Source organism: Phyllobates terribilis, unplaced genomic scaffold (assembly GCF_046119375.1).
Source record: "Phyllobates terribilis strain yellow unplaced genomic scaffold, ASM4611937v1 Scaffold_2__4_contigs__length_985480577, whole genome shotgun sequence".
Classification (NCBI taxonomy): domain Eukaryota; kingdom Metazoa; phylum Chordata; class Amphibia; order Anura; family Dendrobatidae; genus Phyllobates; species Phyllobates terribilis.
The window spans coordinates 435132314-435276492 of record NW_027362762.1 but is presented as its reverse complement, the minus strand read 5'-3'; the positions used below and the strand labels follow the sequence as shown (position 1 = coordinate 435276492).

General features: G+C 45.9%; 1 protein-coding gene across 6 annotated transcripts; it reads right to left on the bottom strand.

Moving 5' to 3' along the window:
* Positions 1-57932: 57932 nt before the first annotated feature.
* On the bottom strand, positions 57933-142744 carry RAD51C (RAD51 paralog C). 6 transcript variants are annotated; one of them, XR_012283123.1, is made up of 10 exons: positions 142384-142744; positions 137987-138224; positions 130103-130269; positions 127652-127785; positions 116572-116703; positions 97680-97746; positions 83738-83798; positions 80847-81085; positions 73518-73578; positions 59997-60073 (listed from the first exon to the last, which is right to left on the bottom strand). XR_012283123.1 is itself a non-coding variant. In XM_073665364.1 (9 exons), the coding sequence occupies exons 1-9, from the start codon at positions 142499-142501 to the stop codon at positions 59963-59965; spliced, it is 1089 nt and encodes a 362-aa protein (XP_073521465.1). In that variant the 5' UTR covers positions 142502-142744; the 3' UTR covers positions 57935-59962. The 6 variants fall into 6 exon arrangements, 5 of the variants coding, with proteins under 5 accessions (XP_073521469.1, XP_073521468.1, XP_073521465.1 ...); XM_073665364.1 differs by lacking the exon at positions 80847-81085 and having other exon boundaries at positions 57935-60073; XM_073665368.1 differs by lacking the exons at positions 80847-81085; positions 97680-97746 and having other exon boundaries at positions 57933-60073.
* Between the last annotated feature and the right edge of the window lie 1435 nt (positions 142745-144179).

Genomic DNA, 144179 nt, shown 5'->3' with positions numbered 1-144179 from the left:
TTACAGGTTGTCAATTTGTCCTCCCATGTTCTCTCTGCAGAGCAGTTGGAGGTTCTAAGCAGGGGGTTGTCCTTCTCTCCCACTAATGGTTTTAATTATTTTACAGCTTTAAAGGACCTTCACCTTTTTACACGCAAACTCATCCTCCATAAATTACACTCGAAGAGCATGGCACCTTGTGAATCCTGGAGTTCTGCGGAGCAGGAGGCAATTTCAAATTTGGAGGATTTATTGCAGGAACAAGGATCTCTCCAACGAGGTGGGTTACCCCCATGTGCAAGGCCTAAATCTACACGCTTTCCCCCTTTGTCCTTGTGTCCGGCCGTGGAAATTTTCTCGAGGCTTGTATCTGAGGACTTTGGAAGGCTGTCTACCTCTAGGAGATTTGACAATCTTACAGCATCTCAACGGAAAGCAATCAGCACTCTGCAGTCCTATAGTGACATTGTAATCAAGGCAGCGGACAAAGGGGGAAATATTGTGATTTGGCCTTGCAAGAAATATGAGAAAGAAGCATTCCGTCAACTTAAGGATGCTAACACCTATTCTAAACTTTGTTATAACCCCACAACCTCCTTCTCCGCGGCACTCCAGTTGATCTTAGCCAATGCCTGTGAGGGTGGGATTGTAGATAAGAAAACGGTGGAGGCCCTGACTGTCCGGTTTCCAAAAACACCGACCCTTTACCTTTTACCCAAGATCCATAAGGACCCCGTCGACCCGCCGGGACGTCCGATCGTGTCAGGTCTGGGTGGTCTATGTGAACCCATATGCAGATTTATTGATTTTTTTTTTAAGCCAATTGTTGAGACGCTTCCTTCGTACATCAGAGACACGGCGGACGTCCTTACGCGGGTCGATGGTGTCCTTTTGGACAGTGGGGTTTTGCTTGTTACAGCAGATGTTGAAAGTCTGTACACCTGCATTGAGCATACCATTGGTCTGGAGTCGGTCCGTCTCTTCCTCGGGGCGTCCGACCTGGGCGGCCCTTTGTGTGGGTTAATCATCGAGCTCTTGCAATTTGTCCTGACCCATAATTATTTTTTGTTTAAAGATGCAGTATATCTGCAAAGGCGGGGCACAGCGATGGGGGCGGCCTGCGCGCCCTCGTATGCTAACCTTTTTTTAGGGGCATGGGAAAGACAAGTTTTTGGCGATGAGGGCGCGGGGGCCACGGACCAAATTTTATGCTGGCTCCGCTATATTGATGATATTTTGTTTTTTTGGCGAGGGACGGTGCAGGAGCTCGATGAATTTATGGTCCAATTGAACCAGAATACATGGGGCATTAAACTGACATATAGATTTCATACTACTAAAATTGATTTTCTGGATGTCGAGCTGGAGGTTGATGGTGGGAGGTGCCTCCAGACCGACATTTTTAGAAAATCTACGTCAGTTAATGCCCTAATACACGCTGATACAGCTCACCACCCTACCACTATAAGGGCCGTCCCCGTCGGGCAATTCCTGAGGGCGAGGCGGATCTGCTCCTCTGACCTTAGATTTGAGCGTCAGGCCGTGGATTTGAGGCTCAGATTCAAACAACGAGGTTACAGTAACAGATGTATCAAGCATGGATATGACAGGGCTAGACGAACCCCACGCAACAATTTATTATATTCCAACGTTATTAGAGGATCGGAGACCGGACAGGCAAAAATTCGGTATATTTCGAATTATAACCATGAGTGGGAGAATATGAGGAGGATTATGACCAAGCATTGGGACATTTTGGCAACCGACCCCTCCCTGGGACCAATTCTTGGGGATCGTCCCCTTATGACACCGAGACGGGCCAAGAATCTTAAAGATTTTTTAGTGTCGAGCCACTATGTTCCGACACAACCAAATCCCTTTGGCTCTCGTGGACCGACCCTTGGAACCTTTCCCTGCGGTCGTTGTCTTGCCTGCACCAATGTCGCGCGCTGCAACACGTTTACGTCCTCAGATGGCAACAGACTCTTTAAAATAAGACACTATATTTCATGTGGCACTAGTAATGTCATCTATTATGCCACATGTGATTGCCCTCTAATCTATATTGGCCTCACTTCCAGAGAACTGAGAATACGTGTGCGTGAGCACGTGCGCGACATTGGTGCGGCCAGGACAGCGACCGATGTTAGCGAACTTAAAAGTATTCCTAGGCATTTTAGGGCTGTCCATAATAGCGACCCTCGCTGTTTCCAAGTGCGGGGGATAGACGTGATACATTTGGGTTCACGGGGCGGCAATGTCAAAAAGATTTTGGCGCAGGTTGAAGCTAAGTGGATAGTAACACTTGGGACATTGTCGCCCCGTGGACTTAATGAGTCCCTCTCTTTTTCCTCCTTTTTGTGATGTTGGTCTTTTCTGGTTGATTTTAATTCATACAATTTACCCTCTCCCTGTTACCCTCACTGTGTTCGAGGGATATATATGTTTGTCTGGGGTTATATCTGTCTTCATGTTTTTCTTTTTTTGTTTGGTTTTAAATCGATTTTGTGTTTTTAACTGTATACATTTCTCAGTTTTCTCTTAGATAACCATATAACTCCTCTCTTAGCACCCTATCGGATCAATCTTCATTTATTTCAATATGATTATGTGATGCAGATGCTCCATAGAAATTAAGGATGGGATGACAGAAATATGGAAAAAGACAAAGAAAAGGGCCTGATGGATAAATTGTCATGGATATGGTGTCATGATAGGAAATTCCCTGTTTAATTCCTGCCTTGCCTTCCTTGGTTCTTGTGTACATTTACTTTGTTGTATGCACTGCTGCCCTGGGACGTGGTGCGCATGCGCCGGCCTCCCTGCTGGTGGGCGCGCCTCCGGCTGTCATTATGACGTCCGCGCACGGTCGGGCACCTCCGCTCTATGAGCGGCGTGCCCGCGCGTGCGCGATGATGTCTTGACGGCTTGGGGGCGTGGCCTGGCGCGGGTTACGGCGGGCGCATGCGCCGGTGTCGCGTCGCTAGGGCACCAGTGCATGCCCCCATTACACATGTGACCGGTCACGTGATCACTCACGTGACCGGCACTAATGATTTAAAAAGGGTGCTTGTTCCTCTCTATCTGCACTGCCCCTTGAGAAAGCGGCCGTAATCGCCGCGAAACGCGCGTCGGGGGACGTACTATTTGTCCCAGAGCCCATTTGACTGCCCACCACCACCACCATCCCTGGTAAGAGTAACATCTCCCCCATTGTTTATTTGAGTGTCATGCCCTTTATGGCACTTTATGTTGAAATGTCTAAGAGGTCACTCTCCCCTCCTTTTATTTTGTAGGAGTGGGCGTTTGGGGGATGGGAGGAAATATGTGGAGATGCTTTTCTATTTGTCCAACTCTACAGTTTACATTAATATGCACGCTGCACCTTAATTGATGGGTCTGTCTTTGATGCCTGTTTTTCATTATACTATAGGGCGCCACTAGGCGTTTAAATTTAATGACAGTCCCTCAATCTTGTTATTCCATTGAGATAAATTATTGGTCCATCATTTATGCTATTTTAATCGTATTGGTTGGAAATTCTAGGTGCAGCGGGTTTTCCATTTTCTCGTGGAGAAATCCCCTCTTATTTTTAGCTACAAGAGTTGTGCTTACTTCTGATTATAGCATCTAATATTGGGGCAGGTCCGTTTGGGCTTATGTGGATAATTCATTGTCCACCTTGCCTTTTCACTTGTTCTTTATCAATTTTCTTTTGTTTTTTTGATTATAAGATTTGTCTTAACTGATTGTTAATAAAATATGTGTCTCTTTCTAAAAAACCATGATGACTCTGTTTTTCTCTTAGTAAAAAAATGTTGCCTTGGAGTCGGTATTTGAGGGTGTTGGGGGGGATTATTTTCCCTTGCCTACGCTCAATTTATAGTATTTGGGCTATTTTTCTAATTATGGCAGCGCACAGAGCGCAGTGCAGCTGTGTCTGCTAGTAATGACGCGGCAGAGGCGACACAGAAGCAAATTTAAAGGTGCAGTGCCGACTCTGCCATGTCATTACTACCAGACACAGCGGCACAGCGCGTGTGTCACGGGTGTGTCGCCACAAAGATCGTCACGATTACACAGCCTGACTTCTCGCAGCTGACTTTTTGGTGCTTTGTGTTTTCGGCAGTGAGGGAGTTAATTCTCTCTCTCTCTGTGCTAGACGAGGTCCAGCCTCGCCCAGCTGCAATCAATGCTGCTGTAGTGAGACTCCTTCAAATGCCTGCTGGTCTGTTTGGGAAGTGTCGGTGAAAGCATTTCATACAGACTAACAGAGCGGATCGTGGTATTTGGAGTTTCTGAGATAAGTGTATTTGGAGTGTTTTTTCCCTTCCTCGCTTTATCATTTATCTCCTTTCCCGTTGGTGTTCCCTCTGTTGTAGTTGTGTAGTTTTTGTATGCAAGGTGGTTTTGGTTTTTCCCTTGTACTGTCTCGTTCGTCTAAGTACTGTGTGTGGGCATATTATTACTTGTCCTCTTTTGTTGTGATCGGGGTCCTTCTCAGGACTAGATTACTTAGGTGCAGGGATCCTCAGGAGGTAGGGGTTACGCTGGCGGCCTGGACCTCTGTACCTTTAACAGTACCTCCAGGTTGAGGGATTAGTCAGGGCCCCAGCTTAGGGTCAGCTTAGGCCCCCTACCTCCAGTATACAGAGACAGCGTGACAGCGTGGCAATGTGTGGTAAAGTGACAGCACTGATGGTCCAGAGCCCCTGCACTTGCCCTGGTGCGACTGGTGCTGACGCGGGCCCTGACCAGAAGGTAAAGGTAGAGCAACTGGACTCACTCAGTGTTCTGTGAGCCTGAAGGCGAGCTGAGAGGGTGGACCCCGCAGTTATACAGACTATATTGAAGAGTTAAATGAAAAGCATTCCTCTATCTCATTAAGCAGCCAAGTGAGCCAATCTACCACAGTTGGTGGAGAATGTGGGTAAGATCCCCAGACAGCACGTGTGATGGATGTGGACAAACTCATGTCCTGGGTAAAGTCGGCTATAAGGATAGAATAGCGGTCAGATAAAATGTAGGAACTGATAAAGCACCTGGTCCTAGTCCAGCAGCAGCAACAGCAAGCCCAGCAGCAACAACAGCTAGCACACTAGGAAACAAATAAACTGTTGGTGCTGCAGCTCCAGCAACAGCAGTTGCAAAAGGAGGTGCTTATGTGGCACATGGAACTCTTCGCAGACGCAGTCCATGGCAGGAAAACCACTCCACCTCCAAGTTCAGGTGATAACTCACATGTCAGGTAGGCAGTAAGATGTGCCATGCAAAAGACAACCCCGGGGGACCAGGTTGAGGCATTTTTGACCGTATTAAAGAGGGTCACAGAGCGGGAAAAGCTGCCACTGGAGCAGTGGGCAGAGGTGCTGGCGCCCTATGTAACTGGCGAGCCCCAAAGGGTTACTATGACCTGGCCTTACAGGGTGCAAAGGCGTATGCCAAACTAAAGACAGAAATATTGGCGCATAGGAGTACAGTAACTATGGCTGCAGGGCAACAAGTGGTTGCAGCCGGAGTCTTCTACCCCAGCCCAGATAGTCGAGTGCGTGGTTATGGATTTATTCACTGGGATTGCCCAGAGAGATGCTCGGAATTTGGACAACTTGGTTGGCCTAGTGGAAAGGTACTAGGTGGTCGAGAAGTCATTAGGGAACCGGGTGTCATTGCATCACTATACTGGGGGACCCAAAAGGAGGTTGATTCTCAAAAAAGGAGTACTAGAGCCACAAATCGGTGGTGTTCAAGGAGTGATTGCTGAAGGCCGCTGTTAAGGACTTAATTTGTTGGAGGTGTCAGGGTTCTGGGCACAAAGCCGCCCCTTGTCCCATATCCACCGAACAGATGGATTGCAGCCTAGGGCAGCGCAGTTCATATTATGCCTATCCGACCTGCAGTGTGAATTGTCAACCCGGGAGGGGGCTGCAGACATGTCCTGTAACAATAAATGGAGTACTGGTGTTTGGACTCTTGGAGTTGGGGAGTTTGATGACCCTGGTAAGGGCCACACTCCCCCACCAGCTGATCCCTGGAAGGGTGGTGGGCATCCGCTATATTCAAGGGGATGCTAGGGACTACCCTGTTGCCAGACTGACCATAAAGGCGAACTGTGGCACCGAGTCTATTGAGGTTGGAGTGGTCAAGGACCTTGTCACGTACACACTTCTCAGCACGTGGCGTGGAGTGTGCATGCAATGATTAATTTATCTCCTCTCACTCAATCCAGCACTCAACCTCTGTTTTAGGCTATAAAGTGAGCATAAATTATGCCCCGACACACTCAACACACCCTGATTCTTAACTCACTGCAACCACTAATCAAACACACGGGGTGATTAGTCCCCAATCTATGTTACTGTCTGACAATCAAAAAGGTCACACACTCTCTGAAAGGTTATTGGATTCTTTTAGAGCATACAAGGTCAAACTTATTAAAGATTTTAAGCCTTTTTTCTAATCAGAAAAGATTTTTATTGAATTTTTCCAAATTCAACATAAACAAACAATAACACAAATTCCCATACTAACCACCACCCCTCCTCCCATTCTTTATTCATTCTAGACCGTGCTGCTACAGTTTCATGATTATTGGTACAAAAATTACAGAGGCTGCAATATTTTCCAAAGTTAATTACACATACTGTATATTAGTTATCACATTCATCAATACAAAAACAATGAACATGTACATAGAAACGTGGGAGCAGATTGTTGTACTCTGTGCTCACTTCTATCTCCCATACACCCATATTAATCCTGTATAACTTAGGTTGTTATACAGTATACTTAATGTAACATTCCAACTTATACCCTATTTAAAAGTGAACAATTTACGCAGATATAGAATCTAGTATTGACAAAATTGACACACTATGATAGGCTTTCCATCCTCCCCTTATCTTATAATATTTGTGCGAAGCTTTCCTTTTTTTGTATACCCCTTACTCTAACCAAACTAATAAATGCATCTTCTCACTAAATTAATTAACCAGTGTGCTGCTATAATTTTTCTTATTTGGTAAAGTCCCCTTTTAATAGCCAATCTTTAATTTTTGTCTTCAATTACTCCATCTACATACCCCAGCACACAAACTATAGGTTGCATTAGGATATTTACACCAAAGACACCACTTAAAGGGGTCTTCCAGTACTTTATATTACCCCCCAATGTATCCCACCGGGGCCCCTAAAGATTTTTGTAATTACCTTACGTTGCAGTACTGCCTGTGAGCGGCGCTATCACTGGCCGCTCACAGGCATCACGTGACCCCCGGCTGCAGCCGGCTCTGACATCCGCTGAAGTCACGACAAGTGCTGGCAGCAGCCGGGGTCTTTGTCTTCTGCGTTCCACGGTGGATGCCAGGCTGTGGGCGGGGTTACTCCATGCGTCACACCCGGCATCCACCGCGTGCTCTGCCTCTCCCCATTCATTGGGAAAGTGCGCGGTGGATGCTGGGTGTGACGTGGAGGGTAACCCCGCCCACAACCCAGCAGCCACTGCGGGGACCCCAGCGCTGAGTCACACCTCACTTGTCGTGACATCAGCGCGGGGTCACAAGATGCCTGTGAGCGGCCAAGGATAGCGCCACTCACAGGCAGAAACAGCAGTGTAAGGTATTTACAAAAATCTTTAGGGGCCTCTGGGGGATACATTGGGGGCTAATATAAAGTCCTGGACAACTTCTTTAAGTAACCAACAGGGTGTTCCCAAAATTTTTCAAGAGAGTTACACAACCAAAACATGAGTAAAATATCAGCGGGACCCCGTGACCACATCTTGGATATAAATAATCTGCTCTCACTCCTATTTTATGGAGAAATTTAGGAGTTCTACAGCCGGTGTAATAGGTATACCTGTGACAATCTCTGGGCTTCACTAGTGGACAGCTGTGGGACTGAGGACATTATTATGTCCCAATGATCAGGATCAATTATACCAATATCTTTCTCCCATTTTTCTTAAAGGCTTAATGGATGTTTTGAAATAAAATGTTCTAGTAGTATTCTGTAGAGTCTAGAGATGGCTCCTTTTATATGGCTCTGGTTTGTAACCATAGAAAATAATAATAGGTTATCTATTTTAAGCTTTTTGATTTTGTCTTGTTTAAGCCAAGCATGTCGTATTTGGAGATATTGGAAGAAATACTTTTTGGGAGAAGAAATTCCTCTTTTAGCTGCTGGAAACTTTTAAACACACCACTTATCTGGAGTTAGGCAATAGTAGCCACACCAACTTTTCTCCAGGGGCTACAGCCCCCTAATCTAAACATCTCTGGAAGTCTAGGGTTTTACCATATAGGGGTAAATGGTGTACATCCATCTATATCTAACAACTGCTTAGCTTTTTCCCATGTCTTTATCATAAGGAGCACCATTGGAAGCTTCTTTTGCTGCCTCCCCTAGTAACCAACCTCCAAAAAGGGGAAAATCAGGATACCGTCCTGCTGCACAGTCACAATATTACATTGCAGTAGTTTGAACTGTTGAAGCTGCATCACTAAGAAATACAGCCGTGGATTTGGTTTTGGTGCAGCAAAATCCCCCTCCTCTTTATCCCTTTGTAACATGTCATATTTAACCAGAGCATTCCCCTTTTTACCAAATCAGTTCCCTAAACATAGCCTAAAATTTGTAAAAGTGTTTCAGGGGAAGCCATGTTGTGGATAATATAAAGCAGTTGGGGCATCACTATCATCTTTACCAGGTTCGTTCATCCAATTACCGATAAGGGTATTTTGCTTCAGGTATTGATTTTTTGTTGAAACTTGGCGTATAAGGGGACCAGATTCAAAGAGACAAAGGCTCTAATATTAACAAATATATGGATTCCTAGATGTTTAAATTCCCGTGCCACTGTCAAGCCTGTTTGGTGTACTTTAGAGTTTTGAGATAATTCATCTACCGGCATTAATATAGACTTATCCCAGTTGATTCGAAGCCCAGAAAGATCTCCAAATTTATTTACAATTGCAATAGTGTTTACCAGGGAATTATCAGTGTCCCCAAGGAACATCAGAAGGTCATCTACATACAATGTGACTTTTTCCTCTACGGTATTGTAGATAAAGTCTTTCACCTCTCTACTAGCTCATAGTTTAACAGCAAGTGGCTCTATAGTCAAGGCAAATAGCAAGGGAGAGAGAGGACATCCCTGTCTAGCCCCCCTACATAACTTAAGAGAGTTTGACAAGGAGCCATTAGCCCTGATTTTATTTCTAGGATTAGAGTATAACAATTTGATCCATCAGAGGAAAGATGTACCAACGCCCATAACCCTCATAAGGTACTCCCAATCGATGCTGTCGAAAGCCTTTGATTTTGTGGGTATGAATCTTGTCTGGTCTCCATGTTCCAAATGTGTGATGACTTTAAGAACTCTCAAATCCAGTGCCTTGACTTGAATTTTTATATCCACTGACAATAATGAACTGGGCCTATCTGACGCAGTACATTTTGGATCTTTCCCTGGTTTAGGGATTAGAACTATTGCTGTCTCACACATGGAATATGGTAATGTCCCCACTCTGAATGCTTCTTGAAACACCTCCAGTAGCTTAGACAGTATCACTGAACCCATTTCTTTATATAATTCAGATGGGATCCTGTCCGTACCCGGGGCCTTATTGTTTTGGAAAGTGCTCAATGCTACTTCTAGCTCCTCCACCAAGAGGGGCACATCCAAGGCCTCCCTCTGTTCATCCGATTGTAGTATCGGCGTCTCTGCCCCCTGACAGGCAGAGACGCCGTCCCACTTACCGCCGCGCTCCCTGCCCGGCGTCCTCCAGCGCTCCTGCCTCTGTTGCTGCCGGCATGCACAGCTTCCCGGGCACTGGGCTTAGGGCGCGCGCGCCCTCCTTCTTAAAGGGGCCGCGCGCCGTCCTAAGGAGTCCCCGGCCCATATAAAGGGCACTTCCTCCAAAATGGAAGTGCCCGTGCAAGGTTGTAGCTTTGTGTGTTATACTCTGCTTCAGCCCTCAGGTCCCGCTGCTAGCCTGACTACCAGTCCAGCCCGCCAGCCAGACTACAAGTCCAGCCCACCAGCCAGACTACAAGTCCAGTCCGCCAGCCTGACTACAAGTCCATTCCGCCAGCCTGACTACAAGTCCAGCCCGCCAGCCTGACTACAAGTCCTGCCCGCCAGCCTGACTACAAGTCCAGTCCGCCAGCCTGACTACAAATCAAGTCCGCCAGCTTGTCTACTCTCCAGTGCGCCAGTCTGTCTATGGGCTCTGTCCGCCTGCTTACCTGGAAGTGACGCGCCCCCTGGGCCGCGTGGGGAACCCGGAACCGTGCCTTTTTGTAGATGCTGGGGGTTGTAGTCACCGTGGCGGTGACCCGGTCCCGTGGCTCAGGGTGGTCAAACTAAATGGCGGGCTATATGCTAAATGTCCGACTACGCCACCCGTGGATTGCGGTCAGAGTGAACCGCCGCTGCAGGGTAGACCGCTGAGGCTGGTGTTGTGGGTGCAGCAGAGGATAGTACAACTCCCCACGGTAGGAGTATGGCCTCAGGGCAGTAAACAGGGATGTTGGTGGTGATGGTGCGCGGAAGCAGAAGTAACCACACGGAGTTTGTCATGCAAGTCAAGGTCTTTACTGTTGGTGGTATTAAGGGACCCGTCCGGAATACAGGTTAACAATGGAGGCCTGGTCAGTCTGAGAGCAACTGGGAAATCCCGCTGGTCAGGGGGAGTTTGTAGGCCTACCGCGCTGACTTCACTCTTTCTTGGCCATCCTGCTGTAGTGTAGTGGTAGCCCACGTCTCTGAGTGTACCGTGTTGTTCTCACCCGTATGACTGGCGACTCGGGCCTTCCGTACTTCTCACCCCTCCGGGGTAGTAGTGGTCCCTCTCGTGTGGCTGAGCCTCCGGGCTTCCTTGGGCCAGAGGACTTGAAGTCCCCTGCGCGGTGGTTTTCTGCTGCTGGGCTTATAACCCTCACAGCCTTGGACTCCAGTGTCTGGCTTTTCAAGTCTCTAGTCAGGATGAGCTCTTCTAGCTCCCCTCCTGGCCTCGTGTTCCTCCTCTGCCTACAGGGACTCCTCAGCCTGCTGCTGACCTGTCCCTATCTGCAACTTGTCTGGAACTTCTCTCTGGCTGGACTCCCTAACCCCGCCCCAGATCCAGTTTATAAAGGGCAGGTTTCTTCCCTCCCTGGACTGAGGCAGGAGGTGCTGCATGCTAATTGTCCCCAACCAGGGAACCTCCCACCTGCTCTCAGACATGACATTGCTGCCACTGTGGCGACCAGACCTGGGGTGCCACATTCCCCCCTAGTGAAATTTAGTACTCCGGGACTAACACATTTTGCAAAACCACAACAGGTAATAACAATACAGTAACATATATAGAAGAAGTTTAGTCTTTTTAGGTCACGGAGCTCCCGTAACCAGGTGTCCTTGTCACCCAAGATGCACTTTGAGGGACCCGTCCCAAACCCTCCACGTAGGCCCTGGGGTGGCTACAGGGCTTTGATGATCCGGAGTTGGACCACGTCTTCAGCCACCTCCACGGGTTTTGTGTTCTGTGGTCGTCTTCAAAAGAGGGCACCTTACCAGGTGCAACTATGTACAAGGTACAGTTCCGGTTATTCATTGTCCATAACCTGTTAGTCCATGAACCCTGTCGGGTAACTAGAAAAACATAATTAGTAACCAAGCAACAAACATTAAACATTTACAATATACAGGTAGATATATACTTTGCATTTAGATTCTCCAGCGAGCGGGCATTTGACTTCTAGTGCTCCTGGTGGACCTACGTAACCCACTGTCTGGTGGTACTCTATTTGGGTCCCCTGTTTCCACCCCCTGTGTACTGGGTGTGCTCGTGTCTGCACTAGAGGTGTTTGCAGATGTTACGGGTAGGTTGGGCAGCTTTCTGCGTACTCTTTGGCTCACCACGGGCATGGCAGGTTCACTAGTAGCAGAGGGTTGATTCTCCTGGGCTGCTGGTATGTACTCTTCTGCCTCTGGGGCCACTTGCTCTTCCAACACTACTTGCTCTTCTGCAGGCTCTTGAGGGGCTGGCTGGAGGAAGGTAAGGACGGGTACCACTATGGCGTTGTTGATTTGTGTCCAGGACCGTGGAAATTCCCCGAGCACTGTACTGACCATTTCTTCCCTTTCCTCTGTGGGTTGAGGGCTATCTTGGTCTTCATCAGCATTTTGCAGCTGCTCGGGACACCTCTTCAGGTGGTGTCTGGAGACAGTGGCTGTGGTCTCTCCTCCATCCTTACTGATAACACACACCTTTGGGTTTTCATGGCTTGATGGCAGTACGGTGTACGGGTCTTTCTCCCACTGGTCATCCAACTTGTGGAGCCGTCTTTTCCTCTTCAAGACCTGCTCTCCAGGTGCCAGGGGAGCAGCAGGAGCATGCTGGTTGTAGTTCCTCTCTTGCCTCTCTCTTGCTTGAGACAGGCTTCACTCCACGCTCTCCTGTACTTTCCGGTACTGCTGCTGTCGTTCTGTGTCCCAGTCTGCTTCTGGTGAGATGTCCTCGGGTGTCAGGACTCCCATCTCCAGGTCAATTGGCAGCTTACCAGGTTTTGCTCTCATTAGGTAAGCTGGGGTGCAGTTGGTAGAACCCACCGGGATATGATTATACAAGTCCACCAGATCCGGCAGTTTCTCAGGCCACAGGCGGCGTTCCTCCAGGGGCAACATCTTGAGCAGGTCTATTACTACTTGATTCATTTTCTCACACATCCCGTTGGTTTGGGGGTGGTAAGGCGTTGTCCTTATCTTCTTGCAGCCATACAGGTTGCAGAATTCCTGGAAGACTTCAGCCTCGAACGCTGGACCTTGATCAGTCAACACTTGCTCTGGATACCCGTGTGGAAAGCAGAAGTGCTGCTGAAAGGCTCTGGCGGCAGTCTGAGCTGTTAAGTCTTTGACAGGGACCACCACTAGGAACCGGGAGTAGTGATCTACGATTGTGAGGGCGTAGACGTATCCCGATCTGCTTGGAGCCAGCTTTACGTGGTCCAGGGCCACCAGCTCAAGGGGCTGCTTTGTGATGATGGGCTGCAGGGGAGTCTTCTGGCTGGCGTGGTCCTTCCACCTTAGGTTGCAAGGGCCACAGTCTCTGCACCATCTCTCTATAGCCCCTCTCATGCCTACCCAGAAGAACCGCTCCCGCAACAGGAACTCCAGCTTCTTCCATCCAAAGTGCCCTGCTCCGTCATGGTATGCCTCTAGGACCATAGCTGCATCCCGCCTTGGGACCACTACCTGCCAGATCAGCTCGTGCGTTCGAGAGTTGAAGGTCCTGCGGCACAGCCTCCCCTCATAGAGAATCAGCTTGCTCCTCTCTTTACACAGCTGTTTGGCCTCTTCTGGAGCATCCGGATCAAGGTGGGCATCAGCCTGGGTCAGCATCTCTTTTACTAGGTGGACTGCGGGGTCACTATCCTGTGTCTCTGCCCAGCCGTGGTGGGGTAAGGGATTGAACGTAGCGGTGGCAGAGCACCTCTCCTTTACGCAATGGGAACACTGGGTGATCCCATGACGGTGGAATGCAGGGAGTTCAATTTCTTCCAGTTCTTCTGGATCCTCTCCCCCATCTTGCAAGTGAGGCATTCGGGACAATGCATCTGCATTGGCATTTGTGCGTCCCGCCCGGTATTTGATGGTAAACTCATAGTTGGACAGCCGGGCCATCATCTCTGCTCTAGGGCACCAAGTCTTGCAGTGTCCAGGTGTGTTAACGGGTTGTTGTCCGTGTACACGGTGAACTTAGAAGAAACCAGGTAAGGCTTGAAGCGTTCGGTGACTGCCCACACCACTGCCAGGAACTCTAGCTTGAAGGAGCTATAATTATCAGGGTTTCTCTCTGTGGGTCTCAGCTTTCTGCTAGCATAAGCAATTACCCGTTCTCTGCCCTGCTGGATCTGGGACAATATGGCTCCTAGCCCCACGTTACTGGCGTCGGTGTGGAGGATGAAAGGCTGGCCGTAATCAGGGTAGGCCAGGATCTCATCCCCCGTGAGGGCCATCTTCAGCTGGCGGAAAAACTCCTCCTCCAGCTTGTCCCACTTAAAGGGCGGCTTCTGACTTTTAGTCTTTGACTGACCTAACAGGAGGTCCTGCATAGGGGCTGCCATTTTAGTGAACCCGGAGATGAATCTTCGGTAGTAGCCTACCAACCCGAGGAACTGCCGCACTTTCTTTATGCTGGAGGGTCTTGGCCAGTCCTTAATCACCGTGATCTTGTCAGGGTCTGGGGCTACTCCGTCAGCACTCACCACGTGTCCCAGGTACTCTACTTTTGGCTTCAGTAGATGACACTTGGAGGGTTTCACCTTTAGGCCGAAGCCTGCCAGGGCATCGAACACCTCTGCCAGGTGCTTTAGATGGTCCTCATAGGTCTTGGAATACACGATTACATCGTCCAGGTAGAGTAGGACCGTGTCGAAATTTCTGTGCCCCAGACAGCACTCCATCAGCCTCTGGAAGGTCCCTGGTGCGTTGCAGAGTCCGAACGGCATACAGTTGAATTCACTGAGACCCATCGGGGTGGTGAAGGCGGTCTTTTCCTTGTCTGACTCTGCTACAGGAACCTGCCAGTACCCGCTAGTGAGATCCAAAGTAGAGAAGAAGTTAGCAGATTTTAATGCAGCCAAAGACTCCTCTATCCTAGGTAATGGGTACGCATCTTTGTGTGTTATTCTGTTGACCTTTCTATAATCTACACACATCCTCATCGTGCCATCTTTTTTTTTTACAAGAACTAGAGGAGCTGCCCAGGGGCTACAGCTATCCCTGATCACCCCAGCCTCCTTCATTTCTCGTAACATACCCTTGGCATTCTGATAGTGTGCAGGGGGTACAGGCCGGTATCTCTCTTTTATGGGTGGATGGTCTCCTGTGGGGATTTGGTGTTCTACCCCTTTTACTTGCCCAAAGTCTAGCGGGTGTTTACTAAAGACTCTTTCATACTCCTGAACCACCCGGTAGACTCCCTGTTTTTGGTGTGAGGGAGTGGAGTCGGTGCCCACATGCAGTTTCTAACACCAGTCCTTCATTTGTTTCTTGGAGCCGTTACCCTCCTCTGGTTGAGATGGAGGCAAGAGTTCCACGGCCTTTACAGAGTTCTGGTTAATGGTGAACAATTTGGCTAGAGTGGCATACCGGGGCAAGTGTACTTCTCTTTCCCCAATATTTAGGATGCGGACTGGTACCCTCCCATGGCGGACATCAACCACCCCCCGTGCTGTCAAAATGGTGGGCCTACTGTCTGAGTAAACGGGTTCTACCACAGCATGGTAGTCTCTACCTCTTAACCCGATTGCTGACCGGCACCAGATCATCATTTCACTTTTTGGGGGCATGGCGATAGGGAATGGGTCACTCATCCTAACGCTTCCAATCTCACCACCAGACAGTTCTACCTGTTGCCGCTTCATCAGGGCTCTGATCTCCTTTTGTAAGACACGCTGCTGGCTGGAGCTGGCATTCATTGCAACCTGCTGTAATATAACAATTATCTCTGAAAGACAATTTTCAATAACGTTACTACCCAAGGTTATTTTAGGGTGACTTTCACGACGATCAATGTCCACAATAATCAGTCCCTGCGCAGGCAGTTCAACTTTACCAATCTTGATGGTCACCTCCTTGAACCCCACCTGTGGCACGGGATGACCATTGCTGGCGATGATGCTCAAGTCATTATCTGGGTAGCGGGTAATATCCGTGTCATCCCAGTACTGCTTGAAAAGTACATAGGGGATGGTGGTTACCTGTGACCCGGTGTCCAACAGTGCACTCATGGGAATGCCATCCAGTACCACAGGCAAGACCGGTCGTCCCCCCACATACTTGTCACGCCAGTTTGACGGGCCTGATGATCTTACGCCTGGGGGTTGGCCCTCTGCCACTGGTTGGGCCCGTTTAAATTACAGTACCTTGCAATATGTCCTGGCTGGCTGCAGCGGCGGCAGATGGGTTGTCCATCCTGGTCGTAGCGGTCCGTTGGCTTCCCTCTGTACGGTGGGATCCTCTTCAGTCGGCGCCACGGGACGTCCTCCGGACTGGTAGCCAGCTGGATCTTTCCTGGAGAGGATACCAGTAACGACTGCTCAGTCCTGGTTAGTGCGGCAACGCTTTTGGTCAGTTCCTGGACCTGATGGTGCAGGTCTGTAGACAGGGTACTATTCATAGTCTGTGCATTGGCTCCTGCAGGTTCTGTAGACTGGGGCGCCGCCTCCTGGTGATAAGTGATAGCAGGGCGCCTGGAGGCCGCAACGCCACCGGGTGCGGGTTCTCGGAGCACCCGGATGGCTCTGTCCTTAAACTGTACAAAGTCTAACTCAGGGTTCTGCAGGGCAATCAGGCGTAACTGGGTTCGGTGGACGTTGGACAGCAGACCCTCAATGAATTGTTCAGTCAGCAGTTCATCTGCATTCCGCACACTGTCAGGGTCTGCCAGCTTAATGGCTCTCAGGGCCTCTTGCAAATTCAAAGCATAGTCTCTTATACTGTCTTGGGCCCGCTGCTTGCACCCATAAAATCTCATTTTGATCTCTGCTGAGGTGCGGGTATCAAAAGTGTCCTTTAGACTGGCCAAAATCTCCTTCACGGTCCCCTTGTCCCTGACTGACCAGGACTTTACTTCTCGTTGGGCCGCGCCGGTTAACTGGCCTATCAGTATGGTCACTTTTTGTTCCTCCGTCAGGGGGTATACTTTAAATAGGCTATATAGTCTCTCTTTAAAGTCGCTCAGGGTATGCGACTCCCCTGAATACTGGGGCAACCAGGCCGCTCCGGGGATATAAGGCATCGTGAACAGCATTACTGCGGCAGCAGCCGCGCTGGATGTGACAGTTCCCTCTGCTTCCGTCATCCTCTTCCCCTGTAGTCAACCGTGGCCTACCTTCCGTTGCTTTTCTTCTGTAGGCCGCGGCTCCGCAGGCGATCGTCGGGGTTGAGGACCTTGCGTCGCGTCCTGGTGACGTCAGCGTCCGCTCAGCTCCTTGCAGGACCTTGCGCAGCGTCCGTGCGTAAGGCGGGGCTCCAGTTATCGCGCGCTTTCGTCGTCCACGCCCCTCTTCTTCCCATGCGGCGTCCCAAAGATGGCGCCCGATGGCGGGAAAATGGCTGCGGATGGCGGGAAACGGCTGCGGATGGCGGGAAACTCCACCAAGGTACGCTTTACAGTCTTGCTCCAGGCACGCAGTACCCATTGGTGGCGGGCATGAAATCCTGTCGACTACGCCAAAGTTGACGCGTCCCCTGGGCCGCGTGGGGAACCCGGAACCGAGCCTTTTTGTAGATGCTGGGGGTTGTAGTCACCATGGCGGTGACCCGGTCCCGTGGCTCAGGGTGGTCAAGCTAAATGGCGAGCTATATGCTAAATGTCCGACTACACCACCAGTGGATTGCGGTCAGAGTGAACTGCCGCTGCAGGGTAGACCGCTGAGGCTGGTGTTGTGGGTGCAGCAGAGGATAGTACAACTCCCCACGGGAGGAGTATGGCCTCAGGGCAGTAAACAGGGATGTTGGTGGTGATGGTGCGTGGAAGCAGCAGCAACCACACGGAGTCTGTCATGCAAGCCAGGGTCTTTACTGTTGGTGGTATTAAGGGACCCGTCCGGAATACAGGTTAACAATGGAGGCCTGGTCAGTCTGAGAGCAACTGGGAAATCCCGCTGGTCAGGGGCAGTTTGTAGGCCTACCATGCTGACTTCACTCTTTCTTGGCTATCCTGCTGTAGTGTAGTGGTAGCCCACGTCTCTGAGTGTACCGTGTTTTTCTCACCCGTATGACTGGCGAGTCGGGCCTTCCGTACTTCTCACCCCTCCGGGTTAGAAGTGGTCCCTCTCGTGTGGCTGAGCCTCAGGGCTTCCTTGGGCCAGAGGACTTGAAGTCCACTGCGTTGTGGTTTTCTGCTGCTGGGCTTATAACCCTCACAGCCTCGGACTCCAGTGTCCGGCTTTTCAAGTCTCTAGTCAGGATGAGCTCTTCTAGCTCCCCTCCTGGCCTCGTGTTCCTCCTCTGCCTACAGGGACTCCTCAGCCTGCTGCTGACCTGTCCCTATCTGCAACTTGTCTGGAACTTCTCTCTGGCTGGATTCCCTAACCCCGCCCCAGATCCAGTTTATAAAGGGCAGGTTTCTCCCCTCCCTGGACTGAGGCAGGAAATGCTGCATGCTAATTGTCCCCAACCAGGGAACCTCCCACCTGCTCTCAGACATGACATTGCTGCCACTGTGGCGACCAGACCTGGGGTGCCACAGAAGCACATGCCCATTACCTGCCGTGACTGATAGCCCGCTTACCTGGAAGCACCTGCCTGTTACCTGCCGTGCCTACCAGCCAGCCTACCTGGAGGCTCCTGCCTGTTACCTGCCGTGCCTGCCAGCCCGCTTACCTAGAAGCACCTGCCTGCTACCTGCCGTGCCTACCAGCCTGCCTACCTGGAGGCTCCTGCCTGTTATCTGCCATGCCTGCCAGCCTGCTTACCTAGAAGCACCTGCCTGTTACCTGCCGTGCCTACCAGCCCGCCTACCTGGAGGCTCCTGCTTGCTACCTGCCGTGCCTGCCAGTCCGTCTGCCCTGATCACCCGTCAGCCTGCCTGCCGTGCTCATCTGCTGTACCGGTCAGTCCCTGCCTTCTGACCCGTGGGAGTCACCTGCTCTCATACAAGGTCGGTCCCCAGAGTAGCACATGGTCCCTGTGCTCGGTCCTTCCCTGGTCACGGAGTCGATTGAGCCGCCATACGACCTTGGTCGGTTCGAGTTGATACCTAGTTACGCCCCTCTGGTCCCTCCTTGCACCGCAGCACAGAGGTTTCACCACCCGGATCCGTAACAGTTTGCACGGGCCATGGAACCCGGTGGCCCCCAGGCCCCTTCGCTTGCTGACCTGTACCAGGAGTTTCTCGTCAGAGATCCCAACAGGAAACCATCCTGACCTACCTGCGGTCCGTCAACTCTCGCCTGGACACGCTGTCAGTTCCACCTGTGTCCGCCCCAAGTTGAGCGACACCCGCTCCGGCAGCGCCGCTACCTACCAATACCACGGCATCCAACCTAGGACCCCGGCTTTCTGCACCTCCTCGTTTTGGAAGTGCCACCGTCCTATGTCAGGGCTTTCTGGACCAGTGCACGCTGCACTTTGAACTTCTGCCACATCAGTTTCCCTCCGACCGGGCCAAGGTGGCGTTCATCATGTCTCACCTCACCGCGGAAGCATTGGCATGGCTTAACCCTCTATGGGAGAGAGGGGATTCCCTAGTGTCCGATCTTCCGGCTTTCCTCACAGCCTTCCGGCAGGTCTTCGATGAACCCGGACGAAGGATCTCTACTGCCTCCTCATTGCTCCGTCTCCGCCAAGGGAGTCTCACCGTGGCCCAGTATGACATACGGTTCCGTACCCTCGCTTCTGAGCTTGCCTGGGACAACGAGGCCCTGGTGTCCACCTTCTGGGAGGGCCTTTCCGGTCGGATTAAGGACGAGTTAGCCGGCCGGGACGTTCCTACCACCCTGGATGACCTGGTGTCACTAGCAACACGGATTGACATCCGTTTCCTAGAACGTGCTAAGGAGACTACTCGAGAGAGAAGATCTCCTCGTCTTGCTCCTGTTTTCCAGAAACCGCTTCCCAATCAGCAACTCCCCGGACACGTTCGCCCGAACCTATGCAGATCGACCAGACCAAGATGGTCAAGTCTCGCCAAGAAACTCGCCGAGCCGAGGGGAGCTGCTTCTACTGTGGTAGTAAGGAGCACCTGATCCGTTCCTGCCCGGTGAAGCGGGGAAACTCCAGTGTCTAGGACCGCTCGGAGAGGTTGTCCTAGGCAAGAGTAAATCCTCTCCGTTCTTGACTTTGTCCGTCTCTATCTCCTGTGGAGGGCACCGCTTCTTTGAGACCACCCATCTGGACTCCGGAGCCGCTGGGAATCTCATTTCCTAGTCCCTTGTACAGAAATATCAGATTCCTACCAAATCTCTGGCTGAACCATTGGCAGTCGCTTCCGTGGATGGAAGACTCCTTCCGGTGACCATCTTGCTCGTCACAGAGCCCGTAACCCTGCAGGTGGGAATGCTGCACTCAGGATCTCCTTCCATGTGCTTTCCGGACTCTCTCACCCTCTTTTGCTAGGCCTATCCTGGCTACAGAAACACGAACCCGTTCTGAATTGGCAATCCGGTGAGGTGCTTCGTTGGGGGCAGGATTGCCATAAGACCTGCCTGGTTCCGGTTTGCCCGGCTCAACCTCCATCTACTCCGACTAATTTACCCGGTCTACCGGCATCTTACTGGTCCTATGCTGATGTCTTCGACAAGAGGGAGGCACAAAACACTGCCACCTCATAGGCCATATGACTGCCCTATCGACCTGATACCCGGTGCCACTCCACCCCGTGGGCGTATTTACCCGTTGTCGTTGACCGAAACCCGGGCAATGTCGGAGTACATCGAAGAGAATCTGGCTAGGGGATTCATCCGGAAATCTTCCTCCCCGGCTGGAGCCGGATTTTTCTTCGTAAAAAAGAAAGACGGTTCACTTCGCCCATGTATCAATTATAGAGGTCTCAACCAAATCACTATCAAAAACAAATACCCCCTGCCGCTCATCTCTGAGCTGTTCGACAGCCTTAAAGGTGCGAAGATCTTCACCAAGCTCGATCTTCGTGGGGCGTATAACTTGGTCCGGATCCGCCAAGGAGACGAGTGGACAACGGCATTCAATACCCGGGACGGTCACTATGAATACCGTGTGATGCCCTTCGGCCTCTGTAATACTCCCGCCGTCTTCCAAGAATTAGTTAACGACATCTTCCGTGACCTCTTATATTCTTGCGTGGTGGTGTACAGACCTCCCTTCCATTCCTGGGCTATATTATTGACGCGCCCCCTGGGCCGCGTGTGTAGGGGAAATACCCGGAGCCGGGTCTCTGTATAATGCTGGGGGTTGTAGTCTCCGTGGCGGCGACCCGGTCCCGTGGCTCAGGGTGGTCAAACTAAATGGCGGGCTATATGCTAAATGTCCGACTACGCCACCCGTGGATTGCGGTCAGAGTGAACCGCCGCTGCAGGGTAGACTGCTGAGGCTGGTGTTGTGGGTGCAGCAGAGGATAGTACAACTCCACACGGGAGGAGTATGGCCTCAGGACAGTAAACAGGGATGTTGGTGGTGATGGTGCGCGGAAGCAGCAGTAACCACACGGAGTCTGTCATGCAAGTCAGTGGCAGTCTATTTATGTGGTTTTTTATGATTAAATGTCCGACTACGCCACCCGTGGATTGCGTTCACTGAGAACCGCCGCTGCGTGGCAGACCGTGGTGTGCGCAGCAGAGGGTAGTATAACTCCCCGCGGGAGGAGTATAGGCTCAGGGCAGCGTCTGTAGATGGTGAGGGTTGTGGTGCGTGGGCGCAGCAGAAATGACTCAGAGTCCGTGCAGTGCGGTTCAGGGTCTTTACTGTTGCCACAGTGGTAGAAATACCATGTCTGGGAGCGAGCATGGGTTTTCCTGGTCAGGAGCAATATTGCATGCCACACCTCCTGCCCCAGTCCAGGGAGGGGAGGAACCTGCCCTTTATAAACTGGATCTGGGGCGGGGTTAGAGAAGTCTAGTCTAGTTCCAGGGAAAGGGACAGAGGAGCAGCAAGGAGCTCTGTAGGAGCCAGGAGCTGAAGACCAGGGACTGGAGCAGAGCTCGTCCTGGCAGAAGACGCAGAGAAACGGACACCGGAGTCCGAGGCTGTGGGGATATCTACATCCAGCAGCAGGAACCAACTGGCAGGGGATTTCAGGTCCTCTGGCCATAGAAAGCCCGGAGGCTCAGTCACACGCAAGGCACCGGCACCGCCATCGAGGAGCGGAAGGCACCAAAGGCACCAGCCATACGGGTGAGCACCACACGGTACACTCAGGGACGTGGGCTACTACACGACTACAGCAGGGTAGCCAGGAAGAGTGCAGTCAGACGGGAAGGCCTATACCTCCACCTGGCCAGGGGGACTCTTGTTCGCTCACAGACTGACCAGGCCTCTAATGTTAGCCAGTACTCCCGGTTGGGCCTTCTTCATTACCTGGGGTGCCACAGAAGCACATGCCCATTACCTGCCGTGTTTGCCAGCCTGCTTACCTGGAAGCACCTGCCTGTTAGCTGCCGTGCCTACCAGCCAGCCTACCTGGAGGCTCCGGCCTGTTACTTGCCGTGCCTGCCAGCCCGCTTATCTAGAAGCACCTGCCTGTTACCTGCCGTGCCTACCAGCCTGCCTACCTGGAGGCTCCTGCCTGTTACCTGCCGTGCCTGCCAGCCCGCTTACCTAGAAGCACCTGCCTGTTACCTGCCGTGCCTACCAGTCCGCCTACCTGGAGGCTCCTGCTTGCTACCTGCCGTGCCTGCCAGTCCGTCTGCCTGGATCACCCGTCAGCCTGCCTGCCATGCTCATCTGCTGTACCGGTCAGTCCCTGCCTTCTGACCCGTGGGAGTCACCTGCTCTCATACAAGGTCGGTCCCCAGAGTAGCACCTGGTCCCTCTGCTCGATCCTTCCCTGGTCACGGAGTCGATTGAGCCGCCATACGACCTTGGTCGCTCCGAGTTGATACCTAGTTACGCCCCTCTGGTCCCTCCTTGCACCGCAGCACAGAGGTTCCACCACCCGGATCCGTAACACCGATAACTTAGGCAGTTACAGAACACTAATGTAATTATCAATTTCTTCAGGTGTTTTACAAAGTTTTGAAGTATTTAACTGCTAGAAAAAAACTAAAGAATTCCATCAAAATAGCTTCTGAATCAGTAACCATGGATCCATCGGAAGTTTTAATTGCAGAGATAACTGAGGAACCCTGCTGTGCTCCTGCTATTATGGCTAGAAGACATACTGTGCTTTCCCCCTCATTGTAAATGCTTTGTTTAGTGAAAAATCTCCTGTATTCTGCTTGCTCAAGGAGACGAGTATTTAGGCATTTTTGCGCCTCCACTCATTTTTGGGACAAAGAGGGTGTACCCACATAACATTGTTCCATTTCATCTACACTGCGCTGCAGAGTTTGAGTAAGGGTCCGGCTTTTAGATTTATTATGGGAAATCTCTTTGATTAATATACCTCTTAGGTAGGCTTTCATTGCATCCCATATTATTAAAGAGGATGCTGAACCTATATTATCTTGAAAAAAGAGAAGCAACTTTATAGGTATCTCCTCACGTTTCTCAAATAAAGCCAGCCAATATGGATTGAACTTCCACACCTCACACCCCCGATTAACACAAGGGAGCATATTAAGAACCACTAATAATGGGGAATGATCAGATAATTGCCTCATGAGATATTCTTGTTTAGCAATCCAAGGTAGCAGAAACTTATTTCATAGGGCAAGATCTATTCTTGACAAGGACGAATATGAGGCCGAAAAACATGAGTACTGACGCGCTAGTGGAAATTTTTTTACGTCAAACATCAACCCATTGCAGTTCTCGTATCACACGGAATAGTGTTGTTTCGTCCCCTCCCCACCTCATCTGTACCCCACGATATTTGTCTAGAGTAGAATTAGGGTAAGTATTAAAATCTTCAATAACAATCAACGGGGTAGATGGATATTCAGATATGAAAGAGTATCATTTGTATAACTTTCATTGAAAAAGGGGTGGCGGAATGTACACTGCCTCTATACATATCCGTACCCCATACAGAAGACACACTAAACTGATAAATCTTCCTTCTGAGTCTATCAAAGATTTTTCACAGGTGAATGCTAAGTTTTGATGTATTACTATGCTAACTTCTCTGGCATATGAGCTGAATGTGAAGTGAAAGGCAGGACCCCTCCAGCATTTGGTTAGGGATTGAGCATTCTCTAGTGTCAAATGTGTTTCTTGTAAGCACACCACAGCGTGATTAAACCCTTTAAGGATGGCATGTCTTTTGTTAGGTTCCCCTAGTCCCCACACGTTCCATGAAATAATATTAACCTGACCTGCCATTTTCATGAGACTTTGTATAAATTGCCCCTCGCATCTTATCACTTAGATTATTCAGTACCCATATATTAAAAGGTCTAGACACAACTTGAATAGAACAAAACATACCCTGCCCCTACCCCCCCCCCCTTCCCCCACCCAGCAACTTGAGCCAAAATAAAACCTAAGGCTAAGACATGTAACCACTGGACTCTAAGCAGTGACCAAAGATTGTCAGGAAACAGCCCTCGGTTACACCCCATGTAGATAACTCACAGAGGAAAACCTTCTATATTTGGGTAAACAACGAGTTCCCCTATATTCTATATTATTTTAGTTTACCTGGAAAGACGCTGTAAATAAATATATTATCTACCCTGGAGGGATATCTCCCCTTTTTGTCTCCTTATTTTTCTTTTTAACACTTTCTATTGTAACAGGATATAAATACAAACGTAGCAGAACCATAACATTTCTATGAACGGTTATAACATGTATCTTACTATATGCATTGAGGGCTTATATATAACACAATGTACTCAAACATTTTGCTACCTGCATGAGGCCCAACCAGAAACCTCTATAACAGGATAAGACATTTTCATATATCTCAATGGTTTCTTAGATGGAGTTCATGAATATCCAACCACCACAGGGCTTCCTTGAAGTTCTCAAAGGAATGCCTTGCCCCAAGAGCTGACACGCTTAGCTTTGCTGGATATAGCATAGCATTTCACTTTCCGGGCAAACAGGATTTTAACAAGGATCTTGCAGGAGCTGTTACTGCATGCGTCCTTCTACATGTCCAGACAGGCCACGCCCCCTAAAGATTTCAAGCTTTAATATAAAAATATACAGTGCTTACAATAAAAGATATAAAAAAATAAAAATAAAATGACACGCAAATATGCAAAATAGTTATATAATAAAACGGCAGAAATACCTAAATGTTTCCATCTACAGTTATCCTCTGTTTTCCTGAGGGAAGGAGAAATGAATCATGGATCGCATTAGGCCGTCCCCACATGTGAACCCTTTCTCTTTGTATCACCCAGCTTTTTATAGTCCTGACCATATTCTCATATTTCCAGGATGATCTGGATTGGATTGTCTGTGAATGGACGATAAGCCAAGTTGTGGCATTTCAATTATCCTGCGTCTTCCTCACTTTACTCCTCTCTATATACAGACAATAGGAAATATTCCTTCTAGCTACAACCATCTGCTAGCTCTGTGAAGCTGACAGGTTTGACACCTCTACATGCTCTCAGGAGACTCCCCCCCCCCCTTTGGTCCTAAGTCCTGCATAAGAGCAGGTAGATGCTATATCCTTTGTGTAGAGGCAATATGTGGATGCCTATTAACCAGTTGTTCTATTGACATTATAGTTTACCTTACAATCATATGCTTCCTTCACAGACCTGATACACCCAGTTATAATAAGGCAGGACTTTACCTTATTATGGGACTTATGGCGGAAGGGGTGGGTGCCAAGTTACTCACATAAGAGCAGGTTCGCCCTTAACAAACCCCCATGTGTGTGCTTGCTGGCGATGAGGACGAGACAGCGACCCATGTGGCCGACGTCCCTGAGTTGGGGGCTTTCAGGGACAACTTTGGGACTGCTCAACCGAAAGACCTTTCACTAAAAGGGGCATTTGATAAAGTCACCGTTCTAAATGGGGTTGCTCAGGAGCCGGAGACTGACACTAGGTTCCCATGCTTTGCGGTAAATGGGGACTTGCTATATTTGGTGACTAAGCTGGGGGAAGGTATTGGAGCAATTGGTTGTACCGTGTTCCTATAGGAGTGGGGTGTTAGACATGGCCCATTCTCATGGCTTGGGTTGTCATTTGGGTGTAGACAAAAAACAAGAGTGGATTCTTCAAAGGTTCTACTGGCCCGGATGTCACAGAGAGATTTTGAATTATTGCAGGTCCTGTTCCACTTGCCAGCTAACTGCTCCAGTCTCTCACTTTCGTAGTCTCCTAGTGCCATTTCCCATTATGGAGGTTCTGTTTGACTGTATTTCCATGGATATAGTCAGACCCTTGGTAAAGTCCGCCCGAGGGCATCAATATATCCTGGTGGTCCTGGACTTTGCAACACAGTACCCAGAGGCGCTACCCCTAAGAAATTCCTCCACCAGAAGTATAGCCCAAGCATTGGTCCATATGTTGTCCCAGACCGGCCTGCCAAAGGAGATCCTGATGGACCAAGGAACCTAAATCATGTCCAAAGTGATGAGAGAGTTGTGTAGGACCCTCCAGATTATGCAACTTAGGATATCCGTGTACCATAAGCAGATGGACGGCCTGGTGGAGAGGTTTAATAAAACCCTGAAGGCCAAGCTCAAGAAAGTCATGGAGAAGGATGCGTCGACTGCCTACTCTCGTATCTGCTGTTTTCCATCAGGGAAGTTCCACAGGCCTCTAAAGAGTTTTCTCCATTTGAGCTGCTGTATGGCTGGCCCCCTCGGGGACTCCTGGATATTGCAAAGGAGACCTGGAAAGCAGAAGTTACACCCCACTGGAGCATCATCAAGCATGTGACCTGGATTCAGGAGAGGATTGCAGAGGTAATGCTGATTGTGAAAGAGCCTCCTCCAGGCACAAAAGGCCCATTCAAGGTTCTAAAATCGGTCAGCAAGACTGATACAGTTTAGCCCTAGAGATTGGGTTGCAATGTTGATTTCCATGGTGGAATGTAAATTTCTGGCCAAGTGGCAAGGGCCATACGAAATTGTTGAAAAACTTGGCAAAGGCAACTATAAGGTCTATCAGCCAGAAGGAATAAAACCCTACCAGGTCCACCACGTCAACCTGCTCAAGCCATGCCGAGATAGGGAGCCGGTGAAAGCTCCATGCTTGGGGGCCAATCCTGGAGCCAATGTTGAGGATGTCACGGTGGCTTAGACGCTATCACAGGCCCAGAATCAACAGTGCTGAGAACTGCTCCAGTTAAACTGAGACCTGTTTTCAGAGTTGCCGGTATGTACACAGACCGTGGAGCACGAAGTTCTGATGGAACCGCATGTGACGGTAAACCTTAAGCCATATCGAATCCACGAAGCCCACCAATACGTGATTTCAAAGAAGGTGAGGGGAATGTTGATCCTGGGCATCAACAAAGACTCAAAGAGGAGCTGGTCCAGTCCCATTGTCCTTGTGCAGAAGCCAGATAGAGAATGGTGGTTTTGCAATGATTATCGTAAGTTGAATGAAGTATCCAAGTTCGATGCATATCCAATGCCCCGGGTTGATGAGCTCATGACAGCTTCAAGACACCTCCTGTATAGAGAAACTAGTCACATGCATTGCTCAGGTGTGATTTTGGCCCATTTTTCTACACAAACACTCTTCAAATCCTGAAGTTTTTTTTGGCTCCTTCTATGAACTCTGAGCTTTAGTTCCTGCCATAAATTTTCAATTGAATTTAGGTCAGGTGATTGGCTGGGCCATTCTAGCAGCTTTATTTTCTTTCTCTGAAACCAATCGAGAATTTCCTTCTCTGTGTGTTTGGGATCATTGTCTTGCTGAAATGTCCACCCTCGTTTTATCTTCACGATCCTGTTAAATGACAGCAGATTTTTATCAAGAATGTCTTGGAACATTTGTCCATTAACCTTCCTTCAATTACATGAAGTTTTCCAGTGCTGAATGCTGAAAAACAGTCCCACACCATGATGTGCCCACCTCCAAACTTCACTGTTGGTAGAGTGTTTTGGGGATGATATGCAGTGCCTTTTGGCCTCCAAAGAGTTCAATTTTGGTCTATATTCTCCCATTATTTCACAGGCTTGTCTAAATGTTGTTGAGCAAACTTTAAACGCGCTTACTTTTTGTTCAACAATGGAGTCTTGCTTGGTGAGGGTGTATAGAGGCCATAGAAATTGAGTGTATTTCTTATTGTTTTTTTTTTGCTGTACCTACTGATTCCAGGTCTTTTTGTAGCTCTCCACAGGTGGTCCTTGGCTTTGGGACAACTCACCTGATAATTATTTTAAGTCGTCTGTCTGAAATCTTGCGTGTAGCACCTGGTTGTGGCCGGTTTACGGTGGAATGATGTTCTTTCCACTTCTAGATTATGGCCCCAATAGAGCCTTCAGTAGTTTAGAAATTCTTATGTAACCAATGCCATCAGTATGTTTTGCAACAATAAGGTTGCGAAGGTCTTGAGACAGCTCACTGGTTTTACCTATCATGAAATGTTTCTTGTGTGGCACCTTGGTAATGAGACACCTTTCTATAGGCCATCAGTTGAACCAGCTGATATTATTTTTCACTAAGTGGCAGGATTGTTTTCTAATTACTGATAGATTTCAGCTGGTGTCATGACTTTCCATGGATTTTTGCACATATATTTTTCCATTTCTCTTTTTTCATGTGTTCAATACCTTTCCTGTGTCATTTCTCATTATTACACACAATTTAATTTATGGACATCTATTGTTTGATTTCTTTGCTTGTGTAGATTGGATGGGTTGTTACCGACATTTGGTGAGAACTTCAGTGCTGACATCACGTCGATAGGGAAGTAGCTAATCAGTGAGGTAAGCAACCCTGCCAGTGGAGACCTAATGCCCCACTCAGTGCTGCTGAGCTCACTGATAGGTTAGATAAGAGTCATTGTGCAGCAACCAATCTATCCCATTATTTTCTGCCTGATACTCTTAGTTTTCTAGTTTAAAGGAAATCTGTCAGTGCATTCTAACCCCACCAGTGCATATAGCCGTTAATTCTCTCTTATTCAATGGGGCCGTGCACATCTCCAATTTCTTACTCAGACAGAGTCTGTCCGAGGAATAAATCGCTGCATGCCCAAGTTTGATCCGTAATTCGGATCACACTCAGCCATGCAAGTCAATGAGTCCGTGGAAACCACTGGACTGCACACGGGTGACATGTAAGAGCAATCCAACTTTCACGGACCGACGCAATGTAAAAGATGGAGAAATGTTTTTCTCCATCTTCTCATCCGAGAGAATCGAATCACACTATGATCACACTCACACACTATGATCAGAGTGTCAGCATAGTGTGATCCGCTGAGAATGGAGCTGAGAACCCAGGTAGAAGTGCTCAGTCATACCCAGAGCACTTACAGCCTCATTTTCATATCAATTCTAAACACTCCTCCACCCCTGTTAGAATTCTCTTTCCCAGCACAGCAGGTCCCCTTCCATTCAGGTGCAATTTACTGTATCTGCAGAATACACATTGTCCCTTAATGTAAATTCAGCACAGTGCTCTAGGAACCAAACTCCTTCTGCCCTGCACCAAGAATAACACATACAATATCCATTATCCAATCAACTGTAAAAAATAATACAAGTAGAGTACTTCCAGGTCTTGAACTTCCACTTTGTTCATCGTTCCCAGTGAGTAAAAACAGATACAGATCATTTTTCATCCGATATAAACTTTCAGTCCATTTTGAAGCCCTTTTTATGTGTTTAATTAATTCCTGTTCACCCCTCATAGGCTTTGAAGACAATCAGCATTTAGCTAATACAGCATTTAACCTTTTTTTAATATAATGGTTTCTTTATTTCTTTTAGTAAATATGCCTGTGTTTCATAATTTTCTATCAAGCTCTGACAGGCACATGCATGGTCTTCTGCTCATTCACAATGCATGGAAACATCACAACCTTGACATCTATTTCACTCATACAATATGATTAGATGTTTGAAGATGGATATTTTTACGAAAATGTATATTACAAATTTTGACATCAATTAAATGCAAATAAACACAATTCAACAAGTGTTGAACAGTAGTAATGATGAATGCAAATACTAGAGAAGATATGGATCATGCTCATAATGTCTAATTAGTCTCACTGATTTATTAATTATTGTAATAAACATTAATTGAATTTGTGTATATCTCTGTGACATTAACCCTAATGATTAGACAAATGTCTGAAATGTTATAAGTTTGATTGATGTGAGTCTTTAAATGTTTTGTCCCTTTTCAGAATACCTTTGTCTGCAGCTTCAGTTTGGTTTAAAAAAAGAAACAAACCGCATTTTACTCATTCACTCGGATCCAGTGCTGAGTGTCTGGTGTTATTCTCAGTGTTCAATAGAGGTCCCATTTGACCGGATTGCCATGGACCTTGTCGGGCCCCTAGTTAAGTCAGCCAGGGGGCACCAATACATTCTAGTGGTGATGGACTACGCGACACGATACCCGGAGGCGGTACCACTGAGAAACTCCTCTGCCAGGAGTGTAGCCTGAGAGCAAGTGCATATTTTCTCCTGGATGTGCCTGCCGAAGGAGATACTGATGGACCAAGGTCTAAATGTCTAAAGAGATGAGGGAGTTGTGTAAGGCTCTCCAGATTACACAACGTCAGGAAGTCAGTGTACCATCCACAAATGGACGCCCTGGTGGAAAGGTTCAATAAGACCCTAAAGTCCAAGAAGGTTGTGAAGGATCGCCGAGTCTGGGATTGCCTACTCCCCTACTTGCTATTCTCAATTAGGGACGTTCCCCAGGCCTTTACGGGATTCTCGCCATTTGAGCTGTTATATGGACAGCACCCCGGGGCACTTCTGGACATTGCAAAGGAGACTTGGAAAGCCGAGGTAACACCCCACCAGAGTGTCATGGAGCATTTGGCCCAGATGCAGGACCGGATCGCGAGGGTGATGTCGATTGTGAGGGAGAGCCTCCTTCAACCACAAGAGGCCCAGGCTTCAAGAACAATCGGTCGGCGAGACTGAGACAGTTTAGCCCTGGAGACCGGGTGTTGGTGTTGATCCCCAAGGTGGAAAGTACAGTAGTGTTCAAAATAATAGCAGTCCAATATGACTAACCAGATTAATCACTGTTTTTGGTATAAATTATATTACCACATGTCAAACAATTTACCAGTTGGTGCAGTAGATTCTAAGAAAACCAACAGACGCATTCATGACCTGCATGTTTTTGAGTCTGTGTATTTGAATAATTAATTGAAAGGGGGTGTGTTCAAAATAATAGCAGTGTGGAGTTCAATTAGTGAAGAAACAGGTGCGAATCAGGGGGCCCTTATTTAAGGTTGAAGCCAGCACATGTTGTACATGCATTTCTCCTTGAAAGCCTGAGAAACATGGGTCGTTCGAGACATTGTTCAGAAGAACAGCGTACGTTGATTAAAAAGTTGCTTGGAGAGGGCAAAACTTATAAAGAAGTGCAGACAATGATAAGCTGTTCAACTAAAATGATCTCCAATGCTTTAAAATGGAAAGGAAACCAGAGAGACGTGGAAGAAAACGGAAGACTATCATTCTAATGGATCGAAGAATAGCCAGAATGGCAAAGGCTCAACCAATGATCAGCTCCAGGATGATCAAAGACAGTCTCAAGTTACCTGTGAGTACTGTGACAGTTAGAAAACGCCTGTGTGAAGCTAATCTCTTAGCAAAAAGTCCCCACAAAGTCCCACTGTTAAAAAAAGACATGTACTGAAGTGGATACAATTCGCCAAAGAACACATCAACTGGCCTAAAGTGAAATGGAGAAATATTTTGTGGACTGATGAAAGTAAAATTGTTCTTTTTGGGTTCAAGGACCACAGACAATTTGTCAGATGACCCACAAACTCTGCATTCAAGCCACAGTACACTCTGGAAACAGTGAAGCATGGTGGTGCAAGCATCATGATATGGGCATGTTTCTCTTACTATGGTGCTGGACTTATTTACCGCATACCAGCAAGCATCATGATATGGGCATGTTTCTCTTACTATGGTGCCGGACCTATTTACCGCATACCAGAGATCATGGACCAGATTGAATATATTAAAATACTTGAAGACGTCATGTTGCCTTATGCTGAAGAGGATATGCCCTTGAAATGGGGAAGACAACGACCCTAAACACACCAGTAAACGAGCAAAAGCTTGGTTCCAGTCCAACAAAATTGAGGTTTTGGAGTGGCCAGTCCAATCCCCAGACCTTAATCTGATAGAACACTTGTGGGGTTACATAAAAAATGCAGTTTCTGAGGCAAAGCCAACAAATGCCAAAAAATTGTGGAATGTAGTCAAAGCATCCTGGGCTGGAATAACAGTTGACAAGTGCCAGAACTTGGTTGACTCTATGCAACATAGATGTGAAGCAGTTCTAAAAAACTGTGGGTATACAACTAAATATTAGGTTAGTGATTCACAGGAACGCTAAATCCTCAAAAAAAAAGAGTACATATTGTGAGTTTGTAAGGATCAATGCAGACAATGCTATTTTTTAGAATACCCCTATGTTCATTTTTTGTTGTTTTCTGTAAGGAAGTTAAAAATTATTTACGGTACATTTCTCTTCATGTTTTGAATTAGAAAACAGTGTGCAATGTCCCCAATGCATGGAAATAAAAACTAGTATAAAGATTTTGTGCTTAACTCATGTTTTTGAACACACTGCTATTATTTTGAACACTACCGTATATACGCCGACTGAGTATCGCACTGTTTGTTTCTGTGTTATGGCATTCAATGTAATAAGAAACCATGATAGTGCCAGATCCCTAATATGACGCCAGATCTCTTGACTCTCTTGAGTGTGCTACAAAACAAATAAATCGCATATACTTACTTATTAGTCGCTGCCTATAAGTGATGAATTGATCACTGCTGTGGCCATTGTTTGGGTAAAGTACTCAAACGCCAAAAGCGCTGGAAGATGAGCCTGGTGGGAGACCCTGTCTGTAGTACAGAGGAGATTGAAAGTTATGTGTTAATTATTATTTTTATTGACACTCAGAGACATATTATGAAGCATGCTGTGTGAAACGTGCGTTAGGTTGGTCAGGCACTAGGATTCCCCCTTCACTTTGGTTGGTACCATGCGTTTGACCATGCTGTAACATTGTTTAAATTAAATTATATTTTGGGTGCTTTTCTTGCTGTGTGTGATTCCTGTCACTGTATAGATTGGATGTCTTGCATTACTAGCTACATTTATGCTTATTGATCATAACTGGCACCACTATACATATATATATATATATATATACCTTAAACGTACTGTACCTTATTATTATTACTGGTATCATTCATATGACTATTGCACCTGCTTTTCATTTATATATAGTTCATTTACTTACTCATTGTTCCTTCAAACATGCCCAACTGCATTGTCCCATCACTTGGGGCCTCTAACTGTCCTACCCATTTGTCCTTTTGTCTGGTTCTTGACCTTGCATGGATTCCTTGTACTGTAGTTTTTATGTTTGGATCTATTTTTCAATAAAGTTGTTTACTTTTACATTTATATATGGTCTTAGTCGTGCTTCTCCTGTTAGAGTCTGTATGATATGCTGCATATGACCTGTTAAAAGGACAGTGCTGCTGGTCTTTCTCCTTCATCCGCATGTGACCTGTACTTATACTTGGGACTATATCGGTATTATCAGAGGCATATGTAAATTAAAAGAAAGGAACGGAAAACTCCTTAACCCCTTCACCCCGAGCCTGTTTTCACCTTCCTTACCAGGCCAAGTTTTACAATTTTGACCAGCATCACTTTATGTGGTAATGACTCTGGAACGCTTCAACGTATCCCAGTGATTGTACTTCATGCTAGTGATAAATTTAGTCCAATATTTTTTGCGTTTATTTGTGAATACTTAGAATTTTGTGGAAAATTTCTCAGTTTTCAAGTTATTAATTTTTATGCCCTTAAACCAGATAGTTATATCCCACAAAAACATCAGATTTTTTTTTGTTAGAAAATTAGAAGGGTTAAACGTTGATCAGCAATTTCTTAATTTTCCAACCAAAAAATTTCCAAAACCATATTAATAGGGACCACGTAACATTTGAAGAAAATCCCCAAAAGTGACACCATTTTAAAAACTACACCCCTCAAAGTGCTCAAAACTACATTCAATACATTTATTAACCGTTCAGGTGCTTCAAAGGAATTAAAGTAATGCAGAAAGAAAAAAATCCCACAAAAATGTTGATTTAGTCTCAAAATTTTGAATTTTCACAAGGCTAACAGGAGAAAATGGATCTTACAATTTGTTGTGCAATTTCTCCTGAATACGCCAATACCCCATATATGGTGGAAAACTATTGTTTAGGGGCACAGCAGGACTCTGAAGGGAAGGAGCACTATTTGACATTTAAAGCAAAATTGGCTGGACTAGATAGTCGACTCCATGTCGTGTTTGGAGAGCCACTGGTGTGCCTAAACAGTGGAAACCCCCCACAAGTGACCCCATTTCGAAACTACACCCTCAAGGAACTTATGTAGAGGTGTGGTGAGCACCTTCAACCCACAGGTGCTTCACAGAATTTTATAATATTGAGCTGTGAAAATGAAAAAACACATTTTTCCTGCAAAAATGTTGGTTTTGCCCCAAATTTTTCATTTTCACAAGGGTAAAAAGGAAAAATGGACCATACAGTTTGCTGTGCAATTTCCCCTGAGTACACCAATACCCCATATGTGTTGGAAAACTACTGTTTGGACACACAGCAGGGCTTGGAAAGGAAGGGGTGCCAACTGAATTCTGGAGCTCAATTTTGGCTGGAATAGATAATGGATGCCATGTCACATTTAAAGATCATCTGACATGCCAAAACAGCAGAAATCCCACAAGTAACCCCAATTTGGAAACTACACCTCTTTAGGAATTCATCTAGGGGTGTAGTGAGCATATTTAACCTTCAGGCGATTCACAGAATAGTATAACATTAGGCTGAGTAAATGGCAAATTACCATTGTTTCCACTAAAATGTTGTTTTTTACCCAAGTTTTTAATTTTCAAAAGGGATAATAGAAGAAAATGAAGAGTACAGTTTGTTATGCAATTTCTCCTGAGTACGCCAATACCACATATGTGGTCAAAAACTACTTTTCCGGCATATTGCAGAGCTCAAAAGGGAAGAAGTGCGATATTGCAGTTCAGATTTTAATGGAATGGTTTGAGGGTGCCATGTCACCCTGGCAGAGACCCTGAGGTGCCAAAGCAGCAGAACCCACCCATAAGTGACCCGATTTTACAAACTACACCCCTCAAATAATTCATCTAGGGGTACAGTGTGCATGTTGACATCACATGTGCCTCACAGAATTTTACAACATTGGGAGGTGAAGAAAGAATAATTATATTTTTACCACTAAAATGTTATTTTAGCCCCAAGCTTTTAATTTTTATAAGGGATAATAGAAGAAATTGTACAACAATCTCTGTGGTCCATTTTTTCCTGAGTGCGCCAATATCCTACATGTTACCGGGAACTACTTTTCAGGCACAGTGGAAAGCTCAGAAGGGAAGAAGCGCCATATTATAGTGCAGATTTTACTGTTATGGTTTGCGGGTACCATAACCCACTGGAGGTGCCAGAACAGCAAAACCACCCCATAAGTGACCTAATTTTACAAACTACACCTCTCAATGAATTGTTATTATTTATATAGCACCATTGATTCCATGGTGCTGTACATGAGAATGGCTTACATGCAAAATACAGATATCACATACAGTAAACAAACTGACAATAACAGATTGGTACAGAGGGGAAAGAACCCTGCCCTTACATTCTACAGGATTATTAAGAAGGAGACAGTAGGTTGGGGGGTTGCAACAGCTCTGGTGTTGGTTAGGTGGCAGCTCCGGTAGTGGTGAGGAGGCAGCGGGGTCATTCCAGGCTGAAAGCTTTCTTGAAGAGATGGGTTTTCAAGTTCTGTCTGAAGGATCCGAATGTGGTGGATAATCGGATGTGTTGGGCCACAGAATTCCAGAGGATGAGGGATATTCGGGAGAAGCCTTGGAGGCGACTCGGTGAGGAACGAATAAGTGTGCATGAGAGAAGGAAGTCTTTGGAGGATCGGAGATTGTGTGAGGGTAGATAAATGGAGATTAGTTTGGAGATATACAGCGGAGACAGGTTGTCGATGGCTTTGTAGTTTAGTGTTAGTAATTTGAACTGGATACGCTGGGGAATTAGGAGCCAGTGAAGTGATTTGCAGAGATGAAAAGCGGAGAAGTAGCGAGGCGAGAGATGGATTATTCGGGCAGCAGAGTTAAAGATGGACTGGAGAGGTGTGAGAGCGTTAGCAGTTAGGCCACAGAGGATGATGTTGCAGTAGTCGAGGCGGGAAATGATGAGGGCATGCACAAGCATTTTAGTACATAAAGGGTTGAGGAAAGGACGGATTCTGGAAACATTTTTGAGCTGGAGGCAACAGGGGGTGGAAAGAGCTTGGATGTGCGGTTTGAAGGACAAGGAGGAGTTAAGGGTTACTCTGAGGCAGCGGATTTTCTGTACAGGGGAATGGGTTATGTCATTTATTGTGATAGATAGATCAGTAGTGAAGATACATGATATGGAGGAAAGATGATGAGTTCAGGTTTGTCCACTTTGAGGTTGAGGAAGCGAGAGGAAAAGAAAGAGGATATGGCTGATAGACAATCTGGGATTCTGGACAGCAGAGAGGAGACGTCTGGGCCAGAGAGGTAGATCTGAGTGTCATAAGCGTATAGGTGGTACTGGAAGCCATGGAACTTTAGGATTTGTTCCAGACCAAGGGTATAGATGTCCGTAGGAGTCCCTAGGACAGAGCCCTGAGGGACTCCAAAAGAGAGAGGGCGGGATGAGGATGTAGTGTGGGAGTGGGACACGCCTAATGTGTGGTTGGAAAGGTATGAGGAGATCCAGGAGAGGGCAAGGTTTTTGACACCAAAAGGAAGAAAGGATCTGTAGTAGGAGGCAGCGGTCAACTGTGTCAAAGGCAAAGGACAGGTCTAGAAGGAGGAGTATAGAGAATTGTCTGTTAGCTTTGGCTGTAAGTCAGTTGTTAGTGATTTTGGTCAGGGCAGTTTCAGTGGAATGATGGGGATGGAAGGTGCAGTTGGTAGAAAGGTGAAGACCCACTCCTCCACCATGTCTGTTGCCAGGGTGAGGAGTGTGGGGGAAGTGGAGGCCACTGTAACACAGCACAGCAGGGGACCAAGTGTTGGAGGGTGTCAGTCATGTTTCGGTGATATCCAGGAAGGAAAAATTAGAAGAGGTGAAGAGATCATGGATCACATGGGGCTTTTTGCAGATGGAGCAGGCGTTCCAGAGTGCTCCAGAGAGAGGGAGCAGGGGGGTGGGCGTTAAGGGCACGGGTTTTAACTAGGAGAGATTGCGGTAGTTCAAATTAGGCTGTGAGAGATAGGAGGGGGAATTAATGGAAAGTGTCAGCTGTGGGGGTCCAGGCTTGGTAGATATGTTGCGAGCTGTGAGGAGAAGCAGAGTGGGAGAGGAGGTAGGAGAAAGAGTGGCCGGCTTGTTTTATGTTTTAGTAGGAGAGATCTGAGGCTGAGGAGTAGGTCTTCATATGAGGTCAGGTGGGGAGGTAAGAGGGAAGGAGAGATAATTATTTGGTTAGAGGGTGCTGGGGTTTGGGGATAATGAAGGAGAGTGAGGCTTAGTGGAGCAAAAAGTGTAAGGGCATATATAAGCAGGGTCAAAAAGTGTGGAGAAAAAAGAAAAGCTAAGTACATCTAATAAGCAGTGGTAACTCGTACCTTCTGGTCATTTCTGGGACATTGCTGCTGTGTACTTGAAAAGCTGCACTTCAAGATGCTGCAGATATCATAGACCTGAGGTCATAGACCTCTAGCTCTAAATTTATATAATTTTAATTGCACATGAAAGATACCAGCTGACAACAGAAGGGAGGAATCACAGAGACACCGGTAGGACAATTAGAGGAAGAGAATAAATTAACAGACAGGAGTGAAGACAAAACTTTGCTAATTACACAGCAGAGAAGCAGCAGACATACCAAAAAAGATAGACAGGTGTGAATGGCGATCAATAGATGAGGGGATTTATCAATACAGGAATCAATCACCATAACAGAAAAGACAGACATGGGTGAATGGGGATCAATAGATGAGGGGATTTATCAATACAGGAATTAATCAGCATACCTGTGAAAGAGAGACAAGATGGATGGTCAGTTCAGAGATGGTGTTGTCATTGAAGAATATATACCATTTTTATTTTCTGGTATATTTCTGCTGTGCACTCGAAAAGCTGCACTTCAAGATGCTGCAGATATCATAGACAATAAATTCATCTAAGGGTGCAGTGATCATATTGACACTAAATATGTCACAGAATTTTATACCATTGGGCAGTAAAGAAAAAAATAATTATATTTTTACTACAAAAGTTTTGTTTTCGTCCTAAATTTCACATTTTCAGATGGCGAAATGCGTAAACACTGCACTAACATTTTTCACACAATTTCTGCTGAACGTAGCAATATCCCATGTGTGGCTGTATAGTACTGCTTAGCCACACAGTGAGACTCGGTGGGAAGGAGCGCTATTTGACTCTTGGAGAACAAATTATCGTAGAATAGTTTGCGGTCTCCATATACAGAGCCGCTAAGTGCCAGAAGAGCAGAATCCCTTCTCGAGTGACCCCATTTTGGAAATTACACCCTTCTAGGAATTTATCTACAGATGTAGTGATGATTTTGACTCCACGAGTGATTTCCAAAAACAAGCAGCAGTGGATGTTGCAGAGTAAAAATTGCAAATCTGCCAGTGTAGTGTTCAGTACGTTGTAGTGCCCATACATTATGCCCAGCTCATGTTTCTGGAGACCTGCAACTGTAAATTAAGCGGGCTCTCATCGCTACAGAAGCCAAAAAATGTGGAAGCTTTAACATCCTTGGCGGCATGTTGGCATGGCTTACCACCTCCCACCATGCAAGACCGTCATCTTACCTATCAATCCAGGCTGCACACTTTGCTCCAGTACCTGCTGTGTCTCTTGTCTGATTGCTTAGGGCGGCGGCGCGGTGACTGGCTGATTCTTATAGTTACTGTGTGCACACTCCTAATGCCTCCCCAGCCAATTGCTGTGAGTCACTGGATACTTAAACCCCCTCCACCCAGTAGGGGGTGCCTGAGCAACACTTTCATTCAGTGTGTTTTGTGCAAGTGAGTTGCCAGGTCCAGTCCTGTATCTTGTCTGTTTCCGCCCCTGGGGGCTGTATACCCAGGCCTGCTACCTGTATCTTTGACTTCTAGTCTGTCTCCGCCACCCTGGAGGCTGAGTTCCCAGGCTCGTTCCTGTATATAATTCCTGGTTCAGTTCCTATCTGAACTGTGTCCTAGCCCGTTACCTATTTCTCTCTATGTCCGAACCTTCCCTTTTCCTGCAATGTCTGAACCTGCACCTAACTCCAACTTGTTGTCTCTGAACTTCTGTTTGTGAGTTTTGTGTACACTCGCTACTTCATTGTAAGTACCTTGTGTGTATCTGGTTCTGCTTGTTCACCGCACCTGCGGTTTTGCTCTGTCCTGCTTGTTCACCGCACCTGCGGTTTCGCTCTGCTCTGCTTGTTCACCCCACCTGCGGTTTCGCTCTGCTCTGCTTGTTCACCGCACCTGCGGTTTTGCTCTGCTCTGCTTGTTCACCGCACCTGCGGTTTTGCTCCGCTCTGCTTGTCCACCGCACCTGCGGTATCGCTCCACTCTGCTTGTCCACCGCACCTGTGGTTTCGCTCCGCTCTGCTTGTCCACCGCACGGGCGGTTTTGCTCTGCTTTTTCACCGCACCGGCGGTTTCGCTCTGCTCAGCTTGTTTACCGCACCTGCGGGTTTTGCTCTGCTCATGCTTGTCTACCGCACCTGCGGGTTTTGCTCTGCTCATGCTTGTCCACCGCACCTGCGGGTTTTGCTCTGCTCTGCTTGTCTACCGCACCTGCGGGCTTTGCTCTGCTTGTCAACCGCACCTGTGGGTTTTGCTCTGCTCTGCTTGTCTACCGCATCTGCAGGTTTTGCTCTGCTCTGCTTGTCTACCGCATCTGAGGGTTTTGCTCTGCTCTGCTTGTCTACCGCATCTGCGGGTTTTGCTCTGCTCTGCTTGTCTACCACATCTGCGAGTTTTGCTCTGCTCTGCTTGTCTACCGCATCTGCGGGTTTTGCTCTGCTCTGCTTGTCTACCGCACCTGCGGGTTTCGCTCTGCTCTGCTTGTCTACCGCATCTGCGGGTTTTGCTCTGCTCTGCTTGTCTACCGCACCTGCGGGTTTTGCTCTGCTTGTCTACCGCACCTGCGGGTTTTGCTCTGCTCGTCTACCGCATCTGGGGGTTTTGCTCTGCTCTGCTTGTCTACCGCACCTGCGGCTCCGTTCCTGTGTCCCAGTCTGTACTGGTCCCTATCCTGCCTGTGTTCCTACCTGCCAGTACCCGCCTGTCTGCATGCCAGCCGTGCCTGCCAGTGTCCACCTGTCTGCATGCTAGCCGTGCCTGCCAGTGTCCACCTGTCTGCATGCCAGCCGTGCCTGCCAGTGTCCACCTGTCTGCATACCAGCCGTGCCTGCCAATACCCACCTGTCTGCATACCAGCCGTGCCTGCCAGTACCCACCTGTATTCCAGCCTAACTTGCCTGTTTCTGCATTCCCCGGTGTGGGTCAACAGCTGTGACCGGGTTCTGACCTGGAGTAGCACCTGGTCCCTCTGCTCAGTTCCTCCCTGGTTCACGGAGTTGACTGAGCCGCCGTGTGACCTTGGTCGGACCGAGTTGATACTTAGTTACGCCCCTCCAGGCACTCCTTGGTTCATGGTCCAGTGGGATCACTAATCATGCTCACGCCAGTCAGTCCGGGCGTGCGCGTAACAGAAGCTAAATGTGAATTAGGCACACTGGGGCTAGGAAGGGATGGGGCATTTGGATTTGGGAGTGCAGAATTCGCTAGATTTCTTTTGAGGGGACGAGGAGCCATAGCGCTTTTCCAGACCTTTTGTTCTACCAGTAATGTGGAATTGCTTTTATGTGGATTGAGTTGAAGCTTTTATTGGGAACATTTTACATAACATTTTGGATTACATTTATCCTGTGCTCTACGCTGAACACTTACACTGGGTTTTCATCTAAATCTCCAATTGACGTGATTCAGATGAAACCCCCGAGAGGACCATTCACTACAGTGAGGCAGACAAGTTACTCTGGACTCCATCTGGCTTCTGTTCAGCGGTGTCTTTCTTTTCAGAAGTGCACGAAACTGACAGACATCAACGGATCACAAGCCAGACACAGTCCACAGTGTCTCCATCTGCCTCATTATAACGAATCTTCCCCCGTTGTAAGTGCTCAGCGAAGAGTACAGGATAAATGTGAGCCGAACCTTACTGCGATCTTTGGGAGGCAGAATGAACATATCAACAGCAGGTCAAGAATTGCTTTTATTTATTTTTTACGCTGTTTGTTCCTCGTACGGTATAAGTGATTAGACGGCTTTGTTCTTCGGGCTGGTGCGATTACAGCGATACCAGATTTATATAGGTTTTTTTTATGTTTGGCTGCTGTCACATACTAAAAGACTTTTATTTTGAAAAAATAAAGTTTGTGTGTGGCCATACTTTGAGAGCTATAATTTATCTATATTTGTGCTGACAGAGTCATGTGAGGGCTTGTTTTTTTGCAGGACGAGGTGACATTTTTATTGCTACCATTTTCAGGCACATAGCATTTTTTGATTGCTTTCTATTCCAATTTTTGTGAGGCAGAATGAACAAAAAAAACAGCAATTCAGAAATTTTTGGGTTTTCTTTATGACATTAACCATATGGTAAAAGTGATAAAACAACTTCATTCTTCGGGTCAGTACAATTACAGCGATACCATATTTATTTCATTTTTTATGTTTTGCTGGTTTTACACAAAAACAATTTTATTGAAAAAAGATTGTTTTTGCATTTCTATATTCTGAGAGCTATAACTTTTTTATTTCTCCGCTGATTGAGCTGTATGGTGGAGTGTTTTTTTGAGGAACAAGATGACATTTTCAGCTATACCATTTTTATTTAGAATTTACTTTTTGATCACATTTTATTCCACTTTTTCTTGGTAGTATGATGAAAAAGCATCGTTTTTTTGCCACTTTTTTATTCTTTTTTTTATAGTGTTCACTGAAGGGGATAACTAGTGTAATAGTTTTATACATCAGGTCGTTCCGGACGGGTTATACCAAATACGTGTACTTTGTTTCTTTTGTTTTTACATAAATAAATATACCTATTTGTGGGTTTAATATTTTTTTCATTTTTTTGATGATTTTTTTTAAAAAGTATTTTTACAATTTTTTTTTTTAATCTTTTTTTTTTACTTAATTTCTCTAGGGCACTTTAATTTTTATTACTTTCATTGCTGGAATAATGCATTGCAATGCAGTATACCTGTCAGTGCTGCACTGACAGAAGCCTCTTTTGCCATGCTCTTGGCATGGTCTAACAGGCTTGCTATAGCTGGCAGACCCAGGGGTCGTAATGACAACCTGGCGACAACGATCAAGCCCTCACGATGACGTCGCGGGGTCGCCGAACTGAAGTGAGAGGGATCCCCCTCCCTCTTCCAGCCTTCTAAAAGCTGAGATTGCTATCGATCGCAGCATTTAGGTGGGTTAAATGGCCTGGGCCGATGTGGGCACCACTCCTAGCAGTGACAGCGGGAGCTCAGGTATAACCTTATGCCGAGCTCCCGGCGACGATCATTTGGGCACAGTTCCCATGATAGTCTTGACGTAAATTTACATCATTTTGCGAGAACCCCTTTCCGACCATGACATAAATGTACGTCAAGTGTTGAGAAGGGGTTAAATGTTAACAGTCTAGATTTAGATGATGATAGTATATTACATGGTTCTTGGCAATCTGAATCTATCTTCTCTCATATATAATGATTAAATAAAGAGAGAAGAAGACAGGACTTGAGTATCTTTATTTTCCAAATCTTTACAAAACAGTGATACAACCTGTTCTAATAAGGCAGGATCACATAACCTTCTGCATGAGTAAAGTAGTTCTCTTTTTGTTAGGCTTCAAGTAAAGCTGGATTGCTCTCCACAAGGGAGTATTGTATGCAAGGACAAAACAGAAGAAGTGCACGACTAGAAGCTGTGATGTGTTTTGCATCAAAAAGAGCTTGTACTTTTACAAAAAAGAACCCAAACCTTTTTGTCAGTATTTTCTCTCAAAGGAAAAAGGAAAGGCTATTAACATACCAATAACTGCTATTCTAAGGATATGCCAAGAGCAAACATCTCCAAACAATGATCTGGTCACTAGAAAATTGAACCCCAGATTTATATTAACATAGTATATGTATATGCATGATGACTGATCAATACACCAAGTCTATTATTAGCAGATTATATACTGTATATGTATTACTGATTTGTAATAGCAATGTTAATCATTTTTTACAGTTTTTTTTATAAGGTCTGAAATTTAAATGGGCCCACCTTCTGCAAACTCTATGCAGAATAAAGCACTCTGGCAAAAGTTTTACTAAGTTATGATGTCAAGAAAGGTTGTGACATACTGTATATTCCACAAAATAATAATAGAACTTAGGATGCAATAAAAAAATGGACTTGAGATGCTCTGTATCAGTCCAATGCATATTTCATCAGTGAGCATAAAGGTACAATGGACACCTCAAATATGCACACTATTTACAAGTCGTCGCAAAAAAAAACAGCATTGCAAGCAGTTATACTAAGGATTTAAATAATCAGGAGTTACAGGTGAATCTCAGTAAATTAGAATATCATCAAAAAGTTTATTTATTTTAGTTCTTCAATATGAAAAGTGAAACTCATATTATATAGAGTCATTACAAACAGAGTGATCTATTTCAAGTGTTTATTTCTGTTAATGTTGATGATTATGGCTTACAGCCAATGAAAACACAAAAGTTATTATCTCAGAAAATTAAAATAATTAACAAAAAGCAACTGCAAATGCTTTCTAAGCGTTTAAAAAGGTCTCTTAGTCTTTTTCAGTAGGCTCCACAATCATGGGGAAAACTGCTGACTTGACAGATATCCAGAAGGCAGTCGTTGACACACTCCACAAGGCCCCAGAGTTCCAATTTTCATTTGGAAATCAAGGTCCTAGAGTCTGGAGGAAGAGTGGAGAGGCCACAATCCAAGCTGCTCGAGGTCTAGTGTGAAGTTTCCACAATCAGTGATGGTTTGGGGAGCCATGTCATCTGCTGGTGTAGGTCCACTGTATTTTATCAAGACCAAAGTCAGCGCAGCCGTCTACCAGGAAATTTTAGAGCACTTCATGCTTCTCTCTGCCGACAAGCTTTTTGGAGATGGAAATTTCATTCTCCAGCAGGACTTGGCACCTGTCCACACTGCCAAAAGTACCAATACGTGGTTTAAAAACAACAGTATCACTGTGCTTGATTGGCCAGCAAACTCGCCTGACCTTAACCCCATAGAGAATCTATGGGGTATTGTCAAGAGGAAGATGAGAGACACCAGACCCAACAATGCAGACGAGCTAAAGGCTGCTATCAAAGCAACCTGGGCTTCCATAACACCTCAGCAGTGCCACAGGCTGATCACCTCCATCCCATGCCGCATTGATGCAGTAATTGATGCAAAAGGAGCCCCGACCAAGTATTGAGTGCATTTACTGAACATACATTTCAGTAGGCCAACATTTCGGATTTTAAAAACATTTTTCAAGCTGTTGTTATAAAGTATTCTAATTTACTGAGATAATGACTTTTGTGTTTTCATTGGCTGTAAGCCATAATCATCAACATTAACAGAAATAAACACTTGAAATAGATCACTCTGTTTGTAATGACTATGTAATATATGAGTTTCACTTTTTGGATTGAAGAACTGAACTAAATTAACTTTTTGATAATATTCTAATTCAGTGAGATGCTGCTGTATTTCTCACAGTCCCAAATACAATGAATGGCGTGAAGATGTGCATGCTCAACCTCGGCTCCATTCATACGGGGCTCTGAAGAGCATTGGGAGTCTATCGATATGGAAAAATTTATATACTTGTTACAACCCCTAAAAAGCAAAACAATTGTACACTTCTCACTATGGAAACTGCAACACCAAGAAGAAAAAGTCATGGAATTATGAAAATCAAAGAATTGACAGTAGTGATGAGTGAACGTGTATTGTTAAAGGGGTATTCCCATCTCCAAGATCCTATCCCAATATGTAGTATAGACTTTAACATCCCCATTGACACTTCCCTCTCAGCTGCCTCTAAGCTTCTATCCCTCATTTCCTCCTTCGGTCTTACTCAGTGGTCTTCCACACCCACCCACAAAGACGGCCACACGCTGGACCTCATCTTCACCCGCCTCTGTTCCCTATCTAACCTCTCTAACTCACTTCTCCCTCTCTCTGACCATAACCTACTTACATTCTCTACCCTCTCCTCTCCAGGTCAACAATCCCCACTCCACAAACTTGCACACCCTCGCTGAAATCTCAGACACCTTGACCTACACTCACTCTCTGAATCCCTCCTCCCTCTTACAGACATTAGTTCCTTACATGATGCAGATGTTGCTGCCACTTTATACAACACCACAAGAGCTGCAGCTCTCGATTCGGTCGCCCCCTTCACACATACCAAAGCTCGCACAATCAACAGACAACCCTGGCACACCAGCTTAACTAAAGAACTGCGATGGGCCTCCAGGGTTGCCGAGTGTAGATGGAAAAAGTCCCACTCCAATGAGCACTTCATTGCATTCAAACAATCCCTCACTACCTTCAAGTCCACACTCACTGCAGCAAAACAAACACACTTTGCATCCCTCATATCCTCCCTGTCTCACAACCCCAAACAACTATTCAACACCTTCAATTCTCTCCTCCGTCCCCCAGGGCCTCCTCCCTCTCCTCTTATTGCAGCTGAAGACTTTGCCTCATTCTTCAAGCAGAAGATTGACACCATCAGACAAAGCTTTCGCCTAAAGCTCCCACAGCCCCTCCCCACACCTACTCAACCCTCCACCTCCAAAACCACCTTCTCTACCATTACGGAAGATCAACTTTCCTCTTTACTCTCCAAATAACACCTCACCACCTGTGAACTTGACCCAATCCTGTCCCACCTCATCCCAAACCTTACCACTATCTTCATCCCAACCCTAGCCCACCTCTTTAACCAGTCACTAACAACTGGTGTCTTCCCCTCATGCTTCAAACATGCCTCAATCACACCCATCCTCAAAAAGCCCTCCCTTGACCCATCCTCTCTAACTAGCTATCGCCCCATATCACTTCTCCCCTATGCCTCAAAACTACTGGAACAACACGTCCATTCTGAACTGTCCTCCCACCTCTCCTCCTGCTCCCTCTTTGACCGCCTACAATCTGGTTTCCGACCGCACCATTCTACTGAAACTGCACTGACTAAAGTCACCAACAACCTACTAACCGCCAAATCTAAGCAACACTACTCCGTCCTCCTTCTCCTAGACCTGTCATCTGCCTTCGACACAGTGGACCATTCCCTCTTACTACAAACTCTCATCTCTCAGCATCACAGACTTGGCCCTATCCTGGATCTCCTCATACCTAACAGACAGGACATTCAGTGTCTCCCACTCACGTACCACCTCCTCATCTCGCCCCCTATCTGTCGGTGTCCCCCAAGGTTCAGTCCTAGGACCTCTGCTCTTCTCCATCTACACCTTAGGCCTGGGACAGCTCATAGAGTCCCATGGCTTTCATTATCACCTCTATGCTGATGACACACAGATCTACCTCTCTGGACCCGATATCTCCTCCCTACTAACCAAAATCCCACAATGTCTGTCCGCTATTTCATCCTTCTTCTCTGCTAGATTTCTAAAACTTAACATGGACAAAACAGAATTCATCATCTTTCCGCCATCCCATTCACCCCCCCCCCCAACTGACCTATCTATCAATGTCAATGGCTGTCCACTCTCCCCAGTCCCTCAAGCTCGCTGCCTTGGAGTAACCCTGGACTCTGATCTCTCCTTCAAACCACATATCCAAGCCCTTTCCACTTTCTGCCGACTCCAACTCAAAAATATCTCCCGGATCCGCACATTCCTCAACAATGAATCTGCAAAAACACTAGTTAACGCCCTCATCATCTCCCGCCTCGACTACTGAAACCTCCTGCTCTATGGCCTCCCTTCTACCACTCTTGCACCCCTCCAATCTATCCTAAACTCTGCTGCCCGACTAATCCACCTGTCCCCCCGCTATTCCCCGGCCTCTCCTCTCTGTCAATCTCTTCACTGGCTCCCCATTGCTCAGAGAATCCAGTTCAAAACCCTAACCATGGCATACAAAGCCATTCACAACCTGTCTCCTCCATATATCTCTAACCTAGTCTCCCGTTACATACCCGCACGCAACCTCCGATTCTCACAAGATCTCCTTCTCTACTCCCCTCTTATCTTCTCCTCCCACAATCGCATACAAGATTTCTCCCGTGCTTCCCCCCTACTCTGGAACTCTCTACCCCAACACATCAGACTCTCGTCGACCGTGGAAACCTTCAAAAGGAGCCTGAAGACCCACCTCTTCCGACAAGCCTACAACCTGCAGTAACCACTGCTGCATGACCAGCTCTACCCTCACCTAATGTATCCTCACCCATCCCTTGTAGATTGTGAGCCCTTGCGGGCAGGGTCCTCGCTCCTCCTGTACCAGTCGCTGTCACATTGTGTTCAAGATTATTGTACTTGTTTTGCTATGTATACCCCTTTTCACATGTAAAGCGCCATGGAATAAATGGCGCTATAATAATAATAAATAATAATAGTAGGTGTAATAATAATAATATTAGCAAATACTTCCAATTAGAAATGTAGTATAGTATTTTTGATTCAACATGTCTCTTTCCTCATGTGCAGGCATTCCAGGGCCTTAGGTATCCATGGTTGCATCCACTGATATAGTGACAGTTAGTTATCTAGCTGCCAGTGGTCATAACCGTGGATACCTAAGGTCCCGCAATACTTGCACATGAAGTAAGTGACATAGAAAATCAAAAATACTATTCTACATTTCTAATTGAAGGTATTTGCTAATATTATTATTATTACACCTACTACATATTGGGATAGGATCTTGGAGATGGGAATACCCCTTTAACTCTTTCAGTGAGCACGCTCGGCCTCTTTGTTAGTGTCGCTGTGGCTGCATGTGTCACGGCTTTTAGTCAGCCGTGACACATGCAGGGATTGCCTGTTTGTTAGGCAATCCCAGCTGTCTAACAGCCGTGACACATGCAGCCATGGCGACACTAACATAGATGCCGAGCACGCCGAAAATACTCGGCATGCACCCGAGCGTGCTCACCGAAAGAGTTAACAATACACGCTTGCTCAGCACTAATTGACAGACATGTTAATGATATGCAAAGGATGAAAAAATGTAAAAAAAAAATTCAAAACATCTCAATTTAATTTACATCAAGTATGAGCGCTACATGCAGAAATACATGCATATACACATCTTGGCATGTTATGAATGAGGTTATTAAGGTATTAATGGTGGCCTGAGGAATGTTCTGCCATGCTGAATGCAATTGGGCAAGCAAATCATCAAGATCCACCTCTGGCAGCTCCTTTTCCAGTTGCCGGCCAATGACATCCCAGATGTGCTCAATTGAAGACAAGTCTGTAAAATGCTGCAAGCCATGGCAGCATGTATACGCCATGCAGGCTGCTCACAGTAGCACGAGCATCATGTGACGTAGCGATGTTGTGTTGAAAAATGGCACTTTGGAGAAATGGTCGTACCACTAGTTCCAAAACCAAATCAATGCAACGCCGAGTGGCCAGTGTATCTTAAATGAAGACTAAAGGGGTCCGGCAACTGTACATTATGCCACACCACATTATAATCCCAAAAGCAGGATCGGAGTGATGTTCCCTTGTGAAGGCCACTTCATAGCGTTACCCATGAGGTCTCCAGATTTATCTCTAGCTAACATTGCATCCAAGACAAAAGCTGTGTGTTGCATTGATTTGGTCATGGAACCAGTGGTACAGCCATTTCTCCAAAATGTTCCAGGTGCCGTCTTTCATCATAATTCCAGGCCACAAATTGCTTGTGTTGCCCAAAATGTAGATTTAGATTTCCATTACACAGTTTTGTAAAATTCTGTGAAGCATCTGTGGGCTTAAAATGTTGACCTGACCCCTTGATAAAGTCCTTGAAGACTGTAGTTTCAGAAATGAGGGTTTTCTGCTGTTCTAGCACCTTTAGAGCTCTGCAAGTGGTGCCTGCTAAATATTCTAGACAAATTTGTGATCCAAAATCCAAATTGTGCTTCTTCCCTACAAAGTCCTGCAGTGTGTCCAAAAAGTGAAATAAGGCCATCAGTTGAACTAGCTGATATTATTTCTCACCAAGTGACAAAATTGGTTTCTAATTACTGATAGATTTCAGCTGGTATTATGACTTTCCATGTTTTTTTGCACCTCTCTGTCTTAATCTGTTCAATACTTTTTCCCTGTGTCATATCTCATTATTACACATAGCTTAATTTGTGGACATCTATGGGTTGATTTCTTTGCCTGTGTGGATTGGATGGGTTGTTACTGACATCTGCTGAGAATTTCATGTCAATAGCACCTTTAGATATTTACTTCGAAAATTGGTGATGTGTCCAATACTTATTTCACCCACTGTATAGGGTATTGCTGCGTTCAGCAGAATTTAGAAATTAGTTTACAAATTGTGGAATCCATTTTTCCTTTGACTCCCCCCCCCCCCCCCCGTGAAAATGAAAAATTTGAGGCAAGAGCATCATTTTAGTGGAAAAAACATAATTTTGAATTTTTGTATCGCAGTATTATAAACTTTCGTGAAGCATTTGTGGGTCCAAACGATAACTATACCTTAGATGTATTCCTTGAAAGTGTAGTTCCAAATTTGGCATCACATGTAGGGTGTTTCTCCTGTTTTGGCATCTCGGGGGTTCTGCAAATGTGACATGGCATCCACAACCAATTCCAGCTAAAATTTTGCTCCAAAAGTATAAACAGTCGTTTCTGACGGCATAGGGAGTATTGGTATACTCAGGAGAGAATTATTTAAAAATTGCAGCGTTGATTTTCTTCAGCTAACTTTGTTAAAAAGAAAACTTTGGGCTAAAACTATATTTTCTTGTAAAACAATGTAAATTTGCATTTTCACAACCCAAATTTTTGTATTTTTTTTGTGTCTTTTTTTATTTTTTTTATAACTGATAAAGACGCCAGTAAACCGTTGAAATGAGTCGTGAATAAAAAACCTTTTTATCATCATTGTTGAAGAATTGATTTACTCCAGCAGCGCAGCCACCTTACATGTTTTATACAACTGGATCCAATATTTCCTGGGATTTATCCACCAGCCATGAGGCAGCAGCAGCTGTTTTTCTTCATGCCTATGACGCGCCCCTGGGCCTGTGTCGCGCTGCGTTGCGCACGCGGGAGCTTACCCGGAGCCGGATCTGTTGAGGGTTGTAGTCTCGTGGCGGTGACCCGGTCCGTGCCCAGGGAGTCAAACTGAGCGGCGATGTATCAGCGGTAGATGTTGGACGACTACGCCACCCGTTGAGTACAGCTAAGGAGCTGCTGCTGCAGGGCAGACCGCTGAGGCCGGTGGTAGGATTGTGCAGCGTGATAGTATAACCCCCAACGGGAGGGGTATGGCCTCAGGGCAGCCGACGTGGATGATGGGGGTAGCAGGAACCACTCGGAGACGGTACGGTGTAGTTCAGGGTCTTTACTGGTGACAAAGATAGACCCTCCCGGAGTACTGGCTAGCGATTGGGGCCTGGTCAGTCCTTGAGCAGATGGGATCTCCCCTGGCCAGGCGGAGTTGTAGGCCTCCCAAACTAACTGTACTCTACCTTGCTAGAGGCGGGTATAAGTAGCCCACGTCCCTGAGTGTACCGTGTGGTGCTCACCCGTATGGCCGGTGACTCGGGTTTCTTGGCCAGAGGACCTGGAATCCCCTGCCTGACGGATTCTGCTGCTGGGTAGGAGTTAGTCCCCACAGCCTCGGACTCCGGGTCCGGTAAGAAATCCTCTCAGTCAGGGCGAGCTCTGCAGCTGCCAGCCCCTGACTCCTTGTAACACTGCTCCCACAGAGCTCCTGATGTTCTGTTCCTATATTTGCTTCTTTTCTCTGTCTCTACTTCTTCTCTACTCCCTAACCCTGCCTCAGCCCTAGGTTTATATAGGGGAAGTTCTTCCCCTCCCAGGACTGGGCAGGAGGTGTGGCATGCATAGGATCCCTGACCAAGAGACCTCCCACCTGCTCTCAGACGTAATATCTCTATCACTGTGGCAACCAGACCCCTGGGGTGTCACATTCCCCCCTAGTGAAATTTAGTACTCCGGGACTAAACATATTTTAGAAAAACATAACAAGATATAACAATAACAATACAATAAAGAAACACATAAAGGTGGTCACGGCATGTCCGTAACCGGGTGCAGTTTTTGAAGAAAGCAAGGTGTCCATTTCACCAAAACAGGGAGACGTAACCAGGTAGGGGTCTGTCCTGCCCCGAGTCCTTAACAGTCTTTAGTCCATCCTGGGTTACGCTCCAACTATGTACACAGGATTCCCGGTAAATCCACCAAAGACTCCTATAAACAACTATAAACACATAATTATACACAAGCAACAAGAAAAACAGGTAACCACAAATAAAACAATTTATACACTTCAAATCCTCCAACGTGCGGGTAACTGGCCTCTAGTGGCCCTAGTGGACCTACGGAGCTGACTGTCTGGCCCTGAACTACAGGGTGTAGGAGCTGTCAAGGGTAAATTGGGCAGCTGTCTACGGGCCCTTTGGCTCACTAGGGATATGGCAGGCTCACTGCAAGCAGAGGGTTGATCCTCCTGATCTGCTGGTGTGGGATCTTCTGCCTCCTGGACCGGCTGTTCTTCCAGCTCTACCTGTTGCTACGTAGGTGCTTGGGATGCTGGTTGGAGGAAGGTGAGTACGGGTACCACAACTGCACCATTGACTTGAGTCCAAGACCGAGGGAAGTCTCCGAGCACAGTACTAACCATATCTTCCCTTTCCTCTACGGGTCGATGGTCTTCTTGTTCCTCTTCAGGGTTCCGTAGCTGTTCAGGACACTTCTTCAGGTGATCCCGGGATACAATGGCTGTGGTCTCCCCTCCGTCTTTACTGATGGTACAGACCTTCGGGTTCTCGTGGCTTGAGGGCAGTACGGTGTACGGGTCCTTCTCCCACTGGTCGTCCAACTTGTGGAGCCGTCTTTTCCTGTTCAAGACCTGCTCTCCGGGCACCAGGGGAACAGCGGGAGCATACTGGTTGTAAGTTTTCTCTTGTCTCTCCCTAGCCTGACAGAGACTTCGCTCCACGCTCTCCTGTACTTTCCGGTACTGCTGCTGCCTCTCTGTGTCCCAGTCTGCTTCTGGTGAAGTGTCCTCGGGTGTCAGGACTCCCATTTCCAGGTCAACAGGTAACTTACCAGGTCTCGCCCTCATTAGGTAAGCCGGGGTACAGTTGGTGGAACCTACCGGGATGTGGTTGTATAGGTCCACCAGATCGGGCAGCTTCTCAGGCCACAGACTGCGTTCTTCCAGGGGCAACGTTTTCAGAAGATCCATTACCACCTGGTTCATTTTCTCACAAAGTCCATTAGTTTGCGGATGATAGGGTGTCGTCCTTATCTTCCGGCAGCCATACAGATTGCAGAATTCCTGGAAGACCTCCGCTTCAAAGGCAGGTCCCTGGTCCGTCAGCACTTGGTCCGGGTACCCGTGTGGATGGCAGAAGTGCTGCTGGAAGGCTCTAGCTGCTGTTTGAGCCGTTAAGTCCTTGACGGGGACGACAACCAAGAACCGGGAGTAATGATCCACGATGGTTAACGCGTAGACGTAGCCACTTCTGCTTGGGGTCAGTTTTACATGATCCAAGGCTACCAGTTCCAACGGCTGCCGGGTGACGATGGACTGCAGGGGAGTCTTCTGGCTGGCACGGTCCTTCCTCCTCAGGTTGCACGGGCCACAGTCTCTGCACCACCTCTCGATGGTTCCCCTCATGCCTACCCAATGGAACCGCCCGCGCAGCAGGAACTCCAGCTTCTTCCATCCGAAATGCCCAGCTCCATCGTGGTATGCCTCCATCACCATGGCTGCGTCTCGTCGTGGCACCACTACTTGCCAGATTAGTTCATGCGTCCGGGAGTTAACCATCCTGCGGCACAACTTCCCCTTGTAAAGGAACAGTCTACTCTTTTCTGCCCACAGTTGCTTGGCTTCCTCCGGAGCGTCTGGGTCAAGGCGAGCCTCTGGCCGAGTCAGCATCTCCTTCACCAGCCGGACGGCAGGGTCACTGTCTTGCGTTTCCGCCCAGTTGTAGTGAGGTAAGGGGTTAAGCGTAGTGCCTTGCTTACTCCTTACCCGATGGGAATACTGGATAGTCCCATGACGGTGAAACGCGGGGAGTTCGACTTCTTCCAGTCCCTCTGGATCTTCTCCTACGTCCGGTAGGTTTGGCATCCTGGACAGGGCGTCCGCGTTGGTATTGGAGCGTCCTGCCCGGTATTTGATGGTGAACTCGTAGTTGGACAGGCGGGCCATCCATCTCTGCTCTAGGGCACCGAGTCTTGCCGTGTCCAGGTGTGTCAACGGGTTGTTATCCGTGTACACGACGAACCGGGAAGAAGCGAGGTAGTGCTTAAAGCGTTCGGTGACTGCCCACACCACTGCCAGGAACTCTAGCTTAAATGAGCTGTAATTCTCAGGGTTTCTTTCGGTGGGTCGCAGTTTTCGGCTGGCGTAAGCGATTACTCGCTCTTTCCCCTGCTGGATCTGGGACAGCACGGCTCCTAGCCCGATGTTACTTGCGTCGGTGTAGAGGATAAAGGGCTGGCTGTAATCCGGGTACGCCAGGATTTCATCCCCCGTGAGGGCCATCTTCAGCTGGCAGAAGGACTCTTCTTCCAACTTCTCCCATCTGAAGGGCGGCTTCTGGTTCTTGGCCTTCCGGGACTGGCCTATCAGGAGGTCCTGCATAGGAGCTGCCTTTTTGGTGAAACCGGGGATGAACCTGCGGTAGTAGCCTACCAACCCGAGGAACTGCCGCACTTCCTTTACACTGGAGGGACTTGGCCATTCCTTAATTGCGGTGATCTTATCAGGGTCGGGAGCCACTCCGTCAGCGCTCACCACGTGTCCCAGGTACTGCACCTTTGGTTTCAGGAGGTGACACTTGGAGGGTTTCACCTTTAGGCCGTAGCTTGCCAGAGCTTCGAACACTTCCGCCAGGTGTTTCAGGTGGTCCTCATAAGTCTTAGAATATACGATGACATCGTCCAGGTACAACAGGACCGTCTCGAAGTTTCTGTGGCCCAGACAGCACTCCATTAATCGTTGGAAGGTTCCTGGTGCGTTGCAGAGTCCGAACGGCATACAGGTAAACTCGCTAAGTCCCATCGGGGTGGTGAATGCGGTCTTCTCCCGGTCCGCCTCTGCTACAGGAACCTGCCAGTACCCACTAGTGAGATCCAAGGTAGAGAAGAAGTTAGCAGATCTTAAAGCAGCCAAAGACTCCTCTATCCTTGGTAAGGGGTACGCATCCTTGTGTGTGATACGGTTGATTTTCCGGTAATCTACACACATCCTCATGGTGTTGTCTTTCTTTTTGACTAAGACTAGTGGAGCTGCCCAGGGGCTACAGCTATTCCTGATCACCCCAGCCTCCTTCATGTCTCTAAGCATCCCCTTGGCGTGTTGGTAGTGTGCAGGGGGTACGGGTCGATACCTCTCTTTTATGGGAGGATGGTCTCCCGTGGGGATGTGGTGTTCTACCCCCTTGACTCGCCCGAAGTCTAACGGGTGTTTACTAAACACTCTCTCGTACTCTTGAACCACCCGATAGACTCCCTGTTTCTGGTGTGAGGGAGTGGAGTCAGTACCCAAATGTAGTTGCTGACACCAGTCCTCCATTGTTTTCTTAGAGCCGTTACCTTCCTCCGGGTGAGATGGAGGCAAGGGTTCCACAGATTGTATAGCATTTTGGTTAATGGTATATAATTTGGCTAGCGTGGCATACCGGGGCAGGTACACTTCCCTCTTCCCGATATTGATTATGCGAACGGGCACCCTCCCATGGCGTACATTAACCACCCCCCGTGCTGTCAAGATGGTGGGCCTACTGTCTGAGTAAACTGGTTCTACCATTGCCTGGTAATCTCTACCTCTCAGACCAATAGCTGCCCGGCACCAAATCATCATTTCACTTTTTGGGGGCATGGCAATAGGGAAAGGGTCACACATTCTCACGCTACCAATCTCACCGCCGGAGAGTTCCACCTGTTGCCGTCGCATCAGTGCCCGGATCTCTTTTTGGAGCACTCACTGCTCGCCGGAGCTGGCGTTCTTGGCAACCTGCTGTAAAAGGAAAATCACCTCTGCAAGACAATTTTCAATTACATTAGTTCCTAGAGTTATCTTTGGGTGACTCTCGTGTTTGTCAATGTCTACAATGATCAGTCCCTGTGCTGCCAGTTCGACTCTACCGATTTTAATGGTCACCTCTTTAAATCCAATCTGTGGCACGGGCTGACCATTGCTGGCGATGATACTCAAGTCGTCGTCAGGGTAGCGGGTAATATCCGAGTCATTTCAGTACTGCTTGAAGAGCACGTACGGGATGGTGGTGACCTGTGACCCGGTGTCCAGTAGGGCACTCATAGGAATGCCATCCAGTACCACAGGCAAGACTGGACGTCCTCCCACATATTTGTCGCGCCAGTTCGATGGGCCTGATGATCTTTTTCCTAGGGGTTGGCCCTCTACCCTAGGTTGTGCCAGTTTAAAGGACAGTACCTTGCCATATGTCCGGGTTGATTACAGCGGCGGCAGATGGGTCGTCCGTCCTCGTTGTATCGGTCGCTGGGTCTTCCTCTGGCCGGTGGGGTCCTTCTTGGTCGACGCCACGGGATGTCCTCCGGTCCGGATGCCAGCTGGATCTTCCCTGGAGTAGAAACCTGTAAAGACTGCACAGTTCGGGTTAGCGCAGCAACGCTTTTAGCTAGCTCTTGGACCTGATGGTGCAGGTCTGGAGCCGGGTCATTGTTCAAAGCCTGCGCATCAGCTCCCACAGGCCCTGCCGACAAGGGCGCCGCCTCCTGGTGGTAAGTGGTAGTGGGGCGTCTGGGGGTCACAACGCCACTTGGTGCCGGTTCTCGAAGCACCCGGATGGCTCTGTCCTTGAACTGTGCAAATCCCAGATGAGGGTCCTGTAAGGCCATTGCCCGCAACTGGGTTCGGTGGGCATTGCAATATAAACCCTCTATAAATTGTTCAGTCAACAACCTGTCCTCGTCTCCCACGCCGTCAGGGTCGGTCTGCTTAATGGCTCTCAGGGCCTCTTGTAGGTTCAGGGCATAGTCCCTTATACTCTCATGTGCCCGCTGTTTGCACCCGTAGAATCTAAGCTTGATCTCGGCTGAGGTGCGGGTATCAAAGGTGTCCCTCAGCCGGGTTAGTATCCCTGCGACAGTCCTCCCCCCAGGTGGCCAGGACTTTACCTCCCTTCGGGCTGCCCCAGTTAATTGGGCCACCAGGATGCTCACTTTTTGCTCTTCTGTGAGGGGGTACACCTGGAAGAGGCTATCCAGCTTTTCTCTAAAGTCATGCAGGGTATGTGACTCCCCTGAGTACTGGGGTAGCCAGGCCGCTCCCGGGATATAGGGCATGGTGAAAGGCATGACTGCAGCAGCGGTGGCGCTGGCGGGGGTTGAGGCAGTGAAGCTCTCCTCCATATCCGACATCCTCCTCCCCCCTAGTGGACCGTGGCCTACCTTGCGATGATCCTCTTCCGTAGGCCGCGGCTCCGCAGTAGATCGTCAGGGTTGAGGACCTTCCGTCGCGCTCCTGTGACGTCGGCGTCTGCTGGGCTCCTTCCAGGACCTTACGCGACGTCCGGACGTGAGGCGGGGCTTCAGTTCTCGCGCGCTTTCGGAGTCCACGCCCCTCTTCTTCCCGCGCGACGTCTTCAAGATGGCGTCCAACGGCGGGAAAACTCCACGGAAGGCGGGAAGAAGGCTGGAAATGGCGCCGGATGGCGGGAATCTTCACCGATGGCGGGAAGAAGGCTGAAGATGGCGCCGGATGGCGGGAATCTTCACCACAGGTAAGTTTGAACAGTCTTTTTCAGGCACGCAGTACCCGGTGGTTGCGGGCACGAGATCCTGCCGACTACGCCAAAAGTTGACGCGCCCCTGGGCCTGTGTCGCGCTGCGTTGCGCACGCGGGAGCTTACCCGGAGCCGGATCTGTTGAGGGTTGTAGTCTCGTGGCGGTGACCCGGTCCGTGCCCAGGGAGTCAAACTGAGCGGCGATGTATCAGCGGTAGATGTTGGACGACTACGCCACCCGTTGAGTACAGCTAAGGAGCTGCTGCTGCAGGGCAGACCGCTGAGGCCGGTGGTAGGATTGTGCAGCGTGATAGTATAACCCCCAACGGGAGGGGTATGGCCTCAGGGCAGCCGACGTGGATGATGGGGGTAGCAGGAACCACTCGGAGACGGTACGGTGTAGTTCAGGGTCTTTACTGGTGACAAAGATAGACCCTCCCGGAGTACTGGCTAGCGATTGGGGCCTGGTCAGTCCTTGAGCAGATGGGATCTCCCCTGGCCAGGCGGAGTTGTAGGCCTCCCAAACTAACTGTACTCTTCTGGCTACCTTGCTAGAGGCGGGTATAAGTAGCCCACGTCCCTGAGTGTACCGTGTGGTGCTCACCCGTATGGCCGGTGACTCGGGTTTCTTGGCCAGAGGACCTGGAATCCCCTGCCTGACGGATTCTGCTGCTGGGTAGGAGTTAGTCCCCACAGCCTCGGACTCCGGGTCCGGTAAGAAATCTTCTCAGTCAGGGCGAGCTCTGCAGCTGCCAGCCCCTGACTCCTTGTAACACTGCTCCCACAGAGCTCCTGATGTTCTGTTCCTATATTTGCTTCTTTTCTCTGTCTCTACTTCTTCTCTACTCCCTAACCCTGCCTCAGCCCTAGGTTTATATAGGGGAAGTTCTTCCCCTCCCAGGACTGGGCAGGAGGTGTGGCATGCATAGGATCCCTGACCAAGAGACCTCCCACCTGCTCTCAGATGTAATATCTCTATCACTGTGGCAACCAGACCCCTGGGGTGTCACACCTACATAGGAGTTGTACCTGTCACAACTCAACCAGGTGAGCGTAACCAGCAGAGCAACACCTTATTGTGTGCTCTGATCCCGACACCTAGATTTAGTCACACATTTTTGTGAACCACCACACACTGGTATGGTGTAGTTTCCCAAACAAATTGGGTAATTTTTGTGGGGTTCTGAATAGGTCTGTAAAAAAAATAATTTTGTAAATTTGGTTGAAAAAAATGAAATATTGCTGTTAAAATTAACCCTTTTAATAACAAAATAAAATTGCATTTCAGAATGATGCTGATATAAATTAGACAAAAAGAAAGGTTAGTCATTTCACACAATAGTTAAAAAATATTTGTTATGAGGTCATAAAAAATTAAAGTTTGAAACTTGAAAATTTTTCTACATTTTGCCAAATTTCCAATATTTTTTTTATAAATAAATGCAAATCTTATCAACATAAATTTACCACTAACATAAAGTACAATGTGTCAAGAAAAAACAATCTCAGAATCATTGGGATTGGAAGAATCATTCCAGAGTTAATCACCACATAAAGTGACCCGTCAGATTTGAAAAATGGGGCTCTATCTGGAAGATGAAAATAGGCTTTGGAAGGAAGAGGTTAAAGCTCATTACATAGAAATAAAGAGGATAGAAGAAGGTTTCAAGCTTCCTTATGTCAAACACCTCATTTTATATATGGTCACAGGGCTTTCTTTATTTTATATATGAAACTGTAAAAGAAGTTTCCATGTTCAAATGTTTATTAGATTATTACCCTCAAAATGTGTACTTCGAAAAAAAAAAAATTCTACCATCATTGTAAGAAATGCGTATAGGTCAATATGAAAACTCAGAAATAGAATTAGTAATAAACATTTACTCCAAAAGAACAATATTTTTAGCACAATTTACAGACGAACAACCATATTAGTGATTTTGAGCATTATTACCATTAAAAGGTTTACATTTATGACATAACTTTCCTTTGAAGAAAAAGGATCTGTTTTTTTTCTCCATGAGGATGGTATTATTAACTCACAATCCTTCAATGAAATAAAGCTGAAGTGCAAACGTACGTAATGAAATAGAGTGGCGCTGTATGTGTGAGAAAAAGAACTTTTTCTAATCTTGTGCAACATCTTCAAAGAACACTCTTAAAGTTTTAAAGGGAATATGTCAGCAGTTTTTTTCTATGTAATCTGAGAGCAGCATAATGTAGGGCCAGACAGCCTGATTTCAAGAATGTGTCACTTGCTCAGCAGCTTGCTATATTTTCAATACAATCAGTGGTTTATTAATAGGAGATTATTACTGCTGAACTAGGTCTCACATGCCAGCCAGTCCAGCTAATCAGTTTAACCCAGCCAGCACCACTGATTGACAGCTAGCTGACAATGTACAGTGTACACAGCAAGCTGACAATCAGGGGTGTGTGGAGTTTTACACAGTTCAGAATTCACACCACTGCTACATCTACAGCAAAGAAAACAGGGATTTTATCAAAACTGCACCGAGAAGTCCAGTAAGTGATATATTGCTGGAATATCATACAGCTCTCAGATGCCATAGGAAAAACCCACTGATAGATCCCTTTAAGACCCCAATACACATTAGATAGCTTTCAGCCAAACAATCACTTGGCTGAAGGGCATCTTCTCCAACTCCCTTATACACAGAAATGGTCGGCTGGGCTGATCACGCCTATGTTCTCTATGAGACAGCCCCTACTAGACTCATCTGTCAGAAACTTATCTCCACAGAGGCCAAAAGAATTCCTATTGGAAATCCAATAGGCTAGAAAATTCTCTTGCCCGACATCATCTGTTGGAGGAACAGTCTGGAAGCCCCCATACACATTAGATTGTCACACCCTATCGGTGGGTTCCACCGACTTTAGTCTAATTTGTACAGTGACTTTAATGTAACATTCTTTACGTAACAGGTGATCATATATGTAATGGTCTTTGGTCTTTTCATTCTTCAGTAAGTGAGTACACAAGTATTTTTTAAATAAGCAATTCATAGAATTATATAAAAATAGTCATTTGTTTATAAAGAGTGTTTCAAGAAATCCAGATGTTGCTTAGTCAATGAGATCTGAATTTAAGTCGGGGATTCCTGATCATGTTCCCTCGGGCGCTTGCGTGGGTTTATTTCAGACTTTGATGAACTTGTCTCTGGCTCAACAGTTTGTACATCTCGAAAACCTTTGTGCTATAAAAAGCAGAAAAAAATATTCATGAAAAGATCAATTCAACCAAAGGGTACTTTCCCATAGGGCAAATATGCAGCAGATTTTTCAATGCGGGTAGCAGCATTTAAAAGAGACTTCATGAAAATTTTAATTCTGGAGTATATGAATTTATAATGCAGATATCCCAGGGTAAAATGTACGACAACACCATAGCATTTTTGCAACAAAATCCACAGGGTTTTTTGCCGCTGTTGATTTTGTTGCAAATTAGTGGAACGTACCCTAAGAGAAACTCGTTTTTGGTTAAACAATTAAACATTTCGATTTTCAAAGATATATAAGCAGTAAGTAAAATAAATAAAAAGACAGATTTATATTTGATACAAATATTACTATAATGCACAGTGCATGTCTAAAAGAAAACAACACTATCTGGCTATGGCCGTAAGAATGAAAGAAAAGTAAGCTTTGGGACTGCCAAACCTTTTTGGCACCTGCGTGTTCCCAAACAGACTTGTTGCTAGGGGTGCACTTTCTTTCAACCCCATATAAAAGGCTGTAGCTACTTGGCAGTGCATTGATAGCAATCAAATGGTGCAACACTAGATCTGCACTATGGTGACAGGCTGGCAGGCAGAACGCTTCTCAAGGAATGCCATTTTGACATATTAATCTAAAAATACACCCAAGAGGAGAACCTATTTTATGATCTAGAACGGACGGAAGCTTTTATTCTGGGTATCTCTACAAGACCTGAATAAAGGTCATGTGAGGGTGCACTCTGAGCTTGATTCTTCTTTGCACTTGTCCCAGTGTATTTTTGTGAATAGCTCTCAATTACTGACGTTTTGATTTGCAACAAATTCATCAAATGATTTTCGGCACTTTTAAAGTTGTCTCCTGCTGTTCAGTTAATTTTCCAGATGTTTTAGACTGATATATCAAATGCAACTTTTTAAAAGGTCACAACATTTTTGAACAAAAGTACTTCAGCAACCAATCACCCGAGTGAATTTTTCTCAACTTTTTAGACTTTTTGCTTAACATGCAACTTTTTGTGCTAAAAAGGGGTACCCACTAAAATAAACGCCAATTTTGACTCTGCACAAATTCTTGCGCTGCCGGTACCATTTTGAATGTGACTCAAAAAACGTCAATACATACCACAAGAAAAAAAATATTGTATTTGGCCTCATATATCAAAGAGAATACAGGACATGCGGCTCTGACCGGAAGGACACAGCATCAGCAGCTGGCATAGCACACAAACAAGCTTCGCATGCTGGTAATGAACATGCATGTTCCTCAGTGATGGTTTGAGGAGATGGTATACCGTGTAGTCTCATGGGATTTTGCACATATCATGTGATCTCACTAGTGACACTGCACTCTCTCATTTCACAGTATCAGAGTATGAAAAAATCACACCAAGTTAACACTCATGACCATGAGTGAGGTGACACAAATTACAGCTGCTTATTTACAATGATGGCCCAGCCATCTTGAGGGAATGGGGGATAGATAAAGGATGAATGAGCTAGTCACCAGTCAATATTGGTAGTGCTTTTGGGTGCGGTGGAGTTTGATGGAGAATTATGTTCAGAGAAATAGTGAGTGGGCTAAATATAAAAAGGAATAATAAATTAGGGAATGTGATAGGCCGCCCTAAACAGATGTGATTTTAGGGAGCGCCTAAAACTGGGTAAATTGTGGTTAGTACTAATTTCTTGGGGTAGAGCATTCCAAAGAATAGGTGCAACTCGGGAGAAGTCTTGAAGTCGAGAGTGGTAGGTAAGGATTAGTGTGGATGTTAGTTGAAAGTTGCTTGCGGAGCGCAGAGATTGGGTAGGCTGATAAACAGAAATGAGGGAGGAGATGTAGGGGGGTGCTGCGCTGTGGAGAGCTTTGTGGATGAGAACAAGCAATTTAAACTGGATCCTATAATGTATGTGACTCGCCCCCTGGGCCGTGGGGTACCCGGAACCGGCCTTCTTGTGTACAGTGCAATGTTGGGGGTAGTAGTGGCAACCTGATCCCGTGGCTCAGGGTGGTCAGACCAAATGCTGTGGCAGTCTATTTTTAGATTTAGGGATGTCCGACTACGCCACCCGTGGATTGCGGCTATTATGAACCGCCGCTGCAAGGCAGTCCACTGAGGCTGATGGTGTGTGCAGCTGAGATAGTATAACTCCCCACGGGAAGAGTGTAGCCTCAGGGCAGTGTAGTAGGATGCTGGGGGTGATGGTGCAGACGCAGCATTAATCACACAGAGTCAGTGATGCAGTCCAGGGTCTTTTACTCACAGTTGTTATCCGAGTCACTTCTGCCGGCAATGACTGCCCAAGCCGTGCTGCGTCCACCAGGTGAGGAGCTCGGTCAACCCCCAGGCAATTCAGGAGTATGGCACAGCACTCCCTTTTATCCTTTCTCTAGCCCCTCGTGCCCCACCAGTGACCAGACTTCTGTCCAGCTGCCTCGGGCCTTCTCTTGGTGAAACCTGTCGCCGGTTTCCCTGACCCTATGTGGTGCCTTCCTAGTGGGTGTAGCAGGGGGTCGCACCAAAAGATGATCACGACCTCTGGTCTTTGGCTGAGGGATAATTTACCTCCATCAACTTGGGAATCCGGTACCCTTCTGCGGCCTGACCCTTCACCTGATATCACACGGGCTTGCAACAGTTACTGTCCATTCTGCTCTCTCTCTGGGTCCCCTCTGCCTCCTTGTTTCTGGAGCCTTTCTACTCCTCTTTCTCTCCACCTTTCTTCCTTCCTTCTCCTTCTCCTCTTCTCCTTTCTGGCTCTGGCCTTCACCCTAGGCCTGCCTCGTGGAGCTGAGCTCAGGCTGAGCCACAGCTCCTTGTCAGCCCTCTCTGGCTGAACTCCTTCTCTGAACTCCACTGAACTGACCTCCCTCCTAAGATGGACCCCACCTTTTCTGTTTCTCTGTGTCTGAGCTCAGGTGACCTGCAACCAATGAGCTCCTTCCTATGCTCCAGAAACCGCCCCCTTCTGCTCCTACATCACTGGGTTCTCTCCCCCCTCCCCACTCCAGCCAGGGACATGGTCAGTTGTGCCTGCAATAAATGGGAGCACCTGCGAACTGTCCCCCGGAAATGAGGAGTGTGTGTATGCAGCTACTGAGCCCTGGTCCATACTCCATCTTTACCTGGGAGTGGAATATCACACCTCTGGTTGAGGTGCAATACCCCTGTAGCAACCGAACCCTCGGGGCGCTACATTCCCCCCTGGTAAACCACAGCACGTCCTCGGGCTAGAACAAAGCAAAAGACAATTCATAAACATGCAAAATTTTTAGAATGCATTCGCATATAAGACTATAACCAGTTAACTCATCCTTTTATGGGAGGCACTTTTCTCTTTCAACGTTACTGGCACATTTTTCTCTTTTAACAAGTATTACAAGACTTTCTTCACACATATAAAACACGATAAAACTCTTTTAGCAGCATATAAACTTTTTCAGGTAAAACATTCTTTTTAGTAAATTCTTTTCTTCACTGGCCACTGTGCAACTTGCGACCAGGTGTCCATTTTCCTATTAAGTGTAAAACTTCAGCAAACTTTCAAACATGAGGGACACTTTGTCCCGAGGTAGACGTTGCAGTTCTTTTACAAAACCAGTAGGGGGAGCTTTAAGAAGCGCAACTATTTACAGGGAATTGGCCGCTCCCAGTCCTCGGCCGGTTGGAAAGGGGAATGGCTGCTCTCAGTCTTCAGCCAGGTAGGGAAAAGGGATGGCTGCTCTCAGTCCTCAGCCAGGTAACAGTTCAATCAGGATCAACTTTGTATCACACAAACAGTTCCTCTTACCCTGACGGGCAACTATGTGCACAGGTACTCTGCCACTCACTAGTAGCGGTATCCTACAGACGCTCCTTCTTCCTCCTCATATTGATCTTCAGACCCGTCCGGGTCCTCTTGATATTCGGGTTCTGATTCAGGGTGCTGCTCCTCTCTGATTCTCTGGACATGAAGGGCATACCATCCCTTTAGGCCTCGGTGTCGGGTGTAGGACACCAAGTCTCCTGGAAACAAATCCCGTTCCGGATGGCCTTCTGGCAGGTGGCTCTCCACATCTCTCCAGGTAACGAACACATCCGTGTCCGTGGTCGGGTCCCGGATGAAACCCCATCCTTGCACCTGTTGGAACTTGACGACGGTCCCAATGATTCTGGGACCTTGCGCAGACTGGGGGTCTCGCCGGACGCGCATCTTCTGCTCCGCGCTCCGGACGTGTAGCTGTTCCTGCCTCTGTCGCCGTGCTCGCCTCTCCCGTTCAAACTGTGCCACATGTCGGTTACAGAACTCCCGTCTGCGGGCTGCGGCCGCCCGCTTCTCCTATGAGAACCCCATGAGGTCTTCTCCTGTCGGGTCCCACTCATACTGGGCGTCTTCAATCGGGGGCTGGGGAACTTCCACGGGCTCCGGAGCGGGTAGGAGTGGATGAGGTAGGGCTCCGGCCTCTGCGGACAGGCCTCCCCTTTGCCGAGGGTTAACCCACCCGGGCGGCCAGATAAAGGGCTGTCCATCCGGACCCGTATGTTGGGCATACAGGTCCGCGCCCAGAGGTGGTGGTTTTGGGACCGGGGTCGCACACGGTCGGGAGGAGCCTGGAGTGGTCAGGCCTTGCGACCGGGCCGCTTCCTTCTGCGCTCGGGGTCAGAGGGCACGACGGGGGGCGTGGTCCAGCGACGGTGCTCGTGGCTTGCGGCCTAGGTGTTTGCGGCGGGAGCGTGGAAGCTGCAGTGGCTCCCAGGACTTCTGGCTCCGCGACGGGATCCAGCGGTAAGGCTACGGTGGTGTCAGGACCCGGGGCAGGGGCGTCCGCCTTACTTGCCTCCTCTGCAGCGTCGTCCTCAGCCTCCGGTCTCTTCTCTCCGTCCTCGGGGGCAGGCGCGCTGCCGGGTGCTGGCAGTGTCTCTTGTTGCCGGGCCGCGATCCGCCGGGCAATCTCCTCTCTCCACCCGGCGACGACGTCCCTCTGCGCTCGGACCATCCGCCGGTCCAGCTCCTCCAGCGCAGTCCGCAGGAACTCAGGGTCTTCTGCGGGGAGCTGAGCCATCAGCTCCGTGAGGCTGTACGGGGCCGCCTCGGCCTGCAGCAGGCCGTTTGCCAGGGTGCTGGAGTTGACGCTCCTCTCCATCTCCGGGTGTGGTATGGCGAAACTGATCCAAACCACACCCTGCCCCGTGGTTTTCTTCTCTTTCCGCCCCTGTTGGGCGTGGTCCTGGGGCAATTTGCTGACAATCACTCTCAGGGGCAGCCCCCCCACCTTGATGGACATCTCTACAGCCGCACTCATGGCTGTTGGGGGCGGGCTCCTTCTTTGGCGCCATTCTGGGACCTGGCCCACGATGGGAGGTGGCTTCCTGTTGTCTTTTGGTGCGCACATTATGGCGTCCGTTCTTCTGGGGCGGGCGCCATTTTTAATACAGTGAAACAGTCTCTTTTCAGGCACGCAATACCCGTTTGTGGCGGGTTGGTCACAATCCTGCTGACTACGCCAAAGCTGACTCGCCCCCTGGGCTGTGGGGTACCCGGAACCGGGCCTTCTTGTGTACAGTGCAATGTTGGGGGTAGTAGTGGCAACCAGATCCCGTGGCTCAGGGTGGTCAGACCAAATGCTGTGGCAGTCTATTTTTAGATTTAGGAATGTCCGACTACGCCACCCGTGGAGTGCGGCTATTATGAACCGCCGGCTGCAAGGCAGTCCACTGAGGCTGATGGTGTGTACAGCTGAGATAGTATAACTCCCCACGGGAAGAGTGTAGCCTCAGGGCAGTGTAGTAGGATGCTGGGGGTGATGGTGCAGACGCAGCATTAATCACACAGAGTCAGTGATGCAGTCCAGGGTCTTTTACTCACAGTTGTTATCCGAGTCACTTCTGCCGGCAATGACTGCCCAAGCCGTGCTGCGTCCACCAGGTGAGGAGCTCGGTCAACCCCCAGGCAATTCAGGAGTATGGCACAGGACTCCCTTTTATCCTTTCTCTGGCCCCTCGTGCCCCACCAGTGACCACACTTCTGTCCAGCTGCCTCGGGCCTTCTCTTGGTGAAACCTGTCGCCGGTTTCCCTGACCCTATGTGGTGCCTTCCTAGTGGGTGTAGCAGGGGGTCGCACCAAAAGATGATCATGACCTCCGGTCTTTGGCTGAGGGATAATTTACCTCCACCAACTTGGGAATCCGGTACCCTTCTGCGGCCTGACCCTTCACCCGATATCACACGGGCTTGCAAAGGTTACTGTCCGTTCTGCTCTCTCTCTGGGTCCCTTCTGCCTCCTTGTTTCTGGAGCCTTTCTACTCCTCTTTCTCTCCACCTTTCTTCCTTCCTTCTCCTCTTCTCCTTTCTGGCTCCGGCCTTCACCCTAGGCCTGCCTCGTGGAGCTGAGCTCAGGCTGAGCCACAGCTCCCTGTCAGCCCTCTCTGGCTGAACTCCTTCTCTGAACTCCACTGAACTGACCTCCCTCCTAAGATGGCCCCCACCTTTTATCTGCTTCTCTGTGTCTGAGCTTAGGTGACCTGCAACCAATGAGCTCCTTCCTATGCTCCAGAAACCGTCCCCTTCTGCACCTACATCACTGGGTTCTCTCCCCCCTCCCCACTCCAGCCAGGGACATGGTCAGTTGTGCCTGCAATAAATGGGAGCACCTGCGAACTGTCCCCCAGAAATGAGGAGTGTGTGTATGCAGCTACTGAGCCCTGGTCCATACTCCATCCTTACCTGGGAGTGGAATATCACACCTCTGGTTGAGGTGCAATACCCCTGTAGCAACTGAACCCTCGGGGCGCTACATAGAGCAGCCAGTGCAATAACTGGCACAGAGCAAAAGCGTCTGAGTAATGATTAGCCACATAGATGACCATGGCTCCTGCATTAAGGATGGACTGGAGGGGGAAGTCCAGTGAGGGGGAGGCCAATTAATACACAATTACAATAGTCAAGGCCAGGGATGTGGAGTCGGTAAGCCAAACCTCCGACTCCTCAATTTCCATGACACCGACTCCAACTCCAACTCCACAACTCTGACTCCCTCATACATGGCTCATGTTTAAGTGATAAATTTACTGTAGCACAGATTCATCTCAGCTAAAAGTCTAGACCCTTAGGTCAGGAAAAGGACAGACATTTGTAGGTCATTTCATAACTTTCCCAAATTCTTATGAAAAAATATTCCCCACAAACTGCATGGAACTACTGTACCCAATTTATTATATATTTTAGGAGTCCGAGTTGGTTCATTTTATACCGACTCCACCAAAATGGGCTCCGACTCCGACTCCACAGCCCTGGTCAAGGCGGGAGTGGATCAGGGCAAAAGTGAATAGTTTTGTTGTTTCCATGGTGAGAAAAGGGAGGGGTTCTAGAGATGTTCTTCAGGTGCAAGCGACAAGAGTGGGCAAGAGATTGTATATAGAAGGTGAAGGAAAGATTGGTGTAAAATATAACACGCAGACAGCGAGCCTGCTGCCTAGGCGGTATTGTGGTGCCACACACGGAGAGGGAGATGTCAGATTTAGGGAGGTAAGTAGACGGTGGGAGCAGAAGAAGTTGAGTTTTGGAAAGGTTGAGTTTCAGATAGAGAGCGTACATGATGTTGGAAACTGTGGACAGTCACTGGTGTTCTGTAGTACAGCAGGGTAGGGGGGAGGTGGAGTAAGGTCAGGGGATGAACTGTATAGTTGTGTGTCATCAGCATAAAGATGGTACTGAAAGCCAAATTTGCTGATGGTCTGTCCAATTTGGGTCGTGTAGACAGAGAAGAGGGCCAAGGACTGAACCATAGAGAGTAGGAGATTGTGGTCAACAGTGTCGAAAGCTGCAGAGGGGTCAAGAAGAATGAGCAGAGAGAAGTCACCGTTACGTTTTGCTGTCAAAAGGTCATTAGTCACTTTGATGAGTGCAATTTCTGAAGAATATAGAGGGCGGAAACCAGACTGCGATGGATCTAGAAGAGAGTGAGTGGAGAGGTAATTGGTAAGTGGGAGTAGACCAGGCGCTCCAAGAATTTAGAGATGAAGGGGAGATTGGAGACTGGTGTGTAGTTATTTGTACAGGATGAGTAGAGTTTTTTTTTTTAAATAACGGAGTAATGATAGAGAGTTAGAAGGAGGAGGGGAAGATACCAGAAGAGAGGGAGAGATTGAAGATTTTAGTTAGGTGAGTAGTGACGAATGGAGAGAGAGACTGGAGATGGTGTGAGGGAATGGGGTCAGTGGTGCATGTAGTTAAACGAGAAGAAGAGAGGAGCCTGGGAGACGTCTTCTTCTGTGACTGGGTCAAATGTGAGAGTGAGAAAGAGGAGATGTGGGGAGGGATGGGAGTCACGGCACTGGCTGGGAGCAGATTTGCTGAAGGATATTTTCTATTTTCTCTATAAAAAAAAGGAGGCCAGATCATCATTATATACACAGCACCAAAATTAAATGGAACCTGGCATGTGAAAAAAACTATTAACCCGCAGATATTAATCTGCAGGTTAATAGCATTCTGAAGCTGTGTGGCAGCATTAAAAGCCCGCCTTCCGGGAGGAAATTAATTTAATACCTCCCAGCAGCCCTGAGCTTTCAGTCACAGATATGAGGTTAATAGCGTTCTGAATCTGCCCGGCGCCTGCACTTAGACCCCTGCTGCCGGGAGGAAATTAATTTTATTCCCCCCCTGGCAGCGTTCAGCTTCCAGTTATAGGAGTGGCGCCGGCACAGTTTCAGTCACCACTCGGTGCATGGAGAGTGGTGGCAGTAACTGCGACCCTGGCACTGACTGACAGTAGCTCAGCATTAGAACCGCTGTCAGTGTGTGGTTACTGCCACCACTCTCTATGCACAGAGCGGTGATTGAAACTGTGGCTGAGCCACAACCATGACTGGGTGAATGGAGTTCATTTCCTCCCGGTAGCAGGGCTCCAAGTACGAGTGCCAGACAGGTTCAGAACGCCATGAACCCGCAGGTTAATAATGTTTTATCAAATGACAGGTTCCCTTTAAAGTATTGCTGGCGTCGTTCCAGTGGTGTCAGCACTCGCGTTCCCAGGGCTTTTGTGTGGTTGTTATGCCATGTGAACCTGGTGCCCAGCACTGGTGTCACTGGTCCTGCCTTCCGACAAATCAAACATCAAGAGGAAGATAGGGCTGCGGCTGCTCTCTCACTTCTTGAGGTTTCATTTGTCAGAAGGAGTAGCCTTCTTACGCCAGCGCTGATTGGATGCCAGGGAATGCGAGTGCAGACACCTCTGGAATGGCGCTGGCACGGGAGGGGAGTATAAGCTTTTTTATTTTATCGGCGCCAAACATTTACAGTGGGGACAATACGTATTTGATCCACTGCCGATAATTGTTGATAGTTTTCCCACCTACAAAGAATGGAGAGGTCTGTAATTTTTATAGTAGGTACACTTCAACTATGAGGCAGAATCTTAAAAAATAACAAAAAACAGAAAATCACATTGTATGATTTTTACATAATTAATTTGCATTTCATTGCAAGAAATAAGTATTTGATACAATAGAAAAACAGAACTTAATATTTGGTACAGAAACCTTTGTTTGCAATTACAGACGTCAGACGTTTCCTGTAGTTCTTGACCAAGTTTGCACACACTGCAGCAGGGATTTTGGCCCACTCCTCCATACAGATCTTCTCCAGATCTTTCGGGTTTTGGGGCTGTCGCTGGGCAACATTGAGTGTCAGCTCCCTCCAAAGATTTTCTATTGGGTTCATGTCTAGAGACTGGCTATGCCACTTCGGGATCTTTAATATACTTCTGACGGAGCCACTCCTTTGTTGCCCTGGCTGTGTGTTTTGGGTCATTGTCATGCTGGAAGACCCAGCCACGACCCACCTTCAATGCTCTTACTAAGGGAAAGAGGGAAGGTTGTGGGCCAAAATCTCGCAATACATTATCCCATCCATCCTACCTTCAATACGGTGTAGTCGTCCTGTCCCCTTTGCAGAAAAGCACCCCCAAAGTATGATGTCTCCCCCACAATTCCCGTGTGTATTTGGGGTTGTACTCATCCTCCTTCTTCCTCCAAACACGATGAGTGGAGTTGACACCATAAAATTCTATTTTCATCTCATCTGACCACATGACCTTCTCCCATGCCTTCTCTGGATCATCCAGATGGTCATTGGTGAACTTCAGCAGGCCTGGACATATGCTGGTGTTAGCAGGGGGACCTTGCGTGCCCTACAGGATTTTAATCTATGACGGCGTAGTGTGTTACTAATGGTAAAGTTTGAGACTGTGGTCCCAGCTCTCTTCAGGTCATCGACCAGGTCTTCCCATGCAGTTCTAGGCGGATTTCTGACCTTTCTCAGAATCATCCTTACCCGACGAGATGAGATCTTGCATGGAGATCCAGACTGAGGAAGGTTGATAGTCATCTTGCGTTTCTTCCATTTTTTAATAATTATGCCAACAGTTGTTCCCTTCTCATCAAGCTGCTTGTCTATTGTCCTGTAGCCATTCCCAGCATTGTGCAGGTCTACAATTTTGTCCCTGGTGTCCTTAGACAGCTCTTTGGCCTTGCCCATGGTGGAGAGGTTGGAGTGTGATTGATTGTGTGGACAGATGTCTTTTATACAGGTAACAAGTTCAAACAGGTGCAAATAATACAGGTAATGAGTGCAGAGTAAGAGGGCTTCTTAAAGAAAAACTAGCAGGTCTGTGAGAGCCAGATATCTTGCTGGTTGGTAGGTGATCAAATACTTATAGGAAAGACAATATGATGCCGGTCTAGAACAAGGTGCCCTCAGGAGATTTGGGGCATCATGCTTTTGATCTAACTGCCTAGCGACGCTCCTGCTGTAGAGCCGGCTGTTAATTAGTGCCGGGGTTTGGTTACAGTGGATGATTACGGTGTACTGAGCAGTGACTGAACCCGCGCCAGTAGCACCTCTATGACTGAAAGCCCGAGGCTGCTGGGAGGAATAAAGTTAATTTCCCTGGTTACCTGGGTTTTCAGTGCAGCGGCCGTACGGCTTTAGAACGCTGTTAACCTGCAGCTTGACCCCATATCTGCAGGTTCACCCCTTTCCGACCTGGTCAGTAATAGTACACACAAGGACGGAAAGGCTGGTTCAGCGGGGGCTCTGGCGCTGAGCCTGCACTGAACCGAGCACATGTCAGCTGATTCTTACAGCTGACATGTGCCAGCAACAGCTGCGGGTGGAATCGCGATCCACCCACGGCTGTTAACTACTTAAATGCCGCTGTCAATCTCTAGCTTCCGTGAACCACGTGATCGCGGGTCACCGATGGGTTGGCATGACAACCCAGGGTCTGCAAAGAGACCCCTGTGGTTGTCATGTCTCGCTAGTGGTCTCCTTAGTGGTTGGCGCTCATAGCACAGGAGCATTTCTCCTGCATACAGGCGATCTGTTCATCGCCTGTATGCAGTAGAAGCAATCAGACAACTTCTGCTTCTAGTCTCCTATGGAGACTATTGAAGCATGCAGTAAGTGTAAAAAAAATGTTTTTAAAAATATTAAAAAAATAAAAAATATATAAAATTTTAAATCACCCCCCTTTCGCCCCATTCAAAATAAAATAATTAAAAAAAAAACCCACACACATATTTGGTATCGCCGCGTTCAGAATCGCCTGATCTATCAATATAAAAAAAAATTAGTCCAATCGGTAAACGGCGTAATGAGAAAAAAATTGTAAACGCCAGAATTAAGTTTTTTGGTTGCCGCAACATTGCAATAAAATGCAATAAGGGCGATCAAAACATCGGATCTACCCCAAAATGGTATCAATAAAAACGTCAGCTCAACGCGCAAAAAATAAGCCTTTCACCTAGCCACAGATCCCGAACAATGGAGACGGTACGGGTCTCGGAAAATGGCGCCTTTTTTTTTTTTTTTTTTTTAGCAAACTGGATTTTTTTTTCACCACTTAAATGAAAAAGAATCTATACATGTTTGGTGTCTACGAACTCGTAATGACCTAGAGAATAATAATGGCAGGTCAGTTTTAGAATCAGTGAACGTGGTAAAAAAAGGACCCAAAAAACAACTGTGCAATTGCATTTTTTTCGCACAATTTTTTTCCGTTTTCCAGCACACAATATGGTAAAACCAGTGATGTTGTTCAAAAGTACAACTCGTCCCGCAAAAAATAAGTCGTCATATGGCCATATTGACCAAAAAATAAAAACGCTATGGCTCTGGGAAGAAGGGGAGCAAAAAATGAAAACGCAAAAACAGAAAAACCCAAGGTTGTTAAGGGGTTAATAGCGTTTTTTCACATGACAGGTTCCCTTTAAAGGAGTTATTGTGTCACAATTGAAACACTTAGTAAAAAAAAAATGGCAAAAACAGGAAACCATCAGAATTTAAGCTAACACCCTGATTTTAAGCTTATGGATTGATGAAAGTTTCCCATTAAAGGGCGTTGTGTCATCATATTAAACGCATACAATTACAAACTGCTAGGTTACTGGTCATTGCTGCAATCTATCAGTGGTGGACAGTTAGCTAGTCAAGCTGGATCTGGTCAGCTTCAGTGTTTCTGTGCTCCTCCAATGTTGCAGAAGCAAAGTTGCCTCTACTTACAACATCAGACAGCACACAGTTCAGACCAATCATGCTGTCGGTCCAAACTATTAATCCAGCAGGAGTACATCGCCCCCTATCAAACAGGAATCCTGGATGTGTGGAAGTGATATTCTTCAAAGAGGAAGATGACAACAACCCTTTAATGGTGACCATAGATGTTGCAGTTTTTGGTTTATTGCGGCTTCTCAATTTCAGCTACATGCCCAATACAGGTGAAGCCCATGGCTTTTATATATGTTAAATGGTAATTGCTGTGTGGTTGCAAACGGTAACATGGCCGTATGCTGTTATTGTCCCTCGGTTCTAACTGGTTTGGAGGAGTAAAAAATGTGTCAAGTGTGCCAATCAGATCACTTTCAACACTAAGGCCTTGACTCATTAAGACTGGAGTTTTGTTCTGGGAGCGCTGGAGTAAGATGCAGCAAATTCATCAAAATTTGTGCCCTACAATGAATTTGTCGCTCCTTACAACTACGACAGAAATGTTTCTCCAGCCAGTGACTGGCATAAATTATGATGAATTTGCCAGGCGTACATCGTCATGCTCTGTGTCTGCTCTGGCCTCTTGGGCAGAGCTGACTTGGACTGGCATAAAATGTCAAAAGTTACAAAATTTTGAGACACTTTAAGCTGTTTTACGTCAGAAACACCTTGATGAATTGGAGCCTTAGACTTCTTCCCTGCAGTTTTCAGATGTAGCTGACCTGAATTTGTCATTCAGTACAATGTAAATTTTACATAAGCCAGCATGCTTTATTTTATTAATGGAGTCGAGCAGTTACATGTAAAATTCAGCACTTCATCTCTGCTTCTATCTTTTTATTTAAATGAAACTTAAAACCGTATTTTCCAGTAATATGATCTATAGAGAATACCTTACCGTTATTTCAAACTGTACAGTGCTAGCTTTCTGATTGGGTGACTTGCATAATGCTGCAAACCTGAAATCACAGAAAGGTTCAATTTTAAAATATAAAAAGCTATTGTTGGGTATGTGACTTAAGACGTTGTACCATTCGGCCCTGCTATAACTGATTCGTATGCAAAGGCAAAAAAATACACTTTGCAAGCATTTGCTTCTATAAATTCAGTCTTAAAAATACATTTTGATAAGTTATCCCATGGGTGCTCATTATGGCAGCTTTCCTATCCAAGTCAATAGTAGTTAAAGGGGTTGTCCGGTCCAAAAAGACAAGTCTGCAGTCACTCTGTGTGACTGCAGACTTATGAATCACAGAGTCACTGCAGACTTATCATTTTGGACTGGACAGCCCCATTGCATGTTCGTGTGGCCAGCTCTCCACTCAGTCTCCTTCAAGATATGGCTGCCGATGGCTTGCAGAACAGGGGGTCAACAGACGATAATCTTCTAAAGGTCTGAAGTCCCAAATGTCGGACCCCACCTATTAAACATTTACGGCATTTACCTTTTCACATCTTTAAAGTCATTCCAGCACATTTTATACTATGAAACAAAACAGTGAAAACATGAAAGACTAATATACTCTGTTTTTTAGCTACAGCGATTAATAAGGTGTGGATATTCAGGACTTCAGGAAATTACATAAAAGAGAGTTACGGAATGCAGATTTTATTAATGAGAATTTTGAAACATTTTTACAAGCATTTCAGATTCGGATACTCACAGGACCTACACTATGAAAGCTATGGAGATTCTGTAGAAATGCTTCCCAAGAAATAATTTTAATTATATAATAAATACACAAATAACCAACCATAGCCAATTTTGCATTAATTGTCCCCAAGTGTGAAAAGTTGGTAGAGAGGGAGTGAATAATAAGATCATGCAGCAATTTTTAATATTTGTATAGATCATCTAAATAACACCTCTCATCAAGGTTGCTGAGCCAGTATTTAGCCAATTATTTTATGCATAAGGTGCATTTATCCCTGAAATCCCACAGTGGAGTTAAACATAGGAAAATAAACTGTACACGGATGGTGGTCTGAACTTCTACTATGAAAGGATGGAAATATCTGTATGAAGATATTCTATATTACCGTAACTCATTTCTATAAATGGCACCAAAGAATAACAATACATATCTTTTTTCATACAAGGGAATCGTTAGCCATGATGCTCTTGTGCCCAGGACCATCGTAACATATGTTATGTAAATCAATTAGAGGGGCCACGCACGGGGAGAACAGATTACAGTTTTTATGTGCATAATCTGATTTAAAAGAAACCTGTTAGTTGATTCATGCTGCCCAAACAACAGGCAGCATGATTCATAGCCTGGCGGCATATTGCAGAAGGGCATGTTTTCTCTGAATCACTTCGGTAGTTTAAAGGAGTCTGTAACCCCAAACATGCAAATTAAAACAGTTATATAAAGGGACGTAGCCCCTATAACAATCATATAAGCACCAAAAGCTTGGTGCACCTTTACGCCCCCTCAATTTGCATAGTAAGCAGCTCCGAGATTCTGAGTGCTGCCTGAACCCTAGCCGTGGCCCTGCGCATGCACACTGACTATGAAGGCGCATGGGGGCAGGTTCCCCTCTCATCATTGCCTTCTGTCGGTGGTCGCTGCAGGCTACACTCAGAAGTGTAGCTAGCAGCTCTAGAGAAGAGGAGATGAGCAGTTACGTGGGCCTCCTGTCCTCAGTGCATCACAGAATAGATCAATATATTAGAATAATGATTTAATCCTCAGGGCTCACTCACACAAGTGTATAACTCAGTTGAGTGCAATGCGATGTTTTATTGGACAGCACTCAGCTCAATGTTACACTATGGGGCAGTACAGATTTGCGTTTTTGTGTATGGGTGCGTGTGAAACGGATGTGCAAATCAGATCGTGTGCATCCATTCAAGCCTACGGGTGCGTGTAAAACATCGGACTGCACTTGGATGTCATCAGAGTGCAGTTTGATTTACGTGCACACAAACAATGGAGAAGATGGAGAAATTAAGTTCTCAGTCTTCTCTGCACCTACGTCTCTCACATGAGAGAATTGAATCACAGTAAACTGACACTCGGCTCAAACTCTGATCAAAGTTTGAGCAGAGTGTCATTACTATAATCACTCCGATGAGAGAATCACACTGAACGAGCCATTAAAGCTAGTTTCCTTGGGGACTAGCTGATCGCTTAAAGAGGTTGTCCACTACTTTTACAGTAATGACCTATCGTTAGCATAGGTCATTACTGTCTCATTGGCTGGCACCCCCGACGATCAGTTGTTATCGGTGATGGTGGCCGCTAGCCGAAAGTACTTACTTACTGAGCTGGCCGTCTACTTATAGTGGCCGGGCTTGGTACTGCATATCTGCCTCCTATTCAAATCCACTACAAGTAGACTGTCAGCTCAGTAAGTAAGTAGTCGGCCGGCCAATAACAGCTGATCCGGGTGCAACAACAGATGGGTGCCGGGTGTCGGAACCCGGGCCGATTAGACATTGATGACCTATCCTAAGGATAGGCCATCAGTGTTAAAGTAGTGGACAGCCTCTTTAAGGTCTAGCATTTAAAATCACCCTACAATCAGTTGTCATTGCCAGGGGAGCTTTTTGATGGCTGTTGCAGTATTACAATATGTCCACTCAAATTAACAAAACACTTCCTGACTACCTTTATTTTAATGAGGTGGGTATATGCATATCTGTTAATCCATATTATTCCAGACTAACCATGGATAGCCTGGAACAATTTATTTTAGACGGTTTCATTTTCTCCAAAGTATACTGTGTGCAGAATTATTAGGCAAGTTGTATTTTAGAGGATTATTTTTATTATTGATCAACAACTATGTTCTCAATCAACCCAAAAGACTCATAAATATCCAAGCTTAATATTTTTGGAAGTTGGAGTGTTTTTTTTTTTAGATTTGGCTATCTTAGGAGGATATCTGTTTGTGCAGGTAACTATTACTGTGCAGAATTATTAGGCAACATAATAAGACCCAAATATAATCCCATCTCACTTGTTTATTTTCACCAGGTAAACCAATATCAATGCACAAAATTTAGGAAGAAACATTTCTGACATGCAAAAACAAAAAAAATTAGTGATCAATATTGCCACCTTTCTTTATGATGACACTCAACAGCCTTCCATCCATAGATTCTGTCAGTTGCTTGATCTGTTTTCGATCAACATTCCGTGCAGCAGCCACCACAGCCTCCCAGACACTGTTCCGAGAGGTGTACTGTTTTCCCTCCCTGTAGATCTCACATTTTATGATGGACCACAGGTTCTCTATGGGGTTCAGATCAGGTGAACAAGGGGGCCATGTCATTATTTTTTCTTCTTTTAGACCTTCACTGGCCAGCCACGCTGTGGAGTAGTTGGATGCATGTGATGGAGCATTGTCCTGCATGAAAATCATGTTTTTCTTTAACGATACCGAATTCTTCCTGTACCACTGCTTGAAGAAGTTGTCTTCCAGAAACTGGCAGTAGGTCTGAGAGTTGAGCTTCACTCCATCCTCAACCCGAAAAGGTCCCACAAGTTCATCTTTGATGATACCAGCCCATACCAGTACCCCACCTCCACCTTGCTGGCATCTGAGTCGGAGTGGAGCTCTCTGCCATTTACTGATCCAGCCTCTGGCCCATCCATCTGGCCCATCAAGAGTCACTCTCATTTCATCAGTCCATAAAACCTTTGAAAAATCAGTCTTAAGATATTTCTTGGCCCATTCTTGATGTTTTATCTTATGTTTCTTGTTCATAGGTGGTAGTTTTTCAGCCTTCCTTACCTTGGCCATGTCCCTGGGTATCGCACACCTTGTGCTTTTTAATACTCCAGTAACGTTGCAGCTCTGAAATATGGCAAAACTGGTGGCGAATGGCATCTTGGCAGCTTCACGCTTGATTTTCCTCAATTCATGGGCAGTTATTTTGCGCCATTTTTGACCAACACGCTTCTTGCGACCCTGTTGGCTATTTGCCATGAAACGCTTGATTGTTCGGTGATCACGCTTCAAAAGTTTGGAAATTTCAAGACTGCTGCATCCCTCTGCAAGACATCTCACAATTTTGGACTTTTCTGGGCCCGTCAAATCTCTCTCCTGACCCATTTTGCCAAAGGAAAGGAAGTTGCCTAATAATTAAGCACACCTTATATAGGGTGTTAATGTCATTAGTCAACACCCCTCCTCATTACAGAGATGCACATCACCAGATTTACTTAATTGGTAGTTGGCTCTCAAGCCTATGCAGCTTGGAGTAGGACAACATGTATAAAAAGTATCATGTGATCAAAATACTCATTTGCCTAATAATTCTGCACACAGTGTATATTATTTGAAACCATGGTTTCCAGCCAAAACACAATGTTTCTACACATGTCCCAAGGTAGATTTCTCCAGTTTATTAGTGTAAGTTCTGCACAATGTCTTAGCTTGTCCTGTTGGTGGTAATCCATCCATATATTCATGCTTTTTCAATGTTATTTTTTCCCCTAAATTCACCTTTGATAAACAAATGGGGCTGCAGTTCCATAAATAATTCTAGATTTCTTAGTTTTCTGAATATTTTAGACATGCTGACAAAATTTTACAGCATGATGACAGTACTCATTGTGAAAAGTGCAAAAAAACCCTCAGCTAAGAGAATCGTGTTAAGAATGCAAAGTATTCCTGTAAATTCAATCTTGGACAGCGGCATTCTACTCAGCTGAACAAATTATGTATTGTAAAAGCATTTTCACGGCTTTCCTCTTCTGCGGACTCCAAGGCAACTTATTGCAGACAAAGACGTACTAATCCAGAATAAAGTCAGGATGAAAGATGTTTTGTACATTTCAAAGCTGATGCATTAGAAACAAACAAATAAAGGGCCAATTGTTAGGCTGCCCGTGTAGCAATATGGAATCACTGGATTTCTTAATAGCGACCTCCAAAAGAACAGTAATGTGTGTAGTAAATCTTATTCGTAGGTTCAGATTTCAGAGTTTTCTGTCTATATCTTATATACTGCTATTTTTGTTTTGCAAAAAGAGAATTAAATGTAGTAGTAAATAACTTTGTGTTTGACTTAAAGATAGCAAACTGGACGCACTTTTCTACCCCATTGTTGATGTAGTCTGTAGCAATAAACTTAAGCAACAGTAAAGCCATTTTCTTGACTGGCTGTTTAATCATAGAATGTTAGAGTTGGAAGGGACCTCCAGGGTCATCATGTTCATATGATATTGTGATAATGATATTGTGGAATGATATTCTTTAAAAAAAAAAATTGAATTTCTGAGAGTGTCTTGCCCCCATTGACTATATACCAGTTCTTCCTGTGCTTTTCCTGGCTAATCAAGTAGTGGTCCTTTGTTATGTGCTTAGTCAACTATTTTCACAATATAAAATCACTCAGGCAGTGAAGTTATGCCAAGCTTGCCCTAAATAAAGGATTAAATTCTTCCAATTCTCTAATGTGTATGGGGGTGTCCAACCTTTCAACAATGATAGTTGCTGGGGGGGGGGGGGGGTGGAGATAAATTGTAAAGAACTGAAAAAGTCCTTTAACGGAGTTAAAATTTAAAAAATAAAAAAAACAATATACAGTTATGTCTGGAAATATTTGGACACAAGATTTGCCATTTCAGCTGTTTACCAAAATATATTCAAGATACAGTTATATAACCAATATGGGCTTAAAGTGCAGACTCTCAGCTTTAATTTGAGGTTATTCACAGTGTAGGAATTACAGCTCTTTAATATGTAGCTGCCTCTTTTTAAAGAAAAACAAAAAAAATAAAAAAATGTGCTAGGACCAAAAGTATTCACACAAAAAAGTGATAAAACATAAATGATCTTTATTGAACACGGATTAAAAATTCATAAAAAATACATAAAAAACATTCCAATATACAGACACAAAGACACACTGGTGGGTGAGCGCTGTAGGAAGCCCTGATCATAGATATATATAAATGTATATGAAGTGACCAATAAATAAATGCATGGGAATATAAATATATCAACGCCACAAATCACACATGTACGGTATATAGATATAAATAGACAAATAATTATGGATAGTTACAAAATTCCACAGGTCACTCACATAACTAGGGTAGTAAAACAGCCCACAGCTCGGTGTAATAAGTATCATTTAAACAGTGCTATGCATTGCATAACCATACTCACCCACCAACACCCAATGCACGTTTCACAAATGCTTTGTCACGAATGCTTCACAAATGCCCCTGACGAACCATTTGTGAAACGTGCATTGGGTGTTGGTGGGTGAGTATGGTTATGCAATGCATAGCACTGTTTAAATGATACTTATTACACCTAGCTGTGCATTGTTTTACTACCCTAGTTATATTAGTGACCTGTGGAATTGGAATATTTTTGTAACTATCCATAATTATTTGTCTATTTATATCTATATACTATACATGTGTGATTTATGGAGTTGATATATTTATATTCCCATGCATTTATTTATTGGTCACTCCATATACATTTATATATATATCTATGATCAGGGCTTCCCTGGCCAGGTGTGGGAAAGACTTAGTGCAACACAGAGGGAAGAGGGAAAGGGAGCCCAGACACTAGGGAAAGGGGGAAGTGGAGACCTCCTAGTCTGGTCTAGTGTCACCCCTGTCTCAACTACCGTCCCTATATTGCCTCTTCAGTAATCGCCGCATACGTGCTTCGCCCTGTCTTTTCCTGGTGTATGGCTAAAGCTAGGGAGGAAATGAGCACTAGTTGATCTCCACTAAACTCTATAGACAACAAGGGTAGACAAACAGGGGGAGAATGCTTAGCTTTAGATGACTCCTGACAAATGCAAACTCGGCCTCAAGCTCCAGAGAGGACGAAGTACTGCTCTTGCTAAGCCTTCATAAGTAGAAATGAATATAGCCGGCACCTCCTTCTCAGACACACCGGGTATATATACACCCAGGCCAGGGAGTACCAGATGGAGGTAACCACTAGGTCCTAGAGACAGCCTCTCATCTAAAAAGATGTCTGTAATGCTAAACGTAGAGATCTCCTGCAACCAACTGCAGGGCGACTGTCTGTCACCTCTGATACACCCGTGACATTCCACAGCGCTCACCCACCAGTATGTCTGTGTCTGTATCTTGGAATGTTTTTTATGAATTTTTAATCTGTGTTCAATAAAGATAATTTATGTTTTATCACTTTTTGTGTGTGAATACTTTTGGCCCTAGCACATTTTTTTTTTCTGTATATGATAGTGCTAAGTGGGACATTATACCCTTACCCGGATTTGCATATTGGTGATATGCCTCTTTTTAAAGCGACCAAAAGTAATTGAACGATTATCTCAAAAACTCTTTAATAGGCTACATGGGATGTTCCTGCATTAATCCATCATCAGTTAAGCAGGTAAAATTTTGGAGCCGATTCCAGGTGTGGCATTTGCATTTGGAACCTGTTGCTGTGAACCCACAACATGTTGTCAAAGGAGCTCTCAATGAAGAGAAACAGACCATCATTAGGCTGAAAAAAAGAATAAATAGATAAGAGAGAGAGCAGAAATGTTAGAAGTGGCAAAACAACAGGTTGGTACATTCTAAAAAATAAAAAGTGCACTGGTGAACTTGGGAACTCGAAAAGGCATGGACGTCCACGGAGAACAACAGTGGTGGATAATCGCAGAATCCTTTCCATGCTGAAGAAGAACCCTTTCACAACATCCACCCAAGTGAAGAACAATCTCCAGGAAGTAGATGTTTCAGTATCCAAGTCTACCATAAAGAGAAATCTTCATGAGAACAAATACAGAGGCTTCACCGCAAAGTGCAAACCATTAATCAGCCTTAAAAATATAAAGGCCAGATTAGACTTTGCAAAAACCATCTAAAGAAGCTGGCCCATTTCTGGGAAAGCATTCTTTGAACAGATGAAGCTAAGATCAACCTGCACCAGAATGATAGGAAGAAGAAAGTATGGAGAAGGCTTGGAACGGCTCATGACCAAAAGCAAATCACATCCTCAATAAAACATGGTGGAGGCAGTGTGATGGCATAAGCACACATGGCTTCCAATGGCACTGGGTCACTAGTGTTTATTGCTGATGTGAGTGAAGACAGAAGTAGCCGGATGAATTCTGAAGTAGACAGGGCTATGCTTTCTGCTCAGATTCAACCAAATGCAGCAACGTTGATTGGACGACACTTCACAGTACAGATTGACACTGATGCAAAACATACTGCGAAAACAACGCAGGATTTTTTTTTTTTTAAAGGCAAAAGACGTGGAATATTCTGCAATGGAAGAGTCAATCACCAGAACTCAACCAAATAGAGCAGCATTTCACATGCTTAATACAAAACTTGAGGCAGAAAGACCCACAAACAAGCAACAACTGAAGTCAGCTGCAGTAAAGGCCTGGCAAACCATCACATAGGCGGAAACCCAGCGTTTGGTGACATCCATGGCTTAAAGACTTCAGGCCGTCATTGCCTGCAAAGGATTCTCTACAAAGTAATAACAATGAAAATTTCAGTTATGGTAAAATTAATTTGTCCAAATACTTTTGAGGAGGCTTTGTAGAAAAATGGTTGCAATTCCTAAATGTTTCACAGGATATTTTTGTTCAACACCTTTAATTAAACCTCAAAGTCTACATTTCAATTGCATCTCAGTTTAATTTTTAATAAAAAATAGTGGCATGCAGAGCACAAATCACAAAGATTCGGTCACTGTCCAAATATTTCTGGACCTAACTGTAAATACTGAACGTTTACATGAAATGAGTATGAAATACCAATGTTCTAGATTATGTTAGAAAAAAGCAGTGAAAACTTTGCTTCCTATGGCCCAAAATTATTTTCGTTTGTTTAGTTTAAAGAGCAGGCAAATGGAATTATGTTCAAAAAGGAGCAGCTGCATAATGGATGAAAATGGAAGCAGACGGCCCCACTGACTAACATGGAATCATGCAGAACATTCTGTTCTAAAAACTGACACAGAAAGGACAGTCTCCATAATAATCAAGAGGATCCGTCTGCTTCTGTTTGCAACTGATTCGTTTTGGACATAAATTTCATTTGTCTTTTCCTGTACAGGAACAAACAAAAGGAATTCCCAAATGCAGATGTGAACCCTGATCTTATCGTACTCTCCCACTATGTATAATCATTTGCACCAGCTTTTTGTCAAAATGTTTCTTCATTTCTGTGTTTGTTTTATTATTTACTGATCACTATGGATCTTTGTACATGTACAGTCATGAACCTAGATAAAATCTTATATTTGCTCTGTGTTTAAGCAATTCGTGACACAACCAACCATCTCTCTGCTGCTGGGGACTTGATGTTGCATCCTTCATCTGATACACTATGCTTATTGGGTGGTGTATTTACTATGAATATCCTTGTCAGAATGGTTCTACAATCTTTTTTGAAAGGTTTCCCTACTTGACATTAACCGCTACACGACAGGTGACATACATGTACATCACACGTCAGGTGCGCGTGTACGGTAGCGGCTCAGGATCTGATCTCGCTCCATACATGGCAGGTTGAAAGCTGTGTTCCACAGCCAAAACCTGCCTCAAGCAGCAGCGATTGTCACCAGCTCTGATTGCTGCTGTTTAGCCACTTAGATGCCACTGTCAATATTTGACAGAGGCATTTAAGAGGTTCATTCCTGAGGTGGGGCCCTGTTAAGGTGCCATTGGCACCTCAAGCCACAATTGCAAATAGCTGAAATGTTTCCATGACAGCCAGGGGCTTACAGAAGGCCCCTTTCAACGCCATCTTGCTACTACTATTAAGACCCTTCTATGACTGGGCTTCAAAGGAGATTGCTAATTTCACTCTATGCTGCAAAATTAAAGCAGGAATGCTTTTGTCTTGCAGGAGAATCCACACAGAATGGTGTAAGGGCTTATAGAAAGTCTACAAAATAGAGTTCACACCCTTTCATAACCGACACAGTGTTGTCCTTTTCCATAGTGCTGCATTTTAGTCCAATTCAGTGAAGACGTTAGGCCTTCACTATATACTGTAAAACCCCTATAGAATTTGTAATTTATGAAAAAAAAACCCAGACTGTATGACTAATGCATCCTGAGCTATGGCTCCATAAATCTGATCTCCACCGAGGAGTAATGGTTAGCAGATATAATGTACGTCAAAGTCTAACCTTTGCAATCTTTCCCAGTGAAGAATGATACGATTGTTAGCTGAATGACCCCAGCTTTCACCTGTAAAAGAAGCATATGACAAAAGAAAAACATCATAAAAAAAGACTGATCAAAAGTTACCATGAAAGTTAGTTATTTAATGGTTATTATAAAGGAAAGTACAGTAATTCCCCTTTCTTCTGGACTATAAGATGTAGTTTTTAGAAAGTAAAAAACTTGCTAAAAGTATAGGTCTTCTAGTTCCCAGTCCGGGGGGCCTGCAGTGTCAGAACCCCTGACTGCCTCATTACTGATGATTGTACAGAATGTTGATAATTTAGCTGCTTGTCAGGGTGTGTGCGCATTATGGAACATGCATGTGGTGAGCATGACCACCCCAGGTGAGAACATTGTGGCTGAAGTAAAACCAGGGTGGCCGGCCTGGGAGGCATTGATGAACTGTAGTTAAACATGTGTTTTATCCCCAAAAGTGACCATAATCAGCAGAAGATGTAATGAGATTATACATATGACAAAAAAGTCGGAGAGCACCAGTACGAGGCATCATCAGGGGAGTGTATTTGTAAAGGGGTGAAATTAAATAAATATGATGGGTACAAATAAGGGCCAATATTTCTCCGAGGCTGTGCAGCACTCTGCACGCCACTATTGGGGTGTACTGACACTGCAGGGCCCTGATATATACCCATCATATTTATTTAATTCCCTCCTTTACAAGTACACACCCCTGATGATGCCCCGCTACAGAGGCTGAAACACGTCGAGAGGGATTTTGAGGTATTTCTTCTTCCCAATATAGGTTCTATACTTGGGTACTGCCCTTGTTAGGGTGGGAGTCACTACACAGGGCACGACAGAACATATCAGTTATCCAGCATCTATCCCTAGCCTCATTCTCCTGCCGCTTGGTTGGGTCATCTCTACTGCAGCGAACAGGTGAGACCTTTAGTATCCTGCATTGGCACTCTTGGGTACCTTACCGCCACATATGGTCCCATTTTATTGTGTCTGAGCATAGCTCTTTTTACTCTGATTATTGTTAAAAGTTAGGTTTTATTTGCATTGATACAACCCTGCATGCTGGTGACCTTGTGTGAGAGCAGGCGACTCCCACGGGTCAGATGGCTGAAGCTGACAGGTACAGCGGATGAGCATGGCAGGTAGCCAGACAGGTGATCCAGGTAGGCAAGCAGGCGGACACGGTAGGTAACCTGACAGATAATCCGGGTAGACAGGCAGGCGGGCATGGCAGAAAGACAGGCTGGCGGGCACGGCAGACAGACAGGCTGGTGGGCAGGGCAGACAGACAGGCTGGTGGGCAGGGCAGACAGACAGGCTGGCGGGCACAGCAGACAGACAGGCTGGCAGGCACTGGAACCTGAGGGCTGAGGAGAGTGTTAGCACACAAACAACAACCTTGCACAGGCACCTCCATATTAGAGGAGGTGCCTTATATAGGAGTGGTCCTCCGGCTATTGGCCGGGGACTCTTTAGGATGGCGAGGGCTGCCCCTTTAAGAGGGAGGGAGCGTGTGCGCCCTAAGCACAGTGCCCGGGAAGCTGCGTGCGATGCGCGCAGCAGCAGCAGGGGAGCTGGAGAACGCCGGACCGGGACCGTGGCTGTGAGGGGAACGACGTCGCTGCCCGGCAGGAGGCAGAGACACCGACGCTACAGTACCCACCCCCCTTTACGCCCCCTCTTCTTTAGGCCCGCAAGAAATTTTTCAAGAAGACGAGGGGCATGAATGTTCTCCCTGGGCTCCCAAGATCTCTCCTCAGGACCAAACCCCTTCCAATCCACAAGAAAGAAAGTCTTTACTCTTACCCTCTTGATGGCCAAAATGTTCTCTACCTCAAAGAAGTCCTCAGCGGAGACTGGAGCTGGAGTGGTACCTGGATCATCAGAAAAAGAATTAAGGACTACCGGTTTGAGGAGAGACATGTGAAAGGAGTTGGGGATCCGTAAGTAGGCCGAGAATTTCAGCTTGTAATCTACTGGATTTATTTGGTTCAGAATCTCGAACGGACCAATGAACAGCAGACCCAACTTGTATGATGGTATCTTGAGACGGACATATTTGGAGGAAAGCCAGATGTTGTCTACCGGGCAGAACTGAGGCGGATCCAGACGTCTCTTAGCATGCTTTTTCATCCGCTCGGAGGACTGAAGGAGAGCAGATCTAGAGTCTTCCCAAATCACAGAAAATCCACTGACGAGAGACTCCGCGGCAGGATTGTCCACTGAAACGGAGACTGGAAACTGAATCCGGGGGTGCTGACCATAGACCACAAAAAACGGAGACTTAGCAGAAGACTCACTCACATGGTTGTTATAGGAAAACTCAGCCCAGGGCAGGAGCTCAACCCAATCACTATGGTGAGCGTTGACAAAGTGCCGAAGAAAACTGGTAAGGTTCTGATTGATACGTTCCACTTGACCATTGGACTGAGGATGGTAGGCTGAAGAAAAATCCAAAGAGACATCCAGCAGCTTGCACGTGGCTCTCCAAAAGCGAGAAGTGAACTGAACACCTCGGTCCGAGACAATGTGGAGGGGTAAGCCGTGGAGACGGAAGATGTGACGGATGAAGTCCTTAGCCAGCACGGGTGCAGACGGAAGACCAGGCAGAGGAATGAAGTGAGCCATCTTGGAGAAGCGGCCAGCGACCACCCAAATGACAGTACAACCCGCCGATACAGGAAGATCCGTGATGAAATCCATTGCAATATGTTGCCACGGAGCAGAAGGCACGGGAAGAGGAAGGAGATGACCGGCTGGAAGGTGCCTAGGTATCTTGTTACGGGCACAAGAGGAACAAGCCACAACAAAATCTGCAACATCCTTTCACAGGGTGGGCCACCAATAGTGCCGGGCAATGAGCAGAAGAGTCTTCCTCTGGCCGGCATGGCCAGCCAGTTTGGACGAATGGCCCCAGAGTAAGACCCTCTTCCGATCCTGAGCTTCTACAAAGGTCTTACCAGGAGGTAGATGCGACAGGTCAAACGGAGCAACAGTCATTATTCTGGAGGGGTCAATGATGTGTAGAGGCTCCTCCTCCAGGTCGGAAGACAGAAAAGAGCGGGATAGAGCGTCAGCTTTAATGTTCTTGTCTGCCGGGCGGTAATGGAGATTGAAGCAGAATCGAGCAAAGAACAAAGACCATCTGGCCTGACGCGGGTTTAGTCTTTGGGCGGTCTGCAAATACGCAAGGTTTTTATGGTCAGTGCAGATGATCACCAGGTGCAGAGCCCCCTCAAGCAAGTAGCGCCACTCCTCCAGCGCTAAATTTGATGGCCAGCAGTTCGCGATCTCCTATGGAGTAATTGCGCTCGGCCGGAGAGAAGAGTTTGGAGAAGAAGCCGCAAGTCACCATTCGCCCGGACGAGGATTTCTGGGTGAGCACTGCTCCGGCTCCGGCGGAAGAGGCATCAAGCTCCAGGAAGAACTGTTTATTGCCATCCGGACGGTGTAGCACAGGAGCGGAGGAGAAGGCTTGTTTAGGAGAGATAAAGGCATTCTCTGCCTCGGAAAACCACTCCCTGGGATTTGCTCCCTTACGGGTAAGAGCAGAGATGGAAGCTGTCAGGGAGGAGAAATGAGGAATGTAGAGGTGGTAATAGTTAGCGAATCCCAGAAACCGCTGAATAGACTTCAACCCCTCAGGTCGAGGCCACTTTACGATGGCAGACACCTTCTCGGGATCCATCCGCAGTCCGGTCTCGGAGATTATATACCCCAGAAGTGGTAGGGAGGTCTGCTCAAAGAGGCATTTCTCATACTTAGCGTTCAGGCGATTCTTCTGGAGCCTCAGCAGAACCTGATGAACATCCCTCCGGTGAGGGGGCAGATCAGGGGAGAACACCAAGATATCGTCCAGGTACACCACCACGCAGGAATACAGGAGATCTCGGAAGATGTCGCTCAACAACTCCTGGAAGACGGCTGGAGCATTACAGAGAGCATCCTGGGTGTTGAGGAGGGCATCACGCTGTACTCGTAGTGACCATCCTGGGTGTTGAATGCCGTCTTCCACTTGTCTCCCTGGCAGATCCGGACCAGATTGTAAGCCCCACGCAGGTCGAGCTTAGTGAAGATCTTTGTGCCTTTTAGGCGGTCAAACAGCTCCGAGATGAGAGGCAGGGGGTACTTATTCTTGATGGTAATCTGGTTTAGGTCCCTATAGTCGATACAAGGACGAAGAGAGCGGTCTTCTTGACGAAGAAGAATCCTGCTCCAGCCGGAGAGGTGGATTTCTGGATAAATTCCCTAGCAAGATTTTCTTCAATATATTCAGACATGGCACGGGTCTAGGCCAGTTACAAGGGGTAGATTCGCCCGCGAGGAGGTGAAGCACCAGTTATTAGGTCGATGGGGCAATCATACGGCCTATGAGGTGGTAGTGTCTCTGCCTCCTTTTTATCAAAAACGTCCGCATAGGACCAGTAGGGTGCTGGCAGGCCAGGTAGGTTAGCCGGAATAGACAGTGGTCGAGCAGGATGAACCGGAACCAGACAGGTCTTATGGCATTCCTGACCCCAAAGGAGCACCTCTCCCGAGCTCCAATTCAGGACAGGTTCATGTCTCTGTAACCAAGGCAGGCCAAGCAAGATGGGATGAGAGAGGCCGGACAATACGTAAAAGGAGATCTTCTCCGAGTGCAGCATTCCCACCTGGAGAGTTACCGGTTCAGTGACCAACAAGATGGTTTCAGGGAGAAGCTTTCCATCCACAGAGGAAACCGCTAAAAGGATCCGCCAGACGTATGGTAGAAATCTGAAAACGCTCCACATCGGCCTGTTGGATGAGATTCCCAGCGGCTCTGGAATCCAAATGGGCAGTCTCGAAGAAGCGGGTCTCACCACTGGTAACGGAAAAGGACAGAGTCAAGGGCGGAGAGGAAGAACTCTTGCCTAGGACGACCTCTCTGAGCGGTCCTAGACACTGGAGTTTCCCGGTCTCACCGGGCAAGAGCAGATCTGATGCTCTATATTGCCACAATAGAAGCAACTCCCCTCGGCACGACGGGTCTCCTGGCGAGACTTGACCATCAATTTGCATCGGGTCTGAAGAAGACACCCGGGGGAGTGCAGGTTGCGAGACTGGAATTTGGAGGGTGGGAGCGAGGCGTGGAGGTCTCCTCTCACAGGTCATCACCTTAGCGCGTTCCAGGAAACGGATGGTAATCCGGGTAGCTAATGACACCAGGTCATCCAGGGAGGGAGGTATGTCACAACCGGCTAGTTCATCCTTGATCCGTCTGGAAAGGCCCTCCCAAAAGGTGGACACCAGGGCCTCATTGTTCCAGGCAAGTTCAGATGCGAGGGTTCGGAAACGTACGGCATACTGGCCCACAGTGAGACTCCCTTGGCGGAGTCGGAGAAGTGAGGAGGCAGTAGAAGATTTTCGTCCGGGCTCATCGAACACCTTCCGGAAGGCTGCGAGGAAAGCCTGAAGATCGGACACCAGAGGATCCCCTCTCTCCCACAGAGGGTTAAGCCACGCCAACGCCACCTTGGCCTGGTCGGAGGTGAACTGGTGTGCCAGGAGTTCAAAGTGCAACGTGCATTGATTTATGAAGCCCCGACATAGGACAGGGTCACCATCATAACGTGGAGGCGCAGAGAGCCGGGGTCCAAAGCCGAGTGCCACAGCACCACTGGGTTGAGGTGCCGCCGGAGCGGGTGCTGCTCGGTTAGAGGCGGACACAGTCGGGGTGGACTGCGCGTCCAAGCGGGAATTGACTGTCCACAGATAGGACAGGATAGTATCCTGTTGGGATCTCTGGTGAGAGACCTCTTGGTACAGGTCTAAGAGCGAAGGAGCCTGGGAGCCACCGGGTTCCATTGCCTGTGCAAACTGTTAGGATCCGGGTGGTGGAACCTCTGTGCTGGGATCCAAGGAGGGACCAGAGGTAGGTAACTAAGTGCCTACTCGGAAAAACCCTGGTCGCACAGCGGCTTAGTCGACTCCGTGACCCAAGGAGGGATTGGGCAGGTGGACCAGGTGCCACTCTGGGACCGACCTTGTGTGAGAGCAGGCGACTCCCACGGGTCAGATGGCTGAAGCTGACAGGTACAGCGGATGAGCACGGCAGGTAGCCAGACGGATGATCCAGGTAGGCAAGCAGGCGGACACGGTAGCTAACCTGATAGGTGATCAGGGTAGACAGGCAGGCGGGCATGGCAAAAAGACAGGCTGGCGGGCACTGGAACCTGAGGGCTGAGGAAAGTGTTGGCACACAAACAACAACCTTGCACAGGCACCTCCATGTTAGAGGAGGTGCTTTACATAGGAGTGGTCCTCCGGCCATTGGCCGGAGATTCTTTGCGACGGCGCACGCGGCCCCTTTAAGAGGGAGGGAGCGCGCGCGCGCCCTAAGCACAGTGCCCGGGAAGCTGCATGATGTGCGCGCAGTAGCAGGGGAGCTGGAGGACGCCAGACAGGGATCGCGACGGTGAGGGGAACGGAGTCTCTGCCCGGCAGGAGGCAGAGACGCCGATGCTACACTATCCCATTTGCACAAACTTTCTATTTGTTTATTGCAGACTATACAATGGGGTGTTAAGTGCTCTGGGTGCAACAGAACACTTAACAAGCCTCTCCTTCCTAAAATTATTTCCTGAACCAGCACCAGCCTCTCTAGCTTATTGATAGCTCATGGAGTCTGTAATGGCAGGTGCCAGGCAAAGAAATAAGACAGTGAGTTATCAATCAAGCTAAAGAGGCTCATGCTAGGTGGAGAAACAACAAGGGGTGACAGTGGCTCCATAAATGCTCTGTCACTCCCATAGCACTTAGCGTTTTCATTCACATGCAAATGAGGTGCTAAGTAGTCAAGAATATACCAAGAGATAGAAGATATAAAGGCGTCAAGGGATTTACATTTCAAATAGGACTGATGATCATTTGCATAAGAAAGAATTAGTTTTGAAATTCAGTATAACAAGTAGATTAATATAAGGACAATCTATTTTTCTTATTGAATATTGGTGTAGTCAGCTCAAGGCAACCAGTGCTTTTATAATTAAAGGATTTCCACTCTTGGTAAATTAAATAAGAGAGACTCAAGATTAATGGTTCCAGTGGGGATTGTGCCTTCTACCTAGTCAATAAAGTGTCATTCGGTGAGTAAGGAAGGAAACCCCTGAGGCCAATGTGACTGTGAATGTACTGTGAATAACTATGTTCTGCAGAGACTTGCCTATCTGTCTAAAATATATTGGTGAATGTATGCAAATTGCCTCTTCAGAGAAAAAGAGGACTTGAACTCTATAGCGCCACCTATTGGAAGCACCAATCCTTCAAGTCACAATCAACCCTTTAAAGAGTCGTGCAATATGACTTAGGATAAAAGCCAAATCGGAATCTCAATTTACAGACACAGTTTTTCGGGCTGTTGGCCCTCGTCAGCGCAAAGTATAAGAACGCAGTGGGCAGAGGTGCTGGCGCCATACCCGACGGGGGAGAGCTAGGAAGCGTACTATGATCTAGCTTTGCAGGACGCTAAGGAGTATGGCAAGCTAAAGACCGAGATTCTGGCACACTTGGGGGTGACGATATCTGTCAGGGCCCAGCGAGTCCACCGCTGGGTGTATCACCGGGACAAACCCCCTCGCTCCCAAATGTTTGACCCTTTGCACCTAGTCCAGAAGTGGCTGCAGCCGGAGTCCTCTACACCTGCGCAGATGGTAGAGTGGGTGGTGATGGACCGGTTTGTGCACTCCCTGCCGAGGCCAATACAGACTTGGATTGTCCAGGGTGATACCCGGAATGCCGATGAACTGGTCAGACTGGTCGAGAGATACCAGGGGGTTGAGGGTTCTTTGGGAAGGCAGCCTACTCCATACTGGGGGCCCCAACAGGGGGCGGAGGCCCAAAAGGGGGTGGTGCTTCCAAGGTCCTAAGGGGCGGGGGAGGTAATGTCCAAGGTCCCTACGGGTGATGTTATTTGCTGAAGGTGCCACGGGCAAAGGCCATATAGCCACCCGTTGTCCCCTGACCTCCGAGCAGATGGACTGCAGCATGGGACGCTGCTGTTCATATTCTGCATATCCGGCCTGTAGTGTGAACTGTCTATCCAGTGAGGGGCCACAAGCGTGTCCCGTGAAGGTGAACGGATGGCAGGTAACGGCACTGCTAGACTCCTCTTCTACTGATCCCGGGGAAAAAAAGTTGGCGTACGGTGCATTCATAGTGATGCTAAGGACTACCCTATGCCCAGAGTGGACATTGAAACGGCCCACAGTACGGAGTCCCACAAGATTGGCGTCATTCAGGACTTGTCGCACCCTATTTTAAGCCGATACTTTTGTTTATTTTGGGATCTGTGGGGAAGGGTTTCGGGTTCGCTGGCTCAGATAGGAAACCAGTTAACCCTGATGAGGTATCACCACACCCAAAGTCAGACCGGTTTCCCTTTTGTGTCCTTGTGGGGGATGAGGAGGTAGGATCCCCTGAGTCTGACATTCTGGAGTTAGGGGTGACCAGCGAGAATTTTGGGTCTGCCCAACATAGGGACCTAACTCTGAAGGAAGCCTTCAATAATGTCACAGTCATAAATGGGGTTGCCCAGGAGCCGGGGGCTGACACAAGGTTTCCCTATTTTATGTGGGGAATTGTTGTACCAGGTCACGAAAGTGGGGGAGGAGCTGGTGGAACAGTTAATAGTGCCGGGTCCCTATAGACGGAAGGTGTTAGACATGGCCCATTCACATATCTTGGGGGGACATCTAGGGGTGGAAAAAATGCAGCAAAGGATCATGCAGAGGTTCTACTGGCCAGGATGTCACCGGGAAATATTAAAGCAATGCAGGTCCTGCCCTACGTGTCATTAAACCTCCCCCACCTCTCACTTTCGAAGTTCCCTTGTGCCATTACCCATTATTGAAGTGCCGTTCGAGAGAATTGCCATGGACTTGGTCGGTCCCCTTGTTAAATCTGCTTGTGGGCATCAATATATATGGGTCATCCTGGACTATGCCACACGCTATCCTGAAGCAATTCCCCTGAGAAACTCCTGCAAAAGAGTATAGCCCCCAAATTGGTCCACGTTTTTTCCCGGACAGGTCTACCAAAGGAGCCCTGACCGACCGGGGAACACCTTTTAGGAGTAAGGTGATGAGGAAGCTATGCAAGGTCCTGCAAATCTCCCAACTGAGAACTTCAGTGTACCATCCTCAGACAGATTGCCTCGTGGAAAGGTTTAATAAAACGCTGAAGAGTATGCTGAGGAAGGCCATAGAAAAGGATGGTAGAAACCGGGACTGTCTCCTACCGTATCTGTTGTTCTCCCTCCGTGAGGTTCCACAGGCCTCTATGGGGTTCTCACCATTCGAACTCCTTTATGGCAGACATCCGCGGGGTCTCCTTGATATAGCAAAGGAAACCTGGGAAGCAGAAGTCACGCCCCACAGAAGAGTCATCGAGCACGTTGAACTGATGCAGCAGAGGATTGAGAAAGTAATGTCCATCGTAAAAGGACATCTCCTCCAGGCACAAGAAGCTCAGGCCAGGGTCTACAACTGGTCAGCCAGTGTAAGGCAATTCAATCCGGGAGACTGAGTCCTCGTGCTAATTCCTACAGTGGAGAGTAAGTTCTTGGCCAGCCTTCTCTGGCTTTTAAAGGAACATGCTTACTGTTTTCCTCCCATCGCACCCAAGTGAGTAAAACCCCTACAATGTGAAGCAGCAGAATACCCAGCAGGAGCTGAGCTTCACCAATCTGAGCCAGCGCCGTGTATGGCAGGCAGGTAGTTAGCAATTACCTGTCTGTTAGTTCTTAGGGCCATGGTAAAAAAATAAAATAGTCCCCCTTTAAAGTCTGATATCAATGACAGACAGCTGTCTTAGTATAAGTGTGCACACAGAGACAGCTGTCAGTCACTGACAGACCAGCCCAGTGGACAAAAAAAATCCCAGAAAAAGGAGAGGGATAAATGACTAAAACACAAGTTATATCGAATTGGTTCTCACAAAGCTATATATCAATCTACCCTGCCCTATAACATGATGCCTGCAGACAGTGCTATAATTTTGTAAGATGTCATACGAGGGTGAAGTGTGTTAACGATTAGAAAACATTTCTTCAGTTAAGCATGTTTGATATTGATGTAGCCTGTTCCAAAACTATGCCCATGTTCTATGTTGAGAACAATTTGAAATACTGCACATGAGATAAGTGATGCTCACGCCTACAAAGTGTCCTTGGTTTCCTTTGAAAGCATTGAGATGTGAGTGTCATTCTATCTGTAATTTATAATCTCTATAACAGGCTCTGTGGCTTATGATTGGCAAGTGTCGTGGTACGTGACGATGCATTATGTTTTTTAATTATATGGGATATGCACACACTGATATATAGTTGTAGGAAAAATTAGGTAACCTTTTGGAATTACCTAAGCACAAATAACACTGCCTTCCCCAATCTGCCTCGTTCCCAGCGACCTAGATCTTCTGTATATTGAGGTGCAGTGTACTGCTATGACAGTGGATTGAGATCTCAGCTATCAACAATCTAATTCTTTACTGGCCATACGCTTAATGATACATAGGGTTAATGCATATACTCAGAGAGGAACCATTGGGTTTATAATGTGCATTCTTCCAAGTAGCTTTATTGTTGCATGTGAATAAAAATACATGTAAATATGTAAATAGTTTATAGGCAATTTGTTGCCCTCTTGGCATTTAGTAATCTAATTGGAAACTCTGCCTAGTATCCACATTAGGTTACAATTTTGAACATAGGCATTACAGTACCTTGAGGCTGTGTGCCCACGACGCGTTTAAGCGTTTCCGCAGAGGCAATTCCGCTGCAGAAACGCTTAAAAAACGCTTGGTAGAAGGTCTGCCATGTTCCCCAATGATAATCTGCATGTGCTATGCACATGCTGCGGAAATTTCCGCTACGGATTATCATTGCGGAAAAATCCGCAGCACTACCAGTTATTTTGCGGAAGCGCTGTGTTTTCGCCACCATTGACTTTCATTGGACCGCATGTAATCACTGGATCTGTACGTGTGGATTACAAGCGTTTCAATGTGCGGATGGTACCCGGGTTTGGAGAAAAGGAGACTCTCCTCTGGACCCGGGTACCATAGTACATGTAAAAAAAGAATAAAATAAAAAATAAACATTATACTTACCTTCTGATGGCCCCTGGTGTCTTTGTCCTGGCTTGCCGGCAGATTGCGGTGGACTCAAGGACCTGCCATGACGTCATTTAGTCATCTGACGGGTCAAGCGACTGCTGACGTCGGCAGGTCCTTTCAGTGTACCGCGAGCTGCCGGCAAGCCGAGACGCATCGGATAAAGACACCGGGGGGCCATCGGAAGGTAAGTATATACCGCATATTTCGGACCATAAGACGCACTTTTTTCCTCCAAAATTTTGGAGGAAAATGGGGGGTGCGTCTTATGGTCCGAATGTTGGGGGTGTGTGTATATTTATGTGTGGTGTGGGGGGAGCGGTATCGGTGGAGGAGCGGGGCACAGGAGGCAGCAGCCGCCTACTGCAGCCTACACTGTCCTCGGTGCTCCTTAATAGCGGTATACAGTGTAGCCGCTCTGCGGCTGCTGCCGGCTATCTCCTGTGCCCGCTGTTAAAGGGCATGAATATTCAACCTTTCTCCACACCCATGGGCGTGGGGAGAGGGTGAATATTCATGCCCTTTAATGAGCGGGCACAGGAGGTAGCAGGCAGCAGCCGCAGCGCGGCTCCGCTGTGTGCCGGCTATGAAGGAGAGTGAAGTCACTGCTCCCCGCGCACACAGACCCGGCGTGGGGAGCAGTGACTTCCGGCAGCTGATCTCTCCTTGTGAGCCGCGTATGGCAGTGATGTCATGCACGGCTCACATGGAGAGATCAGTGCAGGCAGACCGGACGCAGCGCTGGAGGAGAGAAGAGAGGTGAGTATGAGTGTTTATTTTTTTTTAATGTGCAGCCTGATGGGGATTAGGGGGACCATGCATACCAGGACAGGGATTAGGGGTGCCATGCATACCAGGACAGGGATGAGGGGTGCCATGCATACCAGGATAGGGATGAGGGGTGCCATGCATACCAGGATAGGGATGAGGGGTGCCTGCATACCAGGACAGGGATGAGGGGTGACATGCATACCAGGATAGGAATGATGGGTGCCATGCATACCAGGATAAGGATGAGGGGTGCCTGCATACCAGGACAGGGATGAGGGGTGCCATGCATACCAGGACAGGGATTAGGGGTGCCATGCATACCAGGACAGGGATGAGGGGTGCCATGCATACCAGGACAGGGATGAGGGGTGCCATGCATACCAGGATAGGGATGAGGGGTGCCATGCATACCAGGACAGGGATGAGGGGTGCCATGCATACCAGGATAGGTATGAGGGGTGCCATGCATACCAGGATAAGGATGAGGGGTGCCATGCATACCAGGATGGAGGGATGCCAGGCATACCAGGATGGGGATGGGGACCACATATAAAAGAGAGGGGGGGCGGCATATATAGCAGGATGGGGGATATTGTCAGAATTGGGGGACATTACCCCTATACCAGGGTCAGCAGAAGACCCCCTCCCCCTTAAAAGTGCATCATGACCACATTTTTAGCTTAAATTTTTTTTTTTTTTTTTTCCTCCTCTAAAACCTAGGTGCGTCTTATGGTCTGGTGCGTCTTATAGTCCGAAAAATACGGTATTTATTTTTTACCATTCTTTTACAGTCACACTATATAAATCCATGCCGGTTGCATGGATTTATATAGTGTGACCAAGTTGTCAAGCACTTTCCAAGTGATGCTAAAATCGCTTGGAAAGCACTTGACAACCAGCATGTGGAAATGCATGTGAAGAACGCTTCACATCCGCATGTCCCTGGCAAGAAGAACGCATGTAAAATCAGCATGCGTTTTTTCTGCCAGGGAGATGCAGAAACACTCAGGAAAAAATCTGGAACATTTCTGCATCGTGGGCACATAGCCTAAAGAGGACGTGTCATTAGGTCATGTCACTATGTTGCTTTTTTATGGTTCCAGAGATATGGGCATTTTTATCTATTGCTAAATTTTATGTTTTTGCAAGGGCTGCTCTGCATTATTATCCTGTGAGCAACGCCCCCTTCGCAAAAAAAACATAAAAATTAGAACCAAATTAAAATGCACAACATTAATCTGGAGCCGTTTGGGAGTCTTAAAAAAAAAACAACTAAAATATGGAATACTTAAAAGGGAATCGATCAGCAGGTCTTTGCTCTGTAATCTGACAACAGCATGATGTAAGAGCTGAGACCCTGATTCCAATGATGCATCACTTAGTTTACAAGGTGCAGCACTGTATATTGACAGAGAGCTAATTATGAGTGGAGGGGGCAGTGGTTGGACCAGCAAGCACGAGGCAGCTAGTCCGGCAGCGATAATCTACTGCTGATTAAACACTGAATTTACTGAAACGGGAACACAGCCTAGTAAGTGACACATCACTGGAATCAGGGTCTCAGCTCCTATACCTTACTGCTCTCAGAACACATAGCAAAATTCTGGTGTCAGATTATCTTTATAATATTTAGAAGAACAGCGGAAATAATAACTGTCTCCTTTTGACCAGGTTATAGGTTCTTACATAACAACGGTTGCTTGATATACTGTATGAAGCATTCTCTACAACAAGCATTGTTCTAGGGAAGAATACATGGTCTCACAGAGGTGCCATACGGAGCCATAGGAGCTCTGGTGTTGCTGGTTAGGACCTGTAACAAATCATTATGTGTCTGCCCTTAAGCTGAGCATACCAAAATCTATTTGGGTTTGATTGGTTTAGAAGAAGAATACTTCTTGCTATTGGGACACCAGGCCCGAGCGGGACATACATGAAGTGAGATTTCTTCCAATATTACCATGTAATATTACTTATAAATTATGCTGTAAATTAGAGCTGCAGTTGCAGATTTTATCATACCCAAGGCTGGTACCAGCAGAGACTCACTCGATCCAATTCTTGTGGTCATCTGATTTGTTAAGACTACCTAGATAAATACACCAAACAACATTTTAGCAGTCATAATGCCTGTCATAAGCTCCAAGGTTGCAGACTTGGGTTCTTCTATTAGTACACTGAATTCAGGCATGCACGTCATCATTTTAAATCACAGTCAGATATCACTATAGAATATTGTCCTTTATAACACCACTCAGACTCTACTGAATGAATGGTTTTAAGTAACAAAAACAGTAATATGATGCAGCAATATTAAGCTCTTCAAGTCTGGACCTATTTTAGCACTAAGGAATGCAGAAATGTCTGTACTTTTAATGTCAATGTAGCTGTATAATGAATGATCAGTTTTGACGAAATGGGTCGTTTTCATAAATGTAACCATTTTAGGGTCAATATACAGTAAATTATCGATTAATTTATTTTTTTGGAGGATGGTAAGGTTAGGGGGTGGAATGGGAAAAATCAGATTTTCTTTTTTTATTTCCTAATGTATATTACCATTTTCTGTGTGCGCTGTTTGATATATTGATTGTTGCAATTGGGCTGATACGATATTTGTCTATTATTTTAACACTTTTGCTAAATGAAACCACTTTTAATAGGTACAAATGGCTTTAGCATTTTCTTTTTGTAGACAAATTTTTCTCTAATACGCTTTATTTAGGTTTTGTGCTATCGGAGGACGTTAGAATATGATCTGATCGCTTATAAAACAGCATACCAAAGTATTATTGCCTGGTAATAACCTAATAGATTGCCTGTCACAGGCATCCAGAAGATTGGATCATAGGGCATCAATGGGGGTGCAAAGGGGTTACTTCCATAAGTCTAACCACCGAGATGCAATGTTCACGATTGACCACGAAATCTAAAGGGTCTAAAACAGGTTCAATTGGCGAACTGTGCGAGCACCATCACATACTGGGCAAAAGTTTTAGGCAGGTGTGAAAAAATAGCAGCAAAGTATGAATGCTGTAAAAAATAGTCGTGGTTTATTTTTAATCAATGAAAAAAATACAAATTGAATAAACAAAAGAAAAATCAAAATCAATATTTGGTGTAACCACCCTTTGCCTTCAAAACAGCATCAATTCTTCTACAGTATGTGTAGATGAAAGTATATTGAGCGAGGCCAGAAACAGTCTAGTTGGAATGTGGCCGCCACCGAGTGACTGCAGACTTGTAGCTTAAGACCGGACAACCCCTTTAAGGATGGGCTGCTATTCATGGGCCACTGCTGTGTGCTTGCCCCCCAGGCTAAAATTTACCAGCGAGCCCCTGGATGTAGGTATAGTACAACTAGGGGAATAACCATTAAATATGTTGTTATTTGTGGAATTTGTCTAGCATGCTCGTATGTGTGCCCATCCTTGTCCAATTTGGGGCTAGAACCAGGACACCTTTTGTCTTTAGACAGTTTTTTTTATTTAATTGGTAACATAATGAAAGTATTAATTGTCTTATATTGGACATACAGCCCTTTGTGTGTATTTTGGGGATTTTTTATTGTGTGTCCATGAATCTGTTGAAAACCAACAAAGAAATCATCATTAAACCTGCTGACAAGGGTGGTGCAATAGTGATGATGAACACATCAGACTACATGAAGGAAGCAAACAGACAACTGATTGACACCCACTACTACAAAAAACTGGAGTCTGACCCTACACAGGACTATTACAAGGAACTAAACAAGTTGGTATCTTGTCTGCCTGACAAATCCATAAGAGCCGATGACCTGATACCAGAGAGTCCAAGAGTAGGGACATTCTATATGCTTCCCAAAATCCACAAATCTGGAAATCCAGGAACACCAATTATTTCATGTGTGGGCACCCTTACTGAGAGAGTTTCTGGATGGGTAGAGTGTGTTCTTAAACCCCTGGTAAAGAATACACCCAGCTACATTCAGGACACGACGGACCTACTGAATAAGCTAGCAGCAATAGCTCCTCTACCATAAGGAACCATCCTTGCCACCATGGATGTGGAATCTTTATACTCTAATATCCCACACCAGGATGGATTAAATGCCTGCAAAATCTTCATGGAAAATACAGGAATTGATGCGGATTCCGTTGTGAAACTTACAGAATTCATCCTCACCCACAAATACTTTGAATTTGATAACAACATATATCTACAGAAGACTGGTACAGCGATGGGAAGTAAAATGGCTCCACAGTACGCAAAACTTTTCATGGCCAAGCTTGAAAGTGACTTTTTGTCCTCATGTCCCATCAGGCCTCTGGCCTACTATCGTTACACTGACGATATTTTAATCATCTGGACGGAGTCTGAGCAACAGCTGAAGACGTTCCATGAACACTTTAATCGATTTCATCCACCATCAACCTAACTTTATGGACACCATCATCAAGCTACAGCACAATGAAATAGAGACATCCCTGTACCGGAAGCCAATCAAAAGTCCAACATACCTTAAATGGGACAGTTTCCATCCAAAACACAAAAAACTATTGTCTACAGGAAAGCCATCAGATACAATCGGATATGTTCCAACCCTATGGATAGAGACAAACACCTTGGTGGCCTCAGAAAGACCTTTTTGAGTCAGAGCTACCATCCAAGAACAACTGAGAACCAGATTACCAAAATATCAAGGAATCATCTCCTACATTACAAAACTAAACAAGAAAGCAACCGGGTGCCTCTAGTAGTCACCTACAATCCAAATCTGGAGGCGCTAAGGAGAGCTGCACAGAAACTACAACCCTTACTACAAAAAGATGCCCGATTACAATCCATATTTCCAGATCCCCCACTTTTGTGTTTCAGGCAGCCCCCAAATTTAAGAAGCATCATTGTCAGAAGCTCCCTGTCATCTCCAAAAGCGACAGGTACCTTTCCCTGCAACCATAAAAAATGTAAAAGCGGTCCATTTATAATGACCACAGACAAGATAGAGATACCCAATTCACATCAGGACTAAAACATCCCACGTATTTTCAGCTCTATCACATCTAATGTAGTATACTTAATTATATGCACCAAATGTCCAGCTAGGGGTCTGTATGTAGGGGAGACAGGACAAAAACTTAGGACAAGGATGAATTCTCATCGCCACACAATAAAAGAAAAAAATAATAGATCTACCTGTGGCAAAGCATTTTTGTTTCTCTTATCACAGCATCACAGACATGAAAATATTGGTATAAAAGGTAATTTCAAATCTCAGAGAGACAGAAGAGTTTGAGAATATAAACTCATGGTGACCTTTGACACCTTCAGAGCAGGAATAAATGTGTCACATGGATTTATGTCATTCTACATCAACTAAAGAATGTTCTCCTCAGAACTGTGGGGTCATCACAACCCTGGACCAGACCTCAATCACAGGACAACAAAACTTTCTTACTGCTTATCTATGAACTGCTCCAATATTTACAGCCAGAAATGTTTCTCCCATAGTAATAGTTCTGCTTTATGTCACATGTCTCATCTATTGCATTATTTCTGTGTCCTATTGTGTATAAATATGTGACTCTTCAGATTCTGTGTTATACTATGCCTGATGAAGAGACCTGAGTAGTCTTGAAAGCTTGCAACTTGTTACCATTTTTTCAGTTTGCCATTAAAAGGTATCAACCACTGAGGACTCTCAAATCTAAATATTTTTCTATCTACTGGCTAACACGGTACAAAAATATATATTTTCCCTGCATAAATCTGCTGGCACTCTGAAGATTTATCAGTTGAACAGGGCCAACTTAGCCTTATACTTCTCTAGGTTCCCTTTAAATATTCTCGTTTTTGTAGTCTCAGCAAAGTGGCCGATAAGAATGGTGAACATGACAATAAATCTCCACAGTTCCATCCTGACATACGTACAAAGTAGAGGGTACGCAGACCTCGATAGGAAGCCATTAGCTGTGCTTTCTTAAAGTGATCATACTGATGTTTTAATGCTAACACTGTGTGAGCAAGTGTCTCCAAGGATCATGTCAATCACACAAATCTTTTCTCATGTAATATGTTGAGGCAAGAGGTGTGCGGTTTCTCTTTCAGCAGACGGCATTATGAGAATGCAATTTTGCATTATTTCTTTGAGTCACAGCTAAAACAGCTAAGACCTCAGCACTATTCAGTTGAAAACCTGCCAGGTTATTATCTCTGGAACAATAAATATATTATACAAATAAAATAGAATCTGAGCGTCGAAGAGTAATGGAATAAAGCAGGCATCTGCTGAATCCAAAAAGCCCAATCAGCCAAGGCGACTTGCATGTTGTTTCCAGCTAAAATGTATTTGAACTGGCGCAATGACAGAAGCTATGCATAAGCATGGCCCTTTTTATATCTTCCACATTAGCTAGCTAATCAGGCATATCATGCTGTTAACTCCTCCAGCTCTGAAGCCATTACGCTGCCTGCTGGTATAGCTCGGCTATATTTAGGAGCTGTTAGAACAGCAATTCAGAGTAGAAGAGCTTAGGAGGCTTTGACGAGGGCAGAAAGTACATTTTATTTATACTTCTACAATACTGCAGCGGGGACACGCAGGAGAGCTTTATTTTATGCAATGTGCTTCAAAGAAGGGATTCCTAAATTCACGGTACAAACCCCACACTATTTTATTAGGTCAAATCCGGTTTCTAATCTTAAAGTGGTTCCATCAGAAAAGTAGAAACGTTCTTTCACCAGAAAAGGCTCAGCTTGAAAAATAAAGGCATACATACCATCGTGATATTTCAGAACTCATCCTGAGATTAAACTCAAGTACATGCAGAATCTCTACCAGGACCAGCTGTACCTTTGGTTCCCCAAACTCCGTTAATGTAACCCAGCAATAAAAGGTGCTTCATCTATGTGATATATTTATTCTGGGAATTCAGGTTTCAGGAACAGTGGTTTAATAGGTGTGCTATGCCTATTTAATAAGAGGTCCATACAGTCTGTACGGCTGTGAATGCATGACAAACATATGGGGGCTGATTTACTGAGCAACATGTACCAGAATTTTGCCATAAGTTGAGCCCAATAACTTATCTTACATGCCTTGTCCCAAATTTATTGTGAGCTTTATAGAAGGTTTTCCAGTTGTGGAAGTGATGGAGAAAGGGGAATGGTCTAAATTGTGCTCGCTTGCCCCAACATTGCACCATAATTTAGCATACCTTTAGTGGACTAACATAAGCCGATCCAAAAATATGCAACATTTATCAAACAGCACATTTTACAAGGTCTAGTATAATTTTGCTAGATAAGGACAGCTTTAGGAAATCAGTCCTGTTATGCCCATACAACTGTGTCTCAAGATTTTAGCTTCTAGACTGAAAAGCAGTATAGTTCTGACCATCTGCAATTATTTGTAACAGAGAACCTATGGGACAGAAAAGCTTAAAAGGTGTGATCCAAAACTAAAGTGTATTTAATCCTAAATGCCTGTCACAATCAGTGACATCCATTTCAGCGGCTAGGCTAGTCCTTGCTCTACTGAGCACATGTCAGTTGTCAATTCCGATGTATGCTCAGTAGGATCCTGTCACTGAACAATATTCTTTTTAATGCACAGTGAGAGTTCACTCCCTTGCCGGCTCTGATGACAAGTGACGAGTCAGCAAGAGCGCACTGTCAGTGCGCATTGTAAGGAGAAAACGCAGCAAACAGAGACCAGCCCCCACCCGACTCGTCACTTCTCATCAGAGCCGGCGAGGGAGCGAACTGTCACTGTGCACTGAGAAGAATATTGCAGTTACAGAATCCTACTGAGCATCCGTCAGAATTGACAACCAACACATGCTCAGTAGAGTAGGCACTAGCCCAGACCACGAAACAGACATCACTAATGACACTTTGTTTTAGGGTGGGGGCTGAGACTGCAGCAATGACAACTCATTTGAGTATCCCAACATGCACTGGGGGCTTTCAAGCAAATCATCATCAAACAGAAAAAGGGTAAAAAAAAATAAAACAGTAGTGAGGGAACGATGGAAATTTTAATTAAAGTATGTTAGAAAAGAGATTAGATTATGACTTTAAATAGACATTTTGGATTTAAATAAAGTGTTAGTTTCAGACCACCCATTTAATGCTTATCATATAGAATACTCTATAATATTTAGGCCTGGGCTATATAATCAGGGTACAGAGTTTTGCAACCAATTATCATAAATTAAGAACTGTGCACATCTTGTAACTATGCAGTAAAATAAACTCCTGGGTCACCAATGCAATTTTCACAGCATAGTCACTGGTATATTTGCATACAGATGTCATTCGAGTGCAGTCCAATGTTTTCCATGCACCCTTAGACTTCAATGGCAAGAGGGAGTGGCAGCAGTGCAGCAGTAATATGAGGTATCTATCTGAAGACAACCTAAGGGTAAGGCCAGAGGGAATGGCAGAAGTAATATGAGGCATCTATCTGAAGACAACCTAAGGGTAAGGCCAGAGGGAGTGGAAGCAGTAACAGGCCGCAGCTATCTTAAGACAATCTAAGGGTAAGGCCAGAGGGAATGGCAGAAGTAATATGAGGCATCTATCTGAAGACAACCTAAGGGTAAGGTTAGAGGAGGTGGCAGCAGTAACATGGCGCAGCTATCTGAAGACAACCTAAGGGTAAGGCCAGAGGGAGTGGCAGCAGTAACATGGCGCAGCTATCTGAACACAAAGTAAGGGTAAGGCCAGAGGGAATGGCAGAAGTAACATGGCGCAGCTATCTGAAGACAACCTAAGGGTAAGGTTAGAGGGAGTGGCCGCAATAACATGATTCAGCTATCTGAAGACAACCTAAGGGTAAGGCAAGAGGGAGTGGCAGCAGTAACATGGCGCAGCTATCTGAAGACAACCTAAGGGTAAGGCCAGAGGGAGTGGCAGCAGTAACAGGCCGCAGCTATCTGAAGACAACCTAAGGGTAAGACCAGAGGGAGTGGCGGCAATAACATGATTCAGCTATCTGAAGACAACCTAAGGGTAAGGCCAGAGGAAGTGGCAGCAGTAACAGGCAGCAGCTATCTGAAGACAACCTAAGGGTAAGACCAGAGGGAGTGGCGGCAGTAACATGATTCAGCTATCTGAAGACAACCTAAGGGTAAGACCAGAGGGAGTGGCAGCAGTAACATGGCGCAGCTATCTGAAGACAACCTAAGGGTAAGGCCAGAGGGAGTGGCGGCAGTAACATGATTCAGCTATCTGAAGACAACCTAAGGGTAAGGCCAGAGGGAGTGGCAGCAGTAACAGGCCGCAGCTATCTGAAGACAACCTAAGGGTAAGACCAGAGGGAGTGGCGGCAGTAACATGATTCAGCTATCTGAAGACAACCTAAGGGTAAGACCAGAGGGAGTGGCAGCAGTAACATGGCGCAGCTATCTGAAGACAACCTAAGGGTAAGGCCAGAGGGAGTGGCAGCAGTAACAGGCCGCAGCTATCTGAAGACAACCTAAGGGTAAGACCAGAGGGAGTGGCGGCAGTAACATGATTCAGCTATCTGAAGACAACCTAAGGGTAAGGCCAGAGGGAGTGGCAGCAGTAACATGATTCAGCTATCTGAAGACAACCTAAGGGTAAGGCCAGAGGGATTAGCAGCAGTAACATGGCGCAGCTATCTGAAGACAACCTAAGGGTAAGACCAGAGGGAGTGGCCGCAATAACATGATTCAGCTATCTGAAGACAACCTAAGGGTAAGGCCAGAGGAAGTGGCAGCAGTTACAGGCCGCAGCTATCTGAAGACAACCTAAGGATAAGACCAGAGGGAGTGGCCGCAATAACATGATTCAGCTATCTGAAGACAACCTAAGGGTAAGGCCAGAGGAAGTGGCAGCAGTTACAGGCCGCAGCTATCTGAAGACAACCTAAGGGTAAGACCAGAGGGAGTGGCGGCAATAACATGATTCAGCTATCTGAAGACAACCTAAGGGTAAGACCAGAGGGAGTGGCGGCAGTAACATGATTCAGCTATCTGAAGACAACCTAAGGGTAAGGCCAGAGGGAGTGGCAGCAGTAACATGATTCAGCTATCTGAAGACAACCTAAGGGTAAGGCCAGAGGAAGTGGCAGCAGTAACAGGCCGCAGCTATCTGAAGACAACCTAAGGGTAAGACCAGAGGGAGTGGCGGCAGTAACATGATTCAGCTATCTGAAGACAACCTAAGGGTAAGACCAGAGGGAGTGGCAGCAGTAACATGGCGCAGCTATCTGAAGACAACCTAAGGGTAAGGCCAGAGGGAGTGGCAGCAGTAACAGGCCGCAGCTATCTGAAGACAACCTAAGGGTAAGACCAGAGGGAGTGGCGGCAGTAACATGATTCAGCTATCTGAAGACAACCTAAGGGTAAGGCCAGAGGGAGTGGCAGCAGTAACATGATTCAGCTATCTGAAGACAACCTAAGGGTAAGGCCAGAGGGATTAGCAGCAGTAACATGGCGCAGCTATCTGAAGACAACCTAAGGGTAAGACCAGAGGGAGTGGCCGCAATAACATGATTCAGCTATCTGAAGACAACCTAAGGGTAAGGCCAGAGGAAGTGGCAGCAGTTACAGGCCGCAGCTATCTGAAGACAACCTAAGGGTAAGACCAGGGGGAGTGGCCGCAATAACATGATTCAGCTATCTGAAGACAACCTAAGGGTAAGGCCAGAGGAAGTGGCAGCAGTTACAGGCCGCAGCTATCTGAAGACAACCTAAGGGTAAGACCAGAGGGAGTGGCCGCAATAACATGATTCAGCTATCTGAAGACAACCTAAGGGTAAGGCCAGAGGAAGTGGCAGCAGTTACAGGCCGCAGCTATCTGAAGACAACCTAAGGGTAAGACCAGAGGGAGTGGCGGCAGTAACATGGCACAGCTATCTGAAGACAACCTAAGGGTAAGACCAGAGGGAATGGCAGAAGTAATATGGCGCAACTATCTGAAGACAACCTAAAGGTAAGGCCAGAGGGAGTGGTTCACATAGACAAAAAGCTCATCAATTCTTTTGTGCGATATTGTTAATTCATATTCTTGCATTCCCCATGAGCTTGCTCTTATGTCAGTTGAGTACCATTTTGCCATCTGCAGCTTAGAGTCACAACAGTTTCTTCTAGTTGCGATTGAATTCTTACTTCAGAATTATTTTATTTTTGATGACACATTATTTACAGGTCAGGGGTGCCCCAATGAGGTCATAATTTCTCCTTTGCAGTGCTGTACGTGGCATGGTGGGAAAAACTTTTCATTTTTTTCTCCTGATAATCCATTTTACGATTGTATAGTCTGGTATAGCCATTTCATTGACAATATCCTGGTGTGGACTGGCGATGAAGCGATCATACTAAATTTTTGTAAATACATCAATAGGAATTAGCTAAATTTAAGATTCACTAACTCAAGTTCAGGGGATCATATTTCATTTTTAGACTTATTATTTTTGATGAACTAACATCTTCTCTCAATAATAACTACTATTTATAGCAAGTCAAACTCTGGTAACAACATTCTGGAAGCGACTAGTTGCTATCCAAAGCACACTATCAAGTCTAATCCATATGGTGAAATGCATAGAGCAAAATCCATTTGTTCCAATGATCAGTTTTTTGATGAACAATGCAAGATTATTAAAATAGGCCGCACAATAGAGGCAGAAATAAAAGTTCAAAATTATCCACAAACAACCCTTTTGAACAAAAATAATACAAAAGATAAACGTAAAAATAATTACAAATCATCTAAACATCTACCATTTTTCCCCCACAAGTTGATGCTTGCAATATAATGAAATCAAAGGGATTTCCTTATAGGGGTTTTCCCACAAACAAAGTACATTTTAATCAATAGATCTTGGAATAATAATGATTTGCACAACTGGATGTGTTAAAAAAATGTTCATGTGCTGAGATAATCTTATAAATGTGCCCCTGCTGTGTACTGTGTAATGGCTGTGTCTGACCGTACAGGGACATGGTCTGATCATACCACATTTGTGATGCATTGTCTCTAAACTATTTTATTCACATTTCCCAATACTGTCAAATACAACAATACTTGGCTTGCATTATGTGTTTTTTTTTAGATGTGGTAGCAATAAATGTAGCACTTGCCAATATGTTAACAAAACAAATACGGTACATTTTCTGCTAATAATGGCATTACGATTAGAGTCTACTCCTTTATCAATTGTGACACCACATATGCAGTTTATATTGTAGAATGCACTTGTTGCAGGTTGCAATATGTTGGTTGTACAATATGAAAAATTAAGTCCAGAATTGCTGAACATATAGCAAATATAAATAAAATGAAAACTGAGCATCTCAGGTGCCACTAAACATTTTTTTTATATTAAAATAACGGCAATTTACATTTTTTTTGGGGGGGTGGGGTGGGGTGAGGGATTGGAATTGAAAGGGTTAACAAACCGAGATGGGGCATTGACTCGCGTAAAGCCTTGCTCAATAGAGAAGCATTTCGAATTTTGCAACTCAATACCCGTTCTCCTAACAGCATGAATTTCCATAGCGATTTATTATGTATTTACTGGTTTAAAAATATCTCATCCTTTTTCCACAAATGTATTCATAATTATTAATGCTACTAGATGGAGGCCTGATGCTATCGCATCGGGAGGGCGGTAATGTCACAATGGGGGCAGGCTTTGCAGCGTTGAGAATCTCTCTCCCCCTCCATGTGCTCACCCACCTATCCACTCTCTCTTTCCCCCATGTGCTGACTTCTCCAGTCTGTGCTCTCTTCTTTGACCTGTGTACCCCATATGCTCTCCCCCTTGTCTGCACTCTCTCCACCCCTGGGCTGTCTTCTTCCCTCATGTGTTCTCTCGTTTGATCTTTCTCCCCCTGTGTGTCCTCTTTCCTATATGCACTCAACCCTCCCCCTGTGTTAAAATGAAAGCAAAGTAGGTAAAGGTAACATTTTATTAACATGGAAAAATTTATGACAAAGGTGCTTTAATTTACATTGTACCCACATAAGGACAAAACGTACGTACGGCGTATACAGTGTGTTGCGTACGGCGTATACAGTGTGTGTGTGTTGCGTACGGCGTATACAGTGTGTGTTGCGTACGGCGTATACAGTGTGTTGCGCACGGCGTATACAGTGTGTGTGTGTGTGTGTGTGATGCGTACGGCGTATACAGAGTGTGTGTGTGTGTGGTGCGTATAGTGTGTGTGGTGCGTATTGCGTATACAGTGTGTGTGTGGTGCGTATGGCGTATACAGTGTGTGGTGCGTACGGCGTATACAGTGTGTATGTGTGGTGCGTATGGCGTATAAAGTGTGTGTACGGCATATACAGTGCGTGGGGGGGGTGCATACTGCGTATACAGTGTGTGTGTGGTGCATACGGCGTATACAGAGTGTGTGTGTGGTGGTGCGGACGGCGTGTACAGTGTGTGTGGTGTGTACGACGTATACAGAGTGTGTGTGTGTGGTGGTGTGTACGGCGTATACAGTGTGTGTGTGGTGCGTACAGCGTATACAGTGTGTGTGGTGCATACAGCGTATACAGTGTGTGTGGTGCATACAGCGTATACAGTGTGTGTGTATGTGGTGCATAAGGCGTATACAGTGTGTGTGTTGCGTACGGCGTATACAGTGTGTGTGTGGTGCATACGGCGTATAGAGTGTGTGTGTATGTGGTGCGTATGGCGTATACAGTGTGTGGTGGTGCGTACGGCGTATACAGTGTGTGTGGTGCGTACGGCATATACAGTGTGTGTGTGGTGCGTACGGCGTATACAGTGTGTGTGTGTGTGGTGTGTACGGCGTATACAGTGTGTGTGGTGCGTACGGCGCATACAGTGTGTGTGTGGTGCGTATGGCATATACAGTGTGTGTGTGGTGCATACGGCGTATACAGTGTGTGTGTGGTGCGTACGGCGTATACAGTGTGTGTGTGGTGCGTATGGCGTATATAGTGTGTGTGTGTGTGGTGCGTACGGCATATATACAGTGTGTGTGTGGTGCGTACGGCGTATACAGAGTGTGTGTGTGTGGTGGTGCGTATGGCGTATACAGTGTGTGTGGTGCGTACGGCGTATACAGAGTGTGTATGGTGGGGTGTATGGCATATACAGTGTGTGTGTGGTGTGTACGGCGTATACAGTGTGTGTGTGTGGTGCGTACGGCGTATACAGTGTGTGTGTGTGTGTATGTGGTGCATACGGTGTATACAGTGTGTGTGTGTGGTGCGTACGGCGTATACAGTGTGTGTGTGGTGCGTGCGGCGTATACAGAGTGTGTGTGTGTGTGTGTGTGTATGTGGTGCATACGGTGTATACAGTGTGTGTGTGTGGTGCGTACGGCGTATACAGTGTGTGTGTGTGGTGCGTGCGGCGTATACAGTGTGTGTGTGGTGCGTACGGCGTATACAGTGTGTGTGTGTGTGTGTGGTGCGTACGGCGTATACAGTGTGTGTGTGTGGTGCGTATGGCGTATACAGTGTGTGTGTGTGTGTGGTGCGTATGGCGTATACAGTGTGTGTGTGGTGCGTACGGCGTATACAGTGTGTGTGTGTGTGGTGCGTACGGCGTATACAGTGTGTGTGGTGCATACGGCGTATACAGAGTGTGTTTGTGGTGGAGCGTACGGCGTATACAGTGTGTGTGTGTGGTGCGTACGGCATATACAGTGTGTGTGTTGCATACGGCGTATACAGTGTGTGTGTGTGTGTGCATGTGGTGCATACGGCGTATACAGTGTGTGTGGTGCGTACTGCGTATACAGTGTGTGTGGTGCGTACGGCGTATACAGTGCGTGTGTGTGGTGCGTATGGCATATACAGTGTGAATGTGGTGCGTACGGCGTATACAGTGTGTGTGTGTTGGTGTGTACGGCATATACAGTGTGTGGTGCATATGGCGTATAGTGTGTGTGCGTGGTGCGTACGGCGTATACAGTGTGTGTGTGTGTATGTGGTGCGTACGGCGTATACAGTGTGTGGTGGTGCGTACGGCGTATACAGTGTGTGTGGTGCGTACGGCGTATACAGTGTGTGTGTGGTGCGTATGGCGTATACAGTGTGTGTGTGTGTTGTGTACGGCGTATACAGTGTGTGTGGTGCGTACGGCATATACAGTGTGTGTGGTGCGGTACGTATGGCGTATACAGTGTGTGTGGTGCGTATGGCGTATCAGTGTGTGTGTGTGGTGCGTACGGCGTATACAGTGTGTGTGTGTGGTGCGTACGGCGTATACAGAGTGTGTTTGTGGTGGTGTGTACGGCGTATACAGTGTGTGTGGTGCATACGGCGTATACAGTGTGTGTGTGTGTGGTGCGTACGGCGTATACAGTGTGTGTGTGGTGCGTACAGCGTATACAGTGTGTGGTGCATACAGCGTATACAGTGTGTGTGTGTATGTGGTGCATACGGCGTATAAAGTGTGTGTGTTGCGTACGGCGTATACAGTGTGTGTGTGGTGCATACGGCGTATACAGTGTGTGTGTGTATGTGGTGCGTATGGCGTATACAGTGTGTGGTGGTGCGTACGGCGTATACAGTGTGTGTGGTGCGTACGGCATATACAGTGTGTGTGTGGTGCGTACGGCGTATACAGTGTGTGGTGTGTACGGCGTATACAGTGTGTGTGGTGCGTACGGCGCATACAGTGTGTGTGTGGTGCGTATGGCATATATAGTGTGTGTGTGGTGCATACGGCGTATACAGTGTGTGTGTGGTGCGTATGGCGTATATAGTGTGTGTGTGTGTGTGGTGCGTACGGCATATATACAGTGTGTGTGTGGTGCGTACGGCGTATACAGAGTGTGTGTGTGTGGTGGTGCGTATGGCGTATACAGTGTGTGTGGTGCGTACGGCGTATACAGAGTGTGTATGGTGGGGTGTATGGCATATACAGTGTGTGTGTGGTGTGTACGGCTTATACAGTGTGTGTGTGTGTGTGTGTGGTGTGTACGGCGTATACAGTGTGTGTGTGGTGCGTACGGCGTATACAGTGTGTGTGTGGTGCGTACGGCGTATACAGTGTGTGTGTGGTGCGTACGGCGTATACAGTGTGTGTGTGTGGTGCGTACGGCGTATACAGTGTGTGTGTGTGTGGTGCGTATGGCGTATACAGTGTGTGTGTGTGTGGTGCGTATGGCGTATACAGTGTGTGTGTGGGTGGTGCGTATGGCGTATACAGTGTGTGTGTGGTGCGTACGGCGTATACAGTGTGTGTGGTGCATACGGCGTATACAGAGTGTGTTTGTGGTGGAGCGTACGGCGTATACAGTGTGTGCGTGTGGGGAGTATGGCGTATACAGAGTGTGTGTGTGGTGCGTACGGCGTATACAGTGTGTGTGTGTGGTGCGTACGGCGTATACAGTGTGTGTGTGTGGTGCGTATGACGTATACAGTGTGTGTGTGTGGTGCGTATGGCGTATACAGTGTGTGTGTGGTGCGTACGGCGTATACAGTGTGTGTGGTGCGTACGGCGTATACAGAGTGTGTTTGTGGTGGAGCGTACGGCGTATACAGTGTGTGTGTGGTGCGTACGGAATATACAGTGTGTGTGTTGCATACGGCGTATACAGTGTGTGTTTGTGTGTGTGCATGTGGTGCGTACGGCGTATACAGTGTGTGCGCGGTGCGTACGGCGTATACAGTGTGTGTGTGTGGTGCGTACGGCGTATACAGTGTGTGTGTGGTGCGTACGGCGTATACAGTGTGTGTGTGGTGCGTACGGCGTATACAGTGTGTGTGTGGTGCGTACGGCGTATACAGTGTGTGTGTGTGTGTGGTGGTGTGTACGGCATATACAGTGTGTGTGGTGCATATGGCGTATAGTGTGTGCGTAGTGCGTACGCCGTATACAGTGTGTGTGTGTATGTGGTGCGTACGGCGTATACAGTGTGTGGTGGTGCGTACGGCGTATACAGTGTGTGTGGTGCGTACGGCGTATACAGTGTGTGTGTGTTGTGTACGGCGTATACAGTGTGTGTGGTGCGTACGGCATATACAGTGTGTGTGGTGCGTACGGCGTATACAGTGTGTGTGTGTGTGGTGCGTACGGCGTATACAGTGTGTGTGTGTGTGGTGCGTATGGCGTATACAGTGTGTGTGTGTGTGGTGCGTACGGCGTATACAGTGTGTGTGTGTGTGGTGCGTATGGCGTATACAGTGTGTGTGTGTGTGTGGTGCGTATGGCGTATACAGTGTGTGTGGTGCGTACGGCGCATACAGTGTGTGTGGTGCGTACGGCGTATACAGAGTGTGTTTGTGGTGGAGCGTACGGCGTATACAGTGTGTGTGTGTGGTGCGTACGGCATATACAGTGTGTGTGTTGCATACGGCGTATACAGTGTGTGTGCATGTGGTGCGTACGGCGTATACAGTGTGTGCGGTGCGTACTGCGTATACAGTGTGTGTGTGTGTGGTGCGTACGGCGTATACAGTGTGTGTGTGGTGCGTACGGCGTATACAGTGTGAATGTGGTGCGTACGGCGTATACAGTGTGTGTGTGTGTATGGTGGTGTGTACGGCATATACAGTGTGTGTGGTGCATATGGCGTATAGTGTGTGCGTAGTGCGTACGCCGTATACAGTGTGTGTGTGTATGTGGTGCGTACGGCGTATACAGTGTGTGGTGGTGCGTACGGCGTATACAGTGTGTGTGTTGTGTACGGCGTATACAGTGTGTGGTGCGTACGGCATATACAGTGTGTGTGGTGCGTACGGCGTATACAGTGTGTGTGTGTGTGGTGCGTACGGCATATACAGTGTGTGTGGTGCGTACGGCGTATACAGTGTGTGTGTATGTGGTGCGTACGGCGTATACAGTGTGTGGTGGTGCGTACGGCGTATACAGTGTGTGTGTTGTGTACGGCGTATACAGTGTGTGGTGCGTACGGCATATACAGTGTGTGTGGTGCGTACGGCGTATACAGTGTGTGTGTGTGTGGTGCGTACGGCGTATACAGTGTGTGTGTGTGTGGTGCGTATGGCGTATACAGTGTGTGTGTGTGTGGTGCGTATGGCGTATACAGTGTGTGTGTGTGTGTGGTGCGTATGGCGTATACAGTGTGTGTGTGTGTGTGGTGCGTATGGCGTATACAGTGTGTGTGTGTGTGTGGTGCGTATGGCGTATACAGTGTGTGTGTGGTGCGTACGGCGTATACAGTGTGTGTGGTGCGTACGGCGTATACAGAGTGTGTTTGTGGTGGAGCGTACGGCGTATACAGTGTGTGCGTGTGGGGAGTATGGCGTATACAGAGTGTGTGTGTGGTGCGTACGGCGTATACAGTGTGTGTGTGTGGTGCGTACGGCGTATACAGTGTGTGTGTGTGGTGCGTATGGCGTATACAGTGTGTGTGTGTGTGGTGCGTATGGCGTATACAGTGTGTGTGTGGTGCGTACTGAATATACAGTGTGTGTGTGGTGAGTATGGCGTATACAGTGTGTGTGGGGCGTATACATTGTGTGTGTGGTGTGTACGGCGTATACAGTGTGTGTGTGGTGAGTATGGCGTATACAGTGTGTGTGGGGCGTATACAGTGTGTGTGGGGCGTATACATTGTGTGTGTGGTGTGTACGGCATATACAGTGTGTGTGTGTGGTGCGTACGGCGTATACAGTGTGTGTGTGTGGTGAGTACGGCGTATACAGTGTGTGTGTGTGGTGAGTACGGCGTATACAGTGTGTGTGGTGCGTACGGCGTATACAGTGTGTGTGTGTGGTGAGTACAGCGTATACAGTGTGTGTGTGTTGTGTACGGCGTATACAGTGTGTGTGTGGTGAGTACGGCGTATACAGTGTGTGTGTGGTGAGTACGGCGTATACAGTGTGTGTGGGGCGTATACAGTGTGTGTGTGTGGTGAGTACGGCGTATACAGTGTGTGTGGTGCATACGGCGTATACAGTGTGTGTGTGGTGCGTACAGCGTATACAGTGTGTGTGTGTGGTGAGTACGGCGTATACAGTGTGTGTGTGTGGTGAGTACGGCGTATACAGTGTGTGTGTGTGGTGAGTACGGCGTATACAGTGTGTGTGGTGAGTACGGCGTATACATTGTGTGTGTGTGGTGAGTACGGCGTATACAGTGTGTGTGTGTGTGGTGCGTACAGCGTATACAGTGTGTGTGTGGTGAGTACGGCGTATACATTGTGTGTGTGGTGCGTACAGCGTATACAGTGTGTGTGTGGTGCGTACGGCGTATACAGTGTGTGTGTGTGGTGAGTACGGCGTATACAGTGTGTGTGTGTGGTGAGTACGGCGTATACAGTGTGTGTGTGTGGTGAGTACGGCGTATACAGTGTGTGTGGTGAGTACGGCGTATACATTGTGTGTGTGTGGTGAGTACGGCGTATACAGTGTGTGTGTGTGTGTGGTGCGTACAGCGTATACAGTGTGTGTGTGGTGAGTACGGCGTATACATTGTGTGTGTGGTGCGTACGGCGTATACAGTGTGTGTGTGGTGCGTACGGCGTATACATTGTGTGTGTGTGGTGAGTACGGCGTATACAGTGTGTGTGTGTGTGGTGCGTACAGCGTATACAGTGTGTGTGTGGTGAGTACGGCGTATACATTGTGTGTGTGGTGCGTACGGCGTATACAGTGTGTGTGTGGTGCGTACGGCGTATACAGTGTGTGTGTGGTGAGTACGGCGTATACAGTGTGTGTGTGTGTGGTGAGTACGGCGTATACAGTGTGTGTGTGTGTGGTGCGTACAGCGTATACAGTGTGTGTGTGGCGAGTACGGCGTATACATTGTGTGTGTGGTGCGTACAGCGTATACAGTGTGTGTGTGTGGTGAGTACGGCGTATACAGTGTGTGTGGTGAGTACGGCGTATACATTGTGTGTGTGTGGTGAGTACGGCGTATACAGTGTGTGTGTGGTGAGTACGGCGTATACATTGTGTGTGGTGCGTACAGCGTATACAGTGTGTGTGTGGTGAGTACGGCGTATACAGTGTGTGTGTGGTGAGTACGGCGTATACAGTGTGTGTGTGTGGTGAGTACGGCGTATACATTGTGTGTGTGGTGCGTACAGCGTATACAGTGTGTGTGTGGTGAGTACGGCGTATACAGTGTGTGTGTGGTGAGTACGGCGTATACAGTGTGTGTGTGTGGTGAGTACGGCGTATACAGTGTGTGTGGTGAGTACGGCGTATACAGTGTGTGTGTGTGGTGAGTACGGCGTATACAGTGTGTGTGGTGCGTACAGCGTATACATTGTGTGTGTGTGGTGAGTACGGCGTATACAGTGTGTGTGTGTGGTGCGTACAGCGTATACAGTGTGTGTGTGGTGAGTACGGCGTATACATTGTGTGTGTGGTGCGTACAGCGTATACAGTGTGTGTGTGTTGTGTACGGCGTATACAGTGTGTGTGTGGTGCGACGGTGTTGAGCTGGTGGTACCACCAGCGGCTTCCATATTGAGACACCATTACTTGGGTGTCCCAACATGGAGGTCGGTGAACTTCCACTGCTTGGAATTCTGGGATCCGGACACATCTGGACGGAACAGGATGTGAAGACATTACAAGGTAATTATATTAATAGATATAGATATTTTTTTGTATGTAAATATTTTTGGCATCACTTCAGGTTTATGCTTTTATATTGAATTTCCTGTTTAGTTTGTATCATTTATGTTATGGTTAAGATCAACGATAGCTCAAAATTTGTCAACATTATGCTACTGTCTACCTTTGACATGCACATGGAATTTTAATGAAGATTTAATAAAGGATTCCAATGATTTTAAGAAATTCCAGCAGTACTTTCTTCACTTTAAACATTTAACTTGGAAACTCACGGATAATAGTGACTGAAGCTCATTGACTCCTATAGATGAAAACTTTAAATATTTAATACATTTAAAAGAAAAATTAGATGTGCTCTTAAAAAAAGATCAAAATATTTTTTACTTTATAGCATGAATAATGTTATGGATGCACTTACTGCTAGTTTGTGTTGAGTAGCAATGTTTATTAACTGCTGTGCCACCATATTTAGGAGGCGCGTCCGTAAGGAGAGGTCATCAAAGGAATGTCGGAAAGGAAATGCAATGCTATCAATGATGACCAGTTTGATCTGTACAGAAGGAAAACCGATATAAAACAGTTACATAAAATTACTTTATTCTATTATGGATAATAAAACAACTTTATGTATCAGCGGATAGTCAGGATGCTTCCTTAAACATAAAATCGTCAGACAGACAGTCTTGCCAGTATTGTCGCGTTTGATGAATTTTGTCTAAAAATCTTTTGAAAGTTTGGGTTTTGAAATTTTCAGACTGGTTCCGAAACAAAAATGTTATTTTTTCGAATCCATGTTGTGTGAACAGGTTCCAGATCTTTTTTGCAATTGGCAACAAAAATACAGGAAATTGCCTGTATCAACCAGTTTCTCCATTCATGTTAAAGGGAATCAGTCAGCAGGTTTTTGCGGCCTCATCTAAGAGCAACATAATGTAGGCAAAGGGACTCTGAATCCAACAATGTATCACTTAGTTTACTGGGTGCGGAGGTTCTGACACAATCAGCGTTTTTAGATTTAGCAATGCAGCAGAGCTGAGAAAGCTAGCCCTGCCCCCACCAGGATCTCTGTGTACATAGTCTATAGACAGTGAGGTGCTTATCACAGGAGGGGGTGGAGTCACACTAGCATGCATGCCCTGCTGTAGTGTGGATGATAATCACTAGGTGACAAAACCTTTGTTGTAAGTAAACAACAGCACACAGCCTGACATGTGACACATTGTTGCATTTGGTTATTTAACCTCTACCTCATGCTGTTATCAGATTACATAGCAAAAACCCGCTGCCAGATTTCCTTTAATGTGGAAAACATAAACATAGAAGTATATATGGGCAAGCTTATATGTCGGCCTGTGTGGTACATGGTAACAGACTACAAATTCTGTTAAGTCTTGTCTGGAGGTCATATTACCCTCCATCTGTATTCATCTTCTTGTGAACATACCAAATGCATGTGTATGTTAGTAAGGCCTTATCCACGGGACACTGATTTTTCATGTCTGTAAAAAACATTACTTTTTTTTAATCTGTGCTGGATTTGTTTTTGATCCATGTGTCAGTTTTTACTATCCGTGTGTCATCTATTTTTCTTGTATTCAAATAAAAAAAGAAGTTGGTAGAGATTTCTCAAGCTTTTCCAAGACACTGGTAAGCGAAAGGCTAAGTTCACATGACCGTATAAAAAAAAATTAGTTTCATCCAGAAAACTCTATTTTTTTCACTTGTTACCTGAGCTGTGTACAATCCATACACACTCTGTTTGTTTTTTACAGCAGCAGCTATAAATTCATTTACAAGACCTATAACAGTTTCCTATGGTAAAGAATCGCAATTTATCTGTAAAAAACAAAAACAAACGGAAAATAATAATAATAGTTTTTATTTTTATAGCGCCAACATATTCCGCAGCACTTTACAAATTTTCTGGGGGACATATACAGACAATACAGAATAAGCATATCTCATATCGAAAGGAGTGAGGGCCCTGCTCGCGAGCTTACAGTCTATGAAGAAATGGGGGAGACACAAAAGGTAAAAAGTACATATATTGTATAATGCAGCCTTGATATACTGAATAGGATAAATAATAATACATGGACTGGTCGCCTGCCAGTATGTGTACCGTCCTGACCGAGGCTATTAAGTGCATGGTTGGTATGAACCTGAAATTGAAGATTTTAATATGGGGGAAAACTGGGACGGACAGAGTGTGTTTAGGCGATACGCCAGTCTAAAGAAATGTGTTTTTAGGGTTCGCTTGAAACTGTGGGTATTGGTAATTAATTGAACTGTCCTGGGTAGTGCATTCCAAAGAATTGGCGCAGCACGCGAGAAATCTTGGAGACGGGAGTGGGAAGTTCGGATTATGGAGGATTTTAGTTTTAAGTCATTTGCAGAACGGAGGGCACGTGTAGGGTGGTAGACTGAGACAAGGGAGGAGATGTAGGGGGGTACTGAAGCATGGCGCGCTTTGTGGGTAAGCGTGATAAGTTTAAAATGAACTCTATATTGGATGGGCAACCAATGCAATGACTGGCACAGGGAAGAGGCATCGGTGTAGCGGTTGGCGATGAATATGATCCTGGCTGCTGTGTTAAGGACGGATTGGAGAGGGGAGAGTTTAGTAAGAGATGCTATACTGTGGCTCTGTATGGCATCTGTTGTCTTGCACGCCCTCAGACTTGAATGGCAAGTCTCATCCAATATATGGAAGAAACTACTGCATGCTGCAATTTTTTTCACATGCAGATTTGATTAAAAAAAAGAAGAAAATCGCTCATGTATAGTGCCCGACTGAATAACATAAGCTTGTGTGAACCTAGCCAAAAACTGACAGCACTAGAATGTCATCAGCGTGTTATCAGATTCATTTGTATTGGTGAGTTCTGTCTGCAAAAAACACCAAAGTAGGGCATGTCTCCTTTTTTCCTGTTTTGGCAGACCATTAATAAGGAAAAATAAGCGGATATGTGAAATGATTGAAACATTATATTCTATCAGTTAGCTCTCTTTGAAGGACACTGACACATCTATGACAAACACTGGCTAACTAAAAAAGCCTAAAAGTAGGGGGTAGATGAAAGGAGGGGTGAATATTTAATCAGACTATGCAGGGGTTGTTTGTAGTCTATTGCCATGGAGATACACAAGTTTTTATAGACGCTGTAAACACAAAACAATAGGGTTGTTCGGTCTTAGGGCCCCGTCACACTAAGCGATGCAGCAGCGATCCCGACAACGATACGACCTGTCAGGGATCGTTGCTGCATCGCTAATACATCACTGGTGAGCTGTCAAACAGGCGGGCTCACCAGCGATCAGGGGAGCAGCGATATCGTGGAAAGAATCGTTCCACGATGTCCTGCTCCCGTTACCAGCCTGCTGCAAGCAGGAGCAGGCTGGTAACTATGGTAAACATCGGGTTACTAAGTGCGCGTGTGCCCCTAGTAACCCGCTGTTTACCATGGATACCACTCTGCTACGGTGCGCGGGAGCCTCCGTGCACCGTAGCAGAGTGGTATCCATGGTAAACAGCGGGTTACTAAGTGCACGCGTGCCCCTAGTAACCCGATGTTTACCATAGTTACCAGCCAGATCGTTGGTCCCGCTGGTCACACACAGCGATGTGTGCTGACCAGCGGGAGGCCAACGACCAAAAAATGGTCCAGGACACTTTGCAACGATCAGCGACCTCACAGCAGGGGCCTGATCGTTGCAAAGTGTCACACACAGCGACATCGCTGGTGAGGTCGCTGGTGAGTCACCAAAACCGTGACACAGCAGCGATATCGCTAGCGATATCGCTATGTGAGACGGGGGCTTAAAACTACAAGTCTGCAGTCATGTCACTATGTGTCTGCAAACTTTTGAATCCTCACCATTGTGTTGCACGGTGTAAGGCTTTTCCGGTGCTGGGGTCGGGGGTAGGCAGTCATTTGACCGCAAATATGCAATATGCATACTCCCGGCCACATTCTGACTACATGGGCGCGGCCTCGCACAATGCAAGAGTATTGAGGGAGGCCAGAAACAGTCTAGTTGGAATGTGGCCAGGACTATGCATATTACATACTTGCAGTCACATGATTGCCTGCTCCCGACACCAGAGAATCTTCACAGTGTGCAATGTGATGATGCATAAGTCTACAGTCACACAGTGACTGCAGACTTGTAGTTAAACACTGGACAACCCCTTTAGGAACTTATTCCAATTCATTTTTTCAGTATAGATATAGTGCAACAATAAAATGTCTACAAAATTGTACTTAAGTAATTAAGTGTTAATATAGCCATGGCTGAAAGTGTTGGCAGCCTTGAATTTGTCCTAGAAAATTAAATATTTCTCTTAGAAAATTATTGCAATTATACATGTTTTGTTATACATGGTTATTTCCTTTGTTTTGTTTTTTTTAATTGTTCCAATACACTCAGACAAAAAGGCAAATTGGAATAATTTCACACAAAACCCTAAAAATGGGCGGGACTAAATTATTGGCACCTTTGCAAAATTGTGGGTAAACAACTACGCTTCAAGCATGTGATGCTCGTTCAGGTATGGGCAATATGAAAAAATCACACCTGAAGCCAGATAAAAAGGGGAGAAGTTGACTCAATCTTTGCATTGTGTATCCGTGTGTGTCACACTTAGCATGGAGAATAGAAGGAGAAGAGAACTGTTTGAGGACTTGAGAACCAAAATTGCTGAAAAATATTAACAATCTCAAGGTTACAAGTCCATCTCCAGAGATCTGGATGTTCCTTTGTCCATGGTGTGCAGCATAATCAAGAAGCTTACAACCCATGGCACTGTAGCTAATCTCCCTGGATGTGGACAGCAGAGAAAAATTGATGAAAGTTTTCAACGCAGGAAATGTAAAAAGACCTCATTTTCTGGAACAATTTCAAGGGTGCGAACACTTTTGGCCATAACTCTATACGGTATAAGGTAGCCATTACGGCTTATTATAAGAATGTTAGCAGTCACCAAATTCACATTTGCAGAATACTCTAGATCAGGGGCCTCAAACACGCGGCCCGCGGGTCGCATGCGGCCCCTCCGGCTGTTTCATGCGGCCCGCAGACACCGTAGACTGCAATCGCGGCCCGGTCCAGGAGCCGCCAACATCAGCACTGTAGTGCAGTGTATTGCCGCGCAGAGACAAGCTTTCTGCAGAGCAATACCAATGCCAGCCGCTGGCCTATCAGAGGCCAGCAGCTGACATCTGCGCGTGTCAGTGGCATTGGTATTGCTCTGCACAGAGCCGGTCTCTGCGCGGCAATACACTGCACTAAAGCGCTGATGTAGGTGGCTTCTGGACAGGGCCGCGATTGTCAAGGGGTCTATGGTACCTGCATGCTGCATGTGCAGAAGGAAGCCGAGGGAACGGAGGACAGGTGAGAAGAATATTTTTTTTCTCTGTTATGTGCACTATGGTCCCCTGGATGGGAACATATGACCACCTGGATGGGGACATTCCTACAATATGAGGACCAAGATGGGGCATTACTACAAGATGAGGACCAGGATGGGACATTACTACAAGATGGGGACCAGGATGGGGCATTACTACAAGATGAGGACCAGGATGGGCACACTACTACAAGATGAGGACCAGGATGGGCACACTACTACAAGATGAGGACCAGGATGGGCACACTACTACAGGATGAGGACCAGGATGGGCACACTACTACAAGATGAGGACCAGGATGGGCACATTACTACAAGATGGGAACCAGGATGGGGCATTACTACAAGATGAGGACCAGGATGGGGCATTACTACAAGATGAGGATCAGGATGGGCACATTACTACAAGATGAGGACCAGGATGGGGCATTACTACAAGATGAGGACCAGGATGGGGGATTACTACAAGATGGGGACCAGGATGGGGCATTACCACAAGATGAGGACCAGGATGGGGCATTACCACAAGATGAGGACCAGGATGGGGCATTATTACAAGATGAGGACCAGGATGGGGCATTATTACAAGATGAGGACCAGGATGGGGCATTATTACAAGATGAGGACCAGGATGGGGCATTACTACAAGATGAGGACCAGGATGGGGCATTACCACAAGATGAGGACCAGGATGGGGCATTACTACAAGATGAGGACCAGGATGGGGCATTACCACAAGATGAGGACCAGGATGGGGCATTACCACAAGATGAGGACCAGGATGGGGCATTACCACAAGATGAGGACCAGGATGGGGCATTACTACAAGATGAGGACCAGGATGGGGCATTACCACAAGATGAGGACCAGGATGGGGCATTACTACAAGATGAGGATCAGGATGGGGCATTACTACAAGATGAAGACCAGGATGGGGCATTACCACAAGATGAGGACCAGGATGGGGCATTACTACAAGATGAGGACCAGGATGGGGCATTACTACAAGATGGGGACCAGGATGGGGCATTACCACAAGATGAGGACCAGGATGGGGCATTACTACAAGATGAGGACCAGGATGGGGCATTACTACAAGATGAGGACCAGGATGGGGCACATTACTACAAGATGAGGACCAGGATGGGGCATTACTACAAGATGAGGACCAGGGTGGGGCATTTACCTCAAGATGAGGACCAGGAAGGGGCATTACTACAAGATGAGGACCAGGATGGGGCATTACTACAAGATGAGGATCAGGATGGGGCATTACTACAAGATGAGGACCAGGATGGGGCATTACCACAAGATGAGGACAAGGATGGGGCATTACTACAAGATGAGGACCAGTTCAAAAGGTGTATAGAAAAAAAATGGTATCACTAAAAATGTCACTTTGTCATGCAAAGAATGCGGGCCCCCAAATTCAATTTTTTTCCGTGTGCGGCCCATATACCCAGCCTGAGTTTGAGACCCCTGCTCTAGATTAATGTATATGTTAACATATTTCTTATACGGTACTTCCAATCTGGGAACAACTGGACCCAACATGACATAACCCCTAAAAACACATGGCATTTATTTGCTGGTTGAAGTAACCAGCCTGATTTTATTGTCCATGTTTAATCACTATATGGCTCTAAGACTTATGCTAGATCTTTGAAAATCAACCTTGCCAGACTGAATTTCCAGCTGTTTGCTGCAGTCACTGTGACAGTGCTGAAGACTGCAATTCTGAATTACAGTGCACAATATGAAATCATGAATTACAATATGTAAAGTGTAAGAAGATCTCTAGAAATGTGGCTGCAACACTGAAATAGAAAAGGCTTAATGAATTAACGAGCATTAGAGCCAATTAGAACTAATTAGGAGGGGTGTTAACATTTATGAGAATAAGGGTCACACGAGTTTCTAGTAAACTTTGTGTATCAATTATTCCCAATTTTTAAGATCTGTGCTTGCAGTCTCTGACCTGGAACCTTCACTGTCTACTGGTCATGTGATTGATGATCAAACGAGTGCCCAGTATCACACAATCATATGAGGTCTTATACATATAAGAGTTAAATACTTTTCATCATACAATGACTGCACTATTTGCAGAAAGCAGAATCACTTTGTAATAGTTATAGCTGACATTTAAAGGGTTTGTCTAGATCAGAGGTCTCACTCAGCCAAATAAATGGGCCGCACACAGAAAAAATTTGAATATGAAGGACCGTGTTCTTTGCGAGATAAGATTACCTTTTCAGTGATACCATTATTTTTCTAGAGAACATTTTGACGTGTTTTTTATTCGATTTAATGGTGTTTATTATATGGGTTATGGCATAGGTCTTCTTTTTACTCCAGTTTTTACATACAACAGCATTTTTAGTGGCCAAATATTTCAGTTTTTTTTTTTTCCATACTTTATTTTGAATATTTTTTTTTTAAAGTGTTTGCTTTTTTTGTCCCCCAATCGACCCCATACAATGTTATTGTTTTACAATTAGCCCCTTATAGCAATTCTGGCCCCCATCCTGTAATAATGTCCCCAAGCCTGTAAAAATGTCTCCTGTCCTGTAATAATGTCCCCAAGTTTGTAATATTGTCCCCAAGAAAACAAACCTGACCAGCACCTCCATATAGTGTGAACAGGTGCACGCTGCAATGACTGCATAATATACAATAAGAAAGCACAGCAGCACACTGTAAGGGCCAAGACATATGCAGACACTGAGAACATAAGAGCTAAACCGCATCATTGCTAAATAAAATGTACTTACAAAAAATGAAGGCTCTTAGCGCATAAATTGGCCAATTCATGTATACCCATCAACCAAAACAAGGTAGCCTCCGCATGATGTCCCCGTCCTGTAATAATGTCCCCTGTCCTGAAATAATGTTTCCAATCCTGTAATAATATCTCCAATGCTGTAATAATGTCCCCAATCCTGTAATAATATCCCTCAACCTATATTAATGGTCCCCCGTCCTGTAAAAACGACTCCTGTCCTGTAATAAAGTCCTTTGCTTTGTAATAATGGTCCCCATCTTGTAGTAATGCCCCCAACGTGGTCCGAGACTCTAGGACTAGGATTTTGATGAACGGCTGTTAGAATTGATCATCAAACTCAGATTGGTGATGGGGTTGACAACCGGCATCCCAATCGATCAGCTGTTACAGGGCGTACTGTGCATTGGTCGTGATAGGGTACTGCACCTCCTACTGAAGTGAAAGATTAACTGAAATTAGTGATATGCAGCTATTGCTATACAGTTGTGCCCGTAGGCCGCTTGTAGCCCATAACACCATTGTACAAGCCTTAGCTCGCTCAAGTTCAAATTTACTGTATACAAAAAGGCATGGGACAAACCATAGTGTACTGAACCAAGGTTACATTGGGCCATTGTGATGCAGGTCACCTATTTGTAGATGAACGCACCAATGCTTTGGGCTAGAACAAGATTCGATTTTCTTGTCACTGCCTAATCAAGTTCTGATAAGAATATAATTGAAGGATTTGTTAAACGAAAGCATATTTAAAGGGGTTTTCTTATGAAGACAACCCTAGCCACTATGCTGCCATAAAAGAATGGGTCCACTTCTTGGAAACCTCTTTTTATAAGGCTTTTTCAGACATCAGTCTAAAAAAAACCTGTCCGTGTGTGATCAGTAGTTTTCATGTAATATTCATCTGTGCTTAGTCAGTGTGTCAGATTTTACCATCACTCATTTTCATGTATGATAAAATAAAATTGCAAAGCTTCTCCTATACATAGCAATATTAATCACAGACAGCAGACAGACTGCGAATTGATGTCATTCGTGTGCTGTCCATTATTTTCATGGATCCAGACACTAGTATGGGTGATTTTGATCCATGACGCAGATAAAAAACATAATGGGAATGTGTTCTATCCGCGAATAACACATATCTAACTCACGGATGTCTGAATGAGGCTTTACCTAAAGGTGAGAGCATCCCTCTGTTTTGCAGACCTGCCCATGAACTGTATTCCGCCTCCATTAACAGCAGATCGTCAGGTATTACAGAAGCCAGACTCAAAGTGATCTGCTGATCCATGAGTCAGCTTCTATATTAAAAAGGATTGTCTTCGATTGAGACTTGTAGGATTGCTGCTTCCAATAGGTGGCGCTATAGAGGGCAAGTCCTTTTTTTCTCTGAAGAGGCAATTTGTATATTTGTCTTCCTTTAAAATCCTCAAAGTTATCAGCATTTACAAATCCACTAAAGAATATATCCACATTAGTTTAAAGAGGACCTATCCCATCTTTAAATATTAATCCAAATACTAAAGACTAGGAAAAATAAAATATTTTCTCTCTAAATTGGTGAGTAGGAGATGAGAGTCGATTGGAGTTGGGCTCTCCACTGTCTCACTATTTTGACAGTTTTGGGAGACTTCCAGCTTCTGAGCTAGCAGATGCCACTCAGGGAGCTTGTAAACATTGGGAGGATGTGAGCTGCTGTCTTCATGATGGATGTAGTGATAATACATAGAAAGTGATCTTACATTGCTTCACTTATGAGCAGCAGGAGGAGGCTAGAAGAAGCAGTAATAAAAGTAAATCCCCTTAGTCTTCTCTTCACTGTAGCTTTTGAGAGCCGTGCGTTTGTGTATGTAGTGAGATACTCAGATTAACCCTTATCAAGCAGCTATTTCCTCCTTGAGTAGATTAACCCTTTATAAGCAGTTGTATCCGCCTCGTTTATTTGGGCTGTATAATACAAAGGGACACCTTATTACATAGCCGATAACTAAAAGAATAGTATTCTATTTTCAAAAAAGTTCAAGCTCCTGTCGAGAGGTGAACAAAATTGTTGTCTAATTTGGCTTTTGTTGATTTTGTTACTTATTGGGGATACATTGATTATTTAAAGGGAATCTGTCAGCAGGTTTTTGCTATGTAATCTGAAGACAGCAGTAGATAGAGACTGAAACACAGAATTCAGGGATGTGACACTTGTCAAAGTGCGTGCTGTGGTTTACTAACTGTGAAGGATTTATCACTAAGAGATTACCATTGCTGGACTAGTCTGGCTACGCCCCCTCCTGTGATAAGCAGCTCACTGTCTATGGACTTTGTACAAGGAGAGCCTGGTGTGTGCGGGGGCAGCATTATCAGCTCTGATAAATACAAAATTTTAAAGCTCTGATTGTCCCAGAACGGCTGCACCCAGCAAACTAAGTGATTCATCGTTGGATTCAGCTTCTAAACTAAGTAATACATCGTTGGATTCAGCTTCCCTTTGCCTACATTATTCTCATCTCAGATGAGGCAGTAAAAACCTCCTGACAGATTCCCTTTAACGATGTTTGCACTTTACCTTTAGGGTTTTTTTGAGAAGAGCATGTGAATAGGTTCTCACAATTATAGTCCAGGGACTAGCAACATCAAAACAAGCACATTGATAAGTCTACCCTGAATCATGACCAAATCTGAACTCAAAGTCATTTCTAGAATTCAGATGCTTTAGAAAGTCATTCTTCACCCTCACAGTTGGCATCTCCCAGAGAACAGAATCTCACCAAATTGTGAGAACTTAGATTTTACTTATATTTACTAAATATTGAGGAAAAAAATCTAAATTTGCTAATGATGTGTATTTGGGAAACATCTTATCATTTCATTTATATTCACATTTGGTGTTTTTTTTCAGAAGTGATAGGTACTCTTTAAGAATCACAGAATAAATAGCAACATTTTTAGATGACATTACATTTGTGAATACAATGGCCAGAGAGTAAGAAAAATAATGAAAGAATGCATATTGCAATAGCGCCCTCTGCTGGCTGATATAAAAAGTTCCGTAGAAGAAAAGGGGAATCCTACACACCTGTCCTTCATATTGATCTCATAACTGTTTTAAGTAAAATATTGATCTCTTTTGTGTGTATAAACTGGACAAGAGCGAATCGGTAAGGAAATGACAGTTCTATAAAAAGACATTAACATACTACGTAGAAATCAAAAAGTACAATATGTGATTAAGAAAAAAATCCCCATCGACTCAATGATTGACAATGAATGACACTATTGTATATACTTTCCTTATACACATGGGCACCTTACCTTTGAATGCTGGGCTATAAAGTCTGGAAGGACAAGTATCTGTGCAAGAAGCTCAGCATAGTTGTGGCAGCAGAAGTAATGAATGTTTGACAGTATGTTGCTGAGAGTGAACCTCTGCATAGCTATTTTCTGATCTGACAAAATAGAAATAAAAAAATAACATAGTTCATTATAGGCATGCTCATTGTCTTCATTAAGTAGTATATGATGCACTTCTATCTGTAAAAGCTCAGATTAAGAGATCAGATGGGTCACCGCCAGGAGTTTTTCAGTGTAAGTAAAAATGCCTGAAAATAACTCTAACGGTCCTATTTTAAAAGGTTTTAGGAGTCTACTAGATAACAATGAAAGTAGTTCTGGTGTGCACATTGTGAGTTTGATTTTATAATTATCATGCCTTAAATATTCCATGCAATTTTCATTTTTTAATGGGAATCTGTCGCCAGGTTTTTTCCACCCTATTCCAAGAGCAACATGATGTAGGGGCAGAGACCCTGATTCCAGCACTGTATCACTTACTGGGCTACTTTCTATATTTTTTTATAAAATCGCTATTTATTTTGCTGCAGATTTACCAGTGCTCGGTATTCTGATCTCTGAATAATCCCATCCACACCACTTATTGGAAGATTTCTGTGCTCACTGTCCATATGTAAGGGGGAGGGGAACCAAACATGTGATTCATCAATGTTCTATGGCATGTGTGACCAAATGTCGCCACCTGCCGAGCAAACCGAATAAGGTAGAACCAGAAAATGGAGGAAGCGTTTCTGGAAGGACGAGCCTGAAGAGAGCACCGGGTCAGGTGGTAGCTGTGGCGCAGTTATCAAATATATCAAATATAAAAGTCCAAAGTACCAAGGTGGGAAGTCAGTTGGTGCTAAATAGTGAAAGAGGGAGCACGTTGGAGAGGTGAAACAGAGGCAGAGCGACCAAAGAGTGGCTGGAGACCAAGACAAGAGGGACATCGAGGGCCAAGCACCGAAGCCCAGACTGCACCGGTCAAGATCTGAAATCCAGAGTGCGACGGTCAAGACCCAAAGTCCAGTCTTTGCCAGTTAAGACCCGATACCAGGTCTAACACCGAAGGTCGAACGCTGTTCATCGCATGCGGCCAGATGTCTGCCATGATGAACAGGGGACAAGAGTGAACCTGGCCGTTACTTACAGCGTAGACGTACGGTACAGGGCACAGGCCGGGTTGCAGAAGGGACAGAGGCTGGCCAGATTGAGGAACACACACAGGGTACTAAGTGACTTGTTACTAAGGACTTGTGGCCTAGTGGGAAACACCAGTGACCCCTGTTAGTGCCAGTATAATCATTAGAAGTGCCTGAAGGACTTATTGCAGTGACGGGCCTACCATTGCAAAAGATGCCAGTGGAGTTGCAGCAGCAGAGCATAAAACGCCGTCCACACTGACAGATAGCTAGATAGAACATAGATTAGGATACTGAAATTGTTGCATTGTTGTTATTGTCGTTATCGCTACTATTGTGTGGTGTTACCCTATACCTGAACAACTGACTGATTCCATAATTAAGCGTCATGCACACATTGCTTATTTTTAACTTGCAGATTTGGTGCAGAAAATAATCTGCAGCATGTCAATTCTCTATACATGTTTGCCTGCGTTTTTCACCATTGACTTCACTCCTCAGACCACGGCCCCACTATCCGTATTTGGTCAGTATTTTTTCTCATGAGTGGGAGCCAAAACCAGGTGAGGAACAATCAGAGAAAAGGTATAATAGAAACAAGTCACCAATTCTACATTTATCGCCCACTCCTGGTTTTGGCTCCCACTCCTGAGAAAAAATACTGACCGGATACTGACCAAATACTGATAGTGGGGCCGTGGCCTTACAGTCAAAAACGCACTGCAATAACGCATGCGCGTTTTTTGAAGGTGCGTTTTTCCTGCCAAGAGATGCAGAAATGGTGCAGAAATTAGCTGCAATCCTGTGTTGTCCTGTCTGTATACTCTTTTTCTTCCTTCCCTGCCCAGGAGATGGGGTATAATCAAACCATGTTAAGTACACGGTCAGACACAGCCATTGATTAAAATTAACTTTTGTTTGTGGGAAAACCCCTTTAAGTACGGTTAACCTGCAGATTAAAACTATATCTGGAGGTGACAGGTTTCCTTCAATGAATGACAATCTAGTTATTTGTAAAACTATTCTGTGTAAAGCTATTTTTTATTCCAATGTTATGCATAACTATAATTTCTACAGTGCAACACTGACTTTACTGTGCATTTGTATGTCACCACGTTTCAGATTTAACAGGACCTAAAATAAAATTATACTGCATTAAAAAAATATTTAAATATGTGGTAAACCAGCCATTCACTTATTACTAGCCTAGTGCTGCATAAATTAAAAAAAACCCATATAGAACTTTCTTCCTTGATTTGCCCTTGAATGTTTCTTCTTCTCCCACACCTACCATCTTGCTGATGAGCCTGTGTGATAAGGCTGCAGTGCAGAACACAAGCATTGGCAATGTCCACCAGCCTCTCCACTATGAAGCTGCCCTCTGTGTCAATGTACACCGTTTCACCATCAACACCTCCGAAGCACTCTGGGATCTGGACATCAACGGCAAGCTGCATGCTGGAAAAGACAAAAGGAGAAACCATGCATTCTCTGAATCTAATTGGTGCAGACAATTTTCGTTTTTCATTTTTTTTACTCCCCTTCTAGTAAGAGAAGCCGTTTTTCTACAGCACGACTTGTAGTTTTGAATGATACTATTCATTTTACTATTCAATGGACTGAAAAACAGGAAAAAAAAATCCAAGTGTGGTGAAATTGGAAAGAGAATGCCATTCCATCATAGTTTTCTGTGTTTTGATTTTCTGGTTTAAATTCTGTGGTAAAAGTAATCTAGCAATAGAAAATTTATAACTTTGAAGATAGTTTGAACTGTATGGTCCTAGGTCTTTTTTCAAACTATACAACTATGTGGAATGTACATTAGGAAAATGCTTGAAATTCATTTCCATATAATATTATTTTACAAGTAATTTCCTCTTAATTATTTTCTTTGTAAAGTGCTAGTTATAAGCCCGATCTCTGTATCTAAAAAGTGCAAAACACTCCTGAAACATTTGCACATATAATCTGTAATCTGTATTTCTAATGGTGCCTAAAGGAAGTCATAATAATGAGGCGCCTGCTTGGTAACAGGTGCTGTTATTTGCCTCTATAATGAAAAGTGAATTACCAATGATGAAAGGGTTAATACTTGGGCCCTGCATCAGTAATAGCCCCTGCAGTAACCATGACAACTGGTATGAGGTCATAAACAAGTGTCATAAAGAAGATTCCATAAAAGAAGGGAACACTGCCATGATCAGTGCCATTGCTGATGCACCTGAGGACCTTGAGCTTGACCACCCTACGTAATGTGCCAACCTTGGTGTAATTTGGAGGTTCTAGCAGGGAAAGGGGTTGTCTGCTTTAGACACTCCCAGAGCATGAGAAGATGAAAGAGGGGGATCCCCAGCACAGGATCCCCTTCTGTCACCCTATACACAGAGCAGCTCTCCTTTGGGACTTCATGGACAAATCTATGACTTTAATGGGTGATAAATTGGGAGGGGGAGGAGGAAGGGCTATTTATCCTATTAGGGGTTATCCATAATGAACAATCAGTGTAACTGAGTGTCCAGCTTCTTGAGTCGGATCTGGATCTGTAAGGGAGAAATTATACATCCACCTGGACAATCAGATCAGCTAAATTCGTTCTAGCAGTCAATGTGGTGACAGATATCGCAGCCAGATCTCTCCCACATCCAGTTTATCACATTTATAGTCTATATTTGTTATGTCATTCTCTGTAAATCTGGTAAAGTGTGCAAAGTTTAAAACTCTGCTGTTACATCTGTTATATATCGGCCCTAACTCTCTAAGCCCAAGGGAAGGGCAATCCTCCAGCCATGGTTCCCCAGAGGTTTCCTCCACAGGTGGTTTTCCTCTCCTGAGTGCTGGAGGGTGACTCTTTGTGAGTCGGGGGTTGTGCCATTTTTGGTGTCATGTGAATTTAAATAAAGTTGAAAACGTTTGACACCTAATTGCAATGCTTCGTGTATTTATTTTGTGTGCTTCATTCTGTTTGGGAGTTGGGGTCAATCACATATCACTGAGTTATATGTCTAGACATATGTCGGCAGCAGCTTTGCCCCAGGGGTTGCCCCTGCTCTGGGGAGTGTGATGGAAAAGAGAACAGAAGACAAGCATTACATCACAGCACCTGCAAGTGTGCACTCATCCTCGGAACAAGGACTTACAGTATATTACAGTATTACAAGCAGCTTCCTCGCCTCATTCACACAGTGAGTATTTTGGGCAGTAATTGACATCAGTATTTGTAAGCTAAAAACCAGAAAGGAACAAACACAGAAAAATAATAACTGCAACACTTTCGTCTCTTCTGTCTTTTAGATCCACTCCTGTTAACAAGTACTGATGCAAAATATCACCAGGTAAAAGTGCCCTAAATCCTTACTGACTGATTTGACAGTTTGAGTTGCAGCCAAGCAGCAGAGGTTGGAAGCGTTAAAGGAGTTTTCCCGTTTCAAAAACCCCTGTCCCCTAGTTGCTGTTTTAAAAAACAAACTGTACTTTCCTCACCCTCCCCTGGAAAGACTGTGCAGCATATGATCACTTCTATGATAACTGTCTCCCTATTGTCACGGCACTGTTGTAAGATATACTGGGGCTAGGGGCTCCTTCCCTATCCCTAAAGCTAGGGGCGCCCTATCTATCCCTACTCCCCGGATTATTTCTGATGGTGAAGACGCCGGGGCCACGTGCCTTGTTGAGCTCCTAAATCAGCCCTCATCTGTCCCCTCCCTCACCCAGGGAAGTGGGGAGTTGTAGTGTATAAAAAAAACACAAACCAAACTAACAAGGAAAGACGTACAGGGATAAATGAAAATACCAATCATACAAATATGCACTCACAAACAGAGCAGAACACCGGGAAGTAAAGGAAGGAAAAACCAAATAGAGGAGGATGAGGATGTGCACACAAACAAATCACCAAGCAACAGTATTTAGAACAACACTCCAAACGCCTCCTCAAACAACCAACACCTCCAACTCCAGAATCAGGCAGTGTGAAACTAACACTGGCAATTCCTGATGGCCAGAGGCGAGTATATAATAGAGTAGTAGAATAATAGGGTAATAGAGAGGAGCGGACAACATTGAACAGCTGAGACCATCAAAGCAGGAAAGCTCCAGAAGCGCTCAATTAAACAGTTTAACCCTTGCACGGCTAACACAAACCTGCACTGTTTAATATGATGGTGAACTGCTTATAATCAGTGCAAGAGTACGTGAAATCAGACACTGCAGTCTTCTGGCCCCACTATGTCACGGTAAACCCCTGACACCTATCCTCACCTCTCTTACAACAGCTACTGCATCTGAGTTTGAGATGCGCTCATTTAGGCTAAGTTCTGCTACATATTTTCATGCAAAAAAAATATTACAGAGTATTACAGTTCCAGCAAAGTGGATGAAATGTATATAATCAAAAAGGACAAAAAAGTAAGCTCACCCATAAGAAGATGCATGCACGGAAACTTGTAATGCAGTGAGAGGTCGACAGAAGCAAAAAACAGTGATCCAGCATCAGAATCTTCTTTTAAAAGCCATACTTCATTGTGCAAAAATAGAGAAAGGAAGTCGCAACTTCATCTCTAAAAACCATTAAAAAATTTATGCAAACGTGTTTCAGATGACTGTCTTAATTATTGCATGTTTTTGCTTCTGACATGTATGTAAATCTCACGCCCATGTGCCTTTTTTAACTCTAAAGAATTTGAAATGCATTGAGTTTTTGAAATCTGCAGCATGTCACTTTCTCTATCCTGAACCTGTGCTGCCTTCCCCGACCTCAGACTGTCTGACCTCGCCCTTGTCTTTACCGTCCTGTGCCTGGACACACCTTCTCATTTAAAGATTTTTCTGTATTTTCTTGACTATGAAAATTGTACATTCACACTGAAGGCATCAAAACTATGAATTAACACATGTGGAATTATATACTTAACAAAAAAGTGTGAAACAACTGAAAATATGTCTGATATTCTAGGTTCTTCAAAGTAGCCATCTTTTGCTTTGATGACTGCTTTGCACACTCTTGGCATTCTCTTGATGAGCTTCAAGTGGTAGTCACCGGAAATGGTCTTCCAACAATCTTGAAGGAGTTCCCAGAGATGCTTAGCACTTGTTGGCCCTTTTGCCTTCACTCTGCGGTCCAGCTCACCCCAAACCATCTCGTTTGGGTTCAGGTCTGGTGACTGTGGAGGCCAGGTCATCTGGTGTAGCACCCCATCACTCTCCTTCTTGGTCAAATAGCCCTTACACAGCCTGGAGATGTGTTTGGGGTCATTGTCCTGTTGAAAAATAAATGATGGTCCAACTAAACGCAAACCGGATGGAATAGCATGCCGCTGCAAGATGCTGTGGTAGCCATACTGGTTCAGTATGCCTTAAATTTTGAATAAATCCCCAACAGTGTCACCAGCAAAGCACCCCCACACCATCACACCTCCTCCTCCATGCTTCAGGTGGGAACCAGGCATGTAGAGTCCATCCGTTTATATTATCTGCGTCTCACAAAGACACGGTTGTTGGAACCAAAGATCTCAAATTTGGACTCATCAGGCCAAAGCACAGATTTCCACTGGTCTAATGTCCATTCCTTGTGTTCTTTAGCCCAAACAAGTCTCTTCTGCTTGTTGTCTGTCCTTAGCAGTGGTTTCCTAGCAGCTATTTTACCATGAAGGCCTGCTGCACAAAGTCTCCTCTGAACAGTTGTTGAAGAGATGTGTCTGCAGCTAGAACTCTGTGTGGCATTGACCGGGTCTCTAATCTGAGCTGCTGTTAACCTGCGATTTCTGAGGCTTTTGACTCGGATAAACTTATCCTCAGAAGCAGAGGTGACTCTTGGTCTTCCTTTCCTGGGGCGGTCCTCATGTGAGCCAGTTTCTTTGTAGCGCTTGATGGTTTTTGTAACTGCACTTGGGGACACATTCAAAGTTTTCCCAATTTTTCGGACTGACTGACCTTCATTTCTTAAAGTAATGATGGCCACTCGTTTTTCTTTACTTAGCTGCTATTTTCTTGCCATAATACAAATTCTAACAGTCTATTCAGTAGGACTATCAGCTCTGTATCCACCTGACTTCTGCACAACACAACTGATGGTCCCAACCCCATTTATAAGGCAAGAAATCCCACTTATTAAACCTGACAGGGCACACCTGTGAAGTGAAAACCATTTCCAGTGACTACCTCTTGAAGCTCATCAAGAGAATGCCAAGAGTGTGCAAAGCAGTCATCAAAGCAAAAGGTGGCTACTTTGAAGAACCTAGAATATAAGATATATTTTCAGTTGTTTCACACTTTTTTTGTTAAGTATATAATTCCACATGTGTTAATTCATAGTTTTGATGCCTTCAGTGTGAATGTACAATTTTCATAGTCAAGAAAATACACAAAAATCTTTAAATGAGAAGGTGTGTCCAAACTTTTGGTCTGTACTGTATGGTAATCAGACCCCTCTAGTGTTTATTCCAGGTCCACTAACAGCTTGGCAATACATTGATTTGGTTGTAGTAATTTCTCCAAAGTGTCCAGGAGCAGTTTCTCAAAAAAACAATGTCGTGCAGCATGTTGCTTGTGCTTCTGTGAGCAGCCTCTGGGGCCTAATCATGCTACCATGGCCTGCAGCATCTCTGGACTTGTCTCCCATTAAGCACATCTGGGACGGCATTAGTTGGCAACTGTAAAGGAAGCTGTCAGCAGCAGATCTTTGTGTGATGATTTGTGTGCCCAAGTGCATTCAGCGAGGACGATCATTCCTCAGACAACCATTAATAATCTCATTCACAGCATGCCAAGGTATGTAAGGCTAAGTGCCCACGATGCAGAAATGCTGCAGATTTTTACCGCATCTCCCTGGCAGGAAAAACGCATGCGGATTTTACATGCCTTTTTCCTGCCAGGTAGAAGCGTTTGTCAAGTGTTTTTGCATGTATTTCCGCATGCGGGTTATCAAGCGCTTTTCCAAGCGATTTTAGCATCACTTGGAAAAGTGCTTGATAACTTGGTCACACTATATAAATCCATGCAAACGGCATGGATTTATATAGTGTGGCCAAGTTAACAGTTAAAAAAAAAAGAATAAAAAAACAAACATTATACTTACCTTCCGATGACCTTGGTCTCCTGTACGATGCGTCCGGTCTCTTGTACGGCTCGCGGTGGTGTAAAAGGACCTTTCATGACGTCATTTAGTCATGTGACAGGTCACGCGACCACCGATGTCAGCGGTCGCGTGACCTGTCACATGACTAAATAACGTCATGAAAGGTCCTTTTAGACCATCGCGAGCCGCCGGGGAGCCAGGACGCACCACAGAGGAGACCGGGGGACATCAGAAGGTGAGTATAATGTATATTTTTTATTTTAAATTCTATTTTTTTTTTTTTTTTTTTTTTTACAGGTACAATGGTACCCAGGTCTGGATGAGAGTCTCCTCTTCTCCAGACCCGGGTACCATCCGCACATTGAATAGCTTAATATCCGCATGTGCACATGTAGTCATGCGGATATTAAGCGATTCAATGCAAGTCAATGGCGGCAATTACGCTGCGTGTCTGCAAAAATAATGGACATGCTGCGAATTTTTCCACAATGATAATCCGCAGCGGAAATTTCCGCAGTATGTGCACAGCACATGCGGATTATCATTGGGGACCATGGGGCACATATTACCAAGGGTTTTTTAAGCATTTTCGCTGCGGAAATTCCACGGCAAAAACGCTTGAAAAACGCATAGTGGGCACGTAGCCTAAGAGAGTGCATTTCTACACGAGGCGATCATACTCGGTACTGAATAAATTGAGATGTTTTGTACATTTTGTTTCCATTTTCTCATCATTTGCAGATTAACATGTCTATTGATCCTGTGATTTCCATAATTATTTTCCTTCTTGGTGTTACAATTTCAATGTTGCAGAGTGTATTTACACACATACAGTATACTCGCGGTACTGTAATTCCATTGGGGAAGAAATAGCAACAAAAAAGTCTCAAATTGAGACAGAATTCTGGCTTACATATCATATGCCACATTTATTAAAGGCTTTATACATTTTTGCATATCGCTTGTCACTTTTAGAAAGTGTCTCGATAAAGGGTTGTGCTTGTACAATACGCCATATTTAATAAAGGTATGCTCCTGTTTTTTGGCATAAAAAGTGGTCTAAAAGGTACATGGAGTAAACTTAAAGTAAGCTGACTAAAAATTCACCCTTTGACAAATCTGTTGTGTTTTAAGACATTCTAGTCTAGGTTTACACTATCTACCTACTAGACAGGGTTAGTAAATCAATCCCAATTGATCAATTTGGTGATTTCAGAAATTCATTTCAACTGACAGAAATCAATATATCACATACTATTATCAGTATCACTCAGCAGTGCGGCCTAATGCTGTGGGCTGCTAACGTCACATAATCCTAGCTTTTTGTACAACTTTTTAAAGGGAACCTGTCACGACCTAGTTGCAATGTACAGTGCCCCCATAGCGTTGGTAGTGATGCAATGTGCATCACTAAAAGCTGTTTTCATGAAAATCGGTGGTATTATAATGATGTTATAATGTTTTATATACTTTGTCTTACCTGCTCGTATTCAATCATAGGGGTGTGATCCTCAGATTCAGTCATGGGTGGGCACCGCGTTCAGTTAGTGCTGGCACCGCCCATGACATTTGAATACTGCTCCCGGCAAGCGCTAGATTTGAGGGGAGCATGCGCATTTGCACACGTCGGACCGCTGATCTGGCGCGTGCGCACTGAGGCTGTGTGATTACCAGCTTCAGTGCGCATGCGCTGTGATCACGTGACAGGTTCCATTTAAGATAAAAAGTGTAATTGTTTTTACATTTTGCTGTAAGGTCACTTTTTTTTTAAAGAGGACTCAGGTTTAGTTGTCATTTCATTACCGCTGCTCACCTGAATATTCAGTTGGTGTGTTTTTGTTAAATCCACCATGTGGTCACAGAAATAGAAGTCATTTTATTTATTGCCGATTTTTATGGTCTTTTCCAAGAGGGTGTAGCTCACAGATTAATAATGCAGAACAGCCTAAAGAAACATCCTCAGAGAATCATGTGAACAACAACCCTAAAAGTTGCACTAAATAAAAAGGTCCATATCTCTAACTACGGTATATGACGGATTAAAAACAACAACGAAAACAAACAAATATAAGTAAAAAATACTGATTTATACAATTAACTCACCATAATTGTGTTTTTCCTATACCAGGGGGCCCACAAATATCGGTGACTTTAGTCAATGGCACACCGCCTCCGAGAATGTCATCTAATGCTGAGCAGAATGTTATAATGGACGCTTGAGCTTGTTCCTGTTCTAGTAACTCCAAAGCTGTATGTTTCAGGGATGTAGATGAGTCTTTATGATTCTCTCTCCTCAGAACCTGCAGGACTTTCACAGCATTGTCCTCAGATAATCCAGCCTCTGCAGCAATGGAAACGCACATATCAATCATCCTCCTGCAGTACTGATATGGAGCTGAGAACAGCACAACTATGTAAACCATGTTCATTATATAGGCTGACCACTACTTTTTTCTATTGATGGTCTACTCTTAGGGTATCAGTGGGGTCCGACACCTGGCACGCCTGTTGATCAGTTGTTGCCAGCCAGAAGTTCTCGGATACTGACGGAACACAACAGCTACAAAGAAAGCTATAGTGACTGTGGCCAGGTACTACTGATCCATCCCCTATGTATTTGAATTGGGGTGGATCTGTAGTACCAGTACTGTAGTAATATAGTATTGTAGCATAATGTAAATTAAAAAGGTGTTAACATACCTTAACCCCTTGACAACCTTTGAAGTACATGTATGTTAAAAGTTGTGTCTCTGCCTTTGATGCGGGCTTGTACGCTGAGCCCGCATCTTTCCTGCCAGATGATGGCTGATTTGATCAGAGTGGGATCCGATTTTCTTGGAGGTGGAGAGAAAGAAAAAAAAAGAAGTTTCTCCATCTTCTGAATTCAGTCTGTCCATGAAAATCGGATTCTGCTCGGGTGTCTTCCAAGTGCGGTCCGATTTTTTTGACAGACCCATAGACATGAGTGAGCTAGTGCCAAAATCATGGATCGCACTCGTCCAAGATATACGATCGTCTGCACGAGCCCTAAAGAAAGATCATCAATGTAAAAGTACAATCATTTTCAGTGGTTAAAGGGAATCTATCACCTGCCAGCACCTGCGCAGAAGAAACAAGAAGCCAATGGCCATAGAAGGGCGGAATATCACAAATGCAGGGTGCAGGTGCGAGACCACCACTAGACACCACAGAGCCCTGTGACGGTGATGGGAGGTGACAGGCACGAAAATGAAGACCGGAGGCAAGGTTTACTTCCCGGCACTGCACGCCCCAGAACCTGGAAGAAGGCAGAATTAAAAGATGACTTCTGAAGAACAGGACGGCAGATATAAGGCATACAGGTATGACTATAAGTATTCTAGAACTTGTATGCCCATATTAATAGCTTAAGTACATCCAAGGGGGTGACAGATTCCCTTTAAAGAAAGAGTTTGGTGACAATCACAGTCGCAGAGGGTGTGACCGAGACTGGACCGACTGAGACTGGACCCATGTGGGAGGGAGCCCGCCAACCCCAGCGCCTCCTTCAGCTGGATGCACACATTGCCAGCCAATCAGAGGACAGCAGCAGACATCGAAGTGCCATGCGAAATGCCTGGCACTGGCACGCCTCTGACTGGCCGGCGGTGTGTATTGCAGAGCAGGGAGCCAGAGGGTCACTACGCTGCAATACATTTCAGCTGAATGTGCACAGGGGACGTACATCTAGCTGAAGTAGCCACTAACATTGTCAGGCCCCCCTCCCACACAGCCTGGAAAAGGATGCCATATGTTGAGGGAGCGAAGGAAGGTGAGAAGATTTTTTTATTTTTATTATGTATGAAGAACGGGAAACATATATACCAGAAAGGGGCCCAGGACGGAAGCCATACATACCAGGACAGGGCCCAGGATGGGGAACATATATACTAGGAAAGGACCCAGGATGGGAGACATATATACCAGGACGGGCCCAGGATGGTGGGACATATATACCAAGAAAGGGCCCAGGATGCGGGACATACAGCTGGTGTAATAAATGTTGAACATGTCACCAATTTTATAAGTAAATATATTCCTAAAAGTGCTATTAACATGAAATTCTCACCAGATGTCGGTAACAACCCATCCAATCCACACAGGTAAAGAAATCAAACCATAGATGTCAATAAATTAAGTTACGTGTAATAATGAGAAATGTCACAGGGAAAAATATTGAACACGCTGTCGCCACCCCGTGACTGAAACCTGAACGCTGCCGGGGGGAATAAAGCTTATTTTCTCCCCCCAGAGTTCGGGTAAGTGCAGGTGCCGGGCAGGTTAGCAACGCTATTAACCTGCAAATTAACCCCATATCTGCACGTTACTACCGTTTTTTCTGGTGACAGATACCCTTTAATACTTAACACAAAAGCATTTGTTAGTGATGACATCTATGTCTGGAGAAACAAGTCACATGTATTGCTCAGGTATGATTTTGGTCCATTTTTCCACACAAACACTCTTCAAATTCAGAAGGTTCCGTGGGCTCCTTCTATGAACTCTGAGTTTTCGTTCCTTCTATAGAATTTCTATTGGATTCAGGTCAGGTGATTGGCTGGGCCATTCTAGCAGCTTTATTTTCTCTTTCTCTGACGCCAATTGAGAATTTCCTTGGCTGTGTGATCATTGTCTTACTGAAATGTCCTCCCTTGTTTCACCTTCATCATCCTGGTAGATGGCAGCAGATTTTTATCAAGAATTTGTCCATTCATCCTTCCTTCAAATATATGAAGTTTGCCAGTGCTGTATGCTGAAAAACAGCCTCTCACAATGATGTTGCCACCTCCAACCTTCACTGTGGGTATGGTGTTTTTGGGTTGATATACAGTGCCTTTTGGCCTCCAAACATGGTGTGTATTATGGCATCCAAAGAGTTCAATTTTGGTCTCATCCGACCAGGCTATATTCTCGCAGTATTTCACATACTGGTCTAAATGTTGTTGAGCAAACTTTAAACAGGCTTGATCATGCTTTTTTGTTCAGCAATGGAGTCTTGCTTGGTGAGTGTGCATACAGGCCATGGAGATTGAGTGCATTTCTTATGGTTTTCTTTGAAACAGTAGTTCCTGCTGATTTCAGGCAATTCTGTAGCTCTCAGGGCTGTGGAGTCGGAGTTGTGGCGTCAGTGTCCATTTTGGTGGAGTCGGTATAAAATGGACCGACAGACTCCTAAAATATATAATAAATTGGGTGCAGTAGCTCAATGCAGTTTATGGGGAATATTTTTTCATAAGAATTTTGGAAAATTCTGAAATGTCCTATAAATGTCTGTCCTATTCCTGATCTAAGGGTCTGGACTTTTAGCTGAGATGAATCTGTGCTACAGTAAATTTATCACTTAAACATGAGCCATGTATGAGGGAGTCGGGGTTGTGGAGTTGGTGTCATGGAAATTGAAGAGTTGGAGGTTTGGCTTATTGACTCCACAGCCCTGGTAGCTCTCCACAGGTGGTCCTTGGCTCTTGGACAACTCTTCTGATAATTCTTTTCACTCCTCTGTCTGAAATCTTGCAGGGAGCACCTGGTCGTGGCCGGTTTAAGGAGGAATTATGTTCTTTCCACTTCCGTATTATGGCCCCAACAGTGTTCACTGCAACCTTCAGTAGTTTAGAAATTCTTCTGTGCCATCAGTGTGTTTTGCAACAATAAGGTTGTGAAGGTCTTGAGACAGCTCACTGGTTTTACCCATCATGAGATGTTTCTTGTGTGGCACCTTGGCAATGAGGCACCTTTTTATAGGCCATCAGTTGAACTCCATGATATTATTTTTCACTAAGTGGCAGGATTGCTTTCTAATTTCTGATATATTTCAGCTGGTGTCATGACTTTCCATGGCTTTTTGCACCTCTCTTTCTTCATGTGTTCAATACTTTGTTCCTGAATCATTTTTCATTATTACACATAACGTAATTTATGGACATCTATGATTTGATTTCTTTGCCTGTGTGGATTGGATGGGTTACCGACATCTGGTGAGAATTTCATGTCAATAGCACCTTTAGCAATATATTTACTTAGAAAATTGGTGACGTGTTCAATACTTATTTCAACTGTTGTATATACCTGGAAGGGGCCCAGGCTGGGGGACATTACTACATATGTCTTTATGTGATTTAGAACGCTACAGTGACCCATACATCTGACCATCATGGTCCTAATGTTGCATCTGAGCTCATCGGACCCAGTTCCACTAACTATACCCAGCACATAGAGAGCAGAGGTTACTAGCGCCCTTAGACTTGGCCGGCTCTGCAGGATGGCACTCCCGACCACTATGTAGCGATGTGTATGCAGGGTGCCGGCAGGCGCTCCCTTTAAGGGAGGTGGGCGGTCTGTGGCATGCTCGCCTCCAATAGCGGCGTGTGTGGGCGTGGCTACAGCAGTAACACGGCGGCCCGGTAGCAGTGGTGTACAGTTCTGGTAGCTCAGCTATGTAGATGAGTGCTGCATATAGCGGGCGTGGGCGGCGGCGCACTCACCTCTAGCGAGATCACCGGCTTTCACGTCCACTACGTCCTGCAGAGTATGGAAGCCGGAAGCGACCAGTCTCGACCGTACAGAAGGCGCCAATGGAAAGCTCCCGACCTCACGCTGCATACTACAGGCGGTCACTCAGTTACCCGTCAGCTGGCGGGAAGAAAGCTAGTAGCCGTGCACGCTGCCGGGAAGCCGCTTGAGCGCTGCCTGCACCAGACCGAACTGGCACCGCTCTCCTGTAGCAGCGAGCCCCACCTGCTGGCGCCTCGCTTGTATTACAGCTCAGTGACCCGGCTTATACAGCTGCTGGGTTATGGGATCGCTGTGATCCGTGCAGACTGCATCAGCCACAGACCGTCCCCTACTCACAGCGCCCCCTCGTGCTCTCTGTACGCATAGCAGCATCTGGCGCCCTTGTTGCTCTTCTATTTTCTGTAGCAGGTGAAATGAATATTTGGACTCCATTTCTGCCCCTTCTGATCTATCCTCTCTAGGCCACCACCTTCACACACATTGTTATTTCGTTCCAGTGTTTCTAATCCTTTGTAACAGCTGCCATGTTTTTCAAGTGATTTTTGTTATCATTTTCTGTTATATTTGTAACCTGCACTTTTTTCTGATGCTTTTCAAGAAATCTGCATTTTTTTAACGAAATCTCAGAGAAAATCCCACCCCCCATCCCTAAATACACACAAGTAATGGCGTGCAGTATATATTAGGGTATAACGTTACTGTAGTATCTGACCACACGATTTTTGTCCCTCAAATCAGAAAAAGGCACTTTTTAATGAAAACTTTTTTTTAGGGATTTTTGTGATGTTTTACGGTTGCAGCAGTGTTACCACATCCATTATTATGTGATATAGCAGGAACATCACACAATTTGTACATAGTTATTAAAAAAGCCTAAGGCTATGTGCCCACGTTGCATTTATGAAGCAGAAAATTTCTGCTTCATTTCTGCAAGTCTTCTCCCGGAAAAACGCATGCGGAATTCCGCACGCGTTTATCGCGCATTTTTCACGCGTTTATCCCACGTTTTCCACATGCGGAATTGCCTTGCGTTTTTTATGCATTGGACAAAGGCAATTCCGCTTGCGGAAACGCAAAATTAAATGACATGCTGCGGATTTTTGAACGCAGCATAAACGCTGCGGAAAAATCCGCAGCATGTGCATAGAACTTGCGGAATCCCATTGGGGACCATGGGGTGCGGATTACCAAGCGTTTTACAAGCGTTTCCGTTGCGGAAATTCCGCATCAAAAACGCTTGAAAAACGCTACGTGGGCACCCAGCCTGATTCTTTCTCTAGTCCAAGTTTACGCCGTCTATTGTAAAACACGCCACATTTATCAAAGTGGTTCATGCTGTTTAAATCTATGGAATTACAAGACTGTCCGGTCTGAGTTTCCACCACCTATTGATTTCTAACTGATTGGGTCATGTTATGCTACCACAAACCCTTTCAACAAGGCCACAGCTATACTCTGACAAGAGTTAAAGGAAACCTGTCATCAGGATTTTTCTAAGTAAACTACAGGCAGTGTCAGGTTGGCCCTGCTACACTGATTAAAATGATACCTGGGTTGAAGAAATCCATCCTGTGGTTCTTGTTCAATCTGTGTTTGCAGTTGTACGTTAATGAGATGCTCGTGGTCTGGGGCAGGACTTTTTTTTGAGCTCTGGCCTCATTGTCATCATTCTGGGCTTAAATAGCGGAGCATGCACAGTAGCATCTATTAGCGGCGCTTGCACAGAGCATCGCTTGCAGATAGATGCTACTGCGCCAGAGCACAA

What these genes read in the sequence shown, in the direction of transcription:
- RAD51C (XM_073665364.1), bottom strand. Translation starts at nt 142,501, where the DNA reads ATGCAGCGTGAGGTCGGGAGCTTTCCATTGGCGCCTTCTGTACGGTCG. An exon ending in ACAGGCTCATCAGCAAGATG is followed by an intron (nt 127,786 to 130,102) that starts GTAGGTGTGGGA and finishes CTATTTTGTCAG; the next exon opens with ATCAGAAAATAGCTATGCAG. An exon ending in CTACTCAACACAAACTAGCA is followed by an intron (nt 97,747 to 116,571) that starts GTAAGTGCATCC and finishes GTATTTATCTAG; the next exon opens with GTAGTCTTAACAAATCAGAT.